This window comes from Vulpes vulpes, chromosome 2 (assembly GCF_048418805.1).
Source record: "Vulpes vulpes isolate BD-2025 chromosome 2, VulVul3, whole genome shotgun sequence".
Lineage (NCBI taxonomy): Eukaryota > Metazoa > Chordata > Mammalia > Carnivora > Canidae > Vulpes > Vulpes vulpes.
In genome coordinates, this window is record NC_132781.1 from 18,593,911 (window position 1) to 18,733,748 (window position 139,838).

Below are 139,838 nucleotides of genomic sequence, written 5' to 3' on the forward strand. Positions count from 1 at the left end.
GAAAAGTGTCTCAGAAACCTTGCCCCAGGTCAGTGACAGGCAGGACTGGGATGTGAACTTGGGCCTGTGTAGCCTGCAGGCATACAATACAGGGTCCTTGGAGAATATGGAGCCTGCAGGGCCCTTCACTGAAACACAAGGAAACCGAGGCCCAGAGTAGTAAAGGGACTCCTTGAAGTCACGGCGTGAGTCGGGGTGCCTTCCCACCCAGCACAGTGAAGAGTGGAATTCAGAAGGGAGTCAGGGGTGGCGCTACCAACTCAGGTCACATCTGTGAAGTGTACAGAGGTGAGGTCAAGTTCCCAGGCCCAGGTAGAGGTAGCAGGGGTGCCGGAGGGCGGGTAAGGGCTCTAGGAGCCAGCTCAGGCAGACATCTAGGCCGGTGCCTAACGAGGCTGGTGTAGAAGTCAGAGGCTGGCGGAGAGAAGGACCAGGCCAGCGGGGGTGTGGGGGGATGCGGGTCACGGAGCAGGGGAGCCAGGTTTCAAGGTGGAAAAGAAGAGGGACCTGACTTTGGTAATTATCAGGTTCTCTGGTGACCTTGGGACAGACAAGCCCAGTGGAGCGCTTCAGGCAGAGCCTCCGTGGGTTTGGAAGGGCAAGGAGGTGCAGACATGGAGGCAGTGGCTGGAGACCGCAGGAAGTAGCTAGAGAGCAGGGGGAGCCTGCTGAATCAATGCAAGTGTCTTCCAGGATGGAGTTTTAGGGCAGAGGGAAGAAGAGATGGCAAATCCGAGAAGGAATTTGACCAGGTTTGAGGGGGGGTGGCGCGGAGCAGGGAGCAGTGAGGGTGACTGGAAGGAAGGACACTGCTCCCTTTGCAAGAGTCAGATGTGGGAAGGGGACGGAGAGCAGGGGGATGTAGGCAGTGCCTGCAGAGTCTGAGTCAAGGTCATCTGTGGAAGAGTGGAAGGGAGTTTGAATAACCCCAGGTCTGTCCTAGCTCAGGTCTCAGGTGTCCTGGGGTCCCTTCTAAATGTGTATCCTGAATGCTGGGACCAAAATGCGGATGGGGAGACAACCCTGGGGCTTGGCCTGGCTGAGATGTGATGTCCAAGGTCACGATTGTTTGAAGTGGGAGGGGAAGGCCAGTTGGCTGGGAGGTCTTGGGCAGATGGTGAGGAGGGTGTTGACACTGGGTGCGTTGGTCTTTGAGCAGCACATCAGGATATCCTGGAGGTCTGAAGGAGTGGGGAAAACTTCTCAGCCAGAGTGGCGGTGTTGTGGGAGAGGCAATGGGGATAAGGGAGGGGGCCCCTTGCAGGAAGGCTCCTAAGGGCAAAGGAGTTTCCTCAGCAGTGGGCTGTGGGCATGCTCTCCGTAGGCAACCACTCAGTGGGCAGCAGAACGTAGTGACCGACCAGGGGAGATGGGACAGATGCAGCCCTCAGGGACTGGGCCGGGGAGGGTGGTGGCTCTGACATATGCTTTCCCCCTTGCAGGGGGCACCCATCCTGCTGGCCACTCACTTTGCCCATATATGCTGGGCCCGCCGCCCTGCTCTGGGTCACTGGATGGCACACTGAGGCCTGACACACTGCACTCCAGCCTTATCCTCTGCTATTTGTTATTAACAAATTTATTTACAGTTCCGAACCAAGATTAATTGTGAAGTTTAACAGGAATGGCATAAAAAGGCCAAACATGACCTCTATGAGGGTTGTACACACAGTTGCTCTATTTCCAAAGTAACAACTCCAGTCCTCACCCACAGCTAGGCCCCCCTTTCTTCCTCCAAAATGAGACACAGAATAGCACCAGGCTTCTTGTAGCTTCAACATTTAAAGAAACAAACACACAGAGGCAGAGAAGGGTGAGAAGAACCACAGCACAAAATGTAATAAAAAAAAAAAAGTGGCCAAAGAATCGATAGCAAACCCATCTCTGTCTGCAGATTAATGGCTTGGCTGAAAGAAATGGGGGGAGGTCCTTAGGGAAGGAGGGAGGGAAGAGGGTGATGCAGAAGTTGGCAGGTGAACCACTGACCCTGGAACAGCAGAAATGGGTTGGGGGGGCAGTCAGGGAAGAGTGGAGGGGTCCCTAGAGGGGGGCATCTGGCCATAACCTGGGCTCAGGGGAAAGGTCCATTCAGTGTTGGGCTCCCACCAAATGTGGGGGCCAGGGAGCTCTGGAGGTGCTGCAGTCAGCCCCTCCTCTGCTTCATATGTTCCTGAGGATCTGTGTGCACGAGCGTGGGGGGCTGGGGGAAGGGACAAACAGGCATTTCAGAAAGCAGGAGAGCCACATGCTCCTGGGAAAGGAGGCTGGGGTGGGGGTGGGGAGCACAGAAACCCAGCTCTGCAAGAGGCGAGTGCCTACAGAGGGACAGGAAGCCAGGCTGGGGATCCTGCTGCTCCTAGCTTCTTTGTGGTTCCTCCCCATGCCAACTTTGCCTCTGCCTCCAGGTGCCGGCGGCTGGCGTGTACGGAGGAGCCCACTGTAGACCTCTGCCTGCTCAGGACACAGCTGGAGGTGGGGGCAGAGGGCTGCCCCCAGCCCAGACTCTTCTGGTCCCACCCCAAAGGCCAGGGAGTGGGTGGACCAGCTCTGTCGAACCCACAGAGCTTGGCCATGACAACAGCTGTTTGCTTTGACTTCAGAGGCCAGGCCCCCTGGGCTCTTCTGGTTCTTGTGGGGAGCCCCTGAGGTGCTGTCCTCCTTGTGTCTGGTCTGCCCTGGCCGGGCGTGCAGTACTCAGCAGAGGTAGAACTTGTACCGGTGTATCTGGTCCTCAAGTCCAGAGTTGCTGCATGTCCCACAGAACTCACGGGAGCAGTTCTCTGCTAGTGCTGGGAGACAGGGAGGTTAGGGGGCCCAGAACCACTGAGAACAGCTGCCCCCCTCCCCCCCCCCCCAGCTGGCTGGCAGAGGGCAGGGGACAGAGGTAGACTGGCTCTCTGCAGGTCCTCCTGTGGGCTGCACGTTAGCTGCCGAGTGCAGATGGGCTGACAGCTGGCCTGGAGCCAGCTGCGGACGGGCCGGGGGCTGCTCGCTCAGACTCCTCAGACCTGGGGGGCCATCCTCCCCCAGGCCAAGGGGGCTGTGCGGCCCAGCACTCTGCTGGCCTATCTGGGGGCTGCCAGGGGAAGGAGTCCGGGGGAGAGAGGCAGGTCTGTGGGGGACACAAGGGGAGGAAGGAGGTCAAAGGCCTGCGCTCATGGCCTGGGAGGGGAAGGGAGAGGAGAGGCCTGCCACTGGTTGTCCTGGTGCCGCCTGGACTACTGGCTCTAGGGACAAAGAATGAGGCTTGTGGCTGAGAGACCCCTGACCTCTTTTCAGGATTGCCTTTGGGGAACTGAACCTTCCGCTTGTGGCCAACAAGTGCCACGTCCAGGCCTGAGAATTCTGCAGAACCAGAGCTTGTCAGGAGGCACTCGTGTACAGGGCTCTGAGACACTGGTGTCCCTGGGGGGTCTGCAATGACATCAATTGATCCCTCTAGCTCCTGGTAGCTTGTTGCTGGTCCCAGCATCTTGCCAGTCTCCATAGGTTCTGTGGGTGACTTCATGCTATCCACTGTTCCATCTGGCTCTCCGGCGCCCGAGGCCTGGTGCTTGTCCTCCTCTTTCATACTGGGAGATGCTGCCTTGCATGGATGAGAGGGCTGGCTGGGAGGCAGAGTCTCAGGCCACAGAGGGTCACCATCTGAAGATGGGGAGCCTGGCTGCCTGTGGAAACAGAAGCATCCAGTGGGCCTCAAGGCTCACCTTAGAGCACACGGCAAGTTGGGATCTTCCTGGGGCAGGGTACCCATGGCGCTGCCCTCCTGGGTTTTGGTGTGAAGAGAGTGGCCCACTTTGGGGCTCTGTGGAAGGTCTGTTCTCAGGCTGCCCCTGCAGTAGCGGCCACTACTATCTACACCTCTCTTGGCTCTGTGGCCTGTGGTCTGGGCTGGCCAGAGGAACAGGTTAGAGGCTGTTCCATTTAATAACTTTGCAGCGGAGGCTGTGCCCTTTGGTGGCTAGAGAATGCAGCACAAAACCTGGCTTTCCAAGCTGAGCCCAGGGAGGTGAAGACTTGGCCTGAGAGGGGAAGCCACAGCTCTTTGGTCGGCAGCAGGGAAGGTGAGCTCAGAGGGCTCTGGGATTTTGGAGAACCTCCTGCAATCCTTCTTTCTGGGAGTAACTTCTAGAACGGCAGAGAGATCCCCATCTGGGAGGGGGATTCCCTTCTCTGCTTCTAGAAGGTCACACAGGCACATTACCAGGCACATGCAAGAGCAACGGCTGAACTGCTCTCCCCACCCCCATAAGCACTGCAATGCCTGTGCATTAGGAAGGAGCAACGTGCTGGTGTGGGCCCAGTCCCTGTCAGCTGGAGCCACAGATGGAGGGCTCCCAACCCCCACCAATCCCCGAAAGAAACAGGACGGAAGATGGTGGTTAGGAGAAAAGCGCCACAGCCTGGTCCTTGGCGTCATCAGCCTGAGGGCTCCTTCTCCCCAAGAACGGGCGGCAGCGAGAGCGAGGATGTGGCTGCGCCTGCCTCGCCGGCAGGGCCGCACAAAAAGCACTCACCTGGGCAGGCTGGTCTGGAAGGGGACATCGGCAAAGCTGTGGCTGAGCTGGGCGATGAGCCGATCGACTTCTGCATATGGGTGGGCTTCCGAGGCAAAGCCCTGGTGTTGGGTGCTCCGGAGATGCTGCCCAGGGTGAGAGGGGCACAGGGCATTCATTAGGCAAGACCAGGGTGGGATGCGAGTCGGGTGCAGGCTGGGTGGGAAAGGTGCTGTCAGAGCAGCCCGGGAGAAGCTGCTTGGCAGGGAGGGCTCACCGCATGGAGCTCCTCAAAGGCCTCTTGGCAGCACTCACAGAAGCCCTTCCTCCTCCTAGGCAGGGTGCGGGTGGCTGATCTTGGGCTTGGCTCTCGGTCCTTGGGTTCTCTGCAGAAAGCGTGGGTTGGGGGCGAGGGCAAGAAAGCAGTCACTGTGGGGGCCCTCAGAGGGGCTGACAGGCATTGGCAGGCCTGCTGACACTTGGGACCCTTGACCAGGGTGGCAGGAGTGCCAACGAGGAAGGTGAGAGATCTCTGTCCTGTCCCTGCCCTAACATTGCAAAGCACAGGTGAGGACGGGTGCCAGTGGCAGCAAGAAGGCCTCCCAGGACTCTTCCAGCTCGAGCTCACATCTGAACCTATGTCCATCTGCCCTGCAGGATGAAAGGGGAAAGGCCTCGGTGGCAGTGAGGGGATTGTGCTGTTCCTGGCCTCCCCTACTTGGACTGTCCCCTTCCTCTGGCTCAGGCTGTCTCCTCCCTCACGCTGGCTTGCCCTGTGCACAGCTGTCACCTTCACCGGGGACTTTCTAATCTCTTTCTTGAACCCGACTTCTCGTCTGAATTTCAGGCCCATATTTTTAGCGGCTGCTTGGCTGTCTGAGCAAACTCAACAAAGTCCAAAATAGTCCCCTGTGAGGGCTTTCTAAGCATGATGCAAAACCCAGAAAACAGAAAAAAGCTGATAAATTCAACTACATGCAATCTAAAGAAATGTATGCATGGCAGAAAATGTAAACAGAAGACAAATCAAGACAGGGCAGGGTGTGAGTGTAGGAGTATTTATAATTAATAACACAGAGGGCTTGTTTCCCTAATGCATGAAGGGCTCCTTACAAATCAATAAGAAAAGCAATCAATGACTGAAAAGAAAAATGGATGAATGATATAAAGAAGGTTCACATAGAAAGAGATTCAAATAATCAAACATACGAATGTACTTAACCTCATTCATAATGAGAAAAAATGACCATGCAGATCGTACCAAGAGACAGTTTTTAACCTAGCAGGCTGGCGGAGGGTGGCACAGGGGACAGCTCTGAGTGGCAGCCCAGGCAGGAGGTGACAGGCCCAGGCACGATGTGAGAACCAATTTGGCTGTGTTTATCAACGTTATAAATGCAGGAACCCTTGGACCCAGCACCTCTGCTTTTAGGAATTTATTCTACAAATTCACTCTAAGACTATTCACCGCAGCATTATTTATAACAGCAAAAGCCTGGAAAAATCTAAGTATCCATCAATAAGGGATTCATTAAAGAAAACACAGTAAGACCATACAATGGAAGACCTTGAAGCCATAAAAGGGAATGAGGATGTTTTCTAGGTACTAATGGGAAGTTCATTTAGGATACATCAAGTGGGAAAGGCTAGGTCCAGCCCAGCCACTGTTCAATCCCTCTTTACAGAAGAGGAGCAAAGGATATATGATGTACTTCCGGCCACACAAACTCTCTCTGGACACAGCCTCGATCTGGAGATTGGAGGGGAGATATGGAATACAGACTTTTCACCTTAAACCCTCTGTAATTCTTGGATTTGGAACCAAAGTATACTACTCACTTTTAAATTTAAAAAATTAAACACTTCCTCTCATAGATTTTCTCACCGCTCCAAACCTCCCATCCTGCCCCTGACCCCGGGCCGCTCTCTACCCATACTTCTCCCATGCAGACACCCAACGCTTCACTATCTTTCTTTTACAACCTCTGCTCCTCTGCAATCTGCAGCCATCCCAGCCCTGACACCACCCACTGGTGTCCCCTGCACCTTCTGAGAAAGGTATGCGGGGTACCTAGCCGTCACCTCGGCTTGTTCATGGTCTCTGTCTGCTGGGGGGACCCACAGGCCCTCCTTGGCCCTGGGAACTCTCATGCTGGGAATCTGCTTGGCCTGTTCTCCCTGTGATCCAGAAGTTAGAACAGGTCCAAGAAGGCGTCTGGGTCCATCTCCCGAGCCATATCCCTTCTGCCCTCTGCTCAGTGAAGGTTCAAATTCTCACACATCTGCAGAGAAGGAACACCCACAAGCCTACCAGCCACTCTGAGCTACACAATGACGTAGGTCCCCAGATCCCCTGCCCCCAGGTTATTCCTGATGTTTAGCTACAAAGGTCTCCAATTCTGATGTGCATAAAGATCACCCGTGGAGCTCATAAGAATGCAGTTTTCGGGGCTCCATCATCAGAGACCATGATTCTGTAGATGTGGAGTCTGAGAACCTGCATCTTTAATGGGAGCCCAGGGGACTCTGTTAAGGGTGGCGTGTAGATCTGAGTTTCAGAAACTAGCCTGTTGCCCTCTGGACACAAGTCAAATTCCTTAGTAGGGATGGAGAACACCAAGTAAAACGGATGAAGACTCCTAGTATCTCTCTTCTCTGGGCGAAGTTCCCTGAACAGGCTTTGCCTCAGGAGTGAACACATGGCCATTCCCAAATTGGACCAGCAGACTCCCCGGGGGGAAGGACCCTTCCTGCAGCCAGCCCTAGGTACTCAGACCAGGAACACCCACCTGGTATGATGCAAGATGCTCGGGGTCATCAGGGCCTCAAAGGGGCTTGCATCTTTGGGTCCCAGAAAAGAAATTTCAGGAAAGGACTTAAACTGATGGTGGAAGGGACGAAACTTCCTGAAACACAGAGAACTTCATTTTGACTACTGTGGGGGCAGGAAGAGGGGGAGGAGAGGCCCAGCCCAAACCCTCAGAATCCTGATCCTGAGAAAGTGGCTTCTCCCCCATATACCTCTTCAGTTCTAAAACCAAACCCTCCCCATCCTTCTTGGTAAGACTGATGCACTCCCTGGCTACTCATCAAGCCGGTCTACTCTCTCTGCCTCATCTGAGCTGAGAGGAACAAGCGGTGTCAGCCCATTTTACAGAAGAGGAACCGAAGCCCAAAACGTTTTGTGACTTGTCCAAGGGCTCATGACTGTTAAGTGGTCCAGACCAGGCAACAAGCCATGTCTTCGACTCCTGATCCATCTTTCCACTTTGCTTCCTGACCCTAACCACCTTTGAGGACTCTAGCCTGGCAGCTCTTAATGAAGGAATATTTAAACCAGAACAGTGACTTTCCTATTCCATGAAGAGGAACATTTTTGCTCTGGGCTACTCCTCTGTTACCACCTGAGGGGAGGCATTCTGAATGGAAAAGAGAAGCACAGTGAAGGTTCTGGATAGTCAGACCTACACTGAGTGGTTTTGGTGGTTTGCCAAGTTGCTCACATTCAAGAAATGTTCAGGGCCAGGTCTGGTGATCTGTGGATCCTGGGCAAAGCCTGCTGCTGTAGCTGGCAGGCATGCTGCGTTTGGTTGTTACGGCCTTTGCTCCAGGGGAGATCACGGGCCAGGGATTCCTGGTGTGTGTGTATGGGGGGGGGGAGGGGGGGCATGGTGAGAGTCCTGTGGCCTCAGGGGTGAATTAATACATGTGTCTGGGCAGCCTGGGTGGTTCAGCGGTTTGGTGCCGCCTTCAGCCTGGGGCCTGATGCTGGAGACCCGGGATCCAGTCCCACATCGGGCTCCCTGAATGGAGCCTGCTTCTCCCTTTGCCTGTGCCTCTGCCTTTCTCTCTCTCTGTGTCTCTCATGAATAAATAAATAAAATCTTTTTAAAAAAAATACATGAGTCTTCTCAGGCCCTTAGGAGAAGGAGGCACCCTTCACAGCCACAGTACTACCCTCTTTCTTCTTCTTCTTCAGTGTTTTGTTTCTGCTCGGAAGGCTGCAAAGTTGAGGTTGGTGAGGCTACCGAGCTTCAGGAGAGTACATAAACAGAACCACAAGAAGCCTCATGCCCGCTCTCGCCTATGATGCCAGGGGCACACCAACACATGTATGCCCCTCTGGAAGTGCTGTGTGCCTGCCATGCTCATTGTGACACTGAGGCACTGGCGGTGTGTACAAGCCATAACTACTTGTGTTTAACTGGTAGTGACAGGGCTGGGGTAGGGGACGTGTACCCTCCATTCTATAGGAACTGGAGAAGAGAGATCCTCAGTACCTCCTTGCCTTCCTTCCACTCATGTTCCGGCCACCAAAGCCAACTCTCCACTGTGTTCAAGTGCCAAGAAGGAAACCTAAGTCCCCTGGAGGATAGGCAGGCCCCCAGTATTGGGCCTTATAGCTGCCTATACTGAGATGAAAGGACCTAGAAAGCTCTGATTCTAAGAGTTTCTGCTGGGTTCGTGTGGGCTTTTTCTTAAAAAGCAAAAACAGTGGAATCCCTGGGTGGCTCAGCTGTTTGGCGCCTGCCTTTGGCCCAGGGTGTGATCCTGGAGTCCCGGGATCGAGCCCCACATTGGGCTTCCTGCATGGAGCCTGCTTCTCCTCTGCCTGTGTCTCTACCTCTCTCTCTCTGTTTCTCATGAATAAATAAAATCTTTAAAAACAAACAAACAAACACCCAACTTTTTATTTTGAAGTGATTATGGATTTACAGGTTTCTGATCTAGGACTTACTGGAGAATCAATGATAACCAAGGGGCCTGACAGCTCACAGGTTATCAACATGTCCCTCCTGCTCTAGATGAGAAGGGGCCCCGCTGGTGGACAGACAGGGCAGGGTGAAGAGGACACCAGGCAAGAACACCAGGCAGGACCCTGGATGCTGACCTTGGGCTAAGACTCATTGGCAAAATGGCTGTATATAAGTCCCTTAATTTCTCTGACCTCAGTTTCCCCACTAGGCTATCCTCATGCCACTCTTTCCCAGGGTCCCCACAAGATCACATGTGTCAGAAACTGGTTTTGCACAGCCAAACAGAAAGGCTTCCAGTTCAAGACGATTGGACAAGGGAATCACCAGCACCACCCCCAGTACCCTGGCTTCAGCCAAGAGGACCATTCTAGCAGTGTCCTGGGCCAGCATGGGTCCGGTAGGAAGTGCCAGTGAACACCCAGGGGGAAACAAGGAGCAATGAGCCTGGGCGGGACATCGTGTGCTCATAAAAGCAGAGCATTAAAAGGAGGTAATGCACACACAGGTCACTAACCTCTGACTCATGACCAAGAGGAGGGCCAACTGTGTAATGCCACCTTCAGAGGCTCCTCCTGGTCTGTTGGAGACTTCTCCAGGACAGGGGGAAAGAGCAGCTTCTGGGGAAGATGAAGGTGTAGGACTGAGGGGCTCCATGACCCCATCAGCTTGGGGCCCCTGAGCACCTCTCTTCCATGCAGCCCGGTGGGCTGAGGGGAGGGAGATGGGGTCCCCCACCACTCACCTGCTCTCATCTTCAATTTTGAGGAATGGTGCCTTCAGCCTGGCTACTGGAAAGGAAGAGTGCGCACATTAGCCATCTGTTGGCTACGGTGCCAGGCCTGCGCCACACGCACAGGAAATGCTCAGAGGCGAGGCTCTGCCAAGGTCCAAGAGCTATGCAGAGCTGGAGCCCACGCCACCCCAAAGCATGCCTTTCCATTTGGCTGAGGTCAGGCACCTACCCCTATCTCCTCTGGCCTCTACCCTGGGTGACAGTTCCTTTACGGGAGAGAGGCCACAGAGTGCCCCCCACCCCAAAGCTGGACACAGGACCCTGCTCTGTGTGTGGGTTCTGGAGGCTGTCAGCTGAGGGTTAGAAACCTGACTAGAGCGGGGGTAGGGGCAGAGTTTGGCCCCAGCTGGTTTGGGCTAAAAGCCTCAGGTCCTTCCCCGACATTCCCTCTTGCTGCTTCAGAATCCTGAGGGGCCTGAGAACACTCTCAGGCAGGACACCTCAGGAGGATCCTAGGTTTTCTGCAGAAAAGCAGGGAGGAAGAGGGCTGGAGAATGTTTATGGATCATAGCAGTGGGGCAGAGATGGACAGGATCAAAGAGGTGCTGGGAAGATGAATTTGCTGTTAATCAAGAGATTCAACCTCTACTAGCTAGTTATTCATATAGTTTACAAAATCTCTTAGGTATTAAGAGCCACTTCTACTTCCCACAGAATCCCTGTCAGAAGGACACCCAAAGCAGGCTGGGGGCCGGGGCAGACCTAGCAGCCCCCAGATCTGCCTGGAGTGGCACCTCCTCACTCACAGACCTGCTCGAGGTTCTGCTAGCGCCCAAGCAAAAAGCAGCCTCACTCCTCATAAGGCAGCAGCTCCCATTAATTACTTTTTGGGGGCGATTTCTTGTCTTTCTAATTAACTGAGACAGTGATTAAAATCAATTCCCCCACAGATTTCCTTGAATTTTGAATATGAGAGGTGCCAAGTGACTTTTCTTAGCTCCTGCTTGTGCACGAATAAATGCCACTTAAAGAGCATCTTTGGGAGAAACATCCAGGGGGAGAAACTCTCTTGCGGTCCAAGAGGGGCCGGGAGCCGGGCTGTCAATCTGCCTGTTTGTCAGTTTCAGGGAGTGTGGCATTTGGGAGAGTGGTAGGCAGCTGTCAAACTGCCCACCCCAAACTGCTCCTGAATCAGAAGGAAAAGGAGGCCGAACTTTGGTCAATGCCCAGGAATAGGCAGAGGGTACGAGAGCCAGAGCAGCCGTGTGGGGTCTTGGCGCTAAAGAAAAGCTCTGGCCGGGCGGCTCTGGGCTCGCTCATGGATACCCTTCTCCCGCCCTCTCGTCTTCAAAGCTCAGGCCCTGCAAACACAACAGGACAACACAACCTGGACTTGCTTCCTGCCGCAGAAAAGCGAGCAGATGCTGCCACAGAGGGAGCCGTGGGGAAGCGTTTAGGAGGGAGGGACTGCAATTAGATGAGGAAAGCTACCACACTGACCTTTCCGCGTTCTTGGCTCTGCTGGACACGTTCCCTAAATGGAAAGGGAAAATAGGTTAAGGATGCAAGGGAGGTAGAGGGTCGAGGAAGCAGGCCTGGTGAGGCGAGTTGCTGTGAATCTGCCCCACTTTGCTTCCTGCTGTTGGCTGGGCCCTGAGCTAGAACAGACCCAACACAATGGCTCCCTCTGCCTCCCCGGGGACGTGATGACTGGCAAGCCCCACGTGTGCATCTCAATGGCAGCTGATTTTGTGGAGGGAACGCAGGACACAGCGAAGAGCAGAAGCTACAGAGCCCCCGGACCTGGGTGCAGGCCCGCACTGTGAAGCCCAGGGTGTGAGGAGCACCTGCCTGCCTCACTGTTGTGGCGACAATGGACAGACAGATGCAAAGGGAGTAGGTGATAGACCTAAAGCAGAGCAGATGCCCATGCATGGCAGCTTGCATCTTCTAGGCACTGCTGTCCTTCCAGGTCAGCTTACAAGACAAACATGAAGCGCATGCCTCTCATTCCTGTGCCCTGTTTTGTGTATTTGGACCCTGTTGGTCAAGACCAGTGTTTAGGTCAAGGTCAAATAAAGCTAATATTATAAACTAAATGGAAAAAAACAAGAAATCAGTAGGATTCAGCAAGGAGGGAGACGGGAGAGATCCAATGAGCCCATGACTGTACCTCTGGGCCCACAGAAGTTCTGAATTCTCCTCCAGGCCACACCTCCAGGGCAAACAACCCAAAGAAGCTTTCCCTATCCCCTTGAATATCAGCAGACTGCACCCACAACTCACTCTGGAAGACCCGAGTATCTACAAAATAGATTAGTAAGTGAACAAAGCAAAGTAAAAATTCCCTGCATTTACATAAAAGGGGGGGGCCTTTTGACCTATCTGCTTGTATAAGCCTGGATCCTGGGAGGATACCCAAGAAACGGTTCATGCTGCTTATCTCAGGGAGGAAGCTCAATGGCTGGGGAAAAGGAGTCACAGGGGAGAGAGACTTTCATCATACAACCTTTTGAATTGTGAACAATGCAAATCTATCTAACAGCAGCAGTAGAATCCTAAAGATTCGCAGACCAGAGGGTGTGGGGCAAGGGGCACTGAGGTGGAGGGCTCCACCTTGCACGGACTGGTTTGCTACCACTGTTGGCCCTGTTCCTGGGTGCCAGGAGGCCCTGGGGTGGGCCTATAAGGCTTAATCCTTCCTCAGAGTCAGGCTAGGTGAAGACACCATGGCTTTAAAAATCAGCTGGGGCTCTCTTGATGTGTGGTACACACAGTTCTAACTCCAGCAAAGGAAGGAAAAGCCAAATAAGAATTTGGAAGGTGACAGCTCTTTCAAACTGCAACATCCCCTGCCCCCACCCATACAATCTGCAGGCTCATTCCTGGGCCAAGAGCTGTCCCCAGAATGGCAGCCTGGCCAGCAGGCCATGAGCATTTATGTTTTATCTAGGCCAGGACTACCCACAGGCAGTCCCTGGCCTAGGCCACGGTGAATGCCTCAGTGTATCATGGGAGATTTGTAGGGAGCACTGAAAGGAGAGGCTGTGGACACCAGGGACATGCTGAGAGGCTGCACTCCTTGTACTTTTTCCAGGATGGCCAGAAGACATGGCTTGTGTGAGTCATGGATTCACCAAAGTTGTCGCAAACTTCGCTGTTGCAAGCCATCCGTTTCCCTTCAGCTCAGTAGGACAACCTACCTCTGGCTTCTTCTCCAGCCCTTGTTTCTTCACACACAGAGCGTTGAGAGACAGTTGTTGCACATGCATCAGCATTTCTGTGGAGGAAACAGAGGACTATGGCCAAAGGCTCCCATTCATTTCCCCAGCATGGCTCCTTCCTGGGGCTGGGAGCTAAACTTCTCAAGGCCTGGCCCACTGGGTCATACCAGCCTTGCCTGCCACCTTCTGGTTATGTGTCATCTCTGCACCTATTGATAATAAAGGGCTGCGTCCTCCTCTATCCTTGGAAAAGTACCTAAGCTGGCTTCACGCTATTTGGTAGCACTGAGTATAGCTCTTGAACAGGAGGTGCCTTGCTGCTCACAAGGGTTTTAGGTACCACTGAAGAGCTGCTTTCATGGGGGAGACCAGCCATGTGAGTTACTCAGATGCAGCCTTAGATGGAAGTCCCAGCAGGAGCTTCTCTTACACACAGGAAGGCAGAAAATTAGACCACATCAGAAATGGCTGATTTTCCAGTGACAATGGAGCCCCCCACATCCCAGACCAGGATCTTCCTGAGCACAGTTCTCTAACACTCAGGCACATCTTGAGCTGGATCTGGATCAGCCCCTACGATGTCATTAGGAGAAAACCCTAGGGGTGCTTGGGTGGCTCAGCTGGTTAAGTGTATGCCTTCGCCTCAGGTCATGATCCCAGGGTCCTGGGTTCCCTGCCCAGCGGGGAGCCTGCTTCTCACTCTCTGTCTGCCATTCCCCCTGCTTGCTGTCAAACAAATAAATAAAATCTTCAGAAAACAAAAAAAGGGTGGGGGGGACCTCTGGACTCAAAGTAGAACTGGGTATGAGGGCCTTCACAGCCAGCCCATTCAGGACAGCTATTCTAATGTAAATTTATTACAACCTGCAAATAGGTGGTTACCTTGTGAGGCAACCCTACATAAAACAAAGAACATGAAAAAAAATTTTTTTTAAGATTTTATTTTTGGGGTACCTGGCTAGCTTGGTCAGTGGATCATTTGACTCTTTTTTTTTTTTTTTTTTAAGATTTTATTTATTTATTCATAGAGACACACACACACAGAGAGAGGCAGAGACACAGGCAGAGGGAGAAGCAGGCTCCATGCAGGGAGCCCAACATGGGACTCGATCCTGGTTCTCCGGGATCACGCCCTGGACCGAAGGTGGTGCTAAACCACTGAGCCACCCAGGCTGCCCAATCATTTGACTCTTTTTTTTTTTTTTTAATTTTTATTTATTTATGATAGTCACAGAGAGATAGAGAGGCAGAGACACAGGCAGAGGGAGAAGCAGGCTCCATGCACCGGGAGCCCGATGTGGGATTCGATCCCGGGTCTCCAGGATCGCGCCCTGGGCCAAAGGCAGGCGCCAAACCGCTGCGCCACCCAGGGATCCCCAATCATTTGACTCTTAATCTTGGTATTGTGAGTTCAAGCCCCATGTTGGGTGCAGGGACTACTTAAAATAAATAAAATATTTTAGGGGCACCTGGGTGGTTCAGTTGGTTAAGCAACTGCTTTCAGCTCAGGTCATGATCTCAGGGTCCTGGGATGGAGCCCCTTGTCCGGATCCCTGCTTAGCAGGGAGTCTGCTTGTCTCTCTCTCCCCACTTGTGCTGTCTCTCAAATAAATAAATAAAATCTTTATATACAAAAATAAAATTAAAATAGAAAAGAGTTTATTTTTAAGTAATATTTACACCCAATGTGGGGTTCAAACTAACAACCCCGAGATCAAGAGTCACATGCTTCACTGACTGAGCCAGCCAGGTGCTCTGAAAGAACATGAAATTTAGTTGGGTCAAACTAGGTTGGAATGTGGGCCACACTCCTCACTTCTGATAAAACTATGGATAATTTACCTACTACCTAAGACTCAATTTCCTCATATGTACAATGGGCAAGAAAGACTGCAGTGGGATTAATTGAGCTAATTCCCAACACAGAGTAAAACCTGATCAGTGGTTGTGGGCAGTAGGAGGATTCCTGTGATTCAGGATCATGACAGCAGCTGGAGGAGAGCTACATGTAGCGCAGTTAAACAAAGGAGCATCTTCCAGTACCTTTGCCCTGCTATCACTACCGCTGGTCTCCACACCCTGACCTTTGTGGGTCAACACAGTGAGCACATCTACTTTCAGCTAGCTGACACTGGCTGACATCCCTCTAAGAGTGGATGTTGCCAGCCAGTCCCCACCTCCCCTCCACAGAAGCCCCAGGTAGAAACGGTACCGTCCACATGCAGGATCCTCACTCCCCAGGAGCGGGCATTGGTCAGGAGACTACTGCTGCTCCCGCCACCTCCTCTACTGCTGCTCTCCTGGAAGGATGATGCAGTCAGGCAGGAGCAAGAGACTCCCCGGGGCCTGAATGGCTCCGGGTCACCCCCTGAAGAGATGTTGTGGGAGGGTCTACTCCAAGTCACTGGAGGACCCTGTTCTCCACATGGGCTGGCCACTGCCGGACGGGTAGACCGCTGCCCAGCCACTTGTGATCAGGAAGCAGCACAGGCTTCTCAGGGAGCTGTCAGGGGGGCCTCTGTGAGGAAAGCTCTCAGCACCCAGTAAGGACACAACAAACAGCAGCGACAGTCATCATGATCGGGCAGGAAGGTGTGACTGTCTCAGGCTGCACCCGCCCCAAGTGCAGCGACACCACCTTCCCCTATCATAGCCCAAGCACCCTTCTCGATGTCACTACCCACTTTTCTCATAAGATCACCTTAACTCCTCCTCCCACCACTTTACTTTAATGGCTCTGGATCTTGCAAAAGGGATAAATAGTTACTTGTAAAAGACATACGAAGTCTGGCTTATGTACAGCACAGACGTCCTCCAACATCCCTTCGAGGTGCTCTTGCTGGGCTCTGGAGATGGAAGGATTGGGGAGTCAAATCCAACTCTACCACTGCCACCCTGGGTGACTCTGGACAAATCACTTAACTTCTCTGAGGTCTACTTTCTCATTTGTAAGAAAATAAGGATGAGACATCTCACAAGTGGTATGTTTTATAGCAGTACTTGAGAAGACCCTCAGAAGAAAGGTTAAACCTCCCCTGTGCTGGAGCCGCCCACCTTCAGCCAGCCCCCTTCCCTCGACTCACCTGGTTTCTGATGGCCTTCTGCAGTAACTCCTTCCCTCTGCTCATAGGGACCTGGCAGGAGAGAAGAGCAATGAGGTGTGCACAAACAGATATTCCACACAGGCGCTCATGAGGTCTTAGGAGTCACGTCTCTTAGAAAGTTGGGAGCAGTGACAGCTGAGGAGCAGGGGAATGAGTGCCTAGAAAACCTTCTGGCATAAAGGTGAAGCCACAAACAGTTCCAGGTCACCCACAGGTGGCTGCAGCTTAGACCCAGGTGGAGAAGGCGTTCTGAACTTACCCGAGGTCAAAGTGTCACCAATGTTCTAAGACCTCTCTTTAAGTATCTCCACCCCCACCCCCACCCCCACCCCCCGCAGATAAGCCTGGGCCAATTTCAACAAGCCCTCTCTGGTTTACAGAGGACCTTCTTATTGTTTTGGAACCTCTGACATGGAAGTTCCAGGAAAAGTGAAACGTACCACAGAAGGGAGAGCATGGGGATAATGAGCTGCTGAGGTTTTTAGATCCAGAGCTATGATAACATATTTTCAGTCTCTGAATTCAAATGAGATTAAATTAAACCAGATGAAACTAAAGCTGGAGACCACCCCAAGGGCCCACTGAGGCTTACTTCCTTTGTTCAGAGAACATACCTTTCCTACCCGATGAGGTTCTTACCGAGTCTGCAGGCTTCTGTGAAGGCCTGGTGTGGCCATCCTGTGGATGGACTATGGACGGCGTCTGTCCTCTGACCTCGCTGGGGCTGGGGCAGCCTCTGGGGCTTGTCCCATTGCTCTCTGCCTTTGCCTCCCTACGGCTGGACACGATGTAACTTACTTCTTTGCTCAGAAAACCCTCAATTACCTGAAACCAGATCACAGAGGTGGCTGAAAACCAAAAGGCAGATGTAGAATCATCGACTTTGAGAGGTTAGGGAAGGAAATCTTGGCTGCCAGAAGTTTCAGAATCAATGTCTTTAAATAGACCAAATGCAGTTCTGTACTGAGCCCCCAAGAAGACATCATCCTGAAACATAATAGGGCTCATATAGATATAGATATATAAAATACAGGTTTTGTCTCCAGAGCTACTTCTTTTGACCCAGCAGCAGAAGGCCATGGGCTTTGTTATTTGACCGGTCTGAGTCTACACAAAGTGAGAGCACACTGACAGGGCCTGACACAAGAGTAGCTTAGTTAGGCCATGGCTTTCCTGCTAAGACACACTGGGGCATCTGGACCACACTACCCAAAGGGGCAAAAATATGAAACAAGAAAGGGTCTGGCTACTACTCAGCTGCACAAGTGCCTGCTTGTCCTACCTGTAAGTGCCTCACAGGCATTGAGAGGATCTGACACATCTTTGTATCCCAAGGGCCCAACACAGTGCCTGAGACACAAGGACACTTAACTCCCATTTGCGGGGAGTAGAAAAGATGGACATAAGCAGCAGTAAGGCACTGAATGCTTAATGACCCCCCTCTCCAGGGAAAAAGCCCTGCTTTGTAGTGTGTGCTGGTTTCTGGGGGGTGAACACTCTCACTGTGGTTGATTTCAAGCTACCAACATGATGTTACTGAATGTGGAACTGGAAAGAGATGCTAACAGTTGGCTCTACCTCCAGCACACCACTAAAAATAAGGCTGGATGATGGCCGTCTCTAAAGGGTGACTGGATAAGAAACTTGGCACTGAACTTAAAAAAAAAAAACAAACACCCCCCCCCCCCAAAAAAAAACTATACAATACCAACAAACGTTTAGGTTCCTCAAAAAAGTTAACGTGGTCTACCACAGGACCTGGCAATTCTGCTTCTACGCATGCACCCCAAGGGACTGGAAACAGGGGCTTGAACAGATACTTGTACAGCCATGTTCACTACAGCATTATTTATAACAGCCAAAAAGCAGAAAAACCCAAGTGACCAACAGATGAATGGGTAAGCAAGATGTGATGTATATGTACAGTGAAATATTGTTCAGCCATGACATGAAGTTCTGACACAGGCTACAACATGGATGAGCCTGGAAAAGATCATACTAAGTGAAATAAGCCAGACACAACAGAAAAATATTCATGGTTCCACTGACATGAGGGCTCTAGAATAAGCAAATTTATTGAGATAGAAAGGAGATTTGAGTGACAGGGGTTGCAGAAAAGGAAAGTGGGAAGTTTTTGCTCACTGGTTACAGAATGTCTGTTTGGGGATAAAAAGCTGTGGAAGCAGTGAAGGCTGCCCAGCCACATGAATGTAATTCATGCTGATAACTGTACACTTACAAATGATTAAAATGGCACAGTTTACGCTATATACATTTCGTCACAATTAAAAAGAATCCTTAAAGTTATGACTTGAGGGGTGCCTGGGTGGCTCCGCTGGTTAAGCGTCTGCCTTTGGCTCAGGTCATGATTCTGGGGTCCTGGGATGGAGCTTCAGAGCTCCTTATCAGGACTCCCTGCTCAGCGAGGAGTCTGCTTCTTCCTTTCCCTCTGCCGCTCCCCTGCTTGCACCTGCTCTCTCCCTCCGTCTCTCTCTGTCACTGTTTCACCTGCTCTCTCCCTCTCTCTGTCTCTCTCTCTGTCAAAAAAAAAAAAAAAAAGAAAAGAAAATCTTGGGGCAGCCCCGGTGGCGCAGCGGTTTGGTGCCGGTGGCGCAGCGGTTTGGTGCCGCCTGCAGCCTGGGGTGTGATCCTGGAGACCTGGGATCGAGTCCCACATGGGGCTCCCTGCATGGAGCCTGCTTCTCCCTCTCCCTGTGTCTCTGCCTCTCTCTCTGTGTCTATGAATAAATAAATAAAATCTTAAAAAAAAATCTTAAAAAATTTTTAAATAAAGTTATGGCTTAAATGAGCATATCTACCTTCTGTAATATGGCAAAAACAAATGTTAGCAAGTAGGAGCAGGGCAAGGACTTTCCAGTATGAATGGAGTAGATGGTTGAATGGCTGCACATCCCTTCCACTCCAGTACACCTACCCCTTTGCAACATGACTGCTGCTCCTCCCATCAAGAGGCAGAGCCCATTTTTCCATTGCCTTGAATCCGACTCCTTTTGAACAATGCAATGTAGTGAAAGATGTTCTAGAGCCTACGCCTTAAGAGGCCTTGTAGCTTCTCTCTTCAACTTCTCTGAAAGCTACCATGACACTGCTGTATAAAGAGGTTGGCTCAGCTTACTATACATACATATGATATTATACATTCCTACAACATATGTGAGAAGCTTCTCAAATGACACATGAGAAGCCATATAGAGGCAACCAGCACCAACTGCCAGATGTGTAAGTGAGGCCAACTTTGGTCCTTCCAGCCAAGCTGACCCTCCACCCAAATGTAGCTGCAGGAGTGAGCCCTGATGACACCAGCAGAGAAACCACTCAGCCGATCCAGAGTCATGAGAAAAAAGACCTTTTTTAAAGAGTCAATTAATTTTTTTTTAAGAGAGAAAACTTGCATGCAAGCAGGTAGGGGTGGGGGAGAGGGAGAGGAAGATAAAGAATCTTAAGCAGGCTTCACAGCCAGTGTGGAGTATATCACAGGGCTCTATCTCACGACCTGAGCTGAAATCAAAAGCTAGACACTCAGCACAACTGGGTGGCTCAGTTGTTAAGTGTCCGATGTTTTTTTTTTTTTAAGATTTTATTCGTTTATTCATGAAAGACAGAGAGAGAGAGAGAAAGAGAGAGAGAGAGAGAGAGATAGGGCGCATGCGAGTGTGAGAGAGGCAGAGACACAGGCAGAGGGAGAAGTAAGCTCCATGCAAGGAGCCTGATGCAGGACTCAATCCCAGGACTCCGGGATCATGCCCTGAGCCAAAGGCAGACACTCAACCACTGAGCCACCCAGGCATCCCTACCCAAAGTTTTTCACCCGTTATTTTAAAAATCTAAAATAACGGAATAATCTCAATGTCCATAAGGTAACAATTAAATAAATTAATAATCCACTCAAAGATATTATATTCTCACTATAAATAATGTATATGAGAGACAATAATGATAGGAAAGTGCTAATGCGTTAGGGATATGGGCAAAAAGTTGATAATCAAAAACGTATTCATGATCATAGCTACACAGAAAATGAACAACAACAAAAAAGCAATGGGGCACCTGGGTTGCTCAGTGGTTAACCATGTGACTCTTGATTTTAGCTCAGGTCATGATCTCAGGGCTGTAAGATGGAACCCGCTGTGTGGCTCTGAGCTGGGTGTGGAGCCTGCTTAAGATTCTCTCTCCCTTGTCCTCTGTCCCTCCCTACTCTAAGTAACATAAAATAAAATTTTATAAAGAGGGAAAAATACATAAATAGATGAATGCTTACCCAGGTTGGGGGTGTTTAGGAGAAACGGGGAGTGACTGACAATGGGTATGGGCTTGTTTTGGGGTGATGAAAATGTTCTACAATGACTGTTGTACACTTCATTTTTATTTTTTTTTAAAGATTTTATTTATTTATTTATTTTTATTTTTTATTTTTTTATTTTTTAATTTTTATTTATTTATGATAGTCACAGAGAGACAGAGAGAGAGAGAGGCAGAGACATAGGCAGAGGGAGAAGCAGGCTCCATGCACCGGGAGCCTGATGTGGGATTCGATCCCAGGTCTCCAGGATCGCGCCCTGGGCCAAAGGCAAGCGCCAAACCACTGCGCCACCCAGGGATCCCCAAAGATTTTATTTATTTATTCATGAGAGACACACAGAGAGAGAGAGAGAGAGAGAGAGAGAGAGAGGCAGAGACACAGGCAGAGGAAGAAGCAGGTTCCCCACAAGGAGCCCAATGCAGGACTTGATCCCGGATCCTGGGATCATGCCCTGAGCTGAAGGCAGACGCCCAACTGCTGAGCCACCCAGGCGTCCCTGAATTACATCTCAATAAAGCTGTGAAACAAAGAGGGAGAGAGAAGAGTCCAGAAGAAAATACATCAAAATGATGGTTTTCACTTGGAACAGTTCTATGTTCTGCAAAATTTCTCAGATATTTTTCTAACCAGGAAAAATGTTTTAACTTTATTAAAAAAAAAAAAAAGGCTTATACTTAAAATTGCTTTGATCGTACCACTAAAAATACCTGGAAGTCACAGAATCTCTCTCCAGCTCCTGCCCTACAACCCCCATAGGCACATATCGCAGGTCAGAAGTAGATTACGTACCCCACCTAGCTGCTGGATGGCCCCCGTCAAAAACTGGAGACTTTTGCCAGCAGGCAGATCCAGATAAAAGGACTTTCCAGAGAAGGGTTGCCTCCCAGCATCTGTTGAGGTCTTCCGGCATTTTTTCAGAGAAGCGGAAACTCCCAGCTGAGTCCCTAGGAAAGAAAAACAAAAGGTGCAAAGTGAGAAGCAGGGGCTAAGGGAGTCCCTGCAAGCCAAGCAATGCTCACCAACAGCCTCCGGGTGGTGTGCCCTGGCTAGGCCCCAGCACAGAAAGATGAATCTGAGACTAGCGTTCTTGCCCTCATGAAGCTTAGTTGTGGAGAACCCAGAACTCTCGTCCATGGACGGCAGGAATGTAAAATGTTGCAGCCACTTGAGAAAACAAGTTTGGCAGTTTCTCAAAATGCTAACCATTAAGTTAACACAGGACTCTGCAATTCCACTCCTAGGCATATGCGCAGGAGAAATGAAAGTGTATGTCCCGATAAAAACTTGTACAAGAACGTTCATGGCAGTGTGACTCATTTAACCCATACGAAATAATTCCCATGTAAATAAAATGGTAAGCAGAACGCAACACATGCAGTCAATATACTATTACTGGGCAGTAAGAAAGACTGGCCACTGACACAGGCCTGCCACAACCACGATGAGCCTCAAACACATGCAAAATTAGAAAAGCCGGATACAAAGGACCACATACTACATGACTGCATTTATGTGAAATGCCTAGAAAAGGAAAACAGAGTGAGACAGAAATTACATCCATGGTTGCTTAAAGGCTGAGGGTTGGAATAAGGAGTGACTAAAAATGGGCATGAGGTTCTTTATGGGGTGATGAAAATATCCTAAAATTATACTGCTATGTGTGTTGCACAACTCTGAATTAACTACAAACCACCGAAAGCAAACACTTATAATAAATGAATTTTATAGGTAAATTTTTAAAAATATTTTATTTATTGATTCATGAGAGATGAGGCAGAGACGTAGGCAAAGGGAGAAGGAGGTTCCCAGCAGGGAGCCCAATGCAGGGCTCAATCCCAGGACCCTGACCTGAGCTGAAGGAAGACACTGAACCACTGAGCCACCCAGGCACATATTATATTTCAGTAAAGGTAACTCCCTCCAAACCCTCAATGAATATAATCTAGAGAATTGTGCGTTTCATTGCATATAAATTTGACATTAAAAGGAAAACACTATAAACAAATATGGAATTTTAGCATGAAATGCATGCTAAACTATTTAAAAGGAAGGGTACTAATGTCTACAAATAACCTGAAATAAAAAATATAAGATAGAAATCCATTATGATAAAATAAGTACATTAAAATGTCAATGATAAAATCTAAATGGTGTGTCTATGTTTTGTGCTTACTATAGAATTGTTCTGACTTTGTTGCAGGGCTGAAAACTTTCATTGTAAAATGTTAAAACTTGAAGAGATTAAAAAAGATTCAAGACAATGTGACAAACACTGACTACAAAGAAGTTCTATTATACAGATAATAGGAGTTCCTGAAGACAAAAAATAAAACAAAAAATCCCCAGGATACTAAAAACTTCCCTGAAATTAAAAAAAATGTACTTGAAACTAACAAGTTCAAAGTGTCTGTTATGCTTGAAAAAATGGACCTAGAACAGCCAACACCACGATTTAGTTAATAAAACTGTTGGATTTTATTTATTTTTAAAAATATTTTATTTATTTATTTGAGAGAGGGAAAAGGAGAGAGCATGAGCAGGGGGGAGGGGCAGACAGAAAGGGAGAAGCAGAATCCCTGCTGGATGTGATTCCAGGCCCCTGGGATCTTGACCTGAGCTGAAGACAGACACTTCACTGACTGAGCCACTCAGGAGCCCCAAACTGCTGGATTTTATTTTATTTTAATTTAATTTTATTTATTTAAAGATTTTATTTATTTATTCATAAGTGACAGAGAGAGAGAGAGAGGCAGAGACATAGGCAGAGGGAGAAGCAGGCTCCATGCAGGGAGCCCAACGAGAGACTAGGTCCCAGGACTCTGGGATCATGTCCTGAGTCAAAGGTAGATGCTCCACTGCTGAGCCACCCAGGTGTCCCTTAAACTGCTGGATTTTATTTTTATTTTTATTTATTTATTTATGAATGATAGTCACACAGAGAGAGAGAGAGAGGCAGAGACACAGGCAGAGGGAGAAACAGGCTCCATGCACTGGGAGCCCGATGTGGGATTCGATCCCGGATCTCCAGGATCACGCCCTGGGCCAAAGGCAGGCACCAAACCGCTACGCCACCCAGGGATCCCCAAACTGCTGGATTTTAAATAAGGGGTTTGGATCAGATTTTTAAAAAGATCTTATTTATTTATTTATTTATTTATTTATTTATTTATTTATTTATTTAAGAGATAACAGAGAGCGTGGGTGCGTGCCTATGCTGGAGGGGGAGAAACCAAGAGGGTGCGAGAGACAAGCAGAGTTTATGCTGAGCATGGGGCCTACATGAGGCTCGATCCCCTGAGATCGTGACCTGAGCTAAAATCAAGAGCCATTTAACCAACTGAGCCACTCAGGGTATAAGCTTCTGCATCTGCATCCCAGAAGCATATTTCGATGAGAGTGGCTGTCTCCAGGAGACATGGGCCTGAGCATGGGAGAAGACAAGTACTATAAAAGATGTTTCCTTGGGACACCTGGGTGGCTCAGCAGTTGGGTGTCTGCCTTTGGTTCAAGGCATGATCCCAGTTCTGGGATTGAGTCTCACATCAGGCTCCTTGCAAGCAGCCTGCTTCTCCCTCTGCCTCTCTCTGTGTCTCTCATGGATAAATAAATAAAATCTTAAAAAAAAAAAAAAAAAAGATGTTTCCTCTGGTGTAGATTGTCTGTCTGTCTTAAGTAATGGACCAGAGAAAAGAATTTTACAGTATAATAAATCACCTCAAAAGGAGAATACTAGAAATATAAAACAGGAACAGCAAGTAAAGAATCGGAGATAAATTATATGAAAAATACAATACCTAAAAAAAACCCCTCACATAATAAAAAGATAAATAATCCAACTAAAAATGAGCAACGAGGGGTGCCTGGTTAGTTCAGTTGGCGGGACAGTATGGCTCTTGATCTCAAGGTCATGAGTTCAAGTTCATGTTGGGTGTGTGCCTACTTAAAAAAGAAATACATTAATTAAAAAAAAAAGTGGGGGGGGCACTGGGTGGTGAAGTTATTAGTTAAGTGTCCTTCTCTTGATTTTGGCTCAGATCATGATCTTGGGGTTAAAAGAAGAAGCCCCGCAAAAGACTCTGCTAGGCACGGGGCCTGCTTAAGATTCTCTTTCCCTCCACCTCACTGTGACCCCCACCCCCACGCACATACACTCTTTCTCTCAAAAAAAAAAGGCAATGAATAGATATAATTTCTTTAAAGATATACAAATAGCCAATAAACATGTAAAAAGATGCACAAGACCAGTAGCCATAAGGAAAATGCAAATCAAAACCACAAAGAGATACTACTTCCACTAGGATGGCTATAACAAAAAAGACAAACGTTGGCAAGGACATAGAGAAATCAGAATCCTCATATCTGGCCAGAAGGAATATAAAATGGTGCAGCCACACCGGAAAACAGTCTGCCAGTTCCTCAAAAGGTTAAACAAAGGGACACCTAGGTGGCTCAGTGGTTGAGCACTTGCCTTTGGCTCAGGGCATGATCCTGGGGTCCCGGGATCGAGTTCCACATGGGCTCTCTGCATAGAGCCTGCTTCTCCCTCTGCCTATATATATCTCTGCCTCTCTCTGGGTCTTTCATGAATAAATAAACATATAAACTTTTTTTTTTTAAAGGTTAAACACAGAGTTACCATGTAACCTAGCAATTATATTCCTAGGTATACACTCAAGAAATGAAAACCCATGTCCACATGATAGCTTATAAACAAACATTCAAGCAGTATCATATGCATATGATGGAGTATTATTATTCAACAAAAAAATGACATACTGATCTATGACATGAATGAACTGTGAAAACATGATGCTAAGTGAAAGAAACCAGTCACAGAAGAGTACATATGGCATGGTTCCAATTATAGGGAACATTCACAACAAGCAAATCTATAGAAAGAAAGTAGATTAGTGGCTATCTAGAGCCCAGGGCTTAGGGGAAAACTGGGAATAACCGTCTCTAGGTATGGGGTTCTTTCTTGGAAGTGATATAAGTTCTAAGATTGATTGTGGTTGTACAACTCTGTGAATATATGAAAAACCATCAAATTTATATGGATGAATTATATGGAATGTGAATTACATCTCAATAAAAAACTACTGTTAAAAATGTTTAGACTCTTTGGGGAAAAAAAATGTTTAGACCTCAGTATTTGTTTAGTCGCATTTGTGACTCCCCATAAGATACTTATTAAATATAAAGGTAAAATAGTAACTTTACAGTGGAGAAAACAGCCAGGCACCACTGTAATCAAATGATCAAAGTTAATGGGACACAGTGATGAGCCCTGTCCTATTCATGTGCCTTCTGACACCATGTAGTACAAAGGGCACAACATCACTTCTGTGTCAAAAATGCACCACCTCAGGGTGCCTGGGTGGCTCAGTGGCTGAGCATCTGTCTTTGGCTCAGGGCGTGATTCGTGATTCCGGGATCCTGGGATCGAGTCTTGTATCGGGCTTCCTGCAGGGAGCCTGCTTTTCCCTCTGCCTGTGTCTCTGCCTCTCTGTGTCTCTCAGGAATAAACAAATAATATATTTTATTATATATTATTATATAATAATATTATATGTATATTATAATAATATATATATATATAAAAGCACAACCTGGGAGTGCCTGGGTGGCTCAGGTGGTTGAACGTCTGACTCGGGCTCAGATAAATAAAGAAAAAAATTTTTTGAAGAGTTTATTTATTTATTCATGAGAGCCACACAGAAAGAGAGAGAGGCAGAGACACAAGGCAGAGGGAGAAACAGGCTCCATGCAGGGAGCCTGATGTGGGACTTGATCCTGGGGCTCCAGGATCAGGCCCTGGGCTGAAGGTGGCACTAAACTGCTGAGACACCAGGGCTGCCCTGGAATGGATCTTAAACCAGAAAAAGGATGCCAGGAAACAACTCGTAGAATTTAAGTAACATTTGTAGGTCAGAGAATATTTTATCAATATTAATTTCCTGAGTTTTATAATTGTACTATGGTTACTTGAGATGTTAATATTTGGGAGAAGCTGGGTAAAAAGTATACAAGAACCCCTTGACTGTTTCTGAAATGTCTGTTTAAGTCTCAAATGATTATTACTACTATTACTATTTTTAAAAATTTTATTTATTTATTTGAGAGAGAGAGCATAGGTGGCAGGCAGAGTAGAGAATTTCAAGTGGGCTCCCTGTTAAGCGTGGAGCCCAATGTGGGGCTCAATCCCATGAGCCTGAGCCCATGACCTGAGTCAAAACCAAGAGTCTGACACCAACCTGCTGAGCTATCCAGATGTCCCAGTCTGAAATTATTTTAAAGTGAAGAATGAAAGAGAAAAAACCCAAATCTTCAATAAGTGAGTTAAATCTTATAACACAATGTGAGTTGGTGGTTCAGGTGGAGGAACCTAGCTAGGTACCTAGAACCATCTCCCATCCCAGCAGACTCCAACAGTGGTTCTTGGCTGGGGGAGATTTTGAGATTTTGCCCCCCTGCCCAGGAAACCTGACAATATCTGGAAACATTTTTGGTGGTCAGAACTGGGAGGAGGAGTGCTTCTAGCCAGTTGGTAGAAGCCAGGAATGCAGCTTAACATCTCACGAGACATAGGACAATCCCCTATAACAGAATTATCTTGTCCTAAATGTCAATAGCGCTGAGTATGAAAGTTGCCCAGATGGGAGAAAATGGAGCACAGGTGAGAGCAGGGATAAAGCCCCAGTGAAAACACAGAAGGTTAAGAGGATATCTACATGCTGCACCATGAGACCTGTAAACCTCTTCCCCTACGGAGCTCCCAGAATGCTGATGACTATACTTACAACCCCCAGTGTGATAGTAGTAGGGGTGTAGGCCTTGCAAGATAGTTAGGTTAGGTGGAATTGTGAGGTCGAGCTCCCCTAATGGGGCTAATGTTCTTATAAGAGAAAGAGAGACCAGAGCTTTCTCTCTCTCCAACCATGCGTGCACGGAAGAAGTTGTATGAATACACAGTGAGATGGTAGTCACACGTGAGGCAGGGAAGGAGCCCTTACTAAGAACTGAATCTACTTGCACTGTGATCATGGACTACCAGCCTTCGGTAGTATAAGGAATAAATGTCTTTTGTTTAAACCGCTCAGTCTACAGTGTTTTGTCATAGCAGTCTGAGCTATAAGACACTTCCGCAAAATGCCAGGTTCCAGCCTGATTACCTACAATCAAGTCTACCACTGACAACCCCCTCCAATTGGCATTTTATTGCCTCACTTTTAAATAAAAGCAGATAACCAAAGATTGTCAGATTTTTTTTAGATTTTATTTATTTATTCATGAGAGACACACAGAAAGAGAGAGAGTCAGAGACACAGGCAGAGGGAGAAGCAGGCTCCATGCAGGAAGTCTGATGTGGGACTCGATCCCGTAACTCCGGGATCACGCCCTGAACCAAAGGCAGATGCTCAACCGCTGAGTCACCCAGGCGTCCCCAGATTGTCAGATATTTAAAGAAAGCTTCTAAAAAAGAAGAAAAGAAAGCTTTTAACAAGAAATCTGACCACTAAACAGAAAAAAGAACATAAAGGAAACAGACAATACAGTAAAGCTGAAGGAAACCAAAAAAATAATACCATGAATAGCTCAGAGAGGTAAAGGAATGCACTGCCTTCCATAAACAGGTAAGCAACTATAAAAAAAAAGAAACCTACAGAGAAGAAAAACCTCTTAGAAAAAGAGAGAGCCAGGACATCTGAGCGGCTCAGTGGCTGAGCGTCTGCCTTCGGCTCAGGGTGTGATCCCGGTGTTCCAGGATCAAGTCCCACATCCAGCTTCCTGTGAGGAGCCTGCTTCTCCCTTTGCCTATGTCTCTGCCTTCTCTCTCTGTCTCTCATGAATAAAATAAAATCTTTAAGAAAAAAAAAAAAAAAAGAAAGGAAATGAGAGATCCATTACAGAAATAAATATAATGATTAGGGGTTAAGTTGAAGAAATTTTCCAAAGAAGAGAACAAAAGAACATGGAAAGTGGGAGAGAAAGACAGTAAAATCAAAGAATCAGTCCATGAGATCCAGTATCTGAACAATATAAAGTTCCAGAAATATAAAATAAAATGGGGGGGGGGGGGGTGAAGGGGGTGAATCTTAGAGAAATAATGCTAACAATTTCCAGAACGAAAGAAAATGAGTTTCCAGACTGAAAGTCTCCAAGTGCCAGCTGCATGAATGAAAAAAGTCCCACATCAGGGCACTCTGTCAAGAAATTTTAGGGCATTAAGGAGAAAGAAGATGTTGGCTTCATTTCAGGCCATACTGGAGACCAAGTAATTTAAAAGCCTTCCTAATACAAAATATCTAAAAATACTAGCTAAAATATAAACACAAATCCCATCTAACTGCTAAATTCACAAAACCAATAAATAAGAGGACTTCTCAAATGCCCCAAATGATGAGAAAGCTGAAAACCACAGTGGTGAAAGCTAATGCTGACTGCCCTGAGGGAGTTTGTGGGCTTAAAAGAAAAGGGTTTGGGATTGATGAGCCAGATGGGCCCAGGAGATAAGGTCTTGTGCCTGCCTCAAGGAAGGAGTCAGAATTGAGAACTCCTGCGTGAATTTAGGAGAAAAGGTAAATCTGAAAATAATCTATCCACCAAAACAGATAAAAGGGGTAAGCCTGGGCTCCACATGACAAAAGTCTTCTCTGAGATTTATAACCATAGGCCTCCCAAGAATTTGGAATTCAAATTCACATTACTTATGTGGTCTAAGAACCCACCACCAAACAGAGAAATTAATGTAAAAAGTAATCCCAGCTCATAACGCCTTTGGCATACATACTTCAAAGAATCAAATGCAAAGCAATTCTAGAGGGTACACAGCTTAGCTCAGGGTTCCCAAAATTTCCTCAGATAAAGCATCATCAAACATTAGCTCACCCTCCAACATTATAAAACACATGAAGGAAACAAGCCACTGTGGATGAGAATCAGCAGAAATAAGAACAAAATTAGATCCCTAAGAGCTTCAAATAAAATGATCAGATATAGACTACAAAATAATTAAATTATTAAATGCTTTATGTCACTAAAATAAGTATTTAAAACACTGAGAGGGGACACTGGGTGGCTCAGTGGTTTGGCTCAGGTTGTGATCTCGGGGTCCTGGGATCAAGTCTCCCATGGAGAGCTTGACTTTCCCTCTCTTCTCATGAATAAATTTAAAAAAAAATTAAAAAAATAATAAATAAATAAAAGAATTGGATGCTTAACTGACTGAGCTATCCATTTTTTAACAGAGAAAACCCACGGCAATTTTCTTTTTCTTTTTCAAACATTTTATTTATTCATGAGAGGCACAGAGAGAGAAGAGAGGCAGGGACATAGGCAGAGGGAGAACCAGGCTCCCTGAGGGGAACCTGATGTGGAACTCGATCCCAGGACCCCAGGATCATGACCTGAGCCAATGGCAGATGTTCAACCACTGAACCACCCAGGTGCCCAACCACCAAGGCATTTTTCAAACAAAGAAAACCCCTTCGTCCCCAACCACTTCTTACTTAATGACTTCACAGAAGTATACTTTGGGATGAAGGAAGCTAGACCCAGAAGGGGTCTAAAAATCTGCCAAAAATATATATAAATCCAAACAATTGCTGACTGTATAAAACAACAATAATAGTGACTAATTTGGAAGTAAAAAAGATAGACAATAATCACATTGTTGCTAGATGAGGGCAGCTGTAGTTTACAGACAGACCAGTCTAGACCCTTATCATGTTCAGGAGGAAGGTAGAAATATTTATAGCATCAGACTTTGCCACAGTACACTGGAAGCCATAAGAAGTGGAATGTGGTTGAATCACTATACAGTACATTTGAAACTAATATAACACTCACTGGATATTAACTATACTGGAATTAAAAATTAAAACAAGATTTGTACACTTAAAAAAAAAAGGGAGTGTAACATGTCTTCAAAATTCTGGGGAAAAACGATTTCTAACCTAGAACTCTTTAAATAGATGGACTATCATTCAAATGTAAAGTAGAATAAAGAGTCGGGGTGCCTGGGTAGCTCAGTTGGTTAAGCACCTGCCTTTGGCTCAAGTCATGATCCCAGGGTCCTGGGATCAAGCTCCACATCAGGCTCCCTGCTTGGTGAGGAGTCTATTTGTCCTTCTCCCTCTGCCCCTACCCCACTTACTGCCTCATGCTCTTTCTCTCTCTCTCTCTCTCTCTCAAATACATAAATAAAATCTTTAAAAAAAAGGAATAAAAGAATTGTCACACTTGCAGGTCTTGAAAAATATATTTATCATGTATCCTTCCTCAGGAAGCTAAGTTAGAAGATGTACTCTATCAAAATGAGGAAGTAAATGAAGAGAGAAGAAAATAGGAATTTGGAATATAGGGGATCCCACACAGGAAAGCAACAAAGGGAAATCCATAGAATGATGAAGGGGAAATTCTAGGAGGAAACCGGTGCAACAAGCTTAGGAATAGCTGGACCAGACTAAAAGACTTAGACAAATGGTTTCAGAAAGTATGTCTACCAGACAAAGAAGAAAACATGGATTCTATGATGAACTTGAAAGTAGTGAGGGAAGATTTATAATTCTGGTAGAATCTGGACATGAGTTAGTGATTATACATAGAAAATGAAGTATATTTCCTAGTTTGCTACATGAGACATCTGTGAATAACCATAATCATGATAGTGCAAATAAATAAATGACCAATAAAAAATGACTACATGTAGGGGAGCCAAGGTGGCTCAGTGGATTAAGTATACAACTCTTGATCTCAGCTCAGGTCTTGATTTCAGGGCTGTGAGCTTGGGCCCACGTTGGGCTCTGCTTTGGGCATGGAGCCTACTCAAAAAACAACAAAACAAACACTACAAATACACTGGAAGGAGGAGAGAAGAGGACAGAAACGTGTGTGTTTGTGTGTGCTGCATGTAAGTGGAGACACAGAAAAAAATATTTTCCATATTAAGAAGTAAACAGCACTCGATGGGATGAGCACTGGGTGTTATACTATATGTTGGCAAATCGAACTTCAATTAAAAAAATAATAAGAAAGAAAGAAAGAAAGAAAGAAAGAAAGAAAGAAGGAAAGAAAGAAAGAAAGAAAAGAAAGAAAGAAAGAAAAGAAAGAAAGAAGGAAAGAAATCAACAGATATAATTTAAGTTGAAAACAATAGAAGTGGTTATGAGTATGCTATTTAGAAAGAAGTAGGTAGGGGCAGCCCAGGTGGCTCAGAGGTTTAGCGCCGCCTTCAGCCCAGGGCGTGATCCTGGAGACCCTGGATTGAGTCCCAAGTCCGGCTCCCTGCATGGAGCCTACTTCTCCCTCTGCCTGTGTCTCTGCCTCTCTCTCTCTCTGTGTCTCTCATGAATAAATAAATAAAATCTTAAAAAAAAAAAGAAATAAGTAGGTAAATACTAGAAGAGTTGTAAATAATGGCACCCTAGGAGCAACACCCACGTTTGGGCAGGAGGAGTGTGTATAAGAAAGAGACAGACCTGACCTTTTATTTTTTTTATTATTATTATTTTTTAGACCTGACCTTTTAAAATTATATAACTATAAAATTGTAATTAGCTTATTTAAAAAAACCCTCTAAAATTCACACATAGTCATACCACAGTGAATTTTAAAAACAAATATAAAGGATGCTTGGGTAGCTCAGTGGTTGAGCATTTGTTTTTGGCTCGGGTCAGGATCTCAGGGTCCTGGGATGGAGTCCAACATCAGGCTCCCACAGGAGAGAGCCTGGAAAACTTTTCTCCGAGAGTGTTTTCAAAAGGAGGCTTTATGTGATAAACTTTCTGAAGCTTGTATACCTGAGAATATCTTGATTTCACCGTAGTGTTAAAATTCTTTAGTCAAAGTTCTTTTCCCTCTACCTATGTCTCCGCTTCTCTCTGTGTGACTCTCATGAATAAATAAATAAAATGTGAGAAAATAAAAAGAATCATCTAAAATGTTCTCATGAGAAAAGCAGGTCACTTACAAAGGAACAAGAATCAGACCAACACCAATTATCAACATCCTCTACTTTCTGCAGGAAGAAAATACTGTAATTTTTCAGCATGTTGAAGGAAAAGAACTTTGACTAAAGAATCTTAACACTACGATGAAATCAAGATATTCTCAGGTATACAAGCCTCAGAAAGTTTATCACAAAAAGCTTCCTTTTGAAAACACTCTCGGAGAAAAGTTCTCCAGCAAAGAAAGAGTACATTATTTAGTAAAGCGTATTATCAGTTCAAAGGCAACAACCAAAGCCTGTATCTGGAATAATCCAGAACTAAAACTAGAAGATACTGAAAGTGGGAGGGGAGAGTATTGAGGGAAGTAAGCACGTGCAGAAATACTTATCTATTTCGGTGGGTGTTTAAGTTTACGGTAAAAATAACCATGAATATGGGCTTAATAAGATACTCTATACTGATTCCCCATTTGCTAATCTCCTTCGTAATTCAGACTGAAAGCTCGTTCGACCTTTAATAAGAATTCCTAAACGATTCATGACATCCCTCCATGTACACACACTCAAAATCACTAAGTAATTAGAAAACCTCAATAGGGCTAAACATTTCATGACCTTTTCATCCCAGGAGGCTCTGGTGCAAGAGTAGCAATTTCGACCTCGCATCCCTAGTTCTGACCTGTTACCTACCTAGGTCCGGAGCCCGGAGGCTACCCTCAGCCATAGAACTCTGCAGCTCAGAGAGTCTGCCGTCGCCTGAGAAAGGACAAAACAGCAGCAGAACCACCTTCATCATTAGCCTTCGACCTTCCACCATCCCTTGCCCCTGCCTCCCAATTCCCGCACAATCCCCAGCGCGGCTCCCCGGTACTGCAAGACTCAACTCCATCTCGACCCATATCCCATCTCACCTCCCGCGCCTGCTTCAAGGCTCCTGTCCCACCGCCTCCTCCAGGACTCTGCGCCCTCAACGCCCATGCCGTCTTCTTGGTCACCCTTTGTACATTCTAATTCCCAGGTTCTTGTCCCTCACAGTCCCTCTGCCCCCGATACCTGCCTCCTCAACTCCTGGGAGCCCTTCCCGGCCCCTCTGCCCTCCTCAGCTTCTGCACCGATCCGCTCCCCAATTCCTGGGCACCTTCCCCATCCCTTATCCTCTCCATACTCTCACAACCCCTTCCGCCTCTCTTACCCCATCTTCCCCTTCCCGGCATCCGTACCCTTTCCTTTCTCCCTCCTCAAACCCTCGGCTCCTTCTCGGCCTCCGTACTCCTTCCTCAAGGCCTCCGCGTTCTATTCGCGGGCTCCATGAGCTCTTTCCGATGCCCAAGCGTCGACGGCAACCCCACCAGCGCACTATCAGTCTCCAGGCGCCTTCCAACGCGGCTTCAGTTTAAATTTCCTGTCGCTCCGCCCCCTAAACCGGCGTAATACCTGCGAAGGGCTGCCCTACGGTGGCCCTGCGAGGTCAATGTTAACGCAGCAAATCCTCCCTTCCATCTGCTTCCTTCTCAGCTCTGCTTTCTCCACCCGTCTCTTCATCTCTGGACTTTTCATTGGCTGGAGATAACTCTGCACCTCACGGGAAGCTGGGGACCAGTGGTATACCTGGCCTTAGTGATTCTTCACACTGAGATGGTTGGAAATTCCTGGGAGTCAGATAATAAATAACAAAACAAGCCTATCACTTATAGAGCGTTGACAATTTACAAAACAAACACATCATTTCATCTTCTTCACATCTTTGTTTCCTTCCCTTTTCTCCACTTACTCACCCAACCAAAATATTTCTCAAAAGAGGTGTCTCCATTCTTCACTTCCCATCTTTTCCTCTACTCAGGTAATTAGCGTTGATCCTCACCTCTTCCCTAAAACAGTACTTGTCCAGGTCAGCTGTAACTTCCATGTTCCCAAATGCTACGGTCACTTTGCGATACGCATACAATATGATTTCTAGAACATTAAAACAGACCATTCTCTCCTTTAAAAAAAAAAAAAACAATTTTCTTTTTTTTTTTTTAAGATTTTATTTTATTTATTCATGAGAGGCACAAAGAGAGAGGCAGAGACACAGGCAGAGGGAGCAGCAGGCTCTATGCAGGGAGCCTGATGTGGGACTAGATCCCAGGTTTCCAGGATCCCGCCCTGGGCTGAAGGCGGCGCTATACCGCTGAGCCACCCGGGCTGTCCTATTCTCTCCTTCTTGAGGCAATTTCTTCATTTTGCTTCCATTTCTACCAGTTTTCACCTTCCCTCAATGGCTCCTCAAATCTCCTTTGCTGGATCAAAAGCCATTGTTCCACCTATAAATGTTGCAGCATGCCAGGGCTTTAGCCCTTAGCCCTCTTCTCTTCCATATTAACACTTTCTCCCTAGGAGACCTCATTCAACTCCATGGGTTTACACTCAGCTTTATGCTAACGCCTGCAGAATTTCTATCTCTAGTTCTGACCTCTCCCTTAATCTCCAGACATATATTCAAGTGGCTACTGAACATTTCTGTTTGGATGTCTAACGGGCACCTCAGGTTTAATATGTTAAAAACAGAACATTTGTTTCACCCACACATCCCTCAAAAAAAAAAAAAAAAAAAAAACCTATTCTTCTCCATCTCAGTACATGTTATACAATCCACCTAGTTGCTCAAGACAAAAACCTAGAGGTTATTTCAGTATTTTCCCTTATCCCCACCCTCACTCCAAAAAAGTTCTGCCAACTTCAAAGTATATCTTGAATCAGACCACTGTTACCATCTTAGTTCAAGCAACCATACCTTCTTGCCCAAAGCACTGTGTTACTTTCTAACACAACTTCTACTCTTTTTTTTTTTTTATTAATAAGTAAACTCTACTAAAGGGGAACTTGAACTCATGACCCTGAGCTCAAGAGCTGCATGCTCTACTGACTGAGCCAGCCAGGTGGCCCAACACCACTTTTACTCTTGAGTAGCTTCCTTCAACTCCTCAGAGTAATCCATTCTCCATGCACAACTGGAATGATACTCCTTAAAAACCATGCAGAGATACATCCCTATCTCTATCTCTACCTCTCACATACATTTTGTATCCCTTCCCACAGGGCCCCTCCCTACACTAGATTACACATACTGGCCCTTTATAAACTAAAGCTTGGCCATGTGACTTGCGTTGGCTGATGAAAAAAGAAAAAAATCGGTATGCCAGGATGGCTCAGCGGTTGAGTGTCTGCCTTCGGCTCAGGGCATGATCCCAGAGTCTCAGGATTGAGTCCCACATCATGAGTTCCCTGCATGGAGCCTGCTTCTCCCTCCTCTGCTTATGTCTCTGCCTCTCTCTCTCTGTCTCTCTTGTGAATAAATAAATAAAAATCTTTAAAAAAAGAAGAAAAAAATTGACATCACTTTCAAGCACAAGTTTTAAGAGACAGGATCATTTACCAAGTTCTTTTCCCCCATCACAATGACTGGCAATGTGCTAGCTAGAGGCTGATCTGTCAGCTTACATACCTTAGTGAAGATGACGTAGAGCAGAACCATGGGCAACCCCAAATGGATCTGTTGCATAAGCAAGAAACAAACTTCTGTTATTTTAAGCTACTGAAATTTGGGTATCATTTGTTATTACCTCATAATCTAGTCCAAGGTTCCCAAAGTGTAGCTCAGCCCTTTCAAAAAGTCCCATGAAGGGCAGCCCCGATGGCGCAGCAGTTTGGTGCTGCCTGCAGCCTGGGGTGTGATCCTGGAGACCCGGGATTGAGTCCCACGTCGGGCTCCCTGCGTGGAGCCTGCTTCTCCCTCTGCCTGTGTCTCTGCCTCTCTCTGTGTCTCTCATGGATAAATAAATAAAATCTAAAAAAAAAAAAAATCCCATGAAGTCCAAACTACTTACAATAGTTTACAATAACACAAAGACATTATTTTCTATTTTTTAAAAGATTTTATTTATTTGAGAGAAGAGAGAGAGAGAGTGCTTGAGCAGGATGGGGGTGGGGCAGAGGGAGAGAGAGAAGCAGGCTCCTCACTGAGCAGGAGGCCTGATACAGGGCACCATCTCAGGACCCTGAAATCATGGTGTGAGCTGAAGGCAGACACTTAACTGAACCACTCAGGTGCCCTTATTTTCCATTTTTTGTTCTCATTCTTTCATGAATGTTTAATGGAGTATGCAGAAGCAAAACTAAGAACGCTCTTCTGTTTAATCAGTTATTTAAAAGATTCATGAGAGATGTAAAACAATGCCATTCTTCTAATTATCTTTATTTTGGAAAAAAATGTATATATATATATTTTTAATGTATATTCTTAAAAGATTTATTTATTCACTTTAAAGACAGCGAGAGAGAGCATGTGAATGAGGGAGAAGGGCAGAAGGAGAGTGAGACAAGCAGACTCCCCTATGAGCAGGGAGCCTGACTCAGGGCTCTATCCCACGACCCTGACAGATCATGACCTGAGCCAAAACCAAGAGTCAGGTGAGCCACCAGGGGCCCTGGGAAAAAAAAAATATATATATATATATATATATTTTTAAAATTTTTATTTATGATAGTCACACACACAGAGAGAGAGAGGCAGAGACACAGGCAGAGGGAGAAGCAGGCTCCATGCACCGGGAGCCCGATGTGGGATTTGATCCCGGGTCTCCAGGATTGCGCCCTGGGCCAAAGGCAGGCGCCAAACCGCTGCACCACCCAGGGATCCCTGGAAAATATACTTTTATAAAAAATTCTGGGGATCCTTGGGTGGCTCAGTGGTTTAATTAGGCCTTCAGCTCAGGGCGTGATCCTGGAGACTCAGGATCTAGTCCTACGTCTCGGGCTCCCCGCGTGGAGCCTGCTTCTCCCTCTGCCTGTCTCTCTGCCTCTTTGTCTTTCTCTGTGTCTCTCATGAATAAGTAAATAAAATCTTTAAAAAAAAAACAACTATATAAATTTTAAAATACCCATATTGGTGCTGTCCGTCCGGATTGGAAGCAGTTCCCCAAATGTGGGGTGACTCGATCAATCAAATGTGGGGTGACTCGATCAATTGGGTGCAGGGCCAGAGTGCCAGCAGTGAAAGGATTCACCTGAGGCAGAACAAAGGAGGTAGGAATGTACTGAATACACTGCAAGGGAGTGGTGGGCAGGGCAGCAAAGAAGAGGCACTCTGCAAGGAGGCAGAGGGAAGTAAGGAGGTATGGGGATGTATGGAATTTCCCTTTTTTAGTAACTGTGCCTGGTTGGAAGTAGTCCATTGGTTAGTTGGGTCCTATGGATAGTTTGAGGCGGGTGGCCTGATGTGCCTGTCCTGTCTTCAGTCAGAGGGCTGGGGTCACTGTGGGCCCTTCTACTTTATTCAGGTTTCCACTGTTCAAGCCTGTTGCCTAAAAGCATTCTCTAAAACACTGTGGTAGACAATGTCTGAAGAGGGCCTGCAACACGTACAACTCCTGATACTACTGACCACATCAAATAGGGCTATGTACCATAGAACATTGAGGAAATAACAACACACCACTTCTGAGGCTGGGTTATAAAACATTTCAACGTCTGTATTGCTGTTTCTTGGATCACCTGCTGTGGGGGAAGCCAACAATCATGACAGGAGGACTCTCAAGTGTGCCTGTGGAGAGGCTTTTGTGGAGACTGAGAGGAATAGAGACTCCCTGCTAACAACAGCCAGCACCAATTGAACCACTAATGTGATTGAGCCATCTTGCAAGGAGATTGTTCAGCCCTAGCCAAGCTGAACAAGAGATCCCAAGAGATCCCAAGACAGAAAAGCCCAACCAAGCTGCTCCCAAATGCCAGGTCTACAGAAACCCAGAGAAGATCAATGATTGGTGGCAAGTCATTACATTTTGGGGTGAGACAGCAACAGATAACTGATATACACATCAACAAAAAAGCTGTTTGTGATCCCCAATTATGGATAAAATTACCTTCCCTTGCAAAACCACCCAGAGGCTTTCCCTGTTTGCTCCTCGTACCAAACTTTCCTGTGTCTTGAGTGAGCCCAACGTGTTGGTGCCTTAGGGCCTTTATACCAATGGTCTCATTTCCCAGCTCTTCTCTTTCGTTTAGGCAATGAGATCAAATCTCATTTTTTTCAGATAGGACTTTGGAGACCACCCAACCTAACAGCAGCTCCCCCATTTCTTGCTGGGTGTACTACTTTGGCTTATTTTCTTCACAGTGCTTACCACTAACAGAAAGTATTTTGTTTGCTGGTTTGTTGTCTATATTTCCCCAGGTAGAATGCAAGTCCATAAGAAGAAGGACCTTTTCTGTTTCACTTACTGCTATATCCTGGTGGGTGCTTACTAAATATTTGTTAAGCAAATAAATGATCTCTGATCTTCAGTTTTTTCATTTGTAAAATGAAGATAATAGTATCTACCAGAAAGTGACATTTTAAATATTAAACATGTGTTTAGTGCAAAGTCAGTGACCATAAAAAGGTAGTTTTTACTACAAGGCAGAAAATGTTTTGAGATAGTAATTCAAAATTTTGTTTCTCACCGTTTTTCTTGATTCCGGAAGGGAAGTGCTTAAAGTTAAAAAAAAAAAAATCAGCTCATATCAATAACACGGACTGATTTCCCAATATCTAAAAAAAAACGCTGTATAAATAAGATACAGAAAATAACAACCTAATTGAAAATGGGTAAGGGAATATTCATAGAAAAAGAAATACAGGGATCCCTGGGTGGCACAGTGGTTTGGCGCCTGCCTTTGGCCCAGGGCGCGATCCTGGAGAGCCGGGATTGAATCCCACATCGGGCTCCCGGTGCATGGAGCCTGCTTCTCCCTCTGCCTGTGTCTCTGCCTCTCTCTCTCTCTCTCTGTGTGTGACTATCATAAATTTAAAAAAAAAAAAAGAAAGAAAAAAATACAAAGAGCATTCAAGTATGCTCAACCTCACTTAACAGAAATGTAAATTAAATCTACTCTAAAATGCCACTTTCATTGAACAGACTGGCAAAGATCAATTTTGCTAGGTAGTGCCAAATTGCCTTACATTGGGGTTGTATCAGCTTCCTATGTAAGGCAGTTTGGCATTATCTAGCAAAATTACAAATGTACATATCTTTCCACCCAGCATCTTATTTCTAGGAGTTAGTCTATAGACACACTCACACATATGTGCTATGACTTATGTAATATCTACTGCAGCATTGCAGTATCTACCAGCTATACGGTATTTATCAGAGAAATACTTATAATGACACAGAAAATGGATGCAGATATATATATATATGCATATATGTATGTTTAATTATTTTATAAATACCTATGTAGTGTTTACTATGACATTCAAAATGCATTAAAAATAGTAATTACTTTAATCCTCATAAAAATCCTGTTAGGTGGGTAGTTAAGTATGCCCAATTTGTACATGGGGACACTGAAGTTATAACTCACTTGAGGTTGCACAGCCAGCCAGAAAGCATTAGTGCTGGGATATGAACCAGGGCAGTCTGACTTCAGAGGCCATGCTCTTAATACTGTTCTGTGCTGCCTCTCAGTGTAGGGCAACACAGACAAAGAAAACTAATATAGCAATATTAAAATCTGACAAAATTGCCTTTAAGAGATAAAGAATTATTAGGGATAGAGGTGTCCTTCCTTGATAATAAACAATTTACCAGAAACTAAGTAACCTAGTATTTATATGAATCTAACAACATAACTTCAAAATATTTAAGGCAGAAAAAAATATTTAAGGCAGAAATACAAGGGAAGGGGCACGTGGCTGGCTAAGTTCATACAGCATGTGACTCTTGATCTTGATATCATGAGTTCAAGCCCCATGTTGGCATGGAGCCTACTTTAAAAAAAAAAACAAAAAACAAGGAAAGACTAAAATCTATAAATATAGTGGGACATCTTAACATATTTTCCTCCCCAAAAGTAAGACAGATGTAACAAGAATAAAATTATTAACATATAAAAGATTAAATAATGTAACAAACTTTAATATGCAAATATTAGAAAATCAGTATTATTTTCAAGTACACATAGAAGAGTATAAAAATGGACTTATACTATCTCCCACAAGTATCAACCAATACCAAAAAATCAACATCATACAGAATATATCCTAAAAAAAATAACATATTCTATGACCACAGAATAATGAAGTTAGAAATCAATAAAGAAAAGATAATGTTTTTTAAAGATTTCATTTATTCACGAGAGACACAGAGAGAAGGCAGAGACATAGACAGAGGGAGAAGCAGACTCCTTGCAGGAGCCCAATGTGGGACTTAATCCTGGAACTCCAGGATCATGCCCTGGACCAAAGGCAGATGCTCAACCACCAAGCCACCCAGGCATCCCAATACTTTTTTTTTTTTTTAAGGTAAAAAAAAGGGGCACCTGGATGGATCAGTTGATTAAGCATCTGACTCTTGGGATCCCTGGGCGGCGCAGTGGTTTAGCGCCTGCCTTTGGCCCAGGGCGCAATCCTGGAAACCTGGGATCGAATCCCATGTCGGGCTCCCGGTGCATGGAGCCTGCTTCTCCCTCTGCCTATGTCTCTGCCCCTCTCTCTCACTGTGTGCCTATCATAAATAAATAAAATTAAATTTAAAAAGCTAATAAAAAAAAAAGCATCTGACTCTTGGTTTTGGCTCAGATCATGGTCTCAGGGTCGTGAGATCAAGCCCTGGATTGGGCTCTGTGCTCCGCATGGAGTCGGCCTGTGCCTTTTTGTCTGTTCCTTTCCCTGCTCCTGCTCAGTTGCTCTCTCTCTCAAATAAATAAACAAAATCTTAAAAAAACAAAAGCTATAAAATTCAGCTAAAATAACTAGAGGGAAATGTATGACCTAAAATGAATATGCTATGTTAGAAAACAAGCCAGAATGAAAATGAATCAGGGCACCTATGTGGCTCAGTTACTTAAGCATCTGCCTTTGGCTCAGGTCATGATCACAGGGTCCTGGGAGAGAGCCCCATGTTGGGTTTCCTGCTCAGCAAAGAGTCTGCTTCTCCCTCTGTCTCTAACCCCCGCCCTCCCCCATTCTCTCTCTCTCTCTCTCTCTCTCTCTCTCGTTCGCTCTCAAATAAATAAATAAATAAAGTCTTGAAAAAAAAGAAAAAGGAATGAGGGCACCTGGGTGGCTCAATTGGTTAAGCATCTGCCCTTGGATCAGGTCATGATCACAGGATCCTGGAATAGAGCCCCGTGTTGGGCTCCCTGCTCAGCGGGGAGTCTGCTTCTCCCACTTTCTCAAATAAATAAATAAATAAATAAATAAATAAATAAATAAATAAATAAATAAAATCTTTAAAAAATACAATAAATAAATTAAAAAACAATGAAAATGAATCAGCCAAGTGTTCACTTTGACAAGTCAGAAAATGAACAATGAGTATATTCAAAGTTTGCAGATGGTCAGATAATAATTAAAAAATAGAAAATAATGAAATAGAAAAAAAGGAAAACATAGACTCTATGGAAATCAGTAAGGAAAAGACAATTCTTTTTTTTTTTTTTTTTTTTTGCCCTCTTCCAGGTGGATCATGCTGCTAATCGTACCCAGTTTGGGGAGAAAATTCACAACTTTGGGCTGATTCAGGAGAAGCTGGCCCGGATGGTGATACTGCAGTATGTGACTGAGGTAAGGCTCTCCTTCTCCCCTGCCCACCCCCTTCCTGCCCTCTCCCCCTGGCAGTGGGACTACAACCCGGAAAAGACAATTCAACAGAAAAATCTACATGGGATATAAATGGGCAATTCAAAGATGAGGAAAAAAAATTTTTTTAAGATGAGGAACTTTTAATGGAGAACAAACAAAAAATGCTCAAACTCACTAGTAACTAGGAAAATGCAAATTAAACAATCTGATGCCATTGCATACCCTTTTGGTTGGAAAAATTATAATGAAACCAAGTTTTAATAAAAATGTGAGGAAACAGGTGGAAATGTAACCTGGAACAAGCCCTTGGGAGAGCAATTTTGCGATATCCAGTAGGGTATCTGCCCTTCAACCCAGCAATTCTCTTTCTAGGTATATCCTGGTCTCCAGAGAGAGGTGTGTACCTCCTAGCAAAAGATAATCACAGGGCTACTGAAAGGAAGCATTAAAATTTAAATTCATCTTTTTTTTATAATTTTTTTTTAATTTACTTATGATAGGCACACAGTGAGAGAGAGAGAGAGAGAGAGAGAGAGGCAGAGACACAGGCAGAGGAAGAAGCAGGCTCCATGCACTGGGAGCCCAATGTGGGATTCGATCCCGGGTCTCTAGGATCGCGCCTTGGGCCAAAGGCAGGCGCCAAACCGCTGCGCCACCCAGGGATCCCTTAAATTCATCTTTTATCTAAAAGAATAAAAACAAGTGAGCTTTGCTAATCTTCCATAAACAGATTGACACTGGTGCCCTCCCTGGGCCTCTCTTGTTACTCATCCTGGGGTATGTAGTAAGGCAGGGATGTTATCTGCGGAATGGGAAAGGGAAGCTTCACATTTGGAGGGATAGTGTATTTTTTTTTTTCAGCTCTGTGGTATGTTTGTGTTTTAATATTCTATGTAGTTCACATATGCCCAGATGGATGGATTTATAGATTATGCTATCTAAATTTAATTTTCCTAGCCCTCCAAGTGGACAAAGGATTTAAGAAAATTTGTCCAAAGAAGCACAATCGAGATTACTCACAAGTGAACACTGCAAGTACAAACTCTCAGATTCAGTGAAAATTCAACCAGCATTGAGAGGGAGGCAGCTGGCCAATGAGTGAAAAAAATCGCTCAATTCAAGAGATATTCTTGCCAGTGATGAATCCTTAACACTACTGAACCATACACTTAAACATGGTTAAGATGGTAAATTTTATTTTTTTATTTTTTTATTTTTTTTCGTTTTTTTATTTTTTATTTTTTGGTAAATTTTATATTAGGTACATTTTACCATAATCAAAAAGAAAAAAAGTGGGGAAAGTAATGAAGCATACATACGCAACCACATTATTTTCACTAAGGATTTTTGTAATATGTATGATTTTTGTAATATGTTATTCATTTCTTTTTGTCATCTCTATGCCTAACATGGGGCTCAAACTCATCACCCAGAAATCAAGAGTTGGATGCTCTTCTGACTGAGCCAGCCAGGTGCCCCATTTATTGCATTTTAAAAAAGATTTTATCAGAGAGAGAGAGAGAGAGAGAGAGACATAGGCAGAGGGAGAAGCAGGCTCCCTGTAGGGAGCCGGATGCGGGACTCAATCTCAGGACCCCAGGATCTTATCCAAAGGCAGATACTCAATCACTGAGCCACCCAGGTGCCCCCATAATTCTTTTTGTATGTCTTATCATGGACATAATAATTTGTTATAGTGATTCATAAATACACATTTGTACATTAGAAATGCATAGTGAAATATTTTTCCTGCTGAGTATGTGGGAAAAATATGTTTGATGCTGGGCACCTGGGTGGCACAGTTTGCTAAGTTGGCTAAGTGCTGATTCTTGGTTTCAGCTCAGGTCATGATCTCAGAATCCTGAGATCCAGCCTTGCATCAGGCTCCATGCTCAGTAGGGAGTCGGCTTCAGATTCTCTCCCTCTGCCTCTCCTCCATTTGTGCTCTCTCTCTAAAATAAATAACCTTTTAAAGAAATGTATGTTTGATGCTTATTGGCCTAGAGAAAATTTCCCACAAGGACATAAAGAGATATATATAAGAATGTTAATTGAAGCACTATTTGGGAAACTAGTAAATAATCTAAATGCCCAACAACAAAGGAATGGATCAACTGGGATATATTCAAGCAGTGGAACACTAAAGAGTGGTTTAAATGTATGGATAAGAGCTGCATGTATTAACATGGATAAATATTCTAAACAATTTTATGTGGGGAAAAAAGCACACTGCAGAATGAAAAGTCCAACATGCAAAAACAACGTGACATATTCCTACAGATACATATATATGCATGTATATGATACATATATATGTTGTAATATGGATACATACATATATATGTTGTAATATGTACTGTTTCAAAACACGGGGATCCCTGAGTGGCTCAGCGGTTCAGCACCTGCCTTTGGCCCAGGGCGTGATCCTGGAGTCCCGGGATCGAGTCCTGCGTCGGGCTCCTGGCATAGAGCCTGCTTCTTCCTCTGCCTGTGTCTCTGCCTCTCTCTCTCTCTCTCATGAATAAATAAATAAAATCTTTTTTTTAAATAAATAAAATCTTAAAAAAATTCCAGAGGAAGATAAACACCAAATTCAGGAATAGTGGTTACCTCTGGGAAGGAAGGGAAGAAAATGAGATTGGAGGAAGTATTCAAGTAGGCTTTATTTCTGGGGGGAAAAAAAGATGCAAGGTAAACAAATACAACATTGCATAATTCTATTATTTTTAAAAATATTTATTTGAGGGATGCCTGGGTGGTTCAGCGGTTGAGTGCCTGCCTTCAGCCCAGGGTGTGATCCTGGAATCCCAGGATCGAGTCCTGCATCGGGCTCCCTGTATGGAGCCTGCTTGTCTCTCTGCCTGTGTCTCTGCCTCTCTCTCTCTCTCTCTCTCTCATGAATAAATAAATAAAATCTTAAAAAGATATATGTGTATATATATATTTGAGAGAGAGAGAGATTACACGTTGGGGGCAGGGCAGAGGGAGAAGCAGATGCCCTGCTGAATGCAGAGCCTGATACAGCGCTTGGTCATGACCTGAGCCAAAATCAAGAGTCAGCTGCTTAACTAAGCCATCCAGGTGCCCTGCTTATAGTTTTAAAACAAGATGTTTTGAACCTAGTTTCCCTGAGTTCTCTGTCTCAGTGACAATCATCCTCCTATCCCCTGTGTATCTTTCCCAAGATATTTTATGCACATGCAAGAACATGTATGTATATGTATTTCCCTTACCCAGCCTTCTTTTCAAACACAATTGGTAGCAAACATTACATACTGTTCTGAGCCTCACTTTTTTAACAATGTATCTTGAGTTTTGTTACCTATCAGTACATAAAGAGCTTCCTCCGTTTCTACAGCTGTCCAGTACTTCTTTTTGTGCCTCTTTTGAGCCAGTCTCCCACTCACAGAATGGAGACTATTTATGTCCTTTCACTACAATAAGCATCATTGTAATGAATATCTTATAAACAGGTCATTCTGCACACATGTATATATTATAATAAATTCCCAGTTATAGAAATGCTGGCTCTTTTCAAATTGCCCTCCAAGGAGATTGTATTGAGTTACCTCCTGCTCCAACATTTTCCAGTGCCTGCTACTCAATCACAGATCAACATGGCATATTATCAAACTTTTTGATCTGAGAAGTAAACATGGTTATCTCATCTCCAAGTTTAATTTGCATATTTTAAAAACTATGCGTCAACATCTTTTTATAGTTCAGTCATTTTGATTTTTTTCTGTAAGATTTCTGTCACTTTTCCAGTTGTATGATTTTTTTAACCATGAGCAATTACTTTTTTTTAAAATTTAAATTCAATTAGCTAACATATAGTACATCATTAGTTTCAGATGTAGAGTTCAGTAATTCATCAGTTGCATATAACACCCAGTGCTCATCACATCACACAACTACTGCACCACCCAGGCACCCTGAGGCTTTTTTGTTTTTAATGCAGGGTCTGAGGAATCTTCATTCAGTTTTGGGAGAAGCTCCTAATGCCTTCAAAAATCTGTGCATAAAAAAAAAAATCTGTGCATAGTACCAGTATCGATTTTTTTTCAGTATCGATTTTCTAATTTTGATATTGTAACATAGTTATATGTTACCATTGAAGGAAACTGGGTGAAGGTGCACTGGTTTCTATGTACTATTTTTGCAACTTCCCATGAGTCTGTAATTATTTCAAAATAAAAATTAAGAGAAAAGCCAACAAAATTTCATGGTACTTTTCTGCTTGAGGGGCTCTGCACTGACCTCAAACTACAACCCTTGAATCATGATGGCTCCCAAGTCTGTTGACTGACATGCCCCACCTATAAGACAGCCACTGGGTTAGAAGATATATCTGAGGGGACACCTGGCTGGCACAGTCATGGAGCATGTGACTCTTGATTTTTGGGTTGTAAGTCTGAGCCTCAGGTTGGGTGTAGAGATTATTTAAAAATGAAATCATATATATATATAATTATATACCATACAATATGTAATCATATAATACATATCATATATATGATTATAATCATATAATATATAAATTATATATATATATAATCGAAGCTGTATCTGAGGACTGAAACAGGCAAGTGTTGTTTGGGGACTGACTCTGGCCTCTGACTCCATTACTGTCACATTTTAACTTAGGGACCACATAGCAGCCATGGAGCTAATATTCACACTATCCTGTACTTCTGAGCTAAATTTTTTTTTTAAGATTTATTTATTCATTCAGAGAGACAGAGAGGCAGAGAGAGAAGCGGGCTCCACGCAGGGAGCCCGACGTGGGACTCAATCCCGGGTCTCCAGGATCAGGCCCTGGGCTGCAGGCGGCGCTAAACCGCTGCGCCACCGGGGCTGCCCCTGAGCTAAATTTTAATGTTCCATGTCTATTCATTTACATTATCTCAATAAGGATAGAGAACTCTCTCAAGAGTTCCTTTGCAAGGGATGCCTGGGTGGCTCAGCAGTTGAGCATCTGCCTTTGGCTTAGGGTGTGATCCCGGGATCAAATCCCACATCGGGCTCCCTGCATGGAGACTGCTTCTCCCTCTGTCTCTGCCTCTCTGTGTCTCTCATGAATAAGTAAATAAAATCTTAAAAAAAAAAAAAAAAAAAAAAAGAGTTCCTTTGCAAAGTACAGAAGCCCCTGTTCTTGCTGTCATCTCCTGCATATCTTCTTTATGAACTCTGTTGCTCAAGCTGTACATCAACCACTGGAGGACTCTAACAAACCTTTGTGCACAGTTCCCTGCATCCGGGTCTTCTTTTCTCGTCTTTTTTTTTTTTTTTTTTAAGATGTTACTTATTCATTCATGAGAGACACACACAGAGAGAAGCAGAGACACAGAGGGAGAAGCAGGCTCCACACAGGGAGCCGGATGCAGGACTCAATCCTGCGACTCCAAGACCATGCCCTGGGCTAAAGGCAGGGGCCAAACCGCAGAGCCACCCAGGGATCCCCTCTCTTCGTCTTTTTGCCTAAAGAAGTTTTATTCATTCTTCAAAAAAGTATACGCACCAGAGCACCTGAGTGGCTCAGGTCATTGTCCCAGGGCCCTGGGATCGAGCCTCTAGTTGTGCTCTCTGCTCAGTGGAGAGCCTGCTTCTCCCTCTCCCTCTGCTACTCCTCCCTGCTCCTGCATGCTTTCTCTCTCGCTCACTATCTGAAATAAGTAAAATCTTAAACAAATTAAAGTAAAAGTACCATCTCCACTAGGCAGCCAGCCACCTCCACAGCTTCCAACAAGTAACTCCAACAGGTAACCTCAACTTCATCTTCTAGGCACCCTACTGCAGCCTCCATTGGACAAAGCTCCATTAAAACATGTCACCATATTGTTGTTAAACATGCCTGTTCTCGGGATCCCTGGGTGGCGCAGCGGTTTGGCGCCTGCCTTTGGCCCAGGGCGCGATCCTGGAGACCCGGGATCGAATCCCAGGTCGGGCTCCCGGTGCGTGGAGCCTGCTTCTCCCTCTGCCTGTGTCTCTGCCTCTCTCTCTCTCTCTCTGTATGACTATCATAAATAAATAATAATAAAAAAAATATTAAAAAAAAATGCCTGTTCTCACTGGACTGAAGCCTCATTCGAGGGCAGAGATTTTTGTGACATTTATCTTTGTATTTGCGGTGCCCACAAGCAATGCCATGCTGTAGTACTCAAACATTTAGTGAATGAAGGAGTCAGGTTCATGACCTACCAGCCTCTCTGCAGTTCAGGAAAAGCCAACCTAGGTTCTTGGGTAATTCATTTCTGCACGGAGCCAGGTGGTTCGCAGAGTTCAGCTGAGGCTCTGGCTGCTGTGCACAAGCTCCTTGCCTCTAGTTAGGCTTCCTGTAGCTCTGAGACTCTGTGCTTCAGTTTCTTTATCTTTAATACGGGGAATACGGGGACAATAAGAGTATCTTCTCACAGGGTTGTTGAGGGGATTACAAGCAATGATGCATCGAAAGCTCTTACTTAGCACAGTGATGGCCAAGAGTAAACAAGGCTCCTCAGAGATAGGCGTTTACGTATAGAATGAATGAGTGAAAAATAACTTGAGGTTGTCTGATCATTTATTGAGCACCTCCAGTGTCCCGTACTAACACGCTAAAAGCAGATAAGCAACCGCATGCACACTGCTCTTAACACAGATTGCCGGGAACCAGGGAAGGTTTTCTGGAGCTTGAGTTTTGATATGAGCGACGCATGGGAAGGTGAAGGTGGTGCTAGTTAAGAGATGGTAGGTCTGGGACGCCTGGGTGGCTCAGTGGTAGAGCATCTGCCTTTGGCTCAGGGTGTGATCCTGGGGTCTGGGGATCGAGTCCCCCATCGGGCTCCCTGCAGGGAGTCTGCATTTTATCTCTGCCTCTCTCTCCCTCTGGGTCTCTCATGAATAAATAAATAAAATCTTAAAAGAGAGAGAGAGAGAGAGAGAGACGGTGGGTCTTCCGGACAGAGTTCCCTTTGGAAAGCTGTGTGAAGGTGGGCGACTTGGTATCTATGCCACGAACGCGCGCGGAAGGGCAGCTCGGTGCGGTGAGCCGAGGCGCTGGATTCGAAGTTGAGTTCCAGTCCTATTTAGGTAGTAGCCGCGTGACTTTGGTCAAGTTACCGAACCTCTCTGAACTTCCCCAACTGTTAAAAAAAAAAAAAGAGTCTGTTAAGAATATTCACCTGCCAGGGTGCCTGAGCGATGACGTAACCGTGCGTTCGCCAACAGGCGCTCTATTTAGAAGCCGCAAGACGCCCAGGCGGGTCACTACTGGTCCACTGGCTCCACCGGGTGTGGGTTCTCGCTCGGAGCATGCGCAGTGGGCCCACAGCGCGGCCCGTCAGGCACTGCGGGAGGCGCCCTGGAGGCTGGCAGGACCCTGACCCCAAGATGGCGGCGCCCAGCGAAGTGCCTGCGGCTGCCTCCGGAAAAGACGGTGGCGGGGACGGCGGTTTTGGGTCATGGCTGGACGGACGGTTGGAGGCGCTGGGAGTGGACCGAGCCGTTTACGGCGCCTACATCTTGGGTGTCCTGCAGGAGGAGGAGGAAGAAGAGAAGCTGGACGCTTTGCAGGGTATCCTCTCTGCTTTCTTGGTGAGAAGCCCGGACACGTTCCTGTTAGCTTTCTGGCGGCCCTTGTCAGTACTTCGTACCCCTTTTCCCATACCTGGTGTCCCAAATGATTAGTGGTCTTACCTGGGAGAGGAATATTCTGAGGTCTGGGCCTCGGGGCAAGGGGATTACTCACCAACCAGGGTTTGGGAAAGTCAAAAGGTTGCAGGTGCATAAAGAAGAATGGCTTTCCCTTATTCCTGGGGACACGACCCTCTCGGATGCCTGTGGGTGAGCTGGGTGAGTATTCTTCCGAAGGCGTTGAAGTGTCTAAATGAGAGTTTTGTCATAAACGCCTAACGACCAATCTCATTCCCATCCATTGACAGTGTTCAGAGAGGGGAATAAAGTGCTCTGGGGATGTCTGTGCTCTTTAAGAGGCAGTGTCCAGGGCTGTCCCATGACAAAAGGCTGCAGGAAGTACCCTCTCGGTTCCTATTTTGGAGGTAAGAGTCCAAAAAAGGTAAGCTGGCAGTAAAAGTCTTGGTATAGGTCTAGGCCTAGGCCGAACTGAAACAAATATTGTGCTTAATCTTTTATAGTATTTAGAGATGCAGAGATTGTCAGTGTTTGCTGGAGGAGGTGGGAAATAAAGTCAAGAGTTTTAAAGAAGAGAGATAAACTTGGTACCAGCTTCTTAGAAACAGATTCAAGAACTCAGAAATGTGTACTTTAATCTGTGTTTAAGTAGTAAGTCACCTGGTTGTCCACTTTTCCAGCCTGACCATTCTGCTGCCTTCATCTCTGCTTATAGTTACTTGTTGGAAACCTGGTTCAGTGATTGGGCAAATGGTTGAAATATAATACTAGTGCAGCTGTCCCAGGGCCTCCTGGCAATGTCCCGCTTTTAGTCCCAAAGCCTGCTCTGGTGAGATTGACCTATACATGGGAAAGCTTTAAAACAGCTTGTGATGTGGCTCATAAATTCAGTGGAGATAGAACAGTATGGAGTAAATTCTTTTCCTGGACCTTGACATTGCAAGTTGGTGGAGGGGGATAGTGTGAGGCAAGCGATTTAAGTTAGTTTGTTATTTCCAGCTTAGAAGTTACTAAAGACTCCATGAAAAAGAAGTTGAAGTAACTTGGGTACCCATTGGTATTAGCTCCTTGGCTTGTTCTTTTCATGGTGTCATCATTTAGAACTGCATGTCTGCTGCTGATAAAAGCAGGCATGAGTTTGCCTTAGACTATTAAGTGTCTTGATAGATGAGAGAAAAGTTATCTAAAACCAGATTTGGTTCTTTATATCTGCCTCTGTTTACATGAATTACGGAAGACACAGACATTTTTAAGGGTGGCTTCCCCCTCTCTCTGCTGGATCCACACACCATACTTAATTTTCTCTTGGTTTTCCCAACCCCTTCTATATAGGAAATGACTTTGGGAAGAATTGGCCAGGAATTATATGGTGAGGCAGGGGTCCTGTTCATGAAACAACTGAGAAGCAACTTTACAGAACAGCAAGGCCAATGAATATGGTATATATCAAACACATAATTCGTAATGCTGTTTACTTTCTGTCGGTCAGGCTCTATATACAAGCCACTGACTGTTTTACCAAATCCCTTTCCAGAAAAAACAAAAGGCATTGCTAAATCAATCATCAGGTTGGGCTAGAATTCAGTATTAGGAATTAAGTTTGTCAGCAACAATTTGAGTTAAGATTCAAGAACATTGTATCTTGTCAGGAGCAAATAACAGTTAATAAATGCTTTTTATTAATCCTTTTTTTGGGACGCTTGGGTGGCTCAGTGGTTGAGCGTCTGCCTTTGGCTCAGGGCATGATCCCGGAGTTCCACGATTGAGTCCCACATCGGGCTCCCTGCATGGAAGCTGCTCCTCCCTTTCTCTATGTCTCTGCCTCTCTCTCTGTGTGTGTCTCACGAATAAATAAATAAAATCTAAATAAATAAAATCTTAAATCCTTTAAAAAAAATTCCTTCCAGCGGTATTTGTATTGATTGATTATCAAGTTTTTATTGATGGGTTATTCTCTATCAAGCACTGCCCAAAGTGTTTGGGGTACCTCAGGGAACAAAACAAAAACCCCTGCCCTGATGGGATAACATTCTAGTAGGGAAAACCTTAATCAGTAAATTATATAGTATGTCAGAAAATGATAAGCACTAGGAGAAAAAGAATATTATAAGATCAGGAGTGGAATGGAGGGGTGAGTTTTCATTTTCAGTAGGATTATTACATTAATTGGGGTCTTACATCTTATGGCACCTGTTTATATGTACCAGCCTTCTAAATTGTCAGTGTCATGAGACCCAGGGCTTTTTCTCATTCATCTCTCTCACTATCTTAGTGCTTTCAACATGGCAGGCACCATCTGGATGAATAAATGAACAAATGGATGAATGAACTCCTTTGGTCTGGGTGAAGCCTGGGAAAATAAAGGGTCTTGTCCTCTGAGAACACCCTTTTTCTTTTGCTTCTCTACTCATTTACCTTCCTTCTCCTTCCTTTATTTTTCCTGCCGGGGGTTCATGAACAATAGAAACTCTGGGCTAGGGATCCCTGGGTGGCGCAGCGGTTTGGCGCCTGCCTTTGGCCCAGGGCGCGATCCTGGAGACCCGGGATCGAATCCCACATTAGGCTCCCGGTGCATGGAGCCTGCTTCTCCCTCCGCCTGTGTCTCTGCCTCTCTCTCTCTCTCTGTGACTATCATAAATAAATTAAAAAAAAAAAAAAAAGAAAAAGAAACTCTGGGCTAAAAAAAGAAAAAAGAAAGAAAGGAAACTCTGGGCTAAAATAATTTCTTTTTTTCTTTTCTTTTCTTTTTTTTTTTTTTTTAAGGATTTTATTTATTTGTTCATGAGAGACACACACACAGAGAAGCAGAGACACAGACAGAGAGAGAAGCAGGCTTCATGCAGGGGGCCCGATGTGGGACTCCATCCCAGGACCCGAGGATCACGCCTGAGCCAAAGGCAGACTCAACCGCTGACTGAGCCACCCAGGCGTCCAAAGAATTTCTGTATATTTGGCATCTGTTCTTAAAGAATGCAGAGTAGAGGATAGAATCCTTTGCTGGGTACAAAATAAGGAAATCCAAAATAGGGGCGCTCCTGGGTGGCTCCTTCAATAGAGTGTGCGACTCTCGATCTCAGGGTTGTGAGTTCAAGCCCCTTATTGGATATAGAGATTACTTGAAAGAAAAATCTTTTTTTAAAAAAAAAAAGTGTGTTCTGCTTCTCCTCACTTTCTTTGAGAGATGATTTAACATAATGGCTGAGAATAAGACTGCTTGGGCTCAAATCCTGTTTAATCCATTTGCTACTTGTATGACCTTGGGCAAGTTACTTAACCTCTGTACCTTGGTTTCCTCATCTGTAAATTGAAAGTGGCAATAGCGCTTACATCTTGGGATTGTTTGAGAAATTGAGTACTTATGTGAGGTGTTTAGAACAGTTCCTGGCACATGCTAAGCATTTAGTAAATGTGAACTCTGACAGCTCATTTTGAGGGGTAGAACATGAAGATTGTGGAGGCAGCCATAATGAAGATGGAGGAGAATGCCCATACTTGAAATGCCTATTCTTCACCAAGCAGGGTAGGGATTTTATACATTCTTATTCATCCTCACTAAAATCCTGACAAGACGTGAAGCTCAGAAAGGTAAACTTGTTCTCAGACCTGGGTTTGAATTTAAGTATGTGTGACACTGAAGCCAACATCCTTTCATCATACTGTGCTAAGGAGGAAGATTGGTCAACATGCAGAATGTGTATGCTTGTGTAAAATGGACAGAGGGTGGGTGTGGATAGGAGACCATCTGCTCATTCAGGTGGAGTGAGCAAGGTAATGGATATGTTCCAGCATGAAAGTTGATAAACCTTGAAGAATGTACTGAGTTAAGTCTATCAGCCAAGGAAGATTTCCCAAAGAAGAGTTTTAACTCAGGTAACAGGTTTTTGCTCCAGAAGCATGAGGAATACTGTCCTGAGTTATTGTGAACCCTTTCCCCTGGAGCTTGGCAGGATGGAGTTGGTGCTCTTGACTTAGAAGGTGTGGACTCACACATAGGATTATTTCTGAACCTCAGAAAAGAGAAACATACTTTTTATTCTGTGGCTCTCAAACCTGCCCGGTGACTCCTTATCACCAGAGGTAGAGCTGTGTCCTGGGCATGGGCTTTGTCCAGGCCGAGCGCTCTCTCAGGAAATTAATTGGTCTATTTTTCCAACTAGGAAGAAGATTCTCTTCTTAACATCTGCAAGGAGATTGTGGAACGTTGGTCGGAAAGTCAGAATGTCGTCACCAAAGTGAAAAAAGAAGGTAGCGTTGGGAGTTTGTCTAATCTCCAGGCCCTTTTCTGACAACTTTTCCTATACAGCTGTGAGCAAGAGGGTTTTGAATTTTCTCTGCCCAATGTGGAGATGGATCCCAGGACCGTGGGATCATGACCTGAGCCAAAGGCAGAGGCTTACTAGACTGAGCTACCCAGATGCCCCTGGTTGTTTTTTTTTTTTTTTTAAAGCTCCCCCAAATGATTCTAATGTGGATCCAGGCATAAAAACCACTACTGGACACCATTGCCTCTTTTCTTTGAGAATGATTAACTTAATAATTGATTTTATTTTAAGATAATCTATGAATTTCACCTGGCATAATCATCACTATGACAGGGACCAGCACAAGGGCTCCTGGGTGACTCAGTTGGTTAAGCATCAGCCTTCGTGATTCCAAGTCCTGGGATCGAGCCTTATATCAGGCTCCCTGCTCAGCAGGGAGTCTATTTCTCCATCTCCCTCTGCTCCTCCGTACTGCTCCTGTGCTCTCTCTCTGTGCTTTTTTTCTCTCTCTCAACTAAATAGACGGGAAAAAGTTGCATGCTTGAAACTAAATTTTTTCTGGTTCTAATACAGCGCTTTTCAACCTTTTTTTTTTTTTTTTTTTTTAAGCAGCAGAACTTCAATTTATAAAATAGGTAAAAGCAGGGCTGCTCTGATTGAAGATGGATACAAGACCTAAAGCCTATCCTGCATGGTCTTTGCTTTGCCTTTGTCAGTGGCACCCAAGGCACCTCCTTTGAACCTCAGGGCCCTAAAGAATCAGCAGATGCTGTTGTCTTTCCTGCAGGCACTGTCTGAGTGGACTAGTGGTTTGGTGAGCTTGTTTTCTCTCACATACAACCTTGTTGCCCCTCCTTTCCCTTCCCTCCCAGATGAGGTACAGGCCATTGCCACCCTAATTGAGAAGCAGGCACAGATTGTGGTGAAGCCCAGGATGGTGTCAGAAGAGGAGAAGCAGAGAAAAGCTGCCCTCCTGGCCCAGTATGCTGATGTGACAGATGAAGAAGAATATCCTTCTTGAAGTCTTGTAACCATTCCCTGAGGCTCGAGTCAGAAGTGTTTGATGGGTTTCAGTGAGCTCTGGGAAGTTGCCAATCTTCCCCTGGTGTGATTTTTTTCCCCCTTAAAATGGCACTGATCTATGACTCTTTGTGGGTGTGAGGAGTAATGTTGGGATAATTGATACCACACTTAACATTTTTCAGCACATAATCAGTATGTTCCTGAAAACTTAGGTGTAAAAGAAATAATGCCTTAATAATGGATCATTTATATTGTTTTTTGCAGAAGCTAAGGAATAGCTGTGATTCTTTGTGTAATATGTTTCTGTACAGTATTACACATAATCCATCTTTATATTCTTTTCCCAATTGATAAGGAAACTGAGACAGTGAGAAATGAATGTGTGATCAGAGACATGTATAGATTTAGTGGCAAAACCAGGACTAGAATATGGATATTTTCGAATGAAGGATTCCCAAATTTGGAGCAGTTTCTTTTTTTTTTTTTAATCTTTTTTTTTTAATTTTTTTTATTTACTTATGATAGTCACAGAGAGAGAGAGGCAGAGACACAGGCAGAGGGAGAAGCAGGTTCCATGCACCGGGAGCCGACGTGGGATTCGATCCTGGGTCTCCAGGATCGCGCCCTGGGCCAAAGGCAGGCGCCAAACCGCTGCGCCACCCAGGGATCCCTGGAGCAGTTTCATTTGAAATTTTTTTTTTTTTTATAATTGAAAGACTGAATCCCCAGCTAACGCAGGAGAAATCTGGAATTTGGGGGCTGTGCAAAAGGCAATTGCTATTGATGGGGACAGGCTTGGTTCCCTGTGAGTTTGAACTTGTTTAGGAGATGCTTAGCTTACAGAGCCTGCTTGAGTGGAGCATGTGGAATCTTATGCAGCAGGGCTCATACCAGAAATGTTAGCTGTCTCATCACAAGTTTAGGAAATAATTCTTAGGCTTTTTGGGGCCAGCTTGTCTTCTGGTTTATTGTAATTTTTTTTTTTTTTTTTTTTTTTTTTTTTGGCCAGGGTCAGCAGAGCTCTGTTTCCAATGACAAAATCTCCTTTCTTGGGCTAGAAAAGAACAATTTAAGCAGTGGTTCTTCCAGACGACTTGTTAAAACGCCGATTGCTGGGCCCCCTACTCCCCAGTTTCTGATTTAGTAGGTCCGGTGGGGAGCCTAAGAATGTGCTTTTCTAGCAAGTTCCCAGGGAGTTCTGGGAACCACATTTTAAGAAGAGATCTTACACTAGTTCTAAACAATCTTGAGACTTCTAAAGATGACTGCTGGGTTTACCACCATGTCTCTGATAGTGTTTTTCTTCAGCATGCTTTTCCTACCCATCACTTCACTGAATGTTTTCTGATGTTGGGCTGGGATGTGCTAGCCTTTGCTTTCCATCCAACTTTCCTTAACATCGCTCACCGAAGCCGATGAGAAGGATGATTCAGGTGCCACCACAATGAACATTGGTTCTGATAAATGTATCCTTCTCTTTGTCCGTCCCCAAGTGTTTCTCCATTGAATATTCTTGAACAGTTTTTATTTTGCTGTCATTGCTGGGGGATCCTTTTACCAACAGGAACTCATGTTGGGCCAGTTTTGTGGGCCCCATTCCGAGGACAACCATAAATAGTCATTTTAAGGAGAAATTTCACCAAAGAAAACATGTTAACATGTACTGTGAAGGGAGGAAGGATTTCTTAAGAGAGGATTTCTAAGGGAACAGAAGAATCTACTCCCTGTGTATAGCACTGTGTTACCAGCAGTGGAATCAATTCCAACAGTATTGAAATTTTGACTTGGTCCTCAAGACCGTATAATTTTGTCAGAACACAAACACTGAATCTTTTGAGCTAAAAATATGGACAGATGGAAAGAAGTGCTCAGGAAAGTCCCTACCAACAGACACTTATGAAAGCTTCTGCATTGATTGATTGATTGATTTCATTTATTTGTTTGAGAGAGAGAGAGTGCAGGGAAAAGTGGCAGAAGAGAGGGAGAGGGATTCTCAAGCGGACCTCCTGCTGAGAGCAGAGCTGATGCAGGGCTTGATCTCAGGACCCTGAGATCATGACCTGAGCTGAAACCAAGAGTTGGACACTTAACTATTAAGACTCCCCTCACAGGGAGCCTAGGTGACTCAGTCAGTTATGTATCTGCCTTCAGCTCAAGTCACAGTCCCAGGGTCCTGGGATTGAGCCCGCAGTCAGGCTCCATAGTCAGCAAGTGTCTGCTTCTCTCTCTCCCTCAGCCTCTCCCACTCCTGTGCACATGCTTATCTCTCTCTCAAATAAGACATTTTAAAAAGAAAAAAAAATTCTGAAGTATGATGGGCTATCAAAGAAAAGGAGGTTATTTCAGGGAAACTTATTTATTTTAAAGCACTAAAGCAAAAAAAAATGTTATGTTTTAAGAATAGGAAGGAAGTTGTCTGGTGGTAACAGGTTGTTTCTGTTTTTTTAAGTTTGTTTTTTTCTAGTAATCTCTATACCCAATGTGGGGATCGAACCCATGACCCCGAGATCAAGAGTTGAATATTCTTCTGACTGAACCAGCCAGGCACCCCCAGGTTGTGTTTTTAAAGTCTTAAGAAAGGAGGGGTAGAGTTTTGGCTAGGTATTTTCTAACTGCTTAAACTTATTTCGTATCTTTTATAAATCCAGTTTGTGGTTATTAAAACCTGCTTTTCACTTAAGCTTCATTGTTCTAGGGGAAAAAAAGCAAATTGATAAAGTGTAGTAAGGTTAAACAACTCTTTTCAAGCATTTTAATAATGCCAAGTATATAAAATTTTTGCCAATTACATTAATACTCTATTCCCTAAAACTAGCCTAGATACTCCAGTATTCCGCCATGATCTAAGTACTTATTCTGGAATGAAACTTCATTTTCATAAAATTTTTTAACCTTCAAATTTAGAGAAGTCTGAGGTTTATATTCTGAGGATTAGTTTTAAACTTTTGTTTAAAATAGTAGTTCCAAGAATCCCCATTTGACCAAAGATAAATTATCATAAGGACTTCTTTTAAAGACTAGAAATATGTAGAGAGAGAATAAGGACAGAGTGGTAGTTGGGACTGTATGACCTTATCCTAATCCCTTAACTCACCTGTAGCTCTGTTCCGAAACACCAATGTGGAAGATGTCCTCAATGCCCGAAAACTGGAGCGAGACTCACTTCGGGATGAGTCCCAGAGGAAGAAGGAACAGGACAAGCTGCAGAGGGAGAGGGACAAACTAGCCAAGCAGGAGCGCAAGGAAAAGGAAAAGAAAAGGACACAAAGAGGGGAGCGGAAGCGATAACCTTGGTCCACTCTGTTCTTTCTCTTCATTGACTTGATCAAAGGGAGAAGTGATTGTGCACACGTGTATTTAAGAGAAATGAGAGAACATTGCAAAGTGGTTTCCCAAGGCATTTCCCTTTTGTTTACATGGTCAAAAGGAAAATCACAAACACTTCTAATTACAACATGTGCCATGTCTCTGTGGTGTGGGTAATCAGATTATTGAAGTTGATGTCTGTACCAAAGATCTGGAATGGGGGCAACTTTTATATTTTAATACTGAAGTCCTGGCTCCTTTTGGCCACTTTACAAGTCTTCCCTCACCTAGGATAAATAGCAGAAATATTCAGAAAGCTTGACAGTTTTCATCCTGAAGGAGCAGAATCATGACCACTCCTTTCCTGAGATGAAATTTGGGAGTGTAAAGTACTTTGAAAGTAGCATTTACCCCTTAATGTATTATTTTATGGATGAAATAGAAAACAAATGAAGAGCCCTACCTGGATCTAGATATTATGTTAACATGGCAACGAACTATGAAAATGGAAGAAATGATGTAGATATTCTAGATTTGACTTTTTTTTTTTAAAGCTTCAGCCCGTGGGAGGGAAAAGAAGTATCTTTTTAAAAAATAAAGATAGTTACATATTTTTCCTCATCGAGGCTGATTTTGAAAAAGAATGTGTATTGAGTGGAAGAATATCATTGTTAGCTAGATTCATTTTTTATAATCATGAGCCCTTGAGTGCTAGTAGAGATTTTAATCCTGATCTGCCCTAAAACAGGAGTATAAAGACATGATAATTATAGGTTGAGAGAAACTTCAGGAACCATGTGTTTAAGGAAGAAACACTGGAAATCTCTGCTAACACAAAGATATTTAAGAGTGTACTTTGTGGGTGCTCAACAAATTTAATGAGTGAATGGGAAAAACCTGGGAGAGTCCAAAGTGAGCAGAAACTCTCCATTTCTACTTTTGTCACAAGCCACATTCAATTGTAAATAAGGCCTTTTCTTCAGGCAGCCGACTCAAGAAACCTGAAGGGAGCAATCTCCCTGACAAGACAGAAAAGAGGTATTGTATACCTGAGGTTGGCAAACTACTGCAGGCAAGCAAATTTGGCTGTTTGTTTTTGCATAGTGCAAGTCAGCAATGGACTTTGCATTTTTAAAGGGTTGTAAAAGAAGGAATATATGACCGAGACCTTTTGTGGTCTATGAAACCTAAAATATGTACTGTGTGGCCCTTCAGAGAAAAAGTTTGCCAACCTCTGTTTTATACCATTAACCAAGAGGTTAACCAAATTTTTTACCTTTGTGCAGAAGGTCAAAAAACATGGTTAAGGAAAAGATGTGTCATCTCTATACACTCCTATAACCGTGGCATTGCATTTTTAAAAAGTAACCATCTTTTAAAAAAAATAAACTATTTAAATCACTGTTTTCTGATTTACTCTGATTCCTTCCAGCTATTCATTGAAATGTGTGAACAGTCGCTTAGCAGTGTGTTGAATTTTGCTTTATATTTTGTTTTGATTAGCCCAATACGCTCTCCTGTTAGTTGAACCTCTTCCTAGAATCAAATTCTCTGCCTCCACTTTCCTTTCCGTGAGGTTGGGTATTAGGAGATTAGCAAGATTAACTTTTTTTGGAAGTCAGTAAATTGACTTTGAAGTCCTTACAAGTGCTTATGTTGGAGTCTTTGTCTTCTGTGACAGTAGCAATAGGCTGTGGCTACAGATAGCTTATGAGAGCACCTCTTTGATTAACCCTTATTTTGGATTTTTGATTTATTCTCACCTTGATTTTGGTATCTGAAGCAGAGCCAGGTTATATCCATGGACCCCTGAAGAATACTTGTTTTAGTGTTATAATAGTAGCCAGTTCTTATGGGACTCTATTATGTATATTACAGTTAGGTGTATACTTGAACTAAGATTTATTTTATTTATTTATTTTTTGAACTAAGGTTTAAATAGGAAAAAAGGATCAGCTCATTAGGCTGAGTAAGGTTATTCATTTAATTCAGGTGCTAATAAATCCTTTATGTCTAAAATGTTCAATATTGCAAAGGGCAAATTTTAAACAACCAGTATTTTTATATAGTATGATGGACATTTTAGGCCAGAACCAAGATTTCATTCATAACATTAATTCCAGCCCATTACAACTTTATAGGCAGATTATTCAAGTGAGAAGGATGCTGATAGAATTCAAGGCAATTTTATTTTTTTTTTTAAGATTTATTTATTTATGATAGACCTAGAGAGAGAGAGAGAGAGAGAGAGGCAGAGACACAGGAGGAGGGAGAAGCAGGTTCCATGCCGGGAGCCCGATGTGGGACTTGATCCCGGGACTCCAGGATCGCGCCCTGGGCTAAAGGCAGGTGCTAAACCGCTGAGCCACCCAGGGATCCCCAAGGCAATTTTCAACCACTTTTATATAAATTACTTTGTATGTTAAAAAAAAATACACCAAATTCTTTGGGATTAGAAGGGATAGGAGCATTGGTTTTATCAGTTTTACTAATTATATGTATTTTTTGTTGTCCTCGGTTGTAATTCAGAAGGACAATACATGTGAACCATTCCTTTATTTTTTAAAAAATTTTATTTATTCATGAGAGACACACAGAGAGGCAGAGACGCAGGCAGAGGGAGAAGCAGGAAGAGAAAAGCAGGCTCCATGCAGGGAGCCAGACATGGGACTCAATCCAGGGTCTCCAGGATCACGCCCTGGGCTGAAGGCGGCACTAAACCACTGAGCCACCAGGGCTGGCTATGAACTATCCTTTAGAGAGTATACTACAGAGGGATAACCAACTAATATGAGAATTATTTGCAGGGTGATGTGATTAACAGAATTTAAAAGAATTTTTGTGTTTGGTTTTTGTTAATGGATTAGTGTTTCATTTCTTACCACTGTCCTGTTAAAACTTCCCCAGAACTTTTATTCTGGTTTGCCTGGATTAATATAAAGGCAGAGCAAAAACTTCATCTTTGAAGGATGTTAGGTTCAATGCAAGGATACCTGAATGGCAGTGGTTTGTCTACCAACATCCTTTCTTCTATATTAAGAACTGGCACTGAGTTTTAAATTTTATTATCAGTGAAATGAAATTTGATTGGTTTATCTGCAGGACGCTTAATGTTAGAAACTAATATAAAGATGTAAAAAAAGAAACCAAATGTTTTCAACAAAGTAATTTATTAATTTTTTCCTGAGAGACTAAATTCAGTACAATATTAGTTTTCATAACATCCAACATGTCTTATGTCAAACTTAACCACTTTCTATGCAGTGAGTGTGGTGGGGTGATCTATTTTATTTGACTACCCTCAATGTAATTCATTTGGGTAGTTCTAAAGCATATCAGTGATCAAAATGTTTCTCCCTACAGTTACTCCTGCATTCTCAATCAGTTACTTCTGCACATCATCTAAAGAAAATTTATGTGGTGTGATTACACTCTTTAATACCAAGATTTCTAAAACTAGGAAAAACACCAACATTTAAAAAATCTAGTGTTTCTAGTCAAGGATAGTTCAATTAAATTTCATCAGTACATTATATTATAGTTTAACTCATGCTAGAAATGTTAAAACCCAAGATCTTCTGAGTCACATAATACCAACATTTCATATTAATGAATAAATTACTCGGGTTTCCGACAAAGATATTAGGTGATGAGAAACAGAAAAGGCCAAGCTTTCAAGAGCTGTTTTAAAAAAATACAGAAGCAAACTAATGAACACAGCTACACAAAATATACATTAACCAATTGCAAACTAAACTAAAAACCTTAAAAAATACATTTTAGAACTTCGTGATACCCTCATAAAATGCAGCAAACTAAGGGTATTAAAACAATAGTCATTATTTTAGTTGCTATGCATCAAGTCTAAAAGATCAGATAAAGGAAATGTTTTGTTTTTGATTCAATTTAAATACTTTAAAATTGGAAATATGTAATAATTGATAGTATAAATTTTAAAGAATATACACAAATGATTGAACAGGTTTTATATTCAGTAACTTGCATGGTTTTTACACTGGCACTTTTATCACTAATTTAGGAGAATCAGATGCATTTCCCTCCATATACTTAGGCACTAAGATTTCAAATTTATAAATATGGTAGTATCTTAAATATTAAATTTTTACATGAATATTGGGTTCATCCTTGTTTTCCTTTGTTTCCTAGGTATTATCCAGTTTTTTAAGGAAAACACTTTTATATCACAATCAAAACTTGTCGTGGTTACTAGACTGTAGCCGTAATTGGGTTACAGTCATTTAGATTCATTATTTGGAATTATACTTACTAAGGCAGACCTAAATGAAACTTATTTTCTAGAACAATTTCACATTTGCATTTACCTGCACTGCAGAATGGGCTTAAGCAATATTTTAGCTGTTAGGAAATATTTAATTTACTTAAACTTGTTATCTTTGGCTACTTGGAACTCCTACTAGAGTAGTCAACTTTCCCTTTGAGTTCACTTTAAACTATATCTGATTCATTCCAAATAAAAGATTTTTTAAATAGAAGTTAGACTTCATTAAGGTATTAACTTTAAATCTGAAAGAAAATTAATGTATTGAAATTTTCAAGTTTGACAAGTTCATTAAAATTTTTTAGCATGTCTTGATACATTTACTTATCAGCTTTTTATTCTTCTTTCTGCTGGCATTTCCTTAATGTTTGTTTGCTTCACCTCTCTGGTTCATTGGATTGCTACTATTTATGTTTTCATGGACTTTATCTTCACAGTTTACTATATCTTGTAAAGCCTTTTCCACATCTGTTTGGCCAGCTGTACTGGCTGTTTTTGGCAAGGTCATCTGCAGTGCACACCACAGGGTAGTACGTGCTTTCCGAGTAGCCACACACATCTCTTTAATTGCTGAAGCAAGGGCAAAAACATCTGTAAAAAAACCATTCAGGATCAGTTCATGTTAAACACATTTTATATATCTCTCAACTCTTAAAAAGCACAATGTTGTGCTATTAAATGATCAAACATTATTATTTTTATAAGAGAAGGATGGCTATTGACTGGACTAAAGTATTTGACTTAATATTTAAAATTGTTCATACTCTATTTCTGACTTGTAGGACAATGACTATGCTTTGGGTAGAACACAGACTTACAGAACAGAGTTATAATTAAATGAGTAAAATTAACAAAACTGATCAAAGTACTTTTGGAGTAAATTATGTGGGCATCAGTTACTGATTTATTCTTTAGGAAAGTGTAAATTTTAGAATCCAACCTTTTAACTTCAGAATCTGATTTTAACAATATTCAAATTATCTCACTGCCCTATCAAAAGAATATGCATTAACACATACCTCTGTCATCTTGGCATCTAGGAACTCCTTGCCTTTGCCTGTTTGAAGCATTAACAATTTCATCCTTTCTACGTGACTGTACAATGTGAATGGACTCCAAGTGTCTATCAAGAGCAGTAGAGATATTGGCATGAAGGGGAGAACTTCGAAGACGTTCCATTTTGCCTAGTAGAGTCACAACCTAAGGGAAACATTTTAAATTTTGATAAGGCATGTAACCACATTACCCTGTCTTTTATTTATTTATTTTTTTTAAATCTTTTTTTTTTTTCAATTTTTTTGTTAACTTTTATTTATTTATGATAGTCACAGAGAGAGAGAGAGGCAGAGACATAGGCAGAGGGAGAAGCAGGCTCCATACAATGGGAGCCCGACATGGGATTCGATCCCGGGTCTCCAGGATCGCGCCCTGGGCCAAAGGCAGGCGCTAAACCGCTGCACCACCCAGGAATCCCTACCCTGTCTTTTAATTTAAGTAAGGACAAATCTTCAATGAAGTAGAATAGAGAGGAGAGCAATAATATTCATCTAATACATAACTGAATGCCTACTCTATCCTGATACCATGCTGAGGAAAACAAAGATGTAAAGTCAGCCTTAAAAAAAAAAAAAGTCACCCTTTTGTACCTACTTGTTCAGTAATCTGTTCATGGGAATGAGCAACAGTTTAAAAAATCAAACATTCAAATATTTCCATGTCACTGACAGTGCAAATTTAAGATCTAATATTATTGTTTCTGGCAAATAAGAGAACAGCCTGCAAATAGAACATTTATTTATAGGAGGTACTGTAATCTAAAGGGGGGAAAAAGCGCTAAAAGGGAGAAGTCCTAGATTGATTAATCCTGATCTCAGTAGGTCCTTTCTGGGCTTCCAATATTCTCCTTTTGGAAATCAGAAATATTCAAATCATACTGACTAGAGGTAGTTTTAAGGAATCCCTAATCCAATATACCAGTAAGGGGAGTATATTTTAGTTGTATACACCTAATGTCTCCATTTCTAAACTTGAAATGTATAAAAGTTAAGAGAAGTTTTTCAATAATTAGGATTTGAAAATCAAATAAATACAGTAATTGCCTTTGGGAACTAAATGTTTTAAAATTCACATAGGAACTTGGTGTTTAGTGATTGGAGAGTAGAAAAATATTTCTCAATTAAGAAGCCAATGGGGGGCAGCCCGGGTGGCTCAGTGGTTTAGTGCCACTTTCAGCCCAGCGCCTGATGCTAGAGACCTGGGATCGAGTCCCACGTCAGGCTTCCTGCATGGAGCTTCCTTCTCCCTCTGCCTGTATCTCTGCCTCACTCTCTCTCTCTCTCTTTGTGTTTCTCATGAATAAATATATAAATATTTTTTTTTAAAAGGAGCCAATAGGGGACGCCATCTAGGCGTCCCCTAGATGCGTCCCCTAGGGTCACGCCCTGGGCTGAAGGCAGGCGCTAAACCCGCTGAGCCATCCAGGGATCCCCTGGTCTAATGTTCTAAATATAGATAGAATTTTTACAACAGGGATCCCTGGGTGGCGCAGTGGTTTAGCGCCTGCCTTTGGCCCAGGGCACAATCCTGGAGACCTGGGATCGAGTCCCACATCGGGCTCCCTGCATGGAGCCTACTTCTCCCTCTGCCTGTGTCTCTGCCTCTCTCTCTCTCTCTCTCTGTGACTATCATAAAAAAAAAAAAAAATTTACAACAGCTATAAACATAATCTAAATTAATGTGAAGCATAAGCAAAGCTGGAAAAAGTTTAAGTCTGCAATCCTTTGATATATTGCCTAGAAATATATTACTGAGAAAAAGGAATTTTAACCTTGAATAGTTTTAAGAGAAAATAATATAAAATTGAAGTTTTTATTAACATTAACATCTGGCTATAATCCACGTTGGTATATGACTATACCCCTAATAAATCCATTGTACAAATTTACAAATTTGATAAAAGAATTTCAACTGACCAACTGAAAGCTAAGTAAAATCAGTATTTTTCCATTGAAGTAATTCATATCTATATTTTAAAGACAGCAAGGTACAAGAAACTGATGTTCAATAAAACATACTCTGTTGATTTTTCTAATTCTTGAAATAGCTTTTATTCAATCACAGAAGCAAGCTGTCTTCTTCACCGCATGCTTTTTCCTAGGAATTTTTTTTTTTTTTAAGATTTTGTTTATTCATAAGAGACAGAGAGGCAGAGACATAGGCAGCCCCCTGTGGGGAAGAATGATGTGGGACTCAATCCCAGGGCCCTGAGGATCACAACCTGAGCCAAAGGCATACCACTGAGCCAGCCAGGCATCCCCAATTTTTTTTTTTAAGATTTATTTATTCATGAGAGACAGAGAGAGAGAGGCAGAAACACAGGCAGAGGGAGAAGCAGGCTTCCTGCAGGGAGCCCTACATGGGACTTGACTCCAGATCCTGGGATCACCCAGGCATCCCCCCTTTTTTTTCTAAGTTTATTTTTTAAGTAATCTCTACACCCAGCATGGGACTCAAGCAGACAACCCTGAGATCAAGAGTCAAACACTCCTCCAACTGCAGCAGCCAGGCACCCCTCCCAGATATCTTTCATCATATTTGGAAAGCAGTATAAGTTTTTAAGAAAAGGTCAAAAAAGGGGAAACTTTACCCTAATCTATTAAATTCTAGAAAATTCAGGGGTGCCTAGGTGACGGACTCAGTTGGTTAAGCATCTGCCTTTGGCTCAGGTCATGATCCCAGAGTCCTGGGATTGAGCCACATATTGGGCTCTCTGCTCAGCAGGGAGCATGCTTCTCCCTTTCCTACTCCCTCTTCCTGCCACTCTGCCTACTTGTGCTCTGTCAAATAAATAAAATCTTTTAAAAAATTATAGAAAATTCTCAAATTACAAAGGAAATAATAGGAATAACACGTTTGCAATTTAAATTACAAAATGACCTATCAGGATTCTTTACATTTGAAGTGATATACTAATTTTCTAAAACAAGACTATTTTCTTTTTTTTAAGATTTTTTTTAAAAGATTTTATTTATTTATTTGAGAGAGTGACAGAGCAAGCATGAACAAGGTGGTGGGGGGATGGGCAGAGGGAGAGGGAGAAGCAGATTCCCCTCTGAGCAGGGAGCTGATGCGGGGCTTGATCGCAGGACCCTGGGATCATGACCTGAGCCCAAGGCAGATGCTTAACCACCTGAGCCACCCAGTCACCCCTTTTCTTAAGATTTTATTTATTTATTCATGAGAGAGAGAGAGACAGAGACACAGGCAGAGGGAGAAGCAAGCTCCATGCAGGGAGCCCGACGTGAGACTCAATCCCAGGTCTCCAGGATCACGCCCTGGGCTGAAAGCAGCGCTAAACCGCTAAGTCACCTGGGCTGTCCTTATTTTATTTTCTTAAAGATTTATTCATTTATGACAGACATAGAGAGAGAAGAAGGACATAGGCAGAGGAGAACCAGGCTCCCTGCGAGGAGCTGGATGTGGGACTCGATCAGGGATCCAGGATCCAGGATCCAGGATCATGACCTGAGCCAAAGGCAGATAGATACTCTACCACTGAGCCACCCAGGCATCCCTGTTTTGTTTTTTTTTAAAGATTTTATTTATTATTTGGGAGAGAGAGAGCGCACAAGCAGGGGGAGCAGCAGCGGGCTCCAGCAGGAGAAGCAGTGGGAGAAACAGGCTCCCCACTGGGCAGGGAGCCCAACATGGAGCTCAATCCCAGGACCCTGGGATCATATCCTGAGCCAAAGGCAGGTGCTTAACTGACTGAGCCACCCAGGCGCCCCTAATTTGGGTTTCTTAAAGAGGAGCTATTTAAATGACTAAACCTACTTTTAAAATGATTAAGTGTGGGGGTGTGGCTCAGCAGTTGAGCATCTGCCTTTGGCTCAGGGCATGATCCCAGGGTCCAGGATGGAGTCCCTCATCAGGCTCCTTGCTGGAAGCCTGCTTCTCCCTCTGCCTATGTCTCTGCCTCTCTCTGTGTGTCTCTCATGAATAAATAAATAAAATCTTTAAATAAAATAAAATTATTAAGGGGGGATGTTATTTCCCTTTTCCTAAGTATTACTTATAGTTCTAGGACCAAACATGGCAAAGAATATATTTCAGAGTTATGTATAAATGTGATTTAAAAATCCTTCAGGAGGGGATCCCTGGGTGGCTCCGCGGTTTGGCGCCTGCCCTTGGCCCAGGGCGTGATCCTGGAGTCCCGGGATCGAGTCCCACATTGGGCTCCCGGCATGGAGCCTGCTTCTCCTTCTGCCTGTGTTCTGCCTCTCTCTCTCTCTCTCTATGTCTATCTGAATAAATAAATAAAATCTTAAAAAAAAAATCCTTCAGGAGGATCCATGGATGGCTCAGTGGTTTAGTGCCTGCCGTCGGCCCAGGGCATGGTCCTGAGGTCCCAGGAACGAGTCCCACATTGGGCTCCTTGCGTGGAGCCTGCTTTTCTCTTTGCCTATGTCTCTGCCTCTCTCTCTCTGTATCTCTCATGGATAAGTAAATAAAAATATTAAAAAAAATAAAGGTTAAAAAAATCCTTCAGAACTCTGACTTGTTTTAAAATTTTATCAAGCAATTAAAAAAAATCCATTATTGGGTGTTTTTGCAGCTTACTCTGGCTTGTTCCCGAAGTTCATCCACAATTAAGCGATCAACTCGAGATGGGTTGGAGGTCAGCCTTGGAATTGGAGTGTTGTTAGTACTGGATACTTTTTTTCCTGGGTAATTCTTGGCCAGAGCCAATTCAGTCTGTAAAAAATTATATAATTTTTAGATGCCGAATTTTCTAAATATGATTCAATCCTGAATAACATTTCTCTTAGGCCTAAGAAATAAATTGAAAATCACTACTTTAAAAATCTTTCACTTTCAAAAGGTAACAAATACAAACCAAATACCACCATATTTTTCTATCATATTTAATGCATATAATATATGTGAAGGCACCAACAGTTTAATACTTAATTAAAAGAACTTTAAAAGAAAATGTTGTTTTTAGGTAGTCTCTACACCCAACGTGGGGCTCCAACTCACAACCCTGAGATCAAGAGTCACATGCTCTTCCAAATGAGCCAGCCAGGCACCCCAAAAGAATTAAAATTTTAACCCATTAAGAGTCTACTTCATCTCTCTCTCTCTCTCTCTCTCTCTCTGTGACTATCATAAATAAATAAAAATTAAAAAAAATTAAAAAAAAAAAGAGTCTACTTCATAGGCAAAATAAACTTTACATAAATAGCAATTTTTTTAAGTTTCAAATTTTTTAAGTTATCTAATTCCTTACAGTCATGGACTTAAAAACTGTACATTATAGAAGAATTAAGCTTAGAAATAAGGTGAATACTCGTAAACTACACTAACAAAATAAAGATATGCAGAGGGAACATCCTAAGTTCTAAATGGATAGCTCTGTGTTACCTTTTTTCTCTCCTTTTCTAATGCTCTCCATTGTTCATAGCATTCTTCTAGTCGAATATGAAGTTCACTGGCTGGTCCACTACGGGTTTTAATTGGTCTTTGAAATCCAAAAGTTGGCACGAAACCAGAAAAGGAATTATCACCATACATCATATCATTAAAATAAGGGTATAAATGGCTTAAGTCATCATAAGAAAACAAATCATAAGAATCCAACAGTGGAACAACTGAATGGCCAAATGGGTGAGTGGATCTTAGGGGAAACCCATTTGAGCCAAGTGGTTGAAAACTTTGATTATGCCTTAAATCTCCCATCATATAATTATTAGAAAAGCATGATGCCTGTGTGCGATTCACACGGCTATTAATATTGTTGTCTCCACTTCCCTGTCTGTGGCTATTAAAATGACCCTGTGACTCCACCAGATCTTGATATGTATTTTGAGATAAGCCATCTAAATGCTTTGGACCTTCTTCAGGATCATAATGTCCACTCTGAGGCTTAGCTTGAAAATTATGTTTGTTTACATTTTCAATGATCCCATACTGCTGAGCTGAATAGTTATCACAAAATCCATTTGGTTGCTTTATTTTTTTATCAGTAACTGATTCAAAGAGATTTTCTTCTCCAGTCTTTGTCAGTCCTTCCATGTGATTGACAGATTGAATTCTTTCTGCACCATTGTAACTGAAATCAAAACTAGAAAATGCTGAAGGGTTTTCCTGGCAATACTTCTGAAATAAACTGCTATTTGGGGTTAAATTTGTGGATAACAGTTGGGGGAAATCTGAAGGATGGTTAGAACCTTTTGAAGCTACACTTAAGTGACTATTTAATTTCATCAAGTTACCTTGATTCCGATAAGGAATAGGAGTGTTACTTTTTGTTTGAACATTCATCCACGTTGGTCTACTTAAGTTGATACCTCCTGAAAATGTTGCTGAGTTTGATAATAAATTCATGGATTTAAAATACTCTGAATTTGGGGGGTCAGGTTTAGTAAACTGTTGTTTTTCTGTGACATTAGCAAAATCATTATTAGCTGGACAAGCTGTGTGAGGTTTTACTCCATATTCTGATTTTATGCCAAAATCAGCAGTGAATCCTGCTTCCTTTGCAAACTGTTTTTCTGTCAGATGTGGTGTGGTTTTTGGAAATGTGAAATTCTGCTGGTCAGGTATTGTCTCCTCCATTTTTTTCTGATTTGCTGGTTTAACCTGAAATAACTTGGTATAGGTGTCTGCTTCTAGAGTTGGTGTTTCAGGTGTACCATTAGCTAATTTTTTACTATCTTGGACACTAAAATTCGAACACTTATTAAGCTTAGCCTTATTAGGATGAACATATTCTGGGTATCTACAATAATCTGCATTTTCACTGTATCTATTAAATTGAGAAAGAAACATTTCTGCCCTTTTTTGCTGTAATGGTACTTCAAGACCTTTAGCACATATTTTCTCTCTTCCATAAGAGTAAGTATCAACTCCTGATTCTTTCATGATGTCAGACAGACCAGTTTGTGATGTAAAACAGTTTTTGATAAATGGATAATCTTGGAATGTTGTCTTAGCTGTATCATTTGTCTGGATATTGTAACAGTTAGAATGATCACTTCGTGAGGGGTACATCCATTGTTCTTCAAGGTCTAAACCAGTAAATCCATGATAAAGTTCATCTACTTTTTGTTGTGGTATTAGATTACTATTATGCAGGTATTGCTTTTCCACTGTTGACACAGATTCACCACTATAAAAAGCTTGCTGAGAGATGGCTGTATCTATTGGCCTTTTGGTTTCTGTTAAGAGGTCATGGTGATCTGCAAATCTGCTTGTGTTCATTGGCCAAACTGACTTTAAATTGGAGGAGCAGGTCCTAGAACAAGTAAATATATTTAATTACAACTTAGGTTTTAAATGACTTTATTTCCTCATTGGAGAAGTTAGGTTTTCAAAATACTTATACTGCCTCATTGTCCCTTTCTAACTCTGCCTTATAAACTACTATTACATCCAAATAATTTTCTATTGCTTGAAATGTGTCACATGCTACATAAATATGCATTTTAATCTTAAAATGTCTTCGGTATACTTTCCCAAGAAATCTTAACTAAGGTCTGAGCCTGGTGACTGCATGGTCTTGCATGAATTGATTATCTATAGAAAGCAGAAAACAAAATAAGTTTTTCCTTTAATTAGGTTATTATATAGGTGATTATAAAAATGTTGTTGACTGCAATTTTTTAAATGAAAAAGATATGCTTTGCTGAAAGTATTACTGAAATTAAAATATTTTAATTGGTTACATGTGTACTGCATATTTCCCTATCTAGGAAATAAGACATTTGGGTAATATGGCTTCCACACCCCCCAAAATAATCACAGTATATTAAATTTTTTTTTACCATATGAATAAACTCCATACGTATTTTTGCATGCAGTAATGATAGTTTTATTCTTTGGGATATATCTATAAAAGCTCTTTGGAATTTATACTCTTTAAGCCAAACTTTAGCTCATGAACTCAAGGGAAATAGCTCTGAATTATGCAAGAATAATTTTCCAAATTAAAGTTCTTAATAGCAAATTAAACTTTAGTATGAAACTTGCAATTAGATGACAAGTACCTCATGAAAATCAAGTAAATCTATTTAAGTAAAAATAAAAGCTAATAAATACTGTAATTTAGTATACGTGAACTTAAAAGCTTACTATATACTATATGGCTTATAAATATACTAACCCCTCAGCAAAATACGGCTGTGACTTATCTTGTTCTTCCAAAATATTAGACACAAGTCCATATAAGTCTGTTTCACTGCCATAGTCATTTCTTTCCGTTTGAATCCTAAAAATAAATGAATATCACGTGTAAATTCTTTTCCTCCTACTGAAATATATTGATTTATATTTCCAGACTTATTATACCATTACTTTTCTATAAAATATTTGGATTGGATTTATACCATCATTTCAAATAAAGAGGAAACAGGAACTCAAGAATATTTTACACTTTAGCATAATGCCTAGGCTATTGTAAGTGTTTCTCCTTCATTTCAAATCCTATGTCTAGTTCACAATGTTTGCTTAACTCTTATTTGTCCAAAACACATGCTATTCATTTTAGGTTCAAGATATAAATCTCTGACCTCTGATGTTTTAGACAGGCTTGGCACCATGGCTCTTTCTAAAAGTGTATCTGGTACCATTATACATTATTCCATCAACACTTGCTCAGTTTTTTCATCTGTGATTTGAAAGCCATATGAATCTGCTGCTCTATGTTTGTGACTCTTTAGACCAAATGTTGGATTTAAAAAGTGAAATGTGATATGGTCATCCTAGATATCACACTAATATTGCAGTTGTCCCTTAAAGTAACAGATTTGTGGGCTATCCCTAAATATTTACTAAAGTAACCAGAGCTCCAAGTACCAGAAATCCTACCTTGTGACTAATACTGTCTAAATAATACAAAATGTAAAAACCGGGATGCCTGGGTGGCTGAGCAGTTGAGCACCTGCCCCTGGCTCAGGGCGTGATCCGCTGTCTTAGGATCGAGTCCCACAAGCAGGCTCCCCACAGGGAGCCTGCTTCTCCCTCTGCCTACATCTCTGCCTTTCTCTCTCCGGTCTTTCATGAATAAATAAATTTTTTAAAAATGTAAAAACCACAAGGAGATGGAAAATTAGTGTTTTACCTCCTATGTATTTAAAGTAATTTGTTCCTAGAAGTAGTATGTTGCTTTAAGTTATAACTTCTTGTTTTCTCATATTTTATAGTATTAGGACATAAAAAATATATATCTTATATTTGCATAACATTCAAACATTTCATTGATATTCATAACATAGGATGGGCAGGTATTAGTAATCATTCAGATATTGAAGAATGAGCATTTGAGATTTTAAGAAACTTGTATTTTGCAAGCATATGTAATTTGCCAAACTACACTTGCTGAACAAGTGGTCTGCCTACAAGTCTAGTGCTTTTTCCACTATGTTATGTTATTTCAAAAAGATTCAATGTAAAGTTTTTTTGGATAATAATTTATTAGTATATATCTAAAAAAATTCAATGTAATATATACTAAGCCTTTAATAGTTGTTATTGGGAAGTGTTAAAGGTTAAAGTGAAATTCTGCTTTCTCCTGTATATTTCTGTAGAATCTAAATTTCTTCAATGAACATATATCAAATTATTTTAAAATATTAAAAATATTCTGTAGAATTATATATTAGTCTAATAAAATCACTATTTTATAGAACTTACCAAAATTTTCAAATTTTTAAGTAATCTCTAGGGGCATCTGGATGGTACAGTATGTTAAGCAACCAACTCTTGGTTGCAGCTCATGATCTCAGGGTGGTATGAGACTGACCCCCACAATGGGTTCTGCATTCAGTACAGTCTGCTCGAGATTCTTTCCCTCTCCCCCTCCTGCTTATGCTCTAAAAAACTAATAAATTTTATTAATAGTATTATTATTAATAATAAAATCTCTCGGGATCCCTGGATGGCGCAGCGGTTTGGCGCCTGCCTTTGGCCCAGGGCGCGATCCTGGAGACCCGGGATCGAGTCCCACGTCAGGCTCCCGGTGCATGGAGCCTGCTTCTCCCTCTGCCTGTGTCTCTGCCTCTCTCTCTCTCTCTCTCTCTCTCTGTGTGACTATCATAAATAAATAAAAATTAAAAAAAAAATTCTTTAAAAAAAAATAAAATAAAATAATAAAATCTCTCTAAATAATAATAATAAAGTAATCTCTACACCCAACATGAAGCTTGAACTCACAACCCTGAGATCAAGAGTCACGTACTCTACCAAATGAACCAGTCAGGCACCCCTCTTAAAAATCTTATTAATTGAAAAATGTTAAAAATTGGGGAGCCTGGCTGGCTCAGTCAGTGAAGCATGCAACTCTTGATCTCAGGGTCCTGAGTTGAGCCCTACATTAGACACAGGATTTACTTTAAAAAAAAAAAGGAATAAACATATAAGATTTTTAAAATAATTATTTTCCAATTAAACTAAAGATGCATCAACCTCTATCAACTGATCCCTTTTATATAATTAAAATAAAGGTAGATGTCACACCCTTAGGCTTCTCTTTGTGACAGGCTCCCACAATATCCTATATTTCATTCTTTAAACCTACTATACTTGTGCTCAGCAAGTACATCATCATCATTATTGTAAGATCTATAATGGTAGAGATAATATTGGCATGTTAATTCTAATACCCCCATAGGAGAGATCTGGCATAAGAGTAGGCCTTTATTATTAATGGAATTGAAAAATATCTAAAACTATCTTATATTTTATAAGATTCTGTTTATTGTACACTTGTGAAGAAAATAATTACTGAAAATTTAGAACTAGATGAAAAAATATCAAATTGTAACTCATTTACATAAGTTATCCTTAGAAAGAAGAACTTAAGATTTATTCAGTAAGGGTTGCCTCTAACGAATAAAAAAAAAAGTAATGAGCTAAAAATTATATATACGTAACTGCTAGTTTAAGGTTTCTAAAAATTTGATAAACATCAAATTGTAATGCCATGACATTAAAATGCTGATATAGGGAACAAAGAGCTAATATAATTGGGTTCCCATGTAATCAAACTTAAAAAATAACTTCATTTAGCCTGGAAAATCTGATTTATTAATTTACCTGTTCTTTACATTGATCTGAGAATTAGAAGGCTGTTTAATATCGTCTCCATAAGTAGACCAGGGTGCATAAAAAAGTGAAGAATCTACAGAACTTGAATATTCTGTTGATGAAGAAAGTGGAGTATAGGTCTGCCGTAGGTCAACACTGTCTTCACTCTGCAATTTTAAAGACATGTTTGCATATCAGACACATCTAAATTACATTTACTATAGAATATTAGTGAAATAATAATAGAGGAAATAACAGGGCAGCCCGGGTGGCTCACTCAGCAGTGTAGCACCACCTTCAGCCCACGGCCTGATCCTGGAGACCCAGGATCAAGTTCCATGTCAGGCTCCCTTCATGGAGCCTGCTTCTCCCTCTGCCTGTGTCTCTGCCTCTCTCTCTGTGTGTATCTCATGAATAAATAAAATCTTTAAAAAAAAATAGAGGAAATAACACATGTGTAAGAGTTGGGAGATTTAAAATCTAGACTTAGCCACTTAAGCTTGTTTTCTACTAGGGGTTGGCGAATTTTTTCTGTAAAGGGCCAGATAATAAATATTTTAGGGTTTTCTGGCTGTTAAGCCCTCTGTTGACCTCAGCTCTGCCATTCTAGCATCAAAGCAAATCACAGACAATATATAAGGGGCATAGCTGTGTTCCAATAAAATTTTGTTTACACAATCAGGCACTTGGCAGATCTGATCTTTACTTATTGCTCATCCCTGGTATGAAACACTTACAATTACTGCACTTTTTTCTGAACAGATAAATGCTTTTTGGACACTACCAGTGTTATTTTCAAGAGATCATTTACAAAATTCAGTCTTAATGCCCCCACTCTGTGTAAAACAGTGAATGTCATTTATACAGAATTTTCAAAGAAATTCCACAGAACATTATATTCATTTAACCTTGTGACATGAGTATTCTATTTTATAAAGAGGAAAACTGAGGCTACAAGTTACTGAGCTGGATAGGTGACAAAACTAACCCCAAACTCAAGACCTTACTCCTACTGTAGGACCTTTTAAATAATATCTTCAATTTTCAGCCTAGCTTCTAGTTCCAAGAGATATTATAAAAATGACATGATATATAAAATTTTATGATCTCTTCAGAAATTTAAAAGTTATTATTATATTATTACAATTAGAAAAAGACCAAGCTAATTGAGTAAGTAAGGCAAAAAGTCTGAATTTAAAATTTTATTGATTTAAAATACTGTCTCTTGGGACGCCTGGGTGGTTCAGCTGTTGTTGTCTGCCTTTGGCTCAGGGCATGATCCCTGGGTCTGGGATCGAGTCCCATATCAGGCTCCTTGCAGAGAACCTGCAGCTCTGTCTGTCTCTCTCTGTCTGTATCTGCCTCTCTCTGTGTCTCTCATGAATAAATAAATAAAATAAAAAATAAAAAATAAAATAAAATAAAATACTGCCTCTTTCCAAAAGGGATTGATGTTCAGTGAAAATAATTTTAGATACTTAAAATAGAATGAATTTAACACATGATAAAGATTAAACTGAAATATATTTTATTCTAGAAAATGCTTCTTTAAAGAAGTCTGAAATATAGATTCATAATTTTTAACTCTAAATGAAACCTGATGTAAAAACTATAAATATCTGGACACAGAAGTGGTTATTTTCTTATAAATACAAAGGAAATATAATCATGACTAAAAATATTTTCTAATTGCTTTTATTCTATTAAAATTTACATTGAGAAGACAAGAATACTTAGGTCAAAGTATTCTTAAATTTATGTTCATCATAGACATAATTAAAATACAAACTCTTTAAACAATAACAGAATTTATATACTATATGAATAAAATATGAAAATCTCTTCCAATCACGTACCTTTAGGAATCTCAAATATTTTACAACCATTTATTTAAATTCTGGTTATGACTGCTATCTGAAAACTACACATTATAATTTTAGAGGAATCCCTGGGTGGCGCAGCGGTTTGGTGCCTGCCTTTGGCCCAGGGCGTGATCCTGGAGACCCGGGATCGAATCCCACATCAGGCTCCCGGTGCATGGAGCTTGCTTCTCCCTCTGCCTATGTCTCTGCCTCTCTCTCTCTCTCTCTGTGACTATCATAAATAAATAAGAATTAAAAAAATTTAAAAAAAAATTTTAGATATCATGTGGACTATTCTGAAGCTGTGGAAACCGAGGCACCAAAGTAATTTTGCTAAGTGTGTCACTAAAAACTACTTTTCCAGAATTTCTTAGTTAGCAGTAACTTTTACAAAGGTTTTTTTCTTGAGAACCTTTCATAATTTTATTCCTTTAGTTCTGAAGTTTTTATCATAAGCCCACCTTACCTGTCTTTTAGGTGTGAAACATCCAAAAATGATATAATTGTTCATCTTTTTGAGATAGTGACTTAAAAGAAGTATTTTCAGGTTATGCAATATCAAACAAGATATACAGTATTTTAAACTAACTGCATTTTAGGAGCATTCTTTAGAGTTTAATTTACATTTTAAAGTAAAATTTGAGGATTAGAAAAATTAACTCCTTTTATAAGATTGATTTCAATTTTGTAAGGATAAAATAAAAGCTAAAGTAACACGGTGGATTCAAATGATTATACTTTAAATATCTGGATCCTTTTCAGTTAAAACATTTGTGGGAATGAAGTATGCAGATGATTGGAGCTGGTATATTAATCAGTCTAGATAACTGCAAAATGTATCACTTTTATCCTTGATATACTTAGTTGACTGAAATTAAATCCAAGTAAATTTTAGGAGGTGTATAAACATTATAGAGAGCAGTGGAATACTAGTCTTGGTGGTGAAATGACCTGCATTCCCCTTGGGCTTTGTCACTTAAAGCATTAAACCAAGCTCTCTGAGCCTCAGTTTCTCAGTCTGTACTCTGGATGTAATGCTATACAAAGTTGTAGTGTGGATTAAATAAAATGATTTATTTGGGGATATTGTTATAATTCAAAGTATAACAATATCAACACTGATGTCCTGGTTAAATAATTTCAAATGGAAATGCCTCACACCACCCTAAGCCCAAATTTAATACGATTGATAAAACTAAATGTTTTAGGTGGGGTAAAAGGTAGCATGTAACCTAAGACACTGCGGAGGCCAGAAAAATGAAGGAATACAGAAAAGCTTCACTTTCAAGTTATCAAAAAAGTAATGTTTGTGCTGACTTGCAATAAATGCTTTTGAAGGAAAAACTATTTTAAGGTTTTACTAAGCAAAGTGGGTTTTCTAACATGTCTGACCTCATGTTACACTGAAGACAAAATGATAACAAGAATCGATGAAAAATCTCCCTCGACTTGTTTTTGAAAGTATGTGCGGTGCAGACTCTACTGAAAATGTGACTGGCTTAAGAAAGAAATAGAGAGAAAGAGAAAGAAATGAAAGGAAGAAAAAATAGGCTTTCTGGTCCTAAACTTGGAGCAATCTGAACACTTAGGTGAATGGGCTCCGGGTAAACGACTTGATTTAAAAACAAACAGAACAACAACCCTCTAACAAAGGATGGACCTGTGATTTGTAGCAATCATAGAAGGAAGTGGAGCCAGTCAGCATCACGCTGTTGAACACATCCGTTAGTCTACTGCTGGGGTCGGCACCGAGGTTCCAGCAGCGATTCGCACCTCCACGGAACGCTACCTTGGGCTGCGCACGACAGGGAGAGGAAGCGGGAGAGGCATCACGCACCGCAAAGCCGGGCTGGAACGGCGGGCGGCTGTTGCACCGCCACTGTTCGCGCAGCTCAACTCAGAATCCACCCCGAGGGCACCGATCACCGGGCCCGCGCTTCTGTCCCCGGGATTCCCTCTCTGCCGACCCCGAGGCGCGGTCCTCGACGGCCCTGACAGGCCCACGCCGGCGGCCACTACCTCAGCGCCGCCGCCGCCCGATGTGGTGGAAAAGGCGGCGGCGCAGCCCCGGCGTCGCGGCTACTGCAGCCCGGGCCGGTCCGTCCTGTCAAGCCCGCGCCGCGCCCCCTAAGCCGGGGCCTGCGGGCCGCCGCGCCGCCACCACCCCCCCGTCCGACCCGACCCGCGGCCCGGGTGCCCCGTCGGGGTTCCTCCCTGGCGACCTGCCCTCTCCCGCCCGGCCCCGGCCTCCTCAGAGAACCGGTCTGGGGACGCGCCTGCTCCTCAGCGGCTCCTCACCGTCGCCGTCCTCCAAGCCCGGCCGCCACCCGGACCTTGACGGTCCCCACCGGTTACCTCAAGTCCCTCCCTCAGGCCTGGGGGGCGAGGGAGCGGGCAGGTGTCTCCGCCTCTCACCTCCATGGGGGCCCCCAGCCCCTCCTGGACTAGGTACAGTTCCTGGGGCACGGGAGTGAGGGGGGGCGTCGAGGCCCGGCTCCCTCAGCCCGCACCCCGTCGCTGCTGCTGCCTCCGCCGCCGCCGCCGCCCCGGGCGCTGCCTGGAGCGGGTCTGTGGGTCGCGGGGCCGGAGCGGGGAGGGAGGGGCGGGGGGAGAGGCCGTTACAGTGCCTACCCCTGGCTCGCGACCCCGCACGCGACCCCGCACCGGCCCGCTCCGCCCCACCCCACTCCCTCGTGTGAGGCCCGCCCCCCGCTTCGCACCCCGTCATTGGCCCGCTGACCAGCCAATAGGCAACCGCCTCCGGGCCTGTTACCCCCTAGAGACAAGGCCAAGAAGAGGCCGTTAGCGGACCTCGCTCTTCCTTAGCTTCTGAGCCTTTCCCGCTCAAAGTAAGCCTGTTCGGGATTGGCCCTGACTGGCAAGCAGCAGCCCGGTGACTGGCTAATAGGGCAGCAGAGGGGCGGGGCATGGAAGGTGGGGAAGGAGTGCGGGCCTACCGGATGGGAGAAGTGATCGGAAGATTTGAGAAGTCGCTCAGCAACTGGCTGATTATACTACACCTATCACTGCGCCCCTTTTTGTCACCTGTGCATTTCCTTTTTGCCCCTTGGTCCCTCCCATAACTCCCAGAATCCTTTGGAGACGCCAAGAGAATAGTAGACGTACCCATTTACGGAATGTGAGGAGCCCGTTGTGGAGTTGAGAGTTGTTGGAACGCGTCCTTCCGAAGGAGCGATGCCCTCTGTTTTAGACTCCAGGCCACCATGGGGATGAAGGCGTTTTGGTGTTAATGCAACCCTTGAACAAGGTGCACGCTGACCTGCACCAGACAAGCCATTTACGTGGGCAGGGCCATTTGGAGAGATGATAGTGGTTGGAGCATTGCTAAATGCTGTGGGCATTGAAATATTGAAGATGAGAATCATAAATGCTGCAAACACATTTAAGTTGTTTATATTTAAAAATCAAAGCTTGAGAAGAGCTCAGTAAAGTGGAAGATGTTCCTTAATTCAAAAGCAAATGGGGGGGAAAAAAAACAAAAGCAAATGGAGATAGTATAGGGGCACAAATTTTATTGGCTCATATTGTACCGATAGTTATTTTGGATCTCTTCTGTTCCGCTCTTTTCTTTCTTTTTCGAAAGATCTCATTTTGAATGTGTATGTTGTGGGGGGTAGGGGTGCACAATCCTACCCAAAGATATACACAAACCTCAGATTAAAATGAGAAGGGGTTATGGGGCGCCTGGGTAGCCTACTTGGTCGTCAGAGTGTTGGTTTCCGCTCAGGTCATGAACTCAGGTAGTGATATCAAGCCCCACATTGGGCCGTGCGGCTACACAAGTCGTCTGCTGGAGATTCTCCCTCTTCCGCTTCTCTCTCTAAAATAAATTTTTTTTTTTTAAATGAGAAGGATGAGATGCCTGGGTGGCTCAGTCCGTTGAGGGTCCTGAGACTGAGCCCCACATCATGCTTCCTACTCAGAGGGGAGCCTGCTTTTTCTGTCCCTCTGCCGCTCCCCCTGCTTGTGCTCGCTCTTTCCCTCTGTCTCTTGATCTCTGTCAAATAAATAAAATCTTTTTAAAAATAATAAATTAGAGTTAGAAATATGTAATGTTTTATGTATTCTCTGCCTTCGTATGAATATAAAGTTTTTTTGGGAAATGGTGACCTTCTTTCTCCGTTTATTAACTATTCCTATATCAGAGCAACTATAAAAGAGTTTGATGTCATAAGATTGATCACATTTCAGTAACTTTGGCCCATCTCAGAATGGTGCCCTCAAGTAACAAACTCATTTTTTTTTCCTTGCTATTTTGGGGATATTTATGTGAATCTGAATTTATGATTGGATTTAAAAAAATATTTAAGAACATTCTTTTATATAACTAGAAACAATTTAAACCTATTCCATCCTGGGGCAGCCCCGGTGGCACAGCAGTTTGGCGCCGCCTGCAGCTTGGGGTGTGATCCTGGAGACCGGGGATCGAGTCCCACATCGGGCTTCCTGCATGGAGTCGGCTTCTCCCTCTGCCTGTGTCTCTGCCTCTCTCGCTGTGTCAATAAATAAAATCTTAAAAAAATAAAAAATAATAAACCTATTCCATCCTTAAAAATTAGTGCAGAGTGAACACTTCTCCAAAATATATAAGGTTATTTTTTGTGAACACTTCTCCAAAATATATAAGGTTAGTTTTTGTTGTTTTTATTTTTGTTTTGCAACTCTGGAAGACAATGTACAATGTGGTACTCTTCAGTTACATTAGTGAATCCCTTTTTATACTTTTACACATACTTAAACATTTTGTTTTGTATCAAAAATATTCAGTTTCATTGAAAAAAAGTCAGCCTGCCTCCTAGAAATGTTTTGTGTGGTAGAATAATAGGATTTTATTTTTCTCCCAACTAAAACTTCAACTTCAAAAAAAAATACATATTTTTAAAAGTTCAAAGTGTATCAGGAACAATCTCTCTTTTTTAAAAGATTTATTTTTTTTATTCGTGAGAGACACAGAGAGAGAGAGGCAGAGACATAGGCAGAGGGAGAAGCAGGCTTCCCACAGGAATCCTGATGCAGAAGTCGATCCTGGATCCCAAGAGCTGAGGGCAGATGCTCAACTGCTAAGCCACCAGTCATCCCATCAGGAACAATCTCCATGCCAGAGAGAACTCTGAATTAATTCTTCATAGACAGCAATCTTGTAGGGGATCCCTGGGTGGCTCGGCGGTTCAGCACCTGCCTTTGGCCCAGGGCATGATCCTGGAGTCCCAGGATCGAGTCTCAAGTCCAGCTCCCGGCATGGAGCCTGCTTCTCCCTCTGCCTGTGTCTCTGCCTCTCTCTCTCTCTCTCTCTCTATCATGAATAAATAAATAAATAAATAAAATTTAAAGAAAGCAATCCTGTAGAGACACCTGGGTGGCACAGTAGGTTAAGCATCTGCCTTCAGCACGGGTCATGATCTTAGGGTCCTGGGATCGAACCCCCATCAGGCTCCTCTGCCCACTTTCTCTCTCTCTGTCAAATAAATAAACAAAATCTTAAAAAAAAAAAAAAAAAAAAACTAGCAGCAATGGCCACAATAGCCAAACTGTGGAAGGAGCCTCGGTGTCCATCGAAAGATGAATGGATAAAGAAGATGTGGTTTATGTATACAATGGAATATTACTCAGCAATTAGAAACGACAAATACCCACCATTTGCTTCAACGTGGATGGAACTGGAGGGTATTATGCTGAGTGAAATAAGTCAATCGGAGAAGGACAAACAGTGTATGTTCTCATTCATTTGGGGAATATAAATAATAGTGAAAGGGAATATAAAGGAAGGGAAAAGAAATGTTGGGAAATATCAGGAAGGGAGACAGAACATAAAGACTCCTAACTCTGGGAAATGAACTAGGGGTGGTGGAAGGGGAGGAGGGCGGGTGTTGGAGGGGAATGGGTGACGGGCACTGAGGCGGACACTTGACAGGATGAGCACTGGGTGTTTTTCTGTATGTTGGTAAATTGAACACCAATAAAAATTAATTAAAAAAATAAAAATAAAAATAAAAAATAAAGTATGTTCTTAAACTCAAAAAAAAAAAAAAAAAGAAAGAAAGAAAGAAAGCAGTCATATAATCCCAAGTCAGTATATCATTAAATCACTGCAGGATTATTGTATACGCTCATCTATGTTAAACGAATTGCTTTTCTAGTTTCCTAATGGACTAGTGGTCCAACAACTTGAATGGGCTGCAAACCTACCTTGATTCAAACCATGCAATTCTTTATGGGCTTCTCTGACTTGAGGTCTTAAATTATCTTAATTATACCTTCTGGAATTAACTGGACTTCCATATATGGTTTCTCAACCTCTAAAAGGTTGTTGGAAGAGTGGAAATGTATTAAGGAAACTTAACTCAAAATTACAGTTGGAAAAACATGAAGGGGAGGCTTTCTTTTGCACCTGTACTACACTCCTCCTGGCTTGCCTCGTTCAGCAAGAAGGAAGATTTCTTCTCAGCCCAGTGACAGCAAGCTGCCCTCATCTACAGCCAGTGAGAGGCTGCCACCGCTTTGAACTCTTGTTTTCCTCCAGTGAACTTTTGTTCAAAACATACCTCCCAACTGGGTGCCTGGGTGCCTCAGTCAGTTAACTATGACTTTGGCTCAGGTCATGATCTGGGATCCTGGGGTGGAGCTCTGCATCTGGCTCTGTGCTCAGTGGGGACTCTGCTTCTCCCTTTCCTTCTGCCCCTACCCCTGCTCATGCTCTTTCTCTCAAATAAATAAATAAAATCTTAAAAAAAAAAATAACATCCCTCCAAATTTCTTCCTTACCTCTGTAGAAGGACCTCTCCCATTTTGTTCCCAGGATTTGCCTGTGGTTGGCCATTGTTTACTTGTCCTGAATTGCAATTTTTCTTCTATTCCTCCCAAAACTCTATTTTCCTGGCTGAATCACTTACCTTTTTCTTTTAAAAAGGTTGACAGAAGCCTTACAAACAGCTCTTTATTAGAGCTGTTTGAAACTACTCCCTTTTTTTCAGTACTCAAAGTAGTGTTTTTCTGACTGTCTAACATTATATTTGCAGCCTTTTTTTTTTTTTTTGGTAGGAAGTAAGCTAGCTTCTGCTTTAACTTTTTTGTTTGATGGATTTCCAGGTCATTCTCTCTTAATCTGTGTTCCAGGAAACTTGTAGGGTTCCACTTATCTTGAGATGAGACCCTGAAAAAATCATACATTCACCTTTGCTGAAGAAATGTTTCTGCTTGGGGTGTGGGGAAATTCTTGAGTTGATTAATATTTATAAAATATAATATTAATGTGCATTTCCTATGGCAAGCTCTTCCATACCTTCAAAGATAACATTCTTCCTCATCTTTTAATATTTTGATCTTTTTCTATGTATGACTTTATTTCTTGATTAGAATAGAGTGTATATTTGATATTTAAACTTATGCATTGACATTGAACTAGGGCTTTCACTGTAAAATGAAAAGTTCTGAACTGCCCTCCAAAACCGAATTTCTATTTCTCAATATTTGATTGGAACCAGATGTTAGAAAAGTTTCATAGAAGAGTGCCACCAGAAAAAGACATATTTTAGAGATGTCTTTGTAAATTTCCTTTAGGATTTTAAATTTCTCCTGAATTTGAGGGGTCCCCAGACTATATAATGAAAAGTCTTCTGACACAATGAACCAGAAAAGAGCTTCTGAAAAAAAAAATTAAGAGCCAGAGTTTTTATTTAGGCCACAGAGCACAAGAAATTATGACAGGGTCCATTTTTAAAGTTCTATCAAAGCTTTGTGTATTATGATGTACCACTAAAAGTAAGATTCCTTCCCAAGGATAATTAAATTAAAAGAACATTCATGAAACATATGATTTCCAAATAGTATGATTATATACCCATAAGGTGGGAAATAAATTCTGTATTTATAAGATCTTCCTGAAAACTCACAGCTCACTTAATTGTTGAAATCTTTAACCAGCCCAAATTTCTATATTATTTTATCTATCTTTCTTTCTATTTGAGCAGTCTTAAGATATTGTGAGAGGACCTACCTATAGGTTCAATCTGAAAGTTAGGTTGTTTTATAATCGTTGTATTAAATAATGGGACTCTGTATCTTTATCAGATTGTCAGAGCCTGGAGGTAGCTGTTCTATTGCAAAAGCCTGCTTAGGTTCTGAGCTGGCCCCTAATCAGGCAGGGTTCTTACAGGCTATATCTATCCCCAGGGCACCTATGAAGTTAAAACCTGGAGAAGCTACTTCATTAACCCTTGGAGAGGGATCCCTGGGTGGCACAGCGGTTTAGCACCTGCCTTTGGCCCAGGGCGCAATCCTGGAGACCCAGGATCAAGTCCCACGTCGGGCTCCTGGTGCGTGGAGCCTGCTTCTCCTCTGCCTGTGTCTCTGCCTCTCTCTCTCTCTCTGTGTGACCATCATAAATTAAAAAAAAAAAACAACCCTTGGAGAGCAGAGTATGGAAGCCTTACCTAGTTGTAAGGCTCTACCTCTCTTTCCAGGTCCTTACCTCTGATCTGGAGCCCTACTGCTTGTCTGGCCAGATGATATGGTGCTTGCTGTTCTTCTTTTTTTCATTTTAATTGACTTTATTTTTTAGATCAGTTTTAGATTCACAACAAAATTAAATGGAAAGTACAGAGAGTTCCCATATACTCCCTGCCCCCACACATGTACAACTTTCCCTATTATCAGTATCCTGCACCAGAGTGGTACATTTGTTACAATTAATGAACCTACATTGACACATTATCAGTCAAAATCCATAGTTACAGGAGGGTTCACTCTTTACAGTGGGTTTTGACAAATGTATAATGATGTCTATCTACTATGATAGTGTCATACAGAAAGGTTTCACTGCCCTAAAAATACTCTGTGCTCCCACTCATTCATCCTTCCCTCTCCCCTAATCCCTGGTGACCACTGGTGTTTTTACTGTCTCCATATTTTGCCTTTTCCACAATGTCATATTGTTGAAATCATTCAATAGGTAGCCTTTTCAGATTGGCTTCTTTCACTTAGTTGTATGTATTTAGGTTACTCCATGTCTTTTCATGACTTGACAGCTCGTTTCTTTTTAGCACTGAATAATATTCCATGTCTGGATGTACCATAGTTTATACATTCATCTACTGAAGACATCTTGGTCACTTCTAAGTTCTGGCAATTATGAATAAAGCTACTGTAAACACTCATGTACAGTTTTTTGTGTACAACTGTACAAAAAATATCAAGGAGCATGGTTGCTGGATTATACAGTAAAAGTATGTTTAGTTTTATAAGAAATAGCCAAACTGTCTTCCAAAGTGGCTGTGCCATTTTGCATTCCCACCAGTAATGAATGGGAGTTCCTGTTGCTCCATCTCCTCAACAGTATTTAGTGTTGTCAGTGTTTTTAATTTTGTCCATTCTAATAGATGTGTAATGGTATCTCACTGTTTTAAGGTTTTTTTTACCTCTTGCTTGTACATATTCTTGGTTCCTAATTCCTTCTCTACTTTTTCTTACTGCTCAGTTTCTAGATAAGCTGTTCTCAAAGTGTGGTCCCCAGATCAACAACATCAACACCACCTAGAAACTTGTTAGAAATGGAGTTTGGGGGATGCCTGTGTGGCTCAGTGAGTTAAGCATCTGCCTTTGGCTCAGGTCATAATCCCAGGGTCCTGGGATGGAGCCCTGCATTAGGCTCCCTGCTCAGCAGGGAATCTGCTTCAACCTCTCCCTCTCCCTCTCCCCCACCTCTGCTCTCTCTCTTGCTTGCTTTCTCTGTCTCAAATAAATAAAATATTTTTTCTAAGTAAAAAAAAAAAAGGAATGGAGTTTGGGGGCCTTGCCCAAACCTATTGAATAAAAAAAACTACATTTTAACAGCCTCGTAAGTGATTATGATGTAAGCTAAAATTTGAAAACACTGTTCTAGACCTCTACTCTTCAACATGATAGCCTTCACACATATGTAGGTATGGAACTCTTGGAATATGGCTAGAATGAATCAAGATGCCCTATAAGTGTAAAATACACCCCAGATTTTTTAAAAAAATATTTATTTATTTATGATAGAGAGAGAGGCAGAGACATAGGAGGAGGGAGAAGTAGGCTCCATGCCAGGAGCCCGATGCGGGACTCAATCCCAGGACTCCAGGATCGCGCCCTGGGCCAAAGGCAGGCGCTAAACCGCTGAGCCACCCAGGGATCCCCTACACCCCAGATTTTTAAAACTTAGTGTGAAAAAAGAAAAGGTAAAATACTTCATTGGTAATTTTTATATTGACAGCACTGAAATTAAAATATTTTGGATATATTGGGTTAAAGAAACATTATTAAAATTAATTTCACCTGTTTCTTTTTAGTTTTGACATAGGGTTACTAAAAGATTTTGAGTTACATTCGTAGCTGTCATTATATTTCTGTTAAGACAGCATCATTCTAGACTGTGTCTGCAAACTATAGTTCCTGGGCTACATCTGGCCTACTGCCTGTTTATATATATATAACCCATGAGTTAAGAATGGTTTTAAATTTTTAAATGGGGGTGGCCCCGGTGGCGCACCGGTTTAGCGCCGCCTGCAGCCAGGGGTGTGATCCTGGAGACCTGGGATCAAGTCCGGCGTCGGGCTCCCTGCATGGAGCCTGCTTCTCCCTCTGCCTGTCTGTCTGTCTCTCTCTCTGTCTCTACAAATAAATAAATTAAAATTTTTTAAATGGTTGAAAATAAATTTTACAAAAAAAATGATATTTCATTATACGTGAAAATTATATAAAATTTAAGTTTCATTATCCATAAATAAAGTTTTATCCGGACGTGGGCACACTCATTTATTTTTATTTATCTATGGTTGTTGTTCCTCTATAGTAGGAAAAAACTAGCTATGGCAAGAACACTATGGCTTATAAGTCTGAAGTATTTACTATCTGGCACTTTACAGAAAATATTGGCTAAGCTTTGTTCTAGACTATCAGCTTCCACATACTCTCTGGGAGAGGACTCTGCTTTTAATTTGCCCCTACTCTTTGTTCCCAACCTCTGCTTTGCTATTAGGCCCAATTCCTTGACGCCTACTACCCAAATCTCAAATCTTGGAGTTGCAAGATTTGGCACAGAAATCTTCTTTTTCTTTTTTTTTTTTTAGCTCAACGCAGGGCTTGAATTCATTACCCTGAGATCAAAACTTGAGCTGTTATCAAGAGTCACATGATGAACAGACTGAGCCACCTAGGCATCTCCTGGAATTGCAAGATTTGATCTATGCATTATTTAGGCTATGAAAGAGTAGGCCCAAAATGTTCTTGCCTTACAGAACTGCATAAGGAACTCTGAACCCAGCAAAAAGGAACAGATAAATGTTCAATAGCTTCTTTTTCCAAACATGGTGCCTTCTTTCTTTTATTCATTCATTCATTCATTCATTCATTCATTAAAATATTTAATTAATTATTTATTCATGAGAGACACAGAGAGAGAGGCAGAGAGACAGACAGGGAGAAGCAGGCTCCTCATAGGGAGCCTGATGTGGGACTCCATCCCTGGATGGGGATCCCCACGCCCTGAGCCAAAGGCAGACAGACTCTCAACTGCTGAGCCACCCAGGCATCTATTTTTCTTTTTTTCTTTCTTTCTTTCTTTCTTTCTTTCTTTCTTTCTTTCTTTCTTTCTTTCAGATTTTATTTATTTATTCATGAGAGAGAGAGAGAGGCAGAGACACAGGCAGAGGGAGAAGCAGGCTCCATATAGGGAGCCCGACACAGAACTCGATCCAGGGACTCCAGGATCATGCCCTAGGCTGAAGGCAAGTGCTAAACCACTGAGCCACCCAGACGTCCCTTTATTTATTTTTTTAAAGAATTTTTATTCATTTATTGGAGAGAGAGAGCATGAGCTGGGGGAGGGGCAGAGGAGAAGCAGGCTCCCGAGGAGCAGGGAGTCTGATGCAGGGTTTGATCCCAGGATCCTGAGATCATGACCTGAGCCAAAACCAACAGTCAGAGGCTCAACCGACTGAGCCATCCAGGCACCCCTATTTATTTATATTTATTTTTTATTTAAGATTTTATCTATTTACTTGAGACAGAGAATGATGTAGGGGCAAAGAGGGAGAGGGAGAAGCAGACTCCCTGCTGAGTGATACCAGGACCTTGAGATCATAATCTGAGCTGAAGGCAGACACTCAAAAGGCACTCCATTCTTCTTTTTTTTAAAGATTTTATTTATTGGGGTGCCTAGGTGACTCAGTCAGTTGAGCATCTGCCTTCGGCTGAGGTCATGATCTCAGGGTCCTGGGATCCATCCCTACATGGGGCTCCCTGCTCCTCTGGGAGCCTGCTTGTCCTTCTCCCTCTGCCCCTGCAGCCTGCCCCCTCCCCACTCGTGGGCTCTCTCTCTCAAATGAATAAATACATAAATAAATGTATAAGTGCATATTTATTTATTTAAATATTTTATTATTTATTTGAGAGAGAGCGGGGGGAGGGGTGGCAGAAGGAGAGGGAGAGAAAATTTCAAGCAGATTCCACACTGAGTGCAGAGCCCAACTTTCCACAAGAGATCATGACCTGGGCCGAAACCAGGAGTTGGACACTTAACCCACTGAGCCATCCAGGTGCCCCTGGGGCCATCCTTCTTAAGAACAACAGAACCAGGATTAATAATTCCATCAAATTGAGAGGTAAGCTCTGATTTAGGATTGGTCCCTTTCTTTCATAACTCAGCAACACCTCTTGAATTAAAACTCTCACTCTGTGCAGCTTATGCCTACTCTCAGCCTGTTTAGTTAGCTTCTACAACACTTTCTTTTTCTGCCAGATATATGGTGGAAATCGTTATGATTATTTTTTCCACTCTAGCGAAGCAGAGGTCTGGATCCCTTTGGGAGCCTCTTGATCCTTCTTCCCTACCACCCGCACCAATCTGCAACCAAAGTCTTGTTGGCTCAGTGAATCTTTATGGTCTTATTTTATAGGATCCCCAAAGAAGAGAAATATGGCTGTGGTCTCCAGAATGTTAATTGATAACAGTTCTTGGCAACAGTGCTCTTCCTGGCTTTCCCTCTTTAGCCTGCTCCTTCCACCCATAATAACATCATTCCTTAGTAGATTGGCACCAGTCTGGAGTTTCTCTCTCCCTCTCTCTCTCTCTCTCCCTCCCTCCCTCCCTCTCTCTCCTCTCTTCACCCCACACCCACAGGCCCTTCATTCCTTCTTTCCTTGCTGTACTGATTATTCCTAGGACTATTTAACTTTCTAATATAAACTAATTTGTTGCAAACTCCCTGAACATTGTAATGATGTGAATATTAGAGACTAAAAGGGGCCTCACTAAGAGGTGTTGTTCCCCATTTCAACCACACATCATTGTCAAAGTTAAGGAGAGGTCTTGCATCTTTTTTCATTTAAGAACTCTCTCCTCTGGACAGTTGTCTTTAGACTCCATGGTTGAATTGAATTTAGACCCTAGGCTGGGAGTGGGAAGAGGCAGGAACCCTTTCGCATAGGTAAACCCTAAACAAACCTGGCTTTCCTGCCGCACTCATCTTAAATATTGGGCACTCAGAGGGAAATCTATCAGGGATTTCTCTTGGGAAATATGCTGGGGGATCAAGTGACATAGTGTTTTATTCCAGTTCTTCTCCAAGTGATTTCCAGATTTCTGGCCCTTACCTTCCTGGGCTTCACTTTTCTCTGTGAAATAAAGGGCCTGACAGGTCAACCTGTAAAGTTCCTTCCAATTCTGATTTTTTCTGATTTAAAATATGGAAAAACTCAGGATGCCTGGGTAGCTCAGTGGTTAAGCGTCTGCCTTTGGCTCAGGGCATGGTCCCGGAGTGCCAGGATGGAGTTCCACATTAGGCTCCCTGCATGGAACCTGCTTCTCCCTCTGCCTATGTCTCTGCCTCTCTCTCTGTGTCTCTCATGAATAAATAAATAATATTTTTTTAAATGTGAAAAGACTCAAGTTAGTAGAACTGTCGAATTGAAGAATTTCTTTATCTAGAAGTACCAATGGGGATCATTTGGCCCAATCCTCAAATGTCCAGATGAGAAGTCTGAGGCTCCGAGAAGTGCAGATGGGAGCTGGTGGTGCCAGAGCTGGCTCTAGAACTGATAGTTCCCGCAAGAATTGCCTCTTAGTTAAAGGGCCATTCCTAGGATCACAATCACTGTTTGCAGCTCCCAGTCTGTAGTAAGGTGTCCTCTTCTCATATTATCATCATAATCACTGACCACCGAGATAACTTGCTACAACCCAGGACAGTGCTGATGTCTTTTGGAAATAATCAGTAAAATGTGGGGCGGCCACATTAGTGCTCTTTTTTAAAAGGGATAGCATTTAAGTTTTTTGAGACCAAAATTTTATTTATTTATTTATTTATTTATTTATTTATTTATTTATTTATTATTAGAGCAAGAGAGGGCATGCACTCAAGTGGGGGGGTGCGGCAGAGAGAGAGAGAATCTGAAGCAGAGTCCCTGCTGAACTCGGAGCCCAACTCAGTGCTTGATCTCATGACCCTGAGATCATGACCCGAGCTGAAATGAATAGTCAGATGCTCAACCAACTGAGCCAAGTAGGCAACCCAAAACCAAAATTTTAAAGCTTAGATGGCAAATATTTTATTTGCAGAAAATTTCATATTTTACCTGGATGTTTTGGCATCATGTAGATCAGACTCCCTGACAAGTTAGTAAGGTATTTCCTCATGAATTTTGAAGCAAATCCTGGGTTTGCCCCACTTTCTTTAGTGGGAAGGAAAATATAATATACAATAATGCTTTATATATATGTGTGTGTGTGTGTGTGTATGTGTGTGTGTATGTATTCTTTTTGGTTAATAAGCCACCTGACTGGCTTCAGCCATCAGTTGAAGAGTTTCAACTATGCCAATGGTTCTCACTTCAGCCTACTTTGGAAATTCCAAGAGGATGTGTGAAAAAACAAAATGGCCCCACTCCTGAGCCTCCAATTAAATAGATCTGGGATGTAGCCCCATAACTTGCATTTTTTAAAACAAGTCCAGGGATGGCACTGATGTCTCTGGTCTCAAGATTATATTTTGAGAACTACTGCTTTACCTATGCCTTTTGGCCAAAAGCTTGGAGGTGAATACTGAATGGTGAATTCAGCGAAAGATGTAGGTGATGGTGAGTTTGGTTGTTGTTATTTTTGGTCTCTGTGAGCCATGCCAAGAACAGCTTGACCATTCTGTGTCACATTAAATGCTAACTCAGCTGAGATCAGGGATTCCCAAAGCTTTTGTCAGGGAAGTTTGAGACTATCTGGGCCATCCCCTGTCTTTGCAAAGAAAGTATATTATTCCCCTCTTACCCCAAGACATGGAGAGGGGATTTGTCTTGTCCACAATTGTGTAGCTGTTAAGGACACCACAAGGACCAGAATCTTGACTGCCAGCCTCCCCATGCTTTCCATGACAATGAAATTAACATTGATAGTGATTACTTCCCTTTTGCTTGCAGAACAACTTTCTCAGCAAATGTCTACCTGATTTCAAAAGGACATTTTCCAGTGGTCATTTGGCTGAAAGGACTAGAACTTTCCATGAATGTCACTCCTCTTCAACCACAATGTGTCCTCATAATGTCAGCCAGCTACTTTTCAGTTCAAAGTGTAAGATGAGAGAGCATAGACAGAGCAACGCGAATTTGTCTATACTTCTAGAAAGCAAGTGTATATTTCACCTACTATTATCATCATATTGAAAAGACAAACCGTTATGTGATTTACTTCTTCTGGTATAAATATGAAAAGCTAGGAAATATCCTGATGGAACTTGTTCATCTGGTAGTAAAGGCAATAAAAATTTTTAACCCATAGATTGAATCCCAAGATTGCTGGCTAGAAATAAAAGAACAGACTTCTCAGCCTCCTGCGTAGCACAAGAATTTCTTCTGCCTTCTACCTTTTTTTTAATTTATGTATTATAGTCACAGAGAGAGAGATAGGCAGAGACACAGGCAGACGGAGAAGCAGGCTCCATGCACTGGGAGCCCGATGTGGGATTTGATCCCGGGTCTCCAGGATCGCGCCCCGGGCCAAAGGCAGGCGCTAAACCGCTGCACCACCCAGGGATCCCTGCCTTCTACATCTTAAACACAGAGAAGCCTGGCTTCCTACAACCTTTCAGTTAAGAGGGATAGATCAGGGGCTATTCTTTACTAGCAGCAGTCATGGTAACTACATAACCAGAAACCTATTTCATAACTGTGTTGTGGATAAATTTTTTTTAAGATTTTATTTATTTATTCATGAGAGACAGAGAGGCAAAGACACAGGCAGAGGAAGAAGCAGGCTCCATGCAGGGAACCTGATGTGGGACTTGATCCCGGGTCTCCAGGATCACACCCCGGGCTGCAGGCGGCGCTAAACCGCTGAGTCACCCGGGCTGCCGGTGGATAAATTTTTTGATTTATTTATTTGAGAGAGAGCGCATGAGAGGTGGCATAACTTTGAGGCTGAATGGATTTGGGTGGAATAGGGATTGAGAATAGACCAAAGGTTTATATGTGGAGACAATATGGTTAACAGTGGAGTCTCCCACCTGTTTTTTTGTTTTTGTTTTTAGATTTGCTGGAGATCATACGTGCTTCTCCCTCTGCCTATGTCTCTGCCTCTCTCTCTGTCTCTCATGAATAAATAAATAAAATCTTAAAAAAAAGAAAGAAAGAAAGAAAACTTTATGCAATCTGAAGAGAAACCAGAGTGTGGAGATCATACTTTCTAATATAGTGTGGCTCAATGGTGACCAATGCTCACAAGAGCCATTTAAAAACACTAAACCATGAGTATGACTCTGCAATAACATATTTTCCTATAAACTATAGGGTTTTTTTTCCACACTAAATGTATGTGCATGTAATATAAATAGCAACTGTTTGATCTAGGAAACCTAATTAAAGGGGCACCTGGGTGGCTCAGTTGGTTAAGTATCTGCCTTTGGCTCAGGTCATGATCCCAGGGTCCTGAGATCAAGCCCCAGGTTGGGCTCCCTGCTTGACAGGACATCTGCTTCTCCCTCTGCCCCTCCCCTGCTTATGCTTTCTCTCTTTCTGTCAAATAAATAAAATATTTTTAAAATTTCTGTTGGAAACCTAATTAGATTTACTAGAAGAAGAAAAATAACAGTCTCTCAAACTGTAAATCAAAGTTGTTATTTGGTATTATGTAGCATAGACCAAGACACTGGTATCGAAATTTTCCACTTTTTTTTTAAGTTGAACATTCTCTCTTCTCCTCCCCTATGGTTTTCATTCTCCTTCATTGTCCCTGAAACTTTCCACTTTTTAATGGGTTGTGTTGATATTTTATTGACATACTTCACTAACTTAATTTTTGTCAGTTGAGTAAATTCTACCAATTATGGAGTTGTTTTGGTGTTGTACAGATAAAATCCCCAAATAAAGGATAGTTGGAGGGGACTTCTGGGTCTGGTTTTGTCTGGACCTGTGTATGGTTTTTGCACTTCTCTAATTGAGGCGAAAGGAGGTTTCTATCTGATTAGCCCTGGTGGGAAACTATATTCTTTTTTTTTTTTTTTAAAGATTTTATTTATTTGTTCCTGAGAGACACAGAGAGAGAGAGGCAGAGACATAGGCAGAGGGAGAAGCAGGCTCCCTGTGACGAGCCTGGGATCATTCCCTGAGCTGAAGATAGACATTCAACCACTGAGCCACCCAGGCGTCTCCCGGAAACTGTATTTTGTACTAGTCAGAGATACTACATGATCTTCAAAAGGAGTTACAGAGATTGTGGTGATGTGGTTTGCAGGTCACGTCACTGGATATGAAGATCAAACCATGCCTGGAGAGTTGTACTGTTTGTTTACCCAGCATTCCCAGCCTCATACACCCCCCATCTTGATTATTTATTTTTTGTTGTCTGGGCTTTCTTTTTGGCTTTAGGAAAATGTCAAATGTTGAGGGTAGGGGTGTTGCTTGGGTCATGACTTTGACATAATCTTTGACCAGTGTGCTATTAGAAAACATTTTCAGGAATTCCTCATGCTGGGAGCAGTTACTAAAAAAACTCATGTTAAAAAAATATATACATTTTATGTTAATTTTCACTTCTTAAATATTTTTTTTCAGTTTGCAAAGATAATACTGCTTGTGGAGAGGTTAAACAATATAGAATAGGTTAAAGAAAAAAGAAAAAGTCCCTAGAGATCCCACCATGCTCTCAAAGACTTTAGTCTCTCTCTCCTTCCATGTATATACACATGCATGAGCATAATGGAAAGCACATGTCATACTAATTTTCCTCTCCACATCACAAACAGAAACACTGAGCATTATTTAACATGATCTTGGTAAATACTAAATGCTGCTCAAAGATTTTTAGTTTTAATTTCTGTCCTCACAGTTGTGAAATTATAGTTATATAGATGAGTTCACGCACTATCACACTCATGTACATCTTTGTGTGTCTGTCTTTTATTACATTTAGGGTAGTTGTAAAAATTTCCCCCCCTTTGGGGCTTCTGGTTATTATGTTGTTTTTTTTTAAGGAAACATTATAAAAGAGATGGGGGATACATTGTGATGTGTACCTGCCATCTTCACCAGACAATATATTTTTTAAAGATTTATTTATTTATTTATTTATTTATTTATTTATTTATTTATTTATTTATTTATTTTAGACACACAGAGAGAGAGGCAGAGACACAGGAGGAGGGAGAAGCAGGCTTCATGTCGGGAGCCTGATGTGGAACTCAATCCTGGGTTCCAGGATCCGCTGAGCCACCCAGGGATCCCCCACCAGACAATATTTTATGGAAATCTCTCTATCCATAAACTTAGAAGGAGATTTTTTACATAGATGTGTATATATACTAATTATATAATACATACTAATATATATCACATATACTAATACTAATACATACATATTAGTATATGATATCTATTCCTTTGAAGTATTCCCTTATGTAAATATTCTATAATTTATAATTAATCCTCCAATTTGTCTTGGTAAAAGTAATATATGCTTGCTTTAAAGCATTTTATTTTTTTTCCTAAAGATTTTATTTATTTATTCATGAGGCAGAAACATAAGCAGAGGGAGAAGCAAGCTCCCTGTGGGAAACCCGATGTGGGACTTGATCTTAGGACCCTGGGATCACGACCTGAGCCAAAGGCAGACACTCAACCACTGAGCCACCTAGGTGCCCCACTTTAAAGCATTTTAAACCACTACACAATGTACAAAGTAAAATGTAAGTTTCTTCCTCCTATTTTCTCCACCCTCTTCTAAGAGTATCTACTATTAATAGTTTGGTATATGACCTCCAGACTTACTAACTTTTGATACAAACAAAAATAAGCAATATGATTTTTAATTTTTTTTTTTTACAAAAATGAGGTCTTGCACTTGCACTGTTGGTGGGAATGTGAACTGGTGCAGCCACTCTGGAAAACTGTGTGGAGGTTCCTCAAAGAGTTAAAAATAGATCTGCCCTACGGCCCAGCAATTGCACTGCTGGGGATTTACCCCAAAGATAGAGATGCAGTGAAACGCCGGCACACCTGCACCCCGATGTTTATAGCAGCGATGTCCACAATAGCCAAACTGTGGAAGGAGCCTCGGTGTCCATCGAAAGATGAATGGATAAAGAAGATGTGGTCTATGTATACAATGGAATATGACTCAGCCATTAGAAATGACAAATACCCACCATTTGCTTCGACGTGGATGGATCTGGAGGGTATTATGCTGAGTGAAGTAAGTCAATCAGAGAAGGACAAACATTATCTGGTCTCATTCATTTGGGGAATATAAAAAATAGTGAAAGGGAATAAAGGGGAAAGGAGAAAAAATGAGTGGGAAATATCAGAAAGGGAGACAGAACATGAGAGACTCCTAACTCTGGGAAACAAACAAGGGATGGTAGAAAGGGAGGTGGGTGGGGGGTGGGGGTGACAGGGTAATGGGCACTGAGGGTGGCACTTGATGGGATGAGCACTGGGTGTTTTTCTTTTTCTTTTTTTTTGGGGGGGGGTGTTTTTCTATATGTTGGCAAATTGAACACCAATAAAAAATAAATTTAAAAAAATGAGGTCATACTGCAGTGTAATATGATTCTGCAACACTTCCAACCAACAATATATTATGATGCATTATCAAAGTATGCTTTTTTTTTAGAGGAGGGGAGGGGCAGAGATAGAATCTTAAGCAGGCTCCATACCAGTACAGAGGGGACCCAGGGCTCAATCTCACAACCCTGAGTTCATGACCTGAGCTGAAACCAGAGCCACCCAGGTGCTCTCAAAGTATGTAATTTTTACTAACTGTATAATATTTCAGTAGTATAGACCTATCTTCTATTGATTAACATTTAAGGATTTTCCCCTAATTTTTACCTATTATTTTTTTTACTTGTCTTATGAAGAATAAGTTCATTTAATATTTTAATACATGAGACAAAATGCCTTCCAGAAAAGTTATACTATTTTACACCTTTACTAAAGGTGCTGAGAGGATCTATTATCTGGGTATTCTATATATATTTTTCTTCATCAATTTGGTAAGCAATAAATACAATCTCCTTGTTGGTTTTACTTATATTTCTTTAATTGCTAATTAAGTTAAACATATTCTTTTTTTAAATTTATTTATTTATGATAGTCACAGAGAGAGAGAGAGGCAGAGACACAGGCAGAGGGAGAAGCAGGCTCCATGCACCGGGAGCCCGACGTGGGACTCGATCCCGGGTCTCCAGGATCGCGCCCTGGGCCAAAGGCAGGCGCCAAACCGCTGCGCCACCCAGGGATCCCCAAGTTAAACATATTCTCATATATCTATTGACTGTTAAGCTTTTCTTTAATAAATCATCCATTCTTATGCTCATGTTCAATAGAAGTAATTGACTTTTTCTTACTAACTTGTAAACGTTCTTTCTCCAATATGGAGAAATCCTTTATCTATCATAAGAGTTGCCAGTATTTTTCCAATTTATTTGTCTTACAACTTTGTTTAAGGTAATTTTTACCATACAGAATATATAGAAGTTGCTTCTGTTTGTGTTTTATGTGTGTAGTCAAATTTATCAATCTTTTCCTTTTTGGTTCCAGGGCTTCATTCATGTCAAACCTAAAAAACCAAAAATCCCTCATCACCCCAGGATTATACAAAGTACTACCATATTTTCTTTCTAGAACTCTTATCCTTCTACATTTAATTCTACACTTAATTCTTTAATCCATCTGGAATTCATTTTGGTGTAAACTGTGAGGTATAGGTCTAACTTTATTTTTTTCCCAAATAGCTAGCCACCTGTCCTAACCACCTTTATTGAAAAAGCCATCTTGCTCCCATTGATTTTAACTATCTAATTTAGTGTATACTAATTTCCCAAATACACTTGAGTCTACTTTTGGACTCCAATGTGTCCCCTTGATGTCCCCTTGATCTATTCCTGTGCTGATAACATAATGTTTTAATTTCTGTAGCTTCAAGATATTTTTTAATATCTGGTAGGATTACTCCTTTAAAAATATTTTTATAGGGATCCCTGGGTGGCGCAGCGGTTTGGCGCCTGCCTTTGGCCCAGGGCGCGATCCTGGAGACCCGGGATCGAATCCCACATTGGGCTCCCGGTGCATGGAGCCTGCTTCTCCCTCTGCCTGTGTCTCTGCCTCTCTCTCTCTCTCTGTGACTATCATAAATAAATAAAAAAAATTAAAAAGAATATTTTTATAATAAAATAAAAATATTTTTATTTCCACAATATTTGAAGATTTATTTATTTGAGAGAGTGGGGGGAAAGGACAGAGGGAGAGAGATAATTTTTTTAAGATTTATTTATTTGAGAGAGAGAAAATGAGCCAGGGTTGTGGAGGAAGAGAGAGAGAGAATCTGAAGCAGACTCCATGATGAGTGTGAGACTGATGCAGGGCTTAGTCTCACAAACCTGAGATCATGACCTGAGCTAAAATCAAGAGTCAGATGCTTAACAGACTGAGCCACCCTGGTGCCCTTGCACACAAAATCTTAACACTAAAACCTGTGCTTTTATTATAAAATCCCAGGCTTCAGGTCAACCATGCATTAAGGAAGCTTAAAATTCAAGTCCAAGTTCAGAATTATAGAGAAGCCTTTCCTGATTAAGATTATTCTCCGTCTTACCCCTGTATCCCCCATGCTTACTTTTGCATCCCCAGTAGCCCAAAACTCATCTTGGATTCTTTTAATCTGCTGAATTGCTTTGTGATGTTTCTCAAGCATCTGCAACTTGTGTTATGTCTCCTCAACAACTTTGTAAACCTGCTACTTTTTTTCTCTCCAGTCCATCCTCATAACATCTGGCACTGGCTTTACAGTCACAGGCTCATTAAATTATTGTTGACTGATTGTTATCAAAACTTCCATATTGGACTCAGTGGGGTGTCAGAGACTGCCTGGAGTGTGATTTAAATGGGAATTAAGAGAGAATTCAACATACAGCATTTTACTTTCAGATAATACACTACGACCTGCCATTTATTAAGGGCCTATTAATTGTCCTGTCATACACATCGCCTCATTGAAAATTCGTAGGACCATCTTCTGGGGTGGAGGTTTCCTGGTGATATTTACTGAGGTTAAGTAATTTGCCCAAAGTCTCTGGGCTTAATGTCAGATCCAAGCTTTGAACCCAGATTTGGGTTCTACACAGCACCTTCTACCATGCTTCATTGTCCCCATTTAGTCTCTCCATCAAAGGCTACCCATCATGTTATCCCAGTTCATGTTTTTACTTTTATTGTTATAGTCAGGTTTGCCTTGAGGGAATATCTAAGCCCTTCTGCTGAGGTATAAGATTAAATACTTAGGAAGAGGGACACCGGGGATCCCTGGGTGGCGCAGCGGTTTGGCGCCTGCCTTTGGCCCAGGGCGCGATCCTGGAGACCCGGGATCGAGTCCCACGTCGGGCTCCCGGTGCATGGAGCCTGCTTCTCCCTCTGCCTGTGTCTCTGCCTCTCTCTCTCTCTCTGTGACTATCATAAGTAAATAAAAATTTAAAACAAATAGGCTTTAAAAAAAAAAAAAAAAAAAGGAAGAGGGACACCTGGGTGGTTCAGCAGTTGAGCACCTGCCTTTGGCTCCGGACGTGATCCTGGGGTTCCGGGATCGAGTTCCACATAGGCTCCCTGTGAGGAGCCTGCTTCTCCCTGTGCCTGTGTCTCTGCCTTCTCTCAGTCTCTCATGAATAAATAAATAAATAAATTTTTTTAAATCAATACTCAGGTCCAAGAGTCATTGCTTGTCTCACAACCTTCCATCATGTCCTGGCCAACCTATCAAGGATCAAATTCATTCCTTGCTTTATTATATTCTGTATTCTGGATGGGGTCCCATGCTGACTAGTCCAGGTATTATAACTGTCACCTTGGCTAGAGCTGGAGCTGGTATTTGGGGTTGAAGCCAGGCACAGCAACCACCATAAGGATGAGAGACATCATTTTCCTAAAGGGGAAAATCCCAATGGGTGCCTGGAAGCTCCATCTCTTCCCAGTCTTCCCACATGTGACGTCTCCCTCCTTTCTTCTAGAAAATGTGTGAAGCTCAGGGATATCAGAGAGTACTTTGGAGAAATTTAGTGTAAATGAAATCAGAAACATACAGATTGGGGATCCCTGGGTGGCTTAGCAGTTTAGCACCTGCCTTCAGCCCAGGGCATGATCCTGGAGTCCTGGGATCAAGTCCCACATCGGGCTCCCTGTGAGGAGCCTGCTCTTCCTCTGCCTGTATCTCTGCCTCTCTCTCTCTCTGTCTTTCATGAATAATAAATAAAATCTTAAAAAAAAAAAAAGTAAAAGAAATATATGGATTGGCTTTACCTCAGAGGAGACTCACATTTTAAATTAGAATGGAAAGTATATGGGACAAAGACCAGGTGGGCTTTTAAAAAGTATGGCATGGGGGGGGGGTAGGGAGATTTCAGCAGATTCTAATCAGTTGGGCACACCAGCACAACCTACCTCTCACGGCTCCAGAAAGCCAGCCACTTCTGGGATGGTGTAGTCCTGGATCTGTGTTCTTGCAAGACAGAGGCCGCACATATGGAAATGGAAGGTGTGCATTTGAGTTGTAGCCAGGCCACTTAGCAGCTCCTACAACCTTTCTGACTGGACAAAACACTTGTTTCTAGTAACAAGTGTTTATTTATTTTATTCATCTAGTTTTTATTCATTAAAAAACTTTATTCATCTAGTTTTTAAAAAGTTGGGGCTTATTTAATGATAGCATCTTTGCTACCTGCTTATATGGCTTTGTGACATCATGGTTCTAATTTGCTAGAAACTACTAAGCCGTTATCATCATTTAGATGCTTAATAAAGAATTTAGAGAGATAATAAGTGATGATAATGAACAACTTAGGTCAAGTGGACTGACAATTTTTAAAACTGCTGTAAGACTTCTTCAAAAGAATGTTAGAGAAGAACTACCATCAATAACTATTTTTATTGGGCAGCCCCGGTGGTGCAGCGGTTTAGCGCCGCCTGCAGCCCGGGGCGTGATGGAGTCCCATGTCGGGCTCCCTGCGTGGAACCTGCTTCTCCCTCTGCCTGTGTCTCTGCCTCTCTCTATATATGTCTTTCATGCATAAATAAATAAAATATTTAAAAAATAAAAATAACTTTTTATCAAATGACCCTTTCTCAGCCTGGATTCCTAGGCAATACAGTCATTCATTTAGTAATAGCAGGACCCAGTTCTCCATGCTGAGTTTGAGTGTGCTCTAGGGGGTGAGGGTATGTGTGGAGCACTGGGAATAATGATGAGCTAAAAGCCCTTCATGCTGGAAGGAAGCTTAGGAATCATGAATTTGAATTTCCTCGTTTTCCAAATAAGCAGAATGAGAGCCAGAGAGGCGAGGTAATTTGCCTGAGGCCATTCAACTAATGGCCTAGCTGGGGTTCAACTTTAGCTTTTGGTTGTTGCACTCTAGCAACATGATAAAAAAATAAATGAAAATAAACTAATTGAAGAATGCTTTGGAACCATTATCAAATAGGTCACATTGCACCTATTTTAATTCTGTTCTCAGGGAATGCAGAGTGGCTGAGGCCTGATTGGCAAGTTAGGGAAGAACTGGCTCCCACAAAATCCTCATCATCCCTCTTTAAAACTTCCATTTGTCTTGCTTGCATGGAGGTGTTTCTCAGATCTCAAGCTTTTGATCACAAGGGGGTGGAACTGGTTATCTGCAGTGAGCCACCAGCCTGGGTAGCTCCAAATGTCTCTTCCCCATCCTCTCACCATGGAAGATATGCAGGCTGATTTCATTCCCAGAGGAATGACTAGCGGATCCTTGGGCTCAGACAAGCATAGGGATAAATACTAAGGATATGTTCATGGTTATTTCCGGGCAGCCTCAAAAACATCCCTGGCCAGGCAAAAGATAGGATGATAATAGAAAAATCATTGTCAAGTTATAAGAAACTCACACCCTAAAATGGGTCTGTTCTTAATTGGGAAATCGAGACCCCCTGCCCCTCTTGACTTAGAATGGTTTTAGCTGCATTCTTGCTGCTCTTTTCTTTTGGAGTGACCTCTTGACTGTTGAGGTACAACTCTCTGCCTGGTGGTGCCTTACCTGTTACTGTCCAGTTTCTCAGCCTGAACTCCTACTCCCTGACACTTGATTCCTCAGACTCCACTTGGTTGATCTACCCATACTCTGCTACCTGCTTTTTTCTTTCTGCCCTAGAACCCCCTGGATTTGACCTCTTTGATTGTTTAACCCATGGCTCATTCTTGCTGGCTCCTTCCATCCTTAACTCTCTACTCAGAATATGATTTTTTTTGTCCCCACAACTCAGCTGCCTTCTGTGCCTGACCCTAACTCTGACCCCTTCTACCATGAAGCCTTGATACCACTCCATTTCTGGGGTGACTCTTTCCCTCCCACAACCTCATCTTACATTCCCATGTCTAAGTCCCAAACTGACAAGAACGTGAGATAACTATTAACCAGGTACCCTGCCTTCATTGTCATTCCCCAGGGTCTTGTGGTGTCCTTACTGGGCTGCGACTACAGGACACTGTGCATTGCTCATGGCCTGTGTCCCCTCCACAATAGCAAATCATCAGAGAGTTTCAGGCCAGTTATCTTGAGTGCAACAAAGCTCCTCAGTCCTCCCAACACTCCTGGATTCAGTGCTTGGCGTGGGAGAACACAGAACCTCATATTGCTGACTTCAGTTCCTTCATGTGGATTTTGTGGCCAGAGCTCTGGGTTTGAATTTTGATTCACCCATTTATGAAGAGTGACCATAAGTGAGTTACTTCTTTGATTCTCAATATCCCTCACTTATAAAATGGGGAGAGAGATAAGCACTCACAAGTGGTGGTGAGGATCCAGGATGGTTCTTCGCCCCAGCCATCTACAACGGCAGCAAGAAGAACAAAGGCATAATAAGCCATGTTATACATTTAGAACAATTATTTAACACCCCCCCCACCATGACCCTCCTTGCTTTGCAGAAGCAGATGACTGTGAGAGGGCACCAGCTAGAGTTTATTGGAAGAACCTGAGAGAAGGACAGGAACTTGGAGCACCTGGGGGGCTCAGTGGTTGAGCATCTGCCTTTGGCTCAGGTTGTGATCCTGGGGTCCTGGGATCAAGTTCTGCATGGGACTCCCTGCAGGGAGCCTGCTTCTCCCTCTGCCTATGCTTCTGCCTCTCTGTGTCTCTCATGAATAAAGAGATGAAATCTTAAAAAAAAAAAAAAAAAAAAAAAAAAGGACAAGAACCTGAACTGGAGATATGGCAGTAAGGTAAGCATGAAGAGAAAGCAAGAGACAGATTGGAGATATTTTTAGGAGATAGAGCAATAGGACTTGGTGACTATGTGGATATAGGGAATAGAGAGAAGGATCAGTTAATGCCAAGGCCATTGCCGGAACTAACTAGGCCCCCTGAGCACCTGCAACTTCCTGGTCTAAAATCTAATGCTTTTCCTCCCCAAGCCAGTTCTTTCCTCTGGTTCTCCACATTCAATTCAGTGGATCTAACAACACTCTCTTCACTCTCCACATTTGAAATTTTTTAAGTTCTTTGACTCCACCCACAAGGTCTTCCTTCGAGCCAGTATGCCATAAATTCTGCTGATATTTCCTCTTTAATGTTTCTTCAAACCCACCCTACCCTTTTATTCCTAGTGCCCCCACACTGAATTGGGGTCCCAGGCTCCTAGCCAGGACTTGACTTTGTTCTACCTTCAGTCTCCCTGTTTCAGTCCATGCCACATTCAGCTGCCACATAATCTTTCCAAACCACCACATTAAACATGCTCTCTTTCTGAAAAAAAAAAAAAAAAAAAAGGAAGAAAGAAAGAAAAAAATGCTCATGAATTCTATTGGGTGGGAAATCCACTGTTACCATACTGTGATGTTAGCCTCCATGTTCACGATCAGCTGAGCTATCCCTAAGGTCGCAGTATAGAAAGAATCTTGCTTAATGCTCAAATCACATGGTTTATGAAGTCAAATTAAAACACATAGCAAGAAGCAAGGGGGGAGGGAGGGGTCTTCTTTATCAACTCAGAGTAGGGTACAACAGGGTGGAAGGAGCACACTACCTAAGCGGGGGTTTGCAATGTCAATGTATTCTGTATTTCTCTCTGCTGCATCAGCTTTCTCCGCTCAAATTACAAAGGACCAGAGTTGCCGTTCAAGCAAGGGGACCCACAGATGGAAAGGTGCACTGGGCCGACGACAGGCACGTGAACAAGTACTCAGGGCCGTAGCTGTAACTGGCTAATTAGCCTCCTGAGCAGCCATGAGTATATTTGTGTATCTTGGGCAGAGTACACAGGGAACATTGGTGTGTCGCCAAAGGTCATACGGCATGACAAAGATGTCACCAAAGTATCATATTAAAACATCATGGTCGTTGAGTCCCCAGGTACATTTAGTCAATGCTGAATATTAGTGCCTTTGGTATATTTAGCACCTTGAGTGTCTTATGCATGTTTAGGATATCATAAATATTTAGTACCTTTTATGCATTTGGCATGCCATGACTACTTAGTATGCAGGTGCCTTGTGAATATTAGGTATCCCTTAGTCCTATCCACACATGCCCTACTTGCTATTTAACACATTCTATGACCTCTATATCTAACATTTTGCTTACTAGCTCGTCACCTATAATTAAAACATCTTAGGGGCGCCAGGGTGGCTCAGTTGGTTGAGTGTCTGCCTTCAGATCAGGTCATGATCCCGGGGTACCCAGGTCCTGGGATCAAGCCTGGTGTTGGGCTCCCTGCTCAGCAGAGAATCTGCTTCTTCCTCTGCCGCTCCCCCTGCTCGTGCTCTTTCACCCGTGTGCTTTCTCTCCCCCAAATAAATGAAATCTTAAAAAAAAAACAAAACCCCAAACATCTTTAAATGTTTCACTTGTATTTTATAAACTACCAACTTTAAAAAAAAAAAATCATTCTTGGGTGTGATCTTGGAGACCCCGGATCGAGTCCCATGTCAGGCTCCCTGCATGGAGCCTGCTTCTCCCTCTGCTTGTGTCTCTGCCTCTCTCTCTGTGTGTCACTATGAATAAATAAATAAAATCTTTTAAAAAAAAAATCATTCTTCAGGGCAACCCCAGTGGCATGGCGGTTTAGCGCCGCCTGCAGCCCAGGGTGTGTCCCTGGAGATTTGGGATCGAGTCCCATGTCAGACTCCCTGCATGGAGCCTGCTTCTCCCTCTGCCTGTGTCTCTGCCTCTCTCTGTGTGTCTCTCATGAATAAATAAAAATTTTTTTTAAAAATCTAAAAATCATTCTTCAGTTTTTTTTAAAGATTATTTATTTATTCATGAGAGACACACAGAGAGAGGCAGAAACATACGCAGAGGGAGAAGCAGGCTCCTCACAGGGAGCCCGACGTGGGACTCAATCCCTAGACCAGGATCATGCCCTGAGCAGACGGCAGACACTCAACCCTGAGCCACTCAGGTGTCCCAACAAACTACCAACTTATTTCTGTTTTATAAAAGGATTGAATATTTTCAATTTTTTTCCATTTTTTAAACATTTAGAAATTCTACCAAGTTGTTAGCACTAGTTATGGTGAAGTTTTACAAAGTTAGCTCATGTCTTAGGGAAATGTTTCCCAACATTAAAATTTCTTATAGCCATTTTCAGGGACCTTAAGGACTTCAATGTCTTTAAGGTTTGTAGCATGGCATTACTATTGCCAGCGATTTTTAAATTTCCGCAGAAACACATTCAGGTAAGCAGATTCATTGGCTGGCTTAGAGTTGAATATTTTCAAATCATATTCCCACCTTCCCTGTGCCCACAGTCCTGTAAACTCCTGGCCCACTCCCTGCTGTCCCAAATCTGCTCCTCCTCCAGACTTCCCTACCTCTAGAATTACATCTTCAGACCTCAGAGTGAACTTTGCAAAAACCCTCCTTACCCTCCTCATATCCACTTCATTCTCAGTACTTCACCTCAAGACACACTTCCATCCCCATCCAAGCCACCACCAGCCTTCCAAGGTGACTGCAGTTTGCTGCTGCTTCCGCTCTTGGCCTCTTTATCCTCTTCCACACAGCATCCCAGAATGATTTTTCTCAGACATCAGTTGGATTACGTCACTCTCCTGCTTAAAACCCATCACTGGTTTCTCAGTGCACTGAGGATCCAGTCCAAAGTTCCTAATGTGGTGTATGTGGATCTGTGTTATATGGCCTGTGCCACACCCCCCAGCCTCCCCTCAGCACCCTCCTGCCTTCACAAGACTCCTCCAAACAGTCTCTAGTTTCTTCCTGTGGGCCTTTGCATTTTCTATTTCTTTTACCTGGAATGCTCCTCTGACTTGGGACTCCATTTCCCTCAGCCAATTCTACTCATTCTTCAATCTTCCACCTAAATGTGACTTCCTCAGAGAGGCTTGTGCTGACTCCCCAGCCTACCAAGGACCTGCATTATTCTCTCATAGTACGCTCTCATTTTGTGTCCCTCATAGCACTTATTTGGCTATAGATCTTTTTAAAATCTGCCAGCCTTCCATGCTATGTAGCCTTGTTAGGGCAGGGATCTGTTTTGTTCATGGTGGCCCAGACAGCACTTAGCACAATGCCTAGCACATAGCAAACACTCACTAAATAGTAGTTGAATGAACGAATGAGTGTAACACATAGATTTCCTTAGCCTCATATTGCTGACTTTAGTTCCTTCATGTGGATTTTGTGGCCAGAGCTCTGGGTTTGAATTTTGATTCACCCATTTATGAAGAGTGATCATAAGTGAGTTACTTAACTTCTTTGATTCTCAATATCTCTCATGTATAAAACGGGGAGAGAGACAAGCACTCACAAGTGGTGGTGAGGATCCAGGAAGGTTAGGTCTGGGAAAGCCCAAGGCAAAGTGCACGATCTGGCGCAGGCACTCAGTAAGCACTAGTTCTGCTCACTGCTTTCTCATCCTGTAGGTTTACTCTGTTTTCCACCTGGGGCACACCTCCTTCTTCTCAACTGAATTAGGTCCCCTAAGGTCTCACTCACACGTCTTCAGGGAGCCTCCTTCAGCAGTTCAGCCCTTGGTGGGGTGCTCATTCCTCAAACTGTTCAGCTACTCATTCCAGTCCTTGAAATGTAAAATGGTGACTTTCATTTGGTTTTGTCTTTAAACGTTTTATGTGTCCTGTCTGTTCAACTAGACTTCAAGCCTGCCCGTTGGCCGCAGTATTCTCATCTCGGGCTTCTTCTTTAAAAAAGAAAAAAAAAAGATTGTATTTCTTTATTCATGAGAGATACAGAGAGAGGCAGAAACATAGGGATAGGGAGAAACAGACTCCCTGCTGGGAGCCCTATGTGGGACTCGATCCCAGGACCTCGGGATCACAACCTGAGCCAAAGGCAGATGCGCAACCACTGAACCACCCAGGCGCCCCATCATCTTGTGCTTCTTGTCTCCTTCATAGTACCTGGCTCAGTGCCATACACAGGGATGCTCCATTCGACATTCGTGAGTGCCCTCAGGAGACCAGGCACCGTGATGGCTCTCACATCCATTGTTGCCTAACTTCATCTTCCATGAGAGCGCCATCAGGGATTACTATGCCTGTTATGAAAACAGAATCTCAGAAGTTATAGAAAACTGCCCACGGGCCCCCGATTAGCAAAGAGCAGTCTTTTACCTCCATGCATTTGATCACCTGGCACATCATAGATGATAAAAACATTCTTTTTTTTTTTTTTTAAACATTCTTATTAGTGCTCTTTCCACTACACCATCTTGCCCGTCTCAGGAAATAACTGTTCAACAGTGAGGATGGTCATTATCATCATGATCTCAGTTCCTCCCTACTAAGAATTTGGCTGAAAATCCCCTGAAAATCCCCTGGCCTGAATCTCTCCCCTAAGTTCTTCAGTGTCCCAGACCCCCAATTCCCACTCGGTTTCCTGGTCATGCCACATCTCTTTGCCAAATTCTCCTAGACTCTGACACAGCATGCCTCTCGTCTCCCCACAAGCCTAGTCTCCATATCTTCCCCCAGGACAGCTTCTCTTCCTCATGCCCCCCCTTTCTCCCACCTTCTTCCATTCCCCATCCAGTCCAGTTTTTCTTCAGTTTGCGGGGAGTAAGAAATACACTCCCACCTGGGAATGCCCTCTGAACTAGAGTGCTAATGTCCAGGAGATGCCTAAGGTTCTTTGGAAGGAGAATTATTAGTACTCATTAGTTGGGTGGCTTGGGCAAGTCACATCCCCTTTCCATGCTTCAGTTTCTTCACCTATAAAATGGTAAGACTCGCTCATATGTGTCAAGGTCCTACATAAGGTACATAAGCATTGTAGATCTTATAAGGAATCAATAATAGCAGATGCTTACTCAGCACTGCATGTGTGCCAGACACTATACCAAATGCTTTATTTGTGTGTATTTATTCCCTTAATCCTCACAACAACGTATGAAAATGTCATTATTAACCCTATTTCATAGACGAAAAATGAAAGTCTCCAAATTAATTTACCCTAGATCATCCCAGCCCATGAGTGGTAAAACTAGGCTTCCAAGTCCAGCAGTTCTGGCTGCAGAATCCTTGTCTTAACCACTGCCCTATACTACCTCTTATTTCCTCATAAAATGAGAGGGGCTAGTTAAAAATAATCCCCTAGATTTTATAGCTCTTTTCCGATTCTAAAGCACTGTTTACACTCTGTGCCCTACTGGATCCTCAAAACAACCCTAGAGGTAAATATTATTAGAGCAATTTACGGGGTAAGAGCTGAGACTTACTAAGAGGGTCATGTGTCCAAGAGCACACAGCCAGGGAGGGCAGGGTCGGGACTCGAACCCAGGACTGCTCATTCCCAGCGCCCAGCTTGCTACACCTCTGATGCCACAGGGCACATCCTGTCCTGTCTGAATCTCCTCCAGCTCCAATATTGCATGCCGTCCTTTCCACTTTCTTTGTTTATTTTTTTTCCACTTTCTTTGTTTAAAGAGACCCCAGTGCTCCCTCAAAGAATCCCCTGCTCTGTCACCCCCACACCCACATTGCGCTGAGAGTGCTCACAAGCAGCAGCAGGGGGTGCTGTAGACCAGCACACAGGGACAGGACTGCTCCGGGAGCCCCTGTTGGAGGAAACAACCATAAGCCTCCTTGACCAGTTCTCTCCTTTTTAATTTGCTTGTACTAAAAATGTTTTTGGTAAGTACTACTTGTACCTAGCACAAAATTTTAAAGGTACAAATGAGTATACAATGTTCCCGCTCCACAGCTAACCCAGTTCATCATCCTGGGGGGCAAACCCAAGTTTTCTAGTGTTTCTTTCTAGACATAGTCTATGCTTTTATAAGCAAATATGTATTTTTCTTCCTATACTCAGGACAGCATACAAACATGCATATGTTGTTTTCTATTGTTCACACAAATCGTGCGTACTATACACACTATTTTTCCTATAGTTTTTTTGGACAATTGATCTTACAGATCAGTCCATGTCATAATTCATAATACCTGTGTTTAATTGAGGATAAGCCATAATCAATTTTACCAGCCCCGATTATTTTATTTTCTAATCGTACCTTACAAGCAAAGCTGCAAATAAATACACTGTATATAGGTCACTTTGCACATGTGCATATCTGCTTGATAAATTCCCAGAAGTGAGATTGCTTGCCTGCAAATTACACACATTTGTAATGTTGATCCATACTACTAAATTGCCTTGCACTGAAGCTATCCACTTATGGCTGCATCAGCAGGACATTGGAGGGGATGTTTCCTACACCCTCACTGACACAGAATCTTACCAAGCCTCCTGATCTTTGCCTATCCAATAGGTGAAAGGTGGTTTCTTGCTGCCATTTTAGTTGCATTTCTCCTAAAATGAGTGCCCCCTGACCTCTGGGGCTGATTCATGCAATCTGTAAAATAATTAGCAGAGGCCTCCTCTGTGCCAGGCACCACCTTGGGGCATCCTCCCCAGCTGTCCCTGGTCTGACTTTCCCTCTCTCTTCCTGCCTGCCCTTTGCTGGCCTGCCTTATGACATCTCCCAAAAAGCCATTTTCCTTGCTTGGCCATCCTCACCAGGTCAAGCAGGGGTGACCTCACTTGACCTCTTCTTTAGAGGCTTAAGAGTGAGGAGAATGTGGTTTCTTGCCTTTTCTCTGTTCTCAAGACTAATTCCTGCAACCCAATTAAGCAAAGCTGAGAGGTGGGGACATGTGTCTTCAGGTCAGAATTAACACTGGGTCCTTGGGCTTCTCAAACCACCCAGTCCAGTGGGTTAGTCCCTGCTTGGGTTTTCCCACCCCTCCCCCTCTAGGTGTTAGGAGGGTGAACAGAGAACCTGGACATTTGTCTGTGTTCAGTGGGATCATTTGCCCTATGATTGGCTTGGCAAAACTTCCTCAGATTAGATGCCAGCTAAACACAAATGCATCTATGAGCAGCACTATTTAGACTAAATCAGGGAAGAAAAAATGTGAGGGTCAGTGTTCTTTTCTACATGGGAAACCTCTGAACCATTTCTCAAATCCCCCCCTTTTTTTTGCAGTCCCTGAGTACTTGACCCTGTTGTGCACTTGACCCTATTGCAGGATAACTGCTCCTTTATTGCCTTCTCCACAAGGCTATATATGAATCAGCTAGAGCTTGTGTCTTTGTTCATCTCTGTATCTGTCCTCAGAATAAAGATGGAATCAAGACGGGAGCTTTGGATGAGTATCTTCCTGCCTTCCAGTTCCCAAGAATGGTGTCCATATGAAGGCCCACATCATTCTCTAGTCGCTTAACTAATGGGACCTCTACCTCTAGTTCATCCCACGCATGGCTGCTGGAGTTTTCCTCCTAAAGCACACTTGTAATCCAGTCACTTGTGGAGGTTCCCTGTGGCCTACTAAATGAAGTGCAAATTCCTTAGCTTGGAATTTAGGGGCCCCCGTGGTGATATGGCTCTGGTCTACCTTTCCAGTCCTTCTTTCCACTACCTCATGCCCAATCAAACTGAATTACTCAATGCTTCCCAAGTGGGCCCACATTCCATCCCTGTGCCTTTGCCCCTGCCAGGCCTCCTGTGCCTAGAACACCTTCCTCTTTGCTCCCCTTCCATCAATGATGCCCGCTTCTCTCTCTCTCTCTCTCTCTCTCTCTCTCTCTTCCCACCCCACCCTTTGTTTAAAAAGTAAGGGTAATAAATTTTTATAAAGAAGAAAGAAGATGAATTTTACATATCCTTCTGGGTCCTTCCCAAATATAATTGACCTGAGAGCCTCTGTTCAGATCCCCCAGATTTCCCACTTAGTTCCCTAGTCTGGCTTCGTCGTGTATACTTCTTTCATGACTCATGTCTGCTGTATCTTGCATCCTCATTCCTGTGGCACCTCAGCCTGAAGACTGGGAAGCAGAGACTGTGTGACCCATCCTTGTGTCACCTATAGTTGATCCATGTTTGTTAACAAAGAGGCTCTCCTGACTGTGTGGCCTGTTTTCTTTCCCCGCTTTAAGTTTGGAAAATGGGAAGAATTGGGGACCCACGGCCACCACCACTGCAATCACCCCTGTGGACTCTCCTCTGAAAGGGGTCTTAAGGCAGAGCTGCCCCAGTGAAGTCAGGAGATCCTATCAGCCTTCCAGAGAACAGTAGGAACCTGTGCCTAAGGCTTGGGAGAAAAGTGTCTTGTTTGCCCTTTTGCTGAGAAAGGGTACCATGGTTAACGTGTCTAATGACTGGAAGGAGGAACATTCCTTTGAGTTCTTGGAAGGAGAAATGGAAAGCCATCTCTCTCCTTCCCCTGCGGCTCTGGTCTCCCACATTGAGCAGATGGGCACAGACACTTCTCCATTAAAGGCCTGTCTGCATTGTTGGGTGGTGATGTGTACACTGGCAAGACAGCAGGAAGACAACCTGGTCCTTCTCCAGGGCTTGCTTCTGGTGCCTTCTGCAGAGGAAGGTGGCATATCTCAGGGTTTGGATATGAGTTTTGGTTCCCACTGCATTGTTCAATAGCCAGGTGACCTTAATTGAGTCCCTTAATTTCTCTCGGCCTCAAAATAGAAATAGCTTAAACTTTACCTTCCACGTGGGCTGTTCTGAGCACCAAAAGAAAAAATGTATATGAGAGTGTTTTGCAAATGATATTTTTAAAATGTTATTTAGGGGTGCCTTGGTGGCTCAGTGGTTGAGCATCTACATTTGGCTCAGGTAGTGATCCGGGAGTCCTAGGATGGAGTCCCACATCGGGCTCCCCATGGGGAGCCCACTTCTCCCTCTGCCTATGTTTCTGCCTCTTTCTGTGTGTCTCTCATGGGTAAATAAATAAATATGGCAAAAAATAAAAAATGTTATTTATATCCTGCCTTGTTGTGCAATGGAAATCAAAAGTGAGAATTAAAAACATCAGATGAAAAGAGTGAAAACATAAGAGCCCTGAATGAGACTAGATGCATCCCTTGTTTGCCTTGTTTTCTGTGGGTGGGTCTCAAGGTTGTTGGGAAATGCACACTGTTAACTGAATCAGTGGAAGGGGTCATTTGGGTGGTGGTGTTTCAGGGTGTCCAATGTGGACATTGAGGCTCATAGCAGGGCCAACAAGTTCTGGATGGGGCCTTGGATGAGAAAGGGTACCATGGTTAACGTGTCTAATGACTGGAAGGAGGAGCATTTGTTCACTTTGAGTTCTTGGAAGGAGAAATGGAAAGCCATCTCTCTCCTTCCCCTGCGGCTCTGGATGAGTCTCACTTGGATCTCCATGGGCAGGGGCTTGTCCCAACCCCACCATCCACATAGGTGCCATTGCTCTAGTCTAACCCAGATCCACTCAAACCTAGAGGCAGCCGGGTCCTTGTAAACATCTTCTCTTTCACCCCTACCTACCCCACAAGGCCAACATGAATGACCTCCCTGTGGGAACACACTCACCTACAGCCCACTCAGACACTTGTCTTTTAAAAAACACAAACCAGGGGCACCTGGGTGGGTCAGTTGATTAAGCATCTGGCTTCACTTCAGCTCAGGTCCTGATCCCAGGACGTTGGGCTCCCTGCAGACCCTCTGCCTGCCGCTCTCCCTACTTGTTCTTTCTCTCTTTCTTTCTGTCCAATAAATAAAATCTTTTTTAAAATATAAAAAAACCCTACAAACCAGCTTCGTTGAAATTTATAATACACATTTCAGAAAGTTCACCCTTTTAAAGTATACTGTTCAGGGATACCTGGGTGGCTCAGCGGTTGAGTGCCTGCCTTTGGCCCAGGGCGTGATCCTGGAGTCCCAGGACGGAGTCCCACATCTGGCTCTCAGCCTGGAGCCTGCTTCTCCCTCTGCCTGTGTCTCTGCCTCTCTCTCTCTCTGTGTCTCTCATGAATGAATAAATAAAATATTTAAAAAATATATATATATATACTGTTCAAAGTTTTGGGGTACATATCCACTCTTAACCTCCTATACTGAATTCCATGCTCATCTGAATCTTTGCCACACAGACCTCAGTTTCTTTCCCTTTGCTCTCCCTCGGCCCTAACTCTTCACTCTGAGTCTGGACTCAAATCCTGGGAAAGGTGCCCCATAGTTCTGGCATTTTCCACCTTGGACCATCTCTCTGGCTGGGGGCCCTCATCAGGTCTGCTATACTATAAAAGTCAACTGGCGCTGGGGTTGGCGGGGAGTGCACAGAAAAGCTGCCAGCACGAGCTCCACATTTGGTGAGATTGAGGAACGCCCAGGGAGAACCCAGGCGGCAAGAGGCTGTGGGCAAGACCAGCCCAGGGAGCTGCAGCACTTGACAGATCACATTGTTAGACCGTGACTCACTCCCGCCGCAGTCTGGAAAGCTGAACCGCTCTGCCTGGCCTTCAAAGGAGGGCCGCTCGGACTGTGGGTGGACTCTCTGAGCAATCCTCTGAGGGCCAGGTTGGACAGGCCGAGCAGGGACCTGTGAATTCCAGAGCTGGACTGTTTCATGGCCCTTGACCCCACATTGGGAATCCCTGTTAAAAAGTCATATGGTGGGGGCCTGAAAGGGGGAAGATAAGGTGTCTTCTCCATGCTTTCCAAGAGAGAAGAGGGGGTCATCTGAGCTTCTGACCCTGCTCTGGGATCTTAGGTGTCTGCTGACTGGCAGTGGAAACCCAAGCCCCAGCTCCACCGTTGATGAGTGTCAAGCAGGCCCCCCTAAGGGACCCTCTCATTACCCTCCAGCCCCCTTGTGTAAAGCTGTTCCTGACCAAGTGGCACTCACATATTCCCCTCTTCTCATTCCCTTCTCCTTCTCCCCATATTTCTGCTGTTCCCCATCCACCCTGTCAGCCCATCCCAGATCTTTCACATATAAAGAAGAGAAGGGGGACTCTTCCTTTCCAGCTTACTCTATGGGTTTAGCATCCCTTTGTTTCAAGTGCCCATGAGAGTCTGGATTAAACCTGTCCCTTTCCACAGGCTGGGGAGGGGCTGCCCAGTCGAGACCCGCTGCCCTCCCAGTACAGCACACAGTCCTGCTCTCCAGGTGTGCTTGGGCCAATACCTGACTGGAGTGTTGAGAGCGTGACCCGGAACTCCCCGTCTGATGGGGGAGACAGAGTTTGGTCTCTGGGAACCCCTGTCTGGTGGAGGAACTTAGACTAAAACAGTTAAATACTATTTCATAGAGCAGTAGGTTCCCAACTGCAAATTCTATGAAGTGCTGAAGCCACAGAGAAGGACTAGGGTTGTGTCAAGAGTCTTTCTGAAGCTCCTTCCTTAAAGCCCTTGAGAACCATGCCATATAATGGTCACAATCTGTTTAATTTTTAATATTTTATTTTTAAAAAAATGTTATTTATTATTTGAAAGAGAGAGAGAGAAAGAGACTGAGCACTGGGTGGGGGGCTGGAGCAGAGGGAGAGGGAGAAGGAGGCTCTCCCCCTGAGCACAGAGCCTGATGCAGGGCTCCACTTGGAGCTCCATCCCAGAACTCGGAGCTCAGGACCCAAGCCCAAGTCTGACGCCTAACCACCTGAGCCATCCAGGCCCCTCCTTAAGATTTTATTTTTAAGTAATCTCTACCCTCAACATGGGGCCTCGAACCCACAACCCTGAGATCAAGAGTCGCTCATTCTTCTGACCCAGCTAGCCAGGCGCCCCTGCAGTCACAATCTCTAACACTCCCTCAAACAAAGCCAGGTGGAGTGCCTATTGCCCGTGGAAGTTAAGGCTGGGCTGAATTAGGGGTAGCTGCCTTTAAAAACAGGAAAGACCCCCAAATGCAGTGGTCTTTCCACCACCCCACCCCACTTCCATTGACATAAGGAACTTCAGGAATGGGCATGTTGGGGTGTGGGCTGTGCAGCCAAGTGGGAAAGCTGCAAGATGGTGAGAGCTGCTCCATCTGCTAAAGGAAGGAGGATGAAGGAGTGGACCCAAAGTATCTCAAAACAATATTCTCTCTCTCTCTCTCTCTTTGAGGGGGGCATGAAGTAAGAGAGGGAAAGAATCCCAAGCAGGCTGCAATGCAAGGCTCGATCTCACAACCCTGAGATCGTGACCTGAGCCAAAATCAAGGGTCAGATGCTTAACCTACTGAGACACCTAGGCACTCCCAGTATTTTGTCTTCTGTGGGAGTAGCAAGTGCATCTGAAGGAGACCAGGAGAGCTCCCAGTTCTAGGGGGAACTTGGCTGATTGGGAGACCATCCCACAGCCAGGAAGGACCTTCATGGTCACTTTCCCCAGCTACACTAGTGCTGGGCCCACCTCACATCCTCTAAGGGTGTGTCACTGGTACCACCACCATTCTCTAAGTGGGGCTTTGAGAAGTGAGATCACTGGCAGCTGGCTCACTGCAGATCTGGGACCTGAGCCCAGTCTGATTGCAAATCTGGTGGTGGTTCCACGGTGCTGCATTGTCACATTACGAGCTGGTATCTAGGATCATTACTGCTTCCAAGGTCCCTGCCGAAGGCCCCTATTCTCCACCAGAGCCACTGCCCTCTTCAGTCTTTGGGACGAAGGTTGAAAGGCTCACGCTCAGGGCTCAGAGACCCCTGGCCCCTTTCCCAGGCTCCTTAAGCGGTTCTTAGTCAAGCTGTTCTTAGGCTCCATGTTACACCCCCTCCGGCCCCCACCCACACCCTTCTAGCCCCAGCTGACTTGGACGCAGAGAGAAGGACGTGAGGCCAGAAGGCTTTTGTTTTTCAACGATGGAGAAATGGCTGAAATCCCGGCATCTCCCCCAGAAGACAGAGGCAGCTCTGGATTTCCTGTTGCTCCCAACACGGGCCAGATAATTGGAGACAGATTTTTGTGCTTGAGTTGGGAGGTGAAGCTGGAAGTACAGTCATCAGGCCTCCCGTGAGTCCCTGTACGCGCGCGCCACTTTGTTGGGGTTTCTTTGTTGGTGCTTAATGTGTGTGTGTGTGTGTGTGTGTGTGTGTGTGTGTAGACACTTGTGCTGGAGACAGTATGTGTGTATATCTAAGTGTGTCCATATGTGTGTGCGGCACACCTGTGTTCCTGGTACTTCTTTTTTAATGTCCAGGACCCTGCATGGATGTCTGCCTAAGAAAGTGTGTAAGCATGTGTGTGGGTCTCTGAATGGCTTCCTTTTTTTTTGTTTTGTTTTCCTTTGTGAGAGTCAGTCCAGCCTGGGGAGACCTCACCAATCCTTTTTGGATCTTATTACTCAAGACTTAGTGATTAAATGTAAAACAGTAATTAAGATTAAAAAAAAAAAAGGCAGGAAGGCAGATGGCCTTCAGCAAGGGGTATGAGGGATAGAAACAGCCAAGGTACAGTCAGAGGAAAGAGCCAGGGGGAACCTCCTTACAGAGCAGAGGGGCTCTTTTGGGGGTGGGGTCTTTAATGGTGGAAGCCACCACAAGATTCCAGAACTCTTCTGCTTTCTTCACACTTGAAGGTTGGGCAGAGGAAGGAGATGCTCTTGCCTTGCCCGCCTGCCTGAATGGCTACCCTGGAAGGAGAATTGAGCCTCTTTCTTCTCAGCCCCTCTGTGCACATTCACAAATGTAGGTTCTTTTTTTTTTTTTTTTTTTTTTTTAAAGATCTTATTTAGGGGCAGCCTGGGTGGCTCAGCGGTTTAGCGCCACCTTTGGCCCAGGGCATGATCTTGGGGACCTGGGATAGAGTCCCACATCAGGCTCCCTGCATGGAGCCTGCTTCTCCCTCTGCCTGTATCTCTGCCTCTCTCTCTCTCTCTCTCTCTCTCTCTCTCTCCCCGTGTGTCTCATGAATAAATAAATACGATCTGTATTTTTTATTTCTTTATTTTTTTAAAGATTTTATTTATTCATGAGAGATACACAGAGAGAAAGGCAGAGACACAGGCAGAGGGAGAAGCAGGTTCCTCGCAGGGAGTCCAATATGGGACTTGATCCTGGGACTCCAGGATCACACTCTGAGCCCAAGGCAGACGCTCAACCGCTGAGCCACCCAGGTGTTTTAAATGTAAGTTCTTTTTGCTACAAATGAAATACAGACCAGTTGGGATGCAGCCTAAATCATACTTGTGACCAGTCATGGTGTACCTGGTGCACACTCTACCCTGGGCTGGGCACTTCACATACATTTTGTATCAACAGTAAATATATGTGTGTATGTGTATAATCACTTATAATCACTTATGAGGGGCACTGGGGTGGCTCAGTTGGTTAAGCATTTGACTCTTAAAGCTCAGGTCATGATCTCAGGGTGGTGGGATGGAGCCCTCCTTAGGTGTCTGCTCAGCAAGGAGTATCTTCTCTACCTCTCCCTCTGCATGCTCTCACTCTATTTCAAATAAATAAATAAAAGATTTTGATTTTGAGAGAGAGAGCACAGGAGCAGGGGTGGGGCGGGGGGTAGGGGGAGAGGGAGAGGCAGACTCCCCAGTGAACAGGGAGCCCACCGCAGGGCTCTATCCCAGGATCCTGAGATCATAACCTGAGCTTCAAGAGTGAAGCTTACCCAGGGGCCGCATAAGTAAATAAATCTTTAAAAAAAAAAAAAAAAGCCCACTTATGAGCTGGGAATTGCCTTTTTGCAGAGGAAATGAGCCTTATGATAGAGCAAGAACTTTCACTCACCATGATTCCCCCAAGCGGTAATTCACTTGTTCACTCAACAAACATGTACTTCCTAGCGACCTTCATTAGACACTACGGTAGATACCAGGGAGCAGAGACAAACAAGACACAGTTCCTGTCCTCAGGGAGGCCACCTTCTATGGAGGAAATCAATGAGGCTCCAAGGATTGAACTCCTCACTCTCTAGTTGGACCTGACGGCTGTCGATGTCTGTGACAGGGCTGAGGACTTTTCAGATGCGGCAAGATCTATTCCCAGAATGAGTTGTTCCTTATAAGACACTGGTTGTAAGGACTAGCTGGGGAGGAGAAGACTTGGTAGCAATGGAGGGCAATGGAGTGGGGCTTGAGTGGGGAGAGATGGGGAGGACACCGCCTGCCTGCCCTCCCTGTGCATTTGCTGGGCGGACATAGGGTCCCCACAGGGCCCAGCCCTCCGGCAGGAGGAAGGACGGAAATGAGGAAGATGCCCACACCTGCGCTTCTCTGATTTGGGGGACAGGGAGGGGAGAGTCCCCTCCTAGCTCCTGGTGGCCGGATTAATCCCCCTTGCAGCCGCCTCAGCATGCCGCCAGCGTTCCGGCCTAAATCGCTTCCAGTTTGTTTAGTCAAAACCCTTGGCCTCGACATCAAAGCCCTTTGGAGTTTCTGGGGGTTGTTGTTCTTATATGGTGTTTATTTCAGAGTTGGTTCTCTGTCACCAACTGTGCCTGAGCAGGGAAGGGCAGGAGGGGCTGCTGGGGCCTTTGGGTTTCAGAGACACCAGGTTGCCTGGGGGAGGGTGACAGGACAGTCTCCACTCTCTCCCCTGTGCCTGCCTCTACCTGGTGCACAGGGGTACCAAAAGAGAGGCTGCTTCTCCCCTGCCCAGGGCCCCACACAGGAGCCTCCGTGCCCCTCACATTGATGCCAGACATTTTCGTCTGGGCTTCCAGGGGTCAAGTCTAGGCCACATCCCCCCTCCGCCCATTCCGGCCCTCATCTTAGAACCCCTGGTCTCCCGCCAAGCACACAGCTCTCCAGTGTCCACCTCACCACCCTTACCCCTCTGGGCCTGGCCCCAGACCCCAGCTCCTTCTACCCTCCTCCTCCCTGCCTCAGGAGAGCTCTTCTTTTAATCTGGTTGGCTGACCATGCATCCAGCTATTTGAACTTACACTGGGTTCCACTTGGCTCTGGGATCTGTACCTTTCTCATTTCTGAGTTCCTGCAGGTTCTAGTAGGTTCCCTCTCTCCTGTGACTTGTTCCTCTGTGCCCAGGCATGGGGGTGCACCCACTGAAGAGGGGATGCTTTATCCAGGGGAGGTGGAGGAATGAACTTCTTTCGTAGGGGCTGGTAGCAAGGATGCTGAGCTGGTGGTCCAGGTGGAGGCAGAGCTACTAGGAGTCTCGCTGGGGGGGAAAATCTGCACTGGGTGAAGTAGAAGGCAACTCCAGATCATAGCCACTCACTGGAGCAGGAACAGAGATAGGAATGAAAGACCAGGAAGAGGGAAAAGAGAGAGAGAGAGAGAGAGAGAGAGAGAATGAGCAGGAGAGAGAGGAGTGAGGATATGTAATGGGCTTAGGTAAAATTTGTTAAATACAAAAGTTTCCAACCAAGATTTATAAGGACAGAGTCCTCTCTGGGTTGACTACCTTCTTTCCCAGAATGTTCCTAGGAGTTAGAGGGGTCTCCAGACTCCCCAATTTCTACTCTCCCTCTACCACCTCAGCTGCCTCTGTTTTTTCCTATCATTTTCTTGGGCTGTGCCCTTCCTGCCTTCTTAACTTCCCATCAGCTCTCTCAATGCTCCCACACAAAAGGACCTGAGAGCACCAGTGGCCACATTTAGCCTCTCCCAATGGCTAATAATTTACAGTTGCTTGCTAAAAAATGGGAGCCCAGCCAGGAGTGGTAAAAACTGGAAGTGGACTTAGCAATCACCTCTGCCATGGGATGATGGGAGGGGCATCTGAATTTCCTGCACTTTTGCCCACACTTGTGAGCCAAGAGCAAGGTCTTCACAGGGAGCCCCAGTCTAGAAACTTGGCCAAGCACAGTGAGCTCCTTGCTCCATGGACTCTCCCACAGGAAGCCTCATTGAGGGTTCCCCCAAGAGGTAGTAATTCAGAATGCCTGGACACAGGCTCCCCATCCTCAAACCAATGTCTTCAATGCCCTAATGAGCTTGTCTCCTAATTATGGAAGGAGGGGAGGTGCAGTTTTGAACCACTCTCTCCCAGGGTGGCCCCTGGGCTCAATCACACAGCAGGTGCCTCCCTCTCCTCCCTAACCCCTCACTCTATACCCACCCCCACCTCTGCAGACTGCTCCTTAGTTAATAATGTTAATGTGGCTGCAGCTAGTGATTAAAACCATTGGTTTGACTGAGACTTCGAGATCAACATCCCTGGCATAGTTGCTAATCCCTCGGAAATATGTTTTTAATAATCATAGGGGAGGAGGTCAGGGTGGGTGGTCCTGGGAGCTGGGATCCAGGGCCTCCTATTCCCCCAGCCCTCGGTTCCCATGGTTTCTCTTAGGCAGGCACTCTGGGATGTGTCGGAGCAGGGGAGCCACTTGGGAAGACCGGCCAACTCTGCAGCAGATGGAGGTGATGCCTGGTGCACAGCTGCCTCCGCTAATAGGACAGGGACAGGACTGTGCCAAGGGTGTGGCTGCCATGGCAAAATGAAGTGCCCAGGGTCAAGAGGCTTTAGCCACGTGGAAGGATTAATTCTGAGCCCTGTATTGCTCACTCCCATGCCAAATGCCCACGGAGGAACCACAGGTTCCAAGGATCCCCTCACCAAAGCAGCCCAGCTGCTTCTTTGGTCTCACCCAGTCAGAAAAGCCTTAAGTCAGAAGGGTTTCTCTTCCATGCCCTCAAGCTTCTCTGGCCTCCTGATCATCCCATTCAATTGTTTCATTTTCGTTGCCTTTAATAATACATTTACGTAATGCCTTTATAATTGTTATATGAACAATATAATAGCAGGCACACAATAAATGTAAACTATATATTAATATATTATGTGCAATAATATAATTATTATGATTAACATTTTATTGACTGCCTACTTTGTCAGGCCCTTTATATATATTACCTCTTATGTTCATAACACCCTGCCAAGCAGGCCTTATTATCCTGTTTTATATATGAGAAATCTGAGACCCAGAGTGGTTAACTTGCTCAAGGTCATATAGCTAATAAGCGGCAGGGCCAGCTAGGTCTCTGGCTAACTTCAAATCCATTTTTTCTCAAGCCTAACACTGTAGGGAACCTGAATAATAAAATAATACACCGACAGTGCTATTAAAACACCGGTAAGGTGACTGGGTGGCTCAGTCAGTTAAGTGTCTGACTCTTGGTTTCAGCTCAGGTCATGATCTCGGGGTCCCAAGATGGAACACTCAGTGAGGAGTCTGCTTGTCCTTCTCCTTCCCCCATTCGCTCCTCTCTGCTCGCTCTCTCTCAAAAAATAAATAAATAAATAAAAACCCGAATACTGATAATTCAGCTTCCAGGTTGTGGTACACGTGTACACATATGCACACACACACATACAACTAAAAGTTAGATGATGGCATAAAATAGCTTTTGGCAAGCTGACACCAGCCAGTGTGGGTGAGGGCCTAGGGAGTGTTACTGGCAGGAAAAGTCCTAGCTTAGAGGAGGGAGAGGCCACCGAGGGCATCAGAGAACTCTGAAGACTTCATGGAGGGAGGAGAGGGATTTGCTGGACAGGAAGGTTTCGGTGGTGGGAGGAGCGGGAGAAGGTACATGGGGGAAATTCAGTGGCAGTGAATAGACCAGAGTGGTCCGTAACCTCTGTCCTTCCACTCACCATCCCTGTAAGCAGGCCTGCCCTTAATGTTGGCAGTGCTGGGGCCAGAGTACAAACAAAAGCCCACAAACAAAAAATTTCTAAATATTTAAAAGTTACAAATCAAGTGAACAAATGATGAATAAGATAGATCCTATCCCCTTACCATGGCAAATCCACTTTCCTCCTGACTTCAGAGTTTTGCACTAGAATACCACATTCCCTCTCACCTGCAGTGAGGACACATCCCCAGTTCATGCGTGTGAGCCCTGCCCGGCCCCACAGACAGCCATCCCTAGGGCACCCCTCAGCCCTGAGCATGTGCACACTTGCGCTGGGCCTGCCCTTCGTAGGATGGATGAGGGACCGAACTTTACGGGCCTTGGAAACAGTCTGGGGTCACTTAGATGGGGAATTTTGGGGATCAGTGAGGCCCTCAATTCAGATGCAAAACATAAGGGACACCAAAAAACTCAGTAATAAACAATATTTTAACGCAATATTTTAAAATCAAAATGAAAACAAAAGATCCAGGTCCCCTGGGTGGCTCAGTGGCTGAGTGTCTGCCTTTGGCTCAGGTCGTGATCCTGGGGTCCCAGGATCGAGTCCCACATCAGGCTTCCCACAGGGAGCCTGCTTCTCCCTCTGCGTGTGCCTCTGCCTCTCCCTCTGTGTGTCTCTCATGAATAAATAAATAAAATCTTAAAAAATAATAATAAAGCAAAAGATCCATAATAAAACACCATCATTTTAAATAAAGGCAGGATCAGTATTACTGTTGTTGTTGTTGGGGTTTTTGGTGTTTGTCCTCTTCTCTTCTTCTCTTCTCTTCCCTTCTCTTCTCTTCTCTTCTCTTCTCTTCTCTTCTCTTCTCTCCTCTCCTCTCCTCTCCTCTCCTCTCCTCTCCTCTCCTCTCCTCTCCTCTCCTCTCCTCTTCTCTTCTCTTCTCTTCTCTTCTCTTCTCTTCTCTTCTCTTCTCTTCTCTTCTCTCTCTTGTCTTCTCTTTTCTCTTTTCTTCCTTTCTTTCTCTTTCTTTCCCTTAGACTTCAGTGTGATTCCACAAAGCACTAGGACAGAACCCACAGCATCATCTAGGAGGGAGTGTGGAGGGAACTGTGGCTCCTAGCTCAGGGAACCCTCTTGCCTAGAGCCTAAGGATGATACATACTGTGTGTTCTTGAAGACATCCAGCACCTAGCAGGGCATCTGACACTTAGTAGGCCCTCCATAGATACTTCTTGAATAAGCAAATGAATACCACTAACTTTTCTAGAATCATCACAGTCCTATTCATTACCAGGTTACCAAGTGAAATGGGTTATAGCCACTCTCAATACAGTATTCCCTGTTATGAGTATGTTGGCTGGGTCAGAGCCATGAGTTGGGGAACAGAGGCAGGGAAATTGTCAAGACTTCAAGAAGGCTGACCTAGGATCCTGGAACAGTTTGGGGCAGCAGGAGGCAAGGCCCTGTGGTCAGAGAGAATGAGCCCCAGGAGGAGATCCAGGAGAGATGGTGGCCAGGGGTCTCTGAGGCTCAACTGGAAAAGAGTTCTGACAATGGCAGGGGTAGGGAGTTGGAATTGAGACTTCCAGTAGGGGAAAGAAAGTGAGGGAAGAGCTGGCTCCCTGAGGACCAAGGAGCTAGCCAGGGAATGAGCAGGAGTGGGATGCAGGGAAGGGAACTATGGGGTCTGGCAGGAAGAGCACAGGGTCTAGGAGTGGTGAGTGTGTGTGCTTCTACACAATGAATAGGGGCCTGGAGAAGGGGAGGAAGGGGAGTCCAAGCCTCAGAGTGCGGATCCCAGAAGCCAAGAACAGGTCAGTTCCTCAAGAAAGGTTCTAGGTGGCACCCCCTCTGCCTCTGCCCGCCCCCCCCCACACACACACTCAGGTTACACACCAGTGTTTCCTATTTCAGGCCCTAAGCCCTTTCCAATTGCTCAGCCTCTACCTCAGCCTCCACCACCTCCTCCCCTCCCTTTGGCCTCCCCCCCCCACCCGTCATTCCCCAGAGAGAGACAAACACACTTGATATATGAAGTGTTTCCACCTCTACTCTTGGGAATCCCACAAAGGCTTCAGTGTGTGGCGCCTGGCCCCTCCTCACTTTCCACTCGCAGCTCCTCCCCTCCCTTCTGTCTGGGAGTCTGGGAATGCCTCCTTTTCCCGGGGAGGGAGTGGGCTGGGGAGGCGGCAGAGAGAAGGAGGACAAGCGGTGGGTGTAGAGGACTCCCGTCCTCTCCAACCGTACCCTTCTTATAGCAGGCGGGTGTGGGTGAGTGTTGGGGTGCTGGATGATGATCCTTGGTTTCTTTGGCTTCCCACCGAGGCCAAGCTCCAGACCTCAAAGTGGTGGTGGTGGTAAGACGTGGGGGGCTCGGTGTCTATATTTACCTCTTCTCTTGCCCACCTCACTCACTTGCTGTCAAAGCCCCCACCCACTGGTCTCGGGGGTGTTGTGCACCCTCCTCTCCTCCAAACTGGAGCCCAGGGGAGAAAGGAAACTGATACTCCAATGTGCTCCATATGCCAGGCATTGTGCTAGGGCCATCTTACAAAAAATCATCTCAATTCCTTCCTGGGCAGCTTCTGAGGCAGGTATTTTTACAGCTGAAGACATAGTGATTTGAGCGATGGTGGAGGCAGCTTGGCACAGTGTTCAAGACCATGGGCTTGGGCCGCAGACAGACATGGGACCAGATCCAACTCTTGGCCTCATGAACGGGGCATGTTTGCCCCCAAAGTTTCCGTTTCCCCATCCCTCAAGGAAGCATGTAAGGCCCCTCACAAACTTGTTAGAAGTCTTAAATAATAGGGACACTTAGGTGGCTCAGCGGTTCAGCATCTGCCTTTGGCTCTGCAGGGGATCCTGGGATCAAGGATCAAGTCCCACATCAGGCTCCTTGTGTGGATCCTGCTTCTCTCTCTCTCTCTCTTTCAAAAAAAAAAAAAAAAAAAGAAGTCTTAAATAATAGGGGCGCCTGGCTCGCTCAGTCCGTAGAGCATGCAACTCTTGAACTCAGGATCCTGAGTTTGAGCCCACGTCAGGGATGAAGTTTACTTAAGAAAAAAAGAAGTCAAAAAGAAAAAAAGAAGTCTTAAATAAGATATTGTGCAGGAGCTACCGGGCATGTAGTGTGTAGTATAGATGCTGAGATGATTATTATTGCATGATCCCATAACTGGTAGGCGGCAGAGCAGGCTCTGAGCTTTCTACTCCCCAACAAAGCTCCTCTGGGAGGGGGCGGGCAAGGACCCCTGGGCCCAGTGGAGTGGGCTTGGATCCCGTACAATGAGGTTAGGCAGGGGATGCGTGTGTGCAGGGGAGGGCTCCTTTCCAATCCCAGGAGCACTTTTTAGAAGTACAGATGGCACGATGGACACCAAAAGCCCCTGCACTCAGAGAGTCTTGAGGACACAGACGTCCCCCATCCCATCCACAGGCAGTGGGGGAAGACCCACTACAACACAGTGGGTGGTCTCTCTGGAGCTCCTCCTCTGACTGGGGAGAAGCCGCAGCTGGCCTAGGACCAGAGCAGCCACTCACAGGGCCAGTTGTACCACATGTGTCCATCACTCTAACACTTCCCGACACCCACGGTACAGCAAAGAATGGAAACGGGCACACTTGGGGGTTTGGAATAATGTTTTCCATGTGAAGGAGTGAGGTTGTGTGCGGAGCATAGGTACCCGGCACCCACGTGGAGAATGAGCTCTGGGTGTGCATACGTTACATCTTGTCTACAGGTGACAGGGTGCCTGTGTGTGTCCACATTTGTGCTCGCGCAACTCCTAGAGCCACCCTGGGGTCCCCGGGTGCATGTGTGTGCCATGTGCAGGTTCTGTGCGTGTGTCCACGTGTGTGACTGCATGTCAGACAAATTCCCTGGAGCTGGGGCTCTGCGGGAAGGGTCAGACGGCAGTCTGAGACACTTTTCATGTGTCAGGAAAATCAGGCTCCCCTTTCAGGAAGCCTTCCCAAGGAAAACAAACTAGCCCAGCTCCTGAGGCCCATGGGGAGGGAGCTGGGGATGGGGAAAGAGAAAAGGTGGCTGAGCCTGGTGGAGGAGGTCACAAAACTAGGCGGTCAAATGACACCCCTTTGGCTCCACCCTAAGACTCCATTCTGATTTCTGGAAATCATCTTCCTCTCACTTTGTCTTAAGAAGGCTTTGTCCTCTTTCTCCTCTTTCACATCCTTTTTTCTCCTCTGGCTCTCCTGTCCCCCTGCTTTCTTCTCTCCCTTCTTTTACATCTGTTCTCCAATTTTCTCTCATCCTCCCAACTCCTATGACTCTGGCTCCCTGCCCATCACCCCTGCTTCTTGTTCATCTTTGCAGCAAGAACCCAAACCATGGTCTACCTATGAGAACAAGGGGTCAGAAAATCCCCATAAGGAGCAGTACAGGTGTGCAGGTCATTTGGGTTTGTTGTTGGTTTTTTTTTTAAATTTTTTTTTTTTTTTATGATAGTCACGCAGAGAGAGAGAGAGAGAGGCAGAGACATAGGCAGAGGGAGAAGCAGGCTCCATGTACCGGGAGCCCGACGTGGGATTCGATCCCGGGTCTCCAGGATCGCGCCCTGGGCCAAAGGCAGGCGCCAAACCGCTACGCCACCCAGGGATCCCTGTTGTTTTGTTTTTTATGGGTTGTTTTAACTTTTGTCTTTCTGTTCCAGATTGGCTGCAAAGCCCCCTGACGATTGCGTTCAGCTATGGAGGGGATTTTTTTATATGTCATTTGACTAACTGCACCATTAACCATATATGCTTATCAAACACCCAGTTTGTGCCAGGCACTGGGGTTGGCTTCAGAGCTACAAAGGTGGGCAATAAGCAGGAGGGAAAAATTGACTCTGCCTCTCAGAAATTTCAGACTGATATGGGAGTCAGAAATTTATCAAAGACACACATAATGTAAAATTAAACAATGTTGAGGGCTGTAGACAGAGGAATATATCTACATTTACGTGTGGTGACAGCCTCTATTGAGGGAATTGACATGATTAGGGAGACAGGAAAGCTTCGCTAAGGAAGTGATTAGCCTAGATTTGGGGAAAAAGTAAGAGTTAATCAGGCCAAGGAGTGGAAAGGGGTTGTGAAGTGACACAGATAATTGGATTGTTGTAGGCAGAGGGAACTGCATGTTCAAAGGCCCTGAGTCCAGAGGGAGTTAGATCCATTTGTGAAACTGAACTAAGACCTGTGTGGTGAGGAGAGGGAGCTTGGATGAACCTGGGGCAACAGCCTGTACAGGTCATGCATGCTCTCGTAGGCTATGTTAAAGATCATTCATGTTGACAAGATTCATCTTGACAAAATGCCAACTTTATAAGTGTGATAGATTTTCTAATTTGTTAAGAAAGTATAAATGCATGAAGACAATTTTCTATTTTTTCACCGCAATAGCATCCGTACATATTTGAAGACCATTAGCACACAGACCTGGGAGTCAGGTGGGAAACTTCTAATCTACAGGTGATGCTTGGCCCACACAGGAATCCTCGGGGACCACCAGGTTGGAAGTCACTGTGCTGGGGAAGAGAGGGGAGGAACGGATAGAGAATCACCCCAGTTGCCAGGCCTAGGTCTGATGGAAGAAGCCAGGCTGCCATACCCTCTGCTCCTGGAGAATCTAAACCTGGCTTCTGCCACCCGGCCATGTGCTTAGCCCCTAGCAGCTGGGGTGGCTTGTGCTTGGCAGGTGGAGGCAAGCAGGGAGGCAGGGGCTGGGAGAAGGATGGGACAGCTGAGCAAGGAGAGAAAGAAGTAGTAGAATACTACTTCAAGCATGGCCTGTGGACCAGGAGCATCAGCATTACCTGAGGAGTGGGGATTCCAGCTCCTGAGAGTAGGGGCTGCCTCCCCTATTAGACTAGGGCTCCCTAAAGGCAGGAACTGAGTCTCTGAAACTTGGAGGCCTCCTACTCAGCTCTATAATTCTATTCCACAGAGACACAGCCTTGGTTTAGTCCCTTAGACATGTGGTCTGGAAACCTAAAAGCTCTTCAGGAGAATCAGGAACTTCAGATTCTCAGCCCCAACCCTAGACTCGCTGAATCAAAATCTCTGAAGTGAGGCAGACTTTAGGGCATTACGTTTTAACAAGTGACTCTCAGGCTCTGCTGAAGTTTAAGAACCAGGGGTACAGAAGGTAAGAAGTTGGTGGGGAGCACTCTAGGCTGAATCAAAGAAAACAGGAATTGAGGGACGCCTGGGTGGCTCAGTGGTTGAGCGTCTGCCTTTGGCTCAGGGTGTGATCCCTGAGTCGAGGGATCGAGTCCCACAGTGGGCTCCCTGCGGGGAGCCCGCTTCTCCCTCTGCCTGTGTCTCTGCCTCTCTCTCTCTCTCTCTCTCTCTCTTTCTCTCTGTCTCTCATGAAAAAATAAAATCTTAAAAAAAAAACAAAAAAACAAAAAACACAGGAGTTGGGCCTTCCATTCCGCCATCGGCCGCCATCTACGGCTGGGTGCTCCATGTGACCCCAGCACTTTTCCTATAAGTCTTTCTGATGGAAAGGTGCCAAGATGGAAATAACATGGCTCCCCCAGGCCCAGCCCCTGCTCTAAGCTCTCCTCCTTCACCATCTGACCTCTTGTTCTGGGGGTGGAGAGCACCCCCCATCCTAGCCCACATCTGTGGGGTGAGGGTGGGGGAATGTCTCAGGAGGGGTGTCAGGCCAGGCCTCCTGGCAGACCCAGCTGTCCTTTCCCGTCCACACTGCCCCCCACCTCCCAGCTCCCTCCCGAGGAGCACACCCAGCAGCTGCAGGAACCACCCAGCCTGGCCCAACTCTAGCCCCAGTGTCCCCCAGCTCGGGGGAAGTGGAGTTCAACCTTTCTTCCCCATGACCCCTCCGAGACCTCCACAAAGGGTCCCAGACCCACTGCAGGCCGACCGAGGACATCCCAGGAACGTTTCTCTCCTTCCCCACAGATCTCCCCGACCTGAGGGTGTTGGGAAAAGCAGCCACAAGCCATGTCCTCACCCCAGTGCCCCAGCTGTCAGCTCCCCAGGTCACAGTGCACCCTCACTGAACACCATCCCACACCGTGGGTGGGATCTCATCTTTGCACAGGCCAAGCAGCTGGCTGCACCACCTGCCTCAGGAGAGACCAAATGGAAGGCCGAGAGGAAGGGCAGGGGTGGGGGAGGCTCTGAGGGAGAGGAAGCAGGGGTGAGAGGCCCAGGGCCAGGAAGTCTAGGATGTTAGAGCTGGAAGGGATGTGAGGGATCAGCTAGTGCAGTCTGGACATTTCACAACCCTCCCCCAGGCGGGAGAGATAGTTGTGGCCTCATACACAGAGGAGGGCTCTCCCCCGCTCACTGTAGTGGACCTTATTGTTCACTACTTTCTTCCAGGAGCTTCCTCTACCTAACTCCAGATTTCTTCTCCTTTATTCACTCTCCTTCTCCTTTTTTTTTTTTTTTTTCACTCTCCTTCTCCTGACTGCCTATAACTGGTACTTGGTTCATTAGCTTGTCTCATACTCACCCCAAGTCTATAATAACTTTCTATATCTTAGAAGTGTGTGGGGACGCCTGGGTGGCTCAGCGGTTGAGTGCCTGCGTTTGGCCCAGGGTGTGATCCTGGAGTCCCAGGATCGAGTCCCACATCGAGCTCCCTGCAGGGATCCTGTTTCTCCCTCTGCCTGTGTCTCTGCCCCTCTCTCTCTGTGTCTCTCATGAATAAATAAATAAATAAATAAATAAATAAATAAATAAATAAAATCTTTAAAAAAAAATAAAAGAAGTGTGTGTGTGTGCCTGTGTATGCATGTGTGCCTCCACCATTGGACTGGAGGTTTCCTAAGCACAAAGGCTAGGTCTCTCTACCTTTAGACTAGGTGTCCCTAGAGGACAAATGACATTTCCCTTCCACTAGACTATGAGCTCCCTGGGAGTAGGAGCTATCTGCCTTATTAGACCAATGTTCCTACTCAGCTTTACAATTCCATTCCACAAAGAGAGCTCTGGTTTAGTCCCTTAGAGATGTGGCCGGGAACCTAAAAGCAATGAGCCCAGTGGACAGGAGGAGTCACTTCAGAGACTGTGCCTGAAATGTCTGGTGCCATTTGGAGCCATTGGGGCCAACACTTTGGGGCACGACCTGGGAATTCTCAGACAACTGTTCTCATTCTTTGCCCACCCCAAGATTCCAATTTTTTTTTAAAGATTTTCTATTCATTTATTCATGAGAGACAGAGAGAGAGAGAGAGGCAGAGACACAGGCAGAGGGAGAAGCAGGCTCCATGTAGGGAGCCCAACATGGGACTCGATCCCGGGTCTCCAGGATCAAGCCCTGGGCTGAAGGCAGCACTAAACCGCTGAGCCACCCAGGCTGCCCAAGATTCCAAATTTTTGTATGAGTAATTAGCTGCCTCGGTGTTCTAGAGTTCCTGTCCCTGCAGCCCTCCCGGGAAATTCTCTGAAGTTTTGAAGGGAGCTCACCCTACCCGAGCTGGAGCCCCTGTGAACCCAGGGACTGTTGTGAGGAATAGGGGTAAGAGAAGAAGCCTCCCTTCCTCCTGTTGGCTGAGGCCTCTGGGGATGGCTGAGGCAGATGACCCCTCCCCAAAGCTCCCGAGACCCCAGCCCCTCTCTGACTTTCTCTCTCTCACTTGTTCTGGTCCTTGATCACCAACTCCTAGGATGAACTTCAGCAAAGGCACCAAGCTAATCCTTTCTTTAAAAAAAAAAAAAAAAAAGCTAACCCTCTCTCTACAGAATTGATCATAGAGCCTTCCTCTGCCCCTCAAAGGATCCTGGGATTCCTGTCACAACTCCCAACCAACAAAAGTCTTAGAAGAGTTCATTCTGGAAGCTTTTGGTATCATCCCCCTGAGCCTCCAACAGCCCCAGCCCCCAGCTGGAGATGTGGCAAGGTCTGAGCCAGTCCAGTAAGTACAATGAAACCTCAGCTCTTGGGACGCCTGGGTTACGCAGCAGTTGAGCCTCTGCCTTCGTGGCTCAGGGCATGATCCCAGAGTCCCGGGATCTAGTCCCACGTCAGGCTCCCTGCATGGAGCCTGCTTCTCCCTCTGCCTATGTCTCTGCCTCTCTCTCTGTCTCTCATGAATAAATAAATAAAATCTTAAAAAAAAAAAAAAAGAAAGAAAAGAAACCTCAGCTCTGTCCCAGAGGATCCCATCCACAGCCTCTTTCCACGCTGTGCTGGGCCATGTGGTGTACAGGGCAGCTTCATAGAGGTCATCTGAAGAACACACATGTAGGGGCGCTTGGGTGGCTCAGTCAGTTAAGTGTCTGCCTTTGGCTCAGGTCATGTTCCCAAGGTCCTTGGGACTGAGCCCCCCATTGGGCTCTCTGCGCAGTGGGGAGCCTGCTTCTCCCTCTCCCACTGCAGCGCACCCAGCTTGTGCTCTCTCTCTGTAAATAAATAAATAAAATCTTAAAAAAAAAATACACACATGTGACAGGCTGGCTGGCAGTGCTTCCTCTTCCAGTCTTTATGACACATGGTTAAAGCACATTACACTCTATTTGTGTATGTGACTAACCGCCCCCCCCCACACACACACCCCATACTACTAAGGATGAACTTCTAATGGTCAGTGTCCTCACTCACTTTTGCAGCCCTGGTAACCAGCAGAATTTATGATATACAGGTAGCCATCAAGTTTGTGGGCTGGCTGGCTGGATACACAGCCACAGGAACACAATCTGTACAACCACCTTATAAGATACACAGGACAGACCCTACCCCAATAAAGAAGGAAGGCTCAGAGAGGCTAAGAAATGTATCTGGGGCCCTACAGCTAATCAGTAGGACTGAGACACCAGGCCAGGCCTGTTTTCTGGTTTCAGTGCCCCATCTTATCACAGTGCTAGCTTGGAACTAAACCCCAGTCCCCAGACTCCCTACACCTGGAGCAGATCACACACTGTACCACTCCAGGAGGCACCGAGCATGTCCTAGAGTTGCTGCAGGATGTGACCCACATGGCCGCCTCCCCACCACTGCTCAGCCCTCTTTGTGCACACATTCAAACACTGGAGGCAATGGGAATTCATCCCTCCTTCTCTTCTTCTCCCACTAGTTAGGGTGCCAACTAGCAAGGAGTTTCTGGGAGGTGGGGGGAGCAGGTGAGGATCCCTGAGGAGTACACAGCACCCCCTCCCAGCACTACCCTGTGCCTCCTGTCTCCCCAGGTAGGAGCACTTCTGTCAAACCTCACCAAGTCCCAACAGGCCCCGTACCTGTGCCCACACCCACCCCTCCACACTCACCTCCCCACACACCGCCCCACACATATGTGCACCATGCGAGGGAGGCGCAGGGCCCCAGATCTCCCAGCTCCTGACGGAGACTCAACCAAGCAGGGGGCTGAGGGCTGGGGGCCCGCCTTCTGTAGCAGAGCCCCGTCCCCCTCCACTCGTGTGCAGGGCCCTGGCCCCTCCCGGGGAACAAGGCTGGGATTAATAAGCGGCGCGGCTCCCTCCCCTAATGGGCTCCAGCTGCACAAACATTCCCAGAATTCAGAGCCTGCTCTGTCTGGGGCAGCCCAGGCCTCAGCTCCAGCATTCCTGGACCCCTCCCCCCCAAGCCTGGGACAGCTGCTCCGGAACTCCGGCAACTGGCAGGGGATCGAATCCCAATCTGGCTTTTCCAGGGGTGGGGGGTATTGGCATGACTGGGGCTGGGGGTGGGGTGGGGAGCAGGAAAGGAGGGAAGAGGGGAACAAACTCTGAAGGGACATCTCAGTTCCTGCCCTACCTGCCCCTCCCTCTCCCTCTCCCCCTCCCTGGGCGCTGCTTACCCTCTTAGCAGTAGGTCCCAGGGGCTCAGCTCAGTCTCGCCTAATTTGTCTCCTGGGGCAGTACCTTGGGCGGATGATGCCCAGGAGGAGGGGACAGGACAGAGCCGGGAGGAAAGATAAACATCTCCCCTTAGGTTTTAAGAGATCCAGCTGTGTCTCAGATGGAATCTATGGCCTGGCAGGAGCTTCATTCTAACAGATTCTTATCAAGGAGGGGAGGAGGGGAGCAAAGGGAGCCAGAAGAAGAAGGAAAGTGGGGTCCTCACCCTCCTGCTATCCTCTCAGGGTGGGACAATCAGGGACCCAAAGGCAGGAGTTCTAAGTGGATAAAGAGGTGCCATGTTAGTAAAGCTCCCAAACTGCCTGTCTTCTTTCCCATCTCTGGATCAGGGGCCAGAACAGGTCATTCCACGTCTTTACGCAGGACCCACCAGTTAGCCTAGTCTGTGGGACCACAAGGGTCTAGGCCAGGTGAGGGGTCCTGGGACTGGAGTTTGTGCCAGGGGCCCATGGAGAGCATAGGTCACCCTAATGGAGGTGTGCGACGGTCTGTGTGTGTACGCTTGCCTGTGCCCAAGCCTGAGCAGCTGTGTTAAGTGGCACTGCCTGACAGTGTAGAAGCGGATGAGCGTGTGCGCACACTCATCAGCCTCCTGGTATTCAGAGATGCCATAGGTCCTACATTCATTAGGTAAGGCGGCCTGCTGGTCACCCCCTACCCAGCTGGATGTGCCCCTGCATAGGGTGTGTGCTGACCTGGGCCTTGGTCTCCTTGTCTTGAATATGGGCAGTTTAGACCAGAATGTCTCCTGAGTTCCTTCTTAGACTCCACTATCACTGGAACTAACTTTGGGGGCACAGGGAAGATGTTCCTTCTCCTCAGAGCTGTGGAGAAATGGGCTCTGGGCAGTCAACAGGGACTGTGTGGAAGGTACCCAAGTCTTCCTGGAGAGGCAATCCAGAGGAGGGGGTTGGTCCTTATCCTGGGGAACCCCATTCTCTGGAGGCAAGTAATGGCAGAGTCTCCCAACCTGCTATTCTCAGTGGCAGTCCTAGGTCAGGGGGGAAAGAGGGACACTGAGACAGGGAGCATGGGGACGGTCACCCTCTTGCCCTCAGGCACGTGTTACCCCTGCCCTCCTCTGGCCCTGCTGGGGAACATAGGCCTCTCCAGATCTTTCTCTCCACGCCTACCTTACATCACCTGCTTCTTCCTGGGCCACCATTTCTCCACAAGCCTCATTAGTCATTCGTCAGCATTTAGTGCACAACTACATTACAGTTAGTCCTGCATTAGAAGATGAGGAATACAAAGAAACAGCATTTCCCCCAGGGATATGACTTAGAAAAAACAAATTCCCCCCCTAGAACCAAAGGTAGAATTGGAACCAACCCTAGGCTGAGCCAAGGAGACAGTAATCCGCATGCAGTTGGGTTTCGGAGTTGTGGGTGTGGGCATGAGGGAAAGAGTAGACGAAGGTGCCCGAAACTCTAAGAGCTTCAGGATTATCAAGCTGCAGGTATTTAGCAGGGATACTGGGGATTTTTTTTTTTTTTTAAGATTTTATTTATTGGGCAGCCCCGGTGGCGCAGTGGTTTAGTGCCGCCTGCAGCCCAGGGTGTGATCCTGGAGACCCGGGATCAAGTCCCACAGCGGGCTCCTTGCATGGAGCCTGCTTCTCCCTCTGCCTGTATTTTATTTATTTATTCATGAGAGACAGAGAGAGAGAGAGGGCAGAGACACAGGCAGAGGGAGAAGCAGGCTCCACGCAGGGAGCCCGATATAGGACTCGATCCGAGGATCTTGGGATCAGGCCCTAAGCGGAAGGCAGATGCTCAACCGCTGAGCCACCCAGGTGCCCCGATACTGGGGATTTTAAAAATGAAAAGAAGGAAAGCAGCAGGGCCTGGATGTGGAACTCTAAGGCACAGATGGGCGAGACACTGAACTTCTATCCTCTCTCCTTCATCCCTCCCTAATTCTTTCAGTTATCTACTGGGTAACAATCCACCTGAAACTGAGTGGCTTAAAACAACAGCAATCTTTTATTTCCTCAGGACACTGCAATTTGGGCAAAGTTTGGTATGGACAGCTTGCCTCCGCTCCATGTGCTGTTGGCTGGGACAGCACAGCTTGGCCTGGAGCATCCAAGATGGCTTTCCTGACATGTCTGCTGCCTTTGCCAGCGTGGCTGGAAGAGATGGGGCTCTCTCTCTCTCCTTCATAGTCTCATCCTCCAGAGTGCCTCTCCTCCTCTCTCTCCCACAGAATGGTTGCTCTTCACGTGGTGGCTGGTTTCCAAAAGGCAAAAGTGGAAGTTGTGCCAGGCCTCCTAAGGCCTACACCTGAGCTGTCAGGACAACAGGTTTGCTGCATCCCATTGATCAAAGCAAGCCAAAGGCCACCTAGATTCAAGGAGTGTGGAAAGTAGCTGAAAGGCTCTGAAGGAGAAGGCATTGCTGATGGTGATCTCTGCAGAACTTCCAGCTCATTCCCCTCACCATGCTCCCTTTTTTCCCTTGGCTCACCAAAAGGCACTCCTCCCTGAGGTGTTGTCCTTAACCCCATCTTCTAATCAGTGCCCCAGTTCTATTGTTTCTGCTCTCTCAGTGTCTCTCAAGTCATTCCCACAGTCATTACAATTCTCTCTTACTGGAATGTTCTATAGCTTCCTGAAAGGTCTCCTTTTTCCACTCTTGCTCCATTATCTCCTTGCTTCCCACCTTGCAGACAGAGAGATCACCTGTAGGGGGCTGGTGAAGTGGGGGAACCAAAGAACCAGGGAGACCTGTGCTTTATGATGTGCCCTTTTGTACCATATGTATACCTTTCCAAAAACTAAAATGATTTTCAAAGATGACTCAGGTGCCTGGGTGGCTCAGTCAGGAGAGAATGTGACTCTTGATCTCGGGGGTATCAATCCCCATGTGGGGTAGAGAGATTACTTAAATAAAATGTTTTAAAAATTATTAATTAGTTAAAAAAAAAAGAGGGAACTGGAAGCCTTTAAAAAATCGACTCAAAGTCAAATTTATTAATAGAGAAAAGCAACCAAATCCTCATTGTGTCATTCTGAAAACCCCTTAGTAATGGCCCTTGGCTTCTTCAAGTTTAGACTCCTTAATGGAGCTCACAAAGCCCTTCATCATCTACCACATCTAGCCCCCACAGCCTCACCCCTTCCTACTTTGCACTCTCTGCTCCGGCTGCATGGAACTTCTCTGACCTTCCTGCAGTTCCTAGAAAGCACCATTTTCTCTTTTGCCTTGCAGTTTTTGCACAGATGACTGCTCACAACACTATTCATCATTCAGTTCTCAGCTTAGAGGTTGTTTCCTCCAGGAAGTCTTCCATGCTCCATAAAGTTGGGGTTTGACGCCTCTTCTATGGATTCCAATAGCACCCCAGATTTGACTAGCACCGTGCTCATCACACTGCATTGTAATTACCTGGCATTTTACCTCTCCGTCTCACTAGTGCACACCCTCCAAACAGGACAGGAACCAAGTCTGCATTGTTCACTGCTGTTTGCCTAGCACCGTTTTTTTTTTTTTTTTTAAGATTTTATTTATTTATTCATGAAAGACACACAGAGAGAGGCAGAGACATAGGCAGAGGGAGAAGCAGGCTCCCCGCAGGGAGCCTGATGTGGGACTGAATCCTGATCCCGGGACTCCAGGATCACACCCTGGGCCAAAGGCAGGTGCTCAGCTGCTGAGCTACCCAGGCATCCCTGCCTAGCTAGCACCTTTGAAGGGCATTTTCTACATACTGGTAGAGGAAAGGGAGGGGAGAAAGGAGGAAGAAAGAGGAGGAGGGGGGAAGGAAGGAAAGTAAGCTGGTATAAGAGCTGGAACAGCCCAGGATAAGGGCAGGATTCAACGGTGTGGATGGACCTCATAGACAATAGATATAAAAGAGGGAATATTATATTATTCCATTTCTAGAAATTCCAGAACAGATATAATTGATTGTGATAGAAGTGAGAATAGTGGTTGCCTCTAAGCAGAAGCCACTGGAAGATAGCAGGAAGAAAGTGTCCCATATCTTTTTTTTTTTTTAAGATTTTATTTATTTATTCATAGAGACCCAGAGAGAGAGAGGCAGAGACACAGGCAGAGGGAGAAGCAGGCTCCACGCAGGGAGCCTGACGTGGACTCGATCCCTGGTCTCCAGGATCACACCCCTGGCTGCAGGCGGTGCCAAACCGCTGTGCCACCGGGGCTGCCCTGTCCCATATCTTTTTTAAAAAATATTTTATTGGGGATCCCTGGGTGGCTCAGTGGTTTTGCACCTGCCTTCGGCCCAGGGCGTGATCCTGGAGTCCTGGGATCAAGTCTCTCATCGGACTCCCTGCACGGGGCTTGCTTCTCCCTCTGCCCAGGTCTCTGCCTTTCTCTCTCTCTCTCTCTCTGTGTATCTCTCATGAATAAATAAATAAATAAATAAATAAATAAATAAATAAATAAATAAAATATTTTATTTATTTATTTATTTATTTATTTGAGAGAGAGAGAGAGAGCACACGTGGGGTAAGGGGCAGAGGGAGAGAGAGAATCTCAAGCAGACTCCAAGCTGAGCATGGAACCCAACAAGGGACTCGATCTCACAACCCTCAGATCATGACCTAAGCCAAAACCAAGAGTCTGTTGCTTAACTGACTGAGCCACCCAGGTGCCCCGAAAGTGTTCTATATCTTGACTTAAGTAGTGTTTACATGAGTGTTGATACATGAAAAAATTCATTAATCTGTACATAAATTTAAAATTACTTTATGCATTTCACTTTGTGTTATATCTCATTAAGACAGTAGAAAGGGAAGGAAGGAAGGAAAGAAGGAAGAGAGAGAGGAAGAAAGGAAAGAAAAAGGGGAGGAAGGAATTATGTGAGCCTGATATCCACATAAATTGCCTAATTGGTAACAATGATAAAGCAGTTATAATCTAGGACTAAGGTATAGAACTGGGATCTGGGCAGAAAAAGGTGTGTGTGTGTGTGTGTGTGTGTGTGTGTGTGTGTATACATATGTGCATGTGAGTAAAGAAGATAGTTTCTTTTTTTTTTAATTTTTATTTATTTATGATAGTCACAGAGAGGGGGGGGGGGCAGAGACACAGGCAGATGGAGAAGCAGGCTCCATGCACTGGGAGCCCGACGTGGGATTCAATCCCGGGTCTCCAGGATCGCGCCCTGGGCCAAAGGCAGGCGCCAAACCGCTGCGCCACCCAGGGATCCCAAGAAGATAGTTTCTATTAAATGGAGGTAGGTAATGCAAAAAATTTTCCCATCCATTCTTCACACATCTATCTGTGCCCTCCCTCCCCCAAGCCTCCAGTGGTTTTTCATTACTACAGCATAAAGTCTGGTCTCCTTGACCTGGCATTAAAACATTCCACTATCTGCTCCTTGCCCACCTCCCCTTCTAGACTTATCTCTCTTGCCTCATATCCGCTCTCCCCAAATCCATCATACTGTGCTGCTTCTGTGTATCCCTTACTGGTAGAGGTTCACCAAGTCATTGAAAGGTCAGCTATCATTGCTCTTTGCTTATGAGACTCCTACTCACCATCGTGGTCTTCACTGCTCCACCATCTTTCCTTTCATGGCACTTTGCTCTAGCCAAATAGCATGTAACTTGACCTCTTGTAGATCATAGCTATTTATATATGTTTCTCTTCCTGTCTAGAATGTCTCACATGGATGTAGGCAGGCCTCAATCCCTCAGATTGATTGATGGATAAACCCTCCAGCAGTCAGGGACAATATCAGGGCTCAAACCTCTAGCTCGAGCTCTCAACCCCAGTCTGAACACAAGAACCATATCTCCAATTGCTTACTGGCTATCTTCTCCTTGAAGTTAATGTGTTCAAAACTGAATTTTACCTCCTTGTGGCAGAGACAATCGTGCTCACCAAGTACTCCATGTGCTTCCCTATACTTTCCAAATTCTCTAGTTAGGTAGAGGCCACAAGACTGGTTCTGGCCAATGAAATGTGTGTGGAAGTGATGTGCATCATGTCTGGGCTGGGGTAGTAAAAGCCCCATACACCATTCTCTGGTATCTCTCTCTTCCTCTTCCATGTAACTGAGGACATGAGTGAAGATGCCATGTGTGGTAGATGGTGTAGCTACAAGATGGTGGAGCCTCTGTCAGTTTGGATCCCTGAGTGACTGTATGGAGTAGAGACCCCTGCTGACCACAAAGGACCTGTAGTATGAGTGAGAAAACCAAAAAAAATTTTTTTGTTTTGTTAAACCAAAAAGATTTTGAAGTTATTAGTTACTGCAGCATAATCTCTATGATCCTAATAGATTCTCTACTCTTAAATCTGCATGTCATCTTATCCTTCCATTGGCAAATGGCTTATCATCCACCAAATTATCCCAGCTAGAAACCCTAAGCTGTGTCCTCCTTCACTTCCTTCTTGATCTGACAGTGCTTGGGCCAGGCCTCATCCGACCCCTCCCCTGGATCAGAATCATCATCCTACCTGATTTCTCTAACTTTAGACTACTCTCTCCAGCTATCCTCCATGTTGCCTCCAGAGTTCTCCTTCTAAAACACAAATCTGATCACAATACTCATTGGTTTAAAAACCTCTACCCATTCTTTATTTTCTATAGGATAAAACCCAATAACTTGAGTCTGACACCAATACCTTGATTGCCTGGTCAACCTACCTTGCCAGTGTCCCCTGCCATTTGGTCCTCTAAGATCCAGCCACATGGGATGCCCAGTGAGTCCTCAAACATAGTGGCTTTGTTGGCCTCTCAGTATGCGTAAATGTAGCTCCTATGACCTGGAAAGCTCTTCCTTCCTTTGTCTTCCTGGCAAATTTCTACCCCTTTTTCTTTCTTTCTTTCTTTCTTTCTTTCTTTCTTTCTTTCTTTCTTTCTTTCTTTCTTCTTTTTTAAAGAAGTTCCTTTCTTTCTTTCTTTCTTTTTTTTTTTTTTTTAAGATTTTATTTATTTATTTATTCATGAGAGACACACACACACAGAGAGAAAGAGAGGCAGAGACACAGGCAGAGGTAAAAGCCGGCTCCATGCAGGGAGCCCGACATGGGACTCGATCCTGGGACTTCAGGATCCACCCTGGGCTGAAAGC

General features: G+C 44.2%; 3 protein-coding genes and 1 non-coding gene across 11 annotated transcripts; 1 reads left to right on the forward strand and 3 right to left on the reverse strand.

The window, feature by feature from the left end:
• Positions 1 to 1,558: 1,558 nt before the first annotated feature.
• Positions 1,559 to 34,036, reverse strand: DBF4B (DBF4B-CDC7 kinase regulatory subunit). Of its 8 annotated transcripts, none has more exons than XM_072747016.1 (13): positions 33,806 to 34,036; positions 33,276 to 33,341; positions 21,425 to 21,579; positions 16,954 to 17,139; positions 16,294 to 16,344; positions 15,423 to 15,510; positions 13,190 to 13,266; positions 11,487 to 11,520; positions 9,996 to 10,041; positions 7,286 to 7,402; positions 4,774 to 4,882; positions 4,518 to 4,642; positions 1,559 to 3,668 (listed from the first exon to the last, which is right to left on the reverse strand). In XM_072747016.1, the coding sequence occupies exons 2-13, from the start codon at positions 33,307 to 33,309 to the stop codon at positions 2,924 to 2,926; spliced, it is 1,767 nt and encodes a 588-aa protein (XP_072603117.1). In that variant the 5' UTR covers positions 33,310 to 33,341; positions 33,806 to 34,036; the 3' UTR covers positions 1,559 to 2,923. The 8 variants fall into 8 exon arrangements, with proteins under 8 accessions (XP_072603117.1, XP_072603118.1, XP_072603114.1 ...); XM_072747017.1 differs by having other exon boundaries at positions 9,996 to 10,038; positions 33,806 to 34,003; XM_072747013.1 differs by having other exon boundaries at positions 9,996 to 10,038; positions 33,778 to 33,867.
• Positions 34,037 to 49,482: 15,446 nt separating this feature from the next.
• Positions 49,483 to 59,811, forward strand: CCDC43 (coiled-coil domain containing 43). The gene is made up of 5 exons (XM_025986870.2): positions 49,483 to 49,761; positions 53,976 to 54,063; positions 54,953 to 55,088; positions 56,511 to 56,569; positions 58,204 to 59,811. Exons 1-5 carry the CDS (start codon positions 49,558 to 49,560, stop codon positions 58,389 to 58,391), a joined length of 675 nt encoding a protein of 224 aa, XP_025842655.1. The 5' UTR covers positions 49,483 to 49,557; the 3' UTR covers positions 58,392 to 59,811.
• A 1,751-nt stretch (positions 59,812 to 61,562) lies between these two features.
• Positions 61,563 to 79,076, reverse strand: MEIOC (meiosis specific with coiled-coil domain). The gene is made up of 8 exons (XM_025986907.2): positions 79,011 to 79,076; positions 78,316 to 78,450; positions 74,803 to 74,960; positions 71,873 to 71,977; positions 69,133 to 71,005; positions 68,329 to 68,463; positions 63,729 to 63,909; positions 61,563 to 63,300 (listed from the first exon to the last, which is right to left on the reverse strand). Exons 1-8 carry the CDS (start codon positions 79,074 to 79,076, stop codon positions 63,071 to 63,073), a joined length of 2,883 nt encoding a protein of 960 aa, XP_025842692.1. The 3' UTR covers positions 61,563 to 63,070.
• A 26,679-nt stretch (positions 79,077 to 105,755) lies between these two features.
• On the reverse strand, positions 105,756 to 105,885 carry LOC112910697 (small nucleolar RNA SNORA33). Its single transcript, XR_003233294.2, has one exon. It is a non-coding gene; the product is annotated as a small nucleolar RNA SNORA33 (small nucleolar RNA).
• Positions 105,886 to 139,838: the final 33,953 nt, after the last annotated feature.

Excerpts from the sequence above, each read along its gene's own strand:
- DBF4B (XM_025986872.2), bottom strand. The coding sequence starts at position 33,563 with ATGGGCGTTGAGGGCGCAGAGTCCTGGAGGAGGCGGTGGGACAGGAGC. Across the intron at positions 13,267-15,422 it reads GAGGATCCTGCATGTGGACG|AAATGCTGATGCATGTGCAA; the intron begins GTACCGTTTCTA and ends TTTCCTCCACAG. Across the intron at positions 11,521-13,189 it reads GGCTGGAGAAGAAGCCAGAG|GGAACGTGTCCAGCAGAGCC; the intron begins GTAGGTTGTCCT and ends CTTTCCATTTAG.
- CCDC43 (XM_025986870.2), top strand. The coding sequence starts at position 49,558 with ATGGCGGCGCCCAGCGAAGTGCCTGCGGCTGCCTCCGGAAAAGACGGT. Across the intron at positions 54,064-54,952 it reads CACCAAAGTGAAAAAAGAAG|ATGAGGTACAGGCCATTGCC; the intron begins GTAGCGTTGGGA and ends CTTCCCTCCCAG. Across the intron at positions 56,570-58,203 it reads GAACATTGGTTCTGATAAAT|CTCTGTTCCGAAACACCAAT; the intron begins GTATCCTTCTCT and ends ACTCACCTGTAG.
- MEIOC (XM_025986907.2), bottom strand. The coding sequence starts at position 79,076 with ATGGAGGTGAGAGGCGGAGACACCTGCCCGCTCCCTCGCCCCCCAGGC. Across the intron at positions 78,451-79,010 it reads GCCTGAGGGAGGGACTTGAG|CCCAAGGTAGCGTTCCGTGG; the intron begins GTAACCGGTGGG and ends TGTCGTGCGCAG. Across the intron at positions 74,961-78,315 it reads ATGATTGCTACAAATCACAG|AGTGAAGACAGTGTTGACCT; the intron begins GTCCATCCTTTG and ends TTAAAATTGCAG.